The following is a 125918-nucleotide window of genomic DNA, read 5'->3' as shown; positions in this document are numbered from 1 at the left end:
GGGAGGAGGGGGATTTGAGGGAGGTTGGAGGTGGATGGGGTTCGGGGAAATGGGAGGATGGGGATTTGAGGAAGGGAAGGGAGGTTGGAGGTGGATGGGGTTGGGGGGGAAATGGGAGGATGGGGATTTGGGGAAGGGAAGGGAGGTTGGAGGTGGATGGGGTTGGGGGAAATGGGAGGATGGGGATTTGAGGAAGGGAAGGGGGGTTGGAGGTGGATGGGGTTGGGGGAAATGGGAGGATGGGGATTTGAGGAAGGGAAGGGGGGTTGGAGGTGGATGGGGTTGGGGAGAAATGGGAGGAGGGGGATTTGAGGAAGGGAAGGGAGGTTGGAGGTGGATGGGGTTGGGGGGAAATGGGAGGAGGGGGATTTGAGGAAGGGAAGGGGGGTTGGAGGTGGATGGGGTTGGGGGAAAGGGGAGGAGGGGGATTTGAGGAAGGGGGGTTGGAGGTGGATGGGGTTGGGGGAAAGGGGAGGAGGGGGATTTGAGGAAGGGAGGTTGGAGGTGGATGGGGTTGGGGGGAAATGGGAGGAGGGGGATTTGAGGAAGGGGGAAGGGAGGTTGGAGGTGGATGGGGTTGGGGGAAATGGGAGGAGGGGGATTTGAGGAAGGGAAGGGAGGTTGGAGGTTGGAGGTGGATGGGGTTGGGGGGAAATGGGAGGAGGGGGATTTGAGGAAGGGAGGTTGGAGGTGGATGGGGTTGGGGGGAAATGGGAGGATGGGGATGAGGAAGGGGGAAGGGAGGTTGGAGGTGGATGGGGTTGGGGGAAATGGGAGGAGGGGGATTTGAGGAAGGGAAGGGGGGTTGGAGGTGGATGGGGTTGGGGGGAAATGGGAGGATGGGGATTTGAGGAAGGGGGAAGGGAGGTTGGAGGTGGATGGGGTTGGGGGGAAATGGGAGGATGGGGATTTGAGGAAGGGAAGGGGGGTTGGAGGTGGATGGGGTTGGGGGAAATGGGAGGATGGGGATTTGAGGAAGGGAAGGGGGGTTGGAGATGGATGGGGTTGGGGGAAATGGGAGGATGGGGATTTGAGGAAGGGAAGGGGGGTTGGAGGTGGATGGGGGAAATGGGAGGAGGGGGATTTGAGGAAGGGAAGGGAGGTTGGAGGTGGATGGGGTTGGGGAGAAATGGGAGGAGGGGGATTTGAGGAAGGGAAGAAGGGGGAGGGGGAAGGGAGGTTGGGGCAATGGAGGGAGGGGGAAGGGAGGTTGGAGGTGGATGGGGTTGGGGGGAAATGGGAGGATGGGGATTTGAGGGAGGGGGGAAGGGAGGTTGGAGGTGGATGGGGAATAGGTGGGGCAGTGGAGGGAGGAGGCAGTTGGGAGAGGGGAAGGGAGGTTGGGGGCAATGGAGGGAGGGGGATTTGAGGGAGGATGGAGGTGGATGGGGAATTGGTGGGGCAGTGGAGGGAGGTGGATGGGGATTTGAGTGGGGGGAAGGGAGGTTGGAGGTGGACGTGAAATTTGTGGGGCAGTGGAGGGACTTGGAGGGGGAGAAAGGAGGAGGTGGGAGGTGGATAGGGAATTGGTGGGGCAGTGGAGGGAGGATGCAGTTGGGAGGGGGGAAGGGAGGTGGATGGGAGATAGGAGGGGAGGGAGGAGGTGTTGGGGATAAGAGGGAGTGAGGGGGCTGATGGGGAGACTAGAAGGTAACGAAGGCGGAGCAGTGTGGTAGCAACATTCCCCCCGCAGCACAACACTGATCCTTTCCCAGGTCCCACTAGCACTTCAGCTCTGGCCCTTGTGTACTACCTCCTCCTCCTCCCCACTTTTTCCACAGTTTTTGGCACACTCCTAGCAGCTGGGCACAGGCCCAGGCTACAGGATTTTTGATGCAACAGAATCAGAGCGTTCACTAGAATTAAAACCTTTGACCCACTTCAGTGCAAAGGATGGGGGGCTTCCTCACCTATGACAGTCTGAAGCTTCCATTCTGAGAGATGTGGAACACTCCATTCTTCTCTCTGCGTTGTTCACTCTGAAGTCTAGTGATGGCACTTTAAAGATCATTTTCACAAGCTGTGGCCACATGCACTTACATGCCAAATATGTGCTCCTGTTGTAAACAGCCTGTTGATCGAGGAGATTGTACAGTCCAAACTTTGCAACCACAGCCGGAATGCATTTAAATTATCTTGCTCCACCCCCTGAATTGACAGTGGAGGAAATAATATTCCTCATGCCATGTTAGAAGTGGTTCAGGAGAGTTGACTGGACCTTCTTCCAAAGCTGCCCAGTCCAAGCCCAGGCATGGCTTCCCTGCAGGACTGGGTGAAGTGATCCCTCCCTGCTTTTCTGTATGGGTTTCAGACAGAAGCAAGGGATGACCGAGTACCTGAAATTACTTTACTACATTGTAAATTGATGCCATCGCTTCAAGGAAAATAAAAGCAAGAACAATACAGTGTTCTAGAATATTGTTCAAGCAGCTCTACAAACCTCTGCTGTTTAGGGTTTTAACAAGACTCATCGAAACTCACTGCAGCCTGCAGGCAGAGGGGCAAAGCAACAGCTTAGCACAGCTTTTTCCTTTATTCAAATTTATAAAATAACCCAACAGAGGAAGTCCTTTTCTGATACTCTTTGGTGATCCTTATAGTGAAAGGGGGAAATCCTTTCAAAGGAAGATTCTGCCTTAGGTCTGTAGCCTCCAAATTAGGGTTAATTTATTCATAATGTGAGACCGCCCACAAAATATTTCTATTTGAAAAAATAATTCCTAGTGAAAAACAAAATCTTTCCCCTGTGGTGCATGTAACCCAGCTTCTTCAGAACAAGGAGCAATGGTCTCAAGTTGCAGTGGGGGAGGTCTAGATTGGATATTAGGAAACACTATTTCAAGTGGAGGGTGGGGAAGCCCTGGAATGGGTTCCCTAGGGAGGTGGGGGAATCTCCCTCCTTAGAGGCTTTTACGGCCCTGCTTGACAAAGCGCTGGCTGGGATGATTTAGTTGGGGTCGGTCCTGCTTTGAGCAGCGGGTTGGACTAGATACCTCCTGAGGTCTCTTCCAACCCTGACCTTCTATCATTCTATTACAGCCCAGGGCTGGTGCATATGAACCAGAAAACGAAAGACGAGAAACACATTAAACACAAGAGTGAAAGTGACCCAGTCTGTTATCGCTGGCCAACTTGGGGGGAAATGCAAAAATGGTGCTGAGGTGAACAACTCTGCACCAGGTAAATTTCACCCATGGGTCAACAAGCAGCCGTCAGCTGTTTCAAGGACATTCAGTTACTTGGTCTGGATTTAAAGCAGTGATTTAGACCTGAAAGGAAAAGGGGAATTGAGTCCTGTTTATTGTATTGAGTATTAGTCACTTTATCAGTCTGATTTTTTTGATCGCCAAGATAAAAGAGCCTGCTCCTCCCCTTCAATTGCCACAGCCTTGCTTCAGGGGTGACTGGAAGCTTGTCTGAACAGTGCTGCTCTACTCCCCTACGGAAAACCCCTCACATAGAATGGGAATGGCAGGGTAGAAGGGACCTCAAGAGGTCACCAAGCCAAGCCCCGAGCCGAGGCAGCATCAAGTAAACCTAGACCAGGCCTGACAGATGTTTGTCCAACCTGTTCAGAAAAACCTCCAATGATGGGGATCCCACAACTTCCTTTCCAGAGCTTCACTCCCCTGAGAGTTAGAAAATGTATCCTAATCTCTCACCTCAATCTCCCTTGCTGCAGATTAAACTTATTGCTTCTTGTCCTACCTACAGAGGACATGGAGAAGGACTGATCACCATCCTCTTTGTAACAGCCCTTGGCATATTTGAAGACAGTTATCAGGTCCCCCGCAAGTCTTTTCTCAAGACTTTAAACCTGCCCATTTTTTTAACCTTTCCTCACAGGTCAGGTTAAACTGCTGATCATTTTTGTTGCTCTCTGGATTCTCTCCACTTTATCCCACTCTTTCCTAAAGTGCAGCACCCAGAATTGGACACCGCACTCCCTCTGAGGCCTTGCCAGTGCCATGCAGAGCAGGGTCCATTACCTCCCATGTCTTACATACGACACTTCTGTTCACACACCCCAGAATATCAGCCTTTTTCACAACTGCATCCCATTGATGATTCATTCAATTTGTGATCCACTATAAGCCCCCGATCCTTTTCGGCAGTACGACCCCCTAGCCAGTTATTCCCCATTTTGCATTTGAATTTTCCTTCCTAAGTGATGTACTTTGCACTTGTCTTTATTGAATTTCATCTTGTTGATTTCAGACCAATTCTCCAATTTGTCAAGGTTGTTTTGAATTCTAATCCTGCCCTCCAAAGTGTTTGCAACCCCTCCCAGCTTGGTGTCATCTGTAAATTTGATAAATATACTCTCCCCTCCATTATCCACATCATTAATGAAAATATTGAATAGTGCCAGCCCCAAGCAGGACCCCACTACATACACCCCCTGAATTTGACAAACCATAGATAACTACTCTGAGTACAGTCTTTGAACCAGTTGTGCACCCACTTTATAATAATCTCATCTGGAACACATTTGCTTACAAGAACGTCATGGGTGACTGTGTCAAAAGCCTTCATCAAATCAAGCATCTACAGCTTCCCCCCGCCCCCATCCACTAGGCCAATCTGCCCCCATCCACTAGGCCAATAACCCTATCAAAGAAGGAAATAAGGTTGGCTTGGCATGATTTACTCTTAAAAGCCATGCTGGCTATTTCTGATCACACCATCATCCTCTAGGTGCTTACAAACAGATTGTTGTTTAATGGGTTCCAATATCTTTCCAGGTATCGAAGACAGGCTGACTGGTCTACAAATTCCCCGTGTCCTATTTGTTCCCCCTTTTAAGATAGGTACCATGTTTGCCCTTCTCCAGTCCCCTGGAACCTCAACTCCTCCAGGAGTTCTTGAAGATCATTGCTAATGGTTCTGAGATTGACCCTAAGGTGTGTAAGGAACTAACTGAAACAATTTCATCAGGCCTTGCCGACTTGCATCTATCGAACTTGCCTAAATATTCTTTAGTCAGTTCTTTCCCTATTTTCGCTTGCGTTCCTTCCCCCTGGTCTCTTTGGACGTTTTAGATATCCCTTTATTTCATAGGCTAATAGGAGGCAAAGGGAAAAAAAGAAAAGCTCAGACAAGATCAAGCTGTTCCATTCTTATCCATTCCACCTGGCAGGCTGCATCTGAGTGGTTCCAATGAGCGTGGCCTAGGATCCAGGCAGCCTATTGCATCCGATGATGCAGGGGCCACGGGACAGATGGATTTTATTGAAACGCAGGCACAGCAAGTGGTTTCCCTTTTCAAGAGGAAGGAGAAGCAGCGTGTTTAGTGCTATGGGACCAACCCCAGCCTCTACCCCTGCCCTCCCCACGTGTGAGCACACACTGTTTTTCCTACTCCAGTCCCAATTTACTCATGAGACGTAACTGCAGCATTACAAATAAAAACAAACTCCAAAAACAACCACCAGCTGTTCTGGAAGAAAAAAGAAAGAAAGAAGAAAAAAAAAGCAGTTATCCCCCCCCCACCCCGGAACTCTGTACAAGGACATGTTGAACCAGTCTCTGGTCAACTGCTAAAAAGGCCCCAGCCCTACGGCTCCAGCAGCTTGCCCAGGAATCGCAAGTTGAGGATCTTGAGCTGCTCCTCCAAGTCCATGCGGACGATGCCATCCTCTCCGTCGATGCTCAAGAGGACGCCTGTCGCCTCCCGGTCCTCCCCCAGGATCACCTTCACCTGGAGAAAGCAAGCACAGGAGCTTGAGGGGCAAGGGGATTATGCTTCTGCTAGATTTGATGCTGGAAGTCAGAATTGATTGTGTCTGCCGTGGGGTAAAAGGGGCAAGGCTTGAGCACAAGACTGCCTGCACAGGGTCAATAAGTTCCTATCTATGATCCTTATCTGGCTGCTCCTAAGTGTGTTTATCTTTCCGGCCCCCTGGGACATAGGACAGCGCTTTAGGATCCAGAGATGGAAAATGCTAAAAGAAAGCTAGGTATTAGTATTATCCCTATTGTACAGATGGGGAAACTGAGGCCCACAGAGTTAAAGTGACTTGCCCAAGCGAAAACTGAACCCAGCTCTCCAGAATCCCAGACTAGCCCCCTAACCACTGGACCATCCTTCCTCTCTAAGCATACGAACAACCCACCCCACCACATGGATTGCTCAGTACAATCCTGATTAGCTAAAGGCTGGTAGAAATACGTGAAGCGGTCGGGTGCGCTCAGGGTTGGAGGACACCCTAAGAACAGACATCAAGGTGGTCTCAGAGAAAGCAAGCAGTCTCCATTTCCATGTCTTGTCTATTTAGACTGGAAGCTCTTCAGGACAAGGCTGGTCTCTTACTCCTGTCTGGGCAGCGCCTGGCACAATGGGCACTCAGTGTGGGCACCAGAACATTAATAATCATGATCTCTGCAGTTTGGAAAGACCAGCTGCATCAGAACGAAGTTTGACCATCACATCTATTAAACCTGGCCGTTCTGAGTGCACATTAGATCTTTAACTCCCTATTAGTCACGATGGGGGTCCCGTACAAGCATAGCTGGCAAAGAAACTATTCTTTCTTTCTGGTGGTGCCCACAGCATGCCATGTGTTCCCAGGCACAGAAGACAGCATGGTCCCAGCTCCATGGAACTCTCAGTCTAAAAACTTCTCCAAGGATGATTATATTGCAGAAGCACCTAGGAGCTGCAGTCATGGACCAGAATCCCATTGTGCCCGGCCCTGTACAGACAGAATAATACCTCCTGGGTGACCTTGGGCAATGCATTCTCCCCCGCACCCTCCTGTGCCTCAGTTTCCCCATCGGGAAAACAGGCATGACGACTCTGACCTCCTTTGTAATGCCCTTTGAGGTCTGCTGATGGAAAGCGTCAGGTAAGAGCGAGGGATGACTGTTGTAACTGCTTGAATGGGGACTATTTTCGTGGGACATATTACTACTAACTGAGGGACAATTCCCTCCCCTTGTACTCCTAACAATCCAGGGCCAGGGCCACTGCCTACTGTTTGCACCGCACCTAGCACAATGGGCCCCATAGAGAGTACCACACCAACCAGGAACAAATTACTCTTAATCAAGACCCAACACAGTCATACAGAATCAAGTTCTACGTAGGACCGTGTAATCCAACCACCGGAGAGGCCAGAGATGCCATTTGATCAGAGCTGCCAGACAGACGGGTTGGCGTTAACGTACCTTATTGTTTTTGGTCGGTATGACGGGCTCTAGGTGCTCGCTCGAAATGCTGACCACCTTCTCGCTGTCCTTCAGGTAGACTGAGCACATTCCACCCTGATGGGAGAAGACAGCCCGGTCAGGCGCCGACATTAAGCCATTCAGAGACCGCGTGCTCTTTCAGACCCATTTGTAGAGCACGCCTGAGCTCAAACGCAAAGCCGAGAATTCCCACCCCGGGATGCGAACCCTCTGGAATTCCAGGAAGATTCCAGCTGATCCCAAGAAACTCTGTCCCCCCCTCAAAAGCAACTTAGGATACCTCCACGCTGCAAGCAAAGGTCTGATTGTAGCATGGGTGGGCTTTGATCTAGCTCACACAAATAAACAAACAGCTGTGTACACACATCGGCACAGTATTCAGCACGGGGCAGCCACCCAAGTACGTGCCCAGGTGGCCCCCACATCGACACTGCTGTTACCTGCGCACAGGTGTGGCGCAGAAAGGTTGCATACAAGAGCCTTCTCTGCAGTTTGTGGTGTCTGAATGGCCTTATCGTGCACGCTTGCTCCTAACCAAGTGTGTTCTTACAACTCCTCATCTTCCTCCCTTAACTTTCCCCTCCTCGCCCTACTGGCCTCGCAACTGGACGCGTTTGGTTATTCACCGCACCACGTGTTGGCACCACTAGTCTTTATGTCCCTCGCTCTGTTCTCTGCCTCCCATGCACTATCCTGCACAATTCAAACCTGTTCATGTCCCTAGCCTCTGTTTGCCAGAAGCTGGGAGGATGGATCACTTGAGGATTGCCTGTCCTGTTCATTCCCCCTGGGGCGCCTGGCGTTGGCCACTGTCGGAAGACAGGATACTGGGCTAGATGGACCTTTGGTCTGACCCAGAATGGCCGTTCTTATCTAGCTTATGTATGCGAGGGGGAGGGATAAACATTGGAGGACAGACACCAGACCCAATACAGCCGTGCATGCAGGCAGTAGTTCGGTCTAACTGGGTTTCTCCACATCCCCACTCTTCCCAACACCTGCAGGATCCAGACCTCGAAGTTACAAATACCTTGAATGAGATCAGATGGAGAATTCAGAAGCGACGGCGGCCTGAATACTTGCTTCTAACCCACTGCTCCAGGCAGGGCTGTTCTCTACAGCAATATTCTCCAGGGCTTTTCCTAGTCTTAATTAAAGAGGCCCCAGGGGTTGCCCTCTGCCCATACATAGCACAGTAATTCTCGCGGTCAGGATGCTTTCCTGGGTGCCTAGCCAGAGTGTGATTAATTTCACCCTTAATTATTTCATCCCCTTCCTTAGTAATTACACCCATCAGACCCTCCCTTATGCCCCATCTGGTTGCTCCCCGGCCCATTGACACGAAAACAGCACGCTCTCTGCTACACACCGTCACACTGCGGATGACTCCCGTCTGCCCCACCACCTGGCTGTCCACATAGGTGTCTCGAATTTTGACCTGGATGTCGGTGGTGACCCAGTCGCTGGAGTTCTGCTCAATGCCAGAGCCGGGGGTGTGCGGGTTGTAACCCCCTGGAGAAGGAGCCCCTGGTGTCATGGGGCTGTAGCCCACTGGGCTGGGACTGGGGCTGGCCTGTGGGGAAGAAGCAGCACAGAGTTAGAGGTCTCTGCTCTCTGACATTAGCCTCTCACGGCCACAGCAAGAATTCCCGTTGGAACAGGGCCACGTGTCCCGTCCCCCCCCGGATCTGGCTAAGCCACCTGCAATTTGCGGCTTGGCCTGGCATTTTACCCAGCAAGGCACTCGGACGGTACCTGATACGCCATGGGCGACGGGGTCGGGTGGTAACTGGCTGGCGAGTGGGTGTTCTGGTAGCCCACGGGGCTCGGGGCCACCTGGTGGTAACTCTGAGGGCTGGGGCTTGGCTGATAGGAGCCCTGAGGAGATGGAACAGCGTACGGAGAAAACTGATCAGTGTTGTACCTGCAATGAGAAGAGACAGGCAGTGAGGAGGGGGGTAGGAATAGAAGTCGGAACCCAGCGGGGCTCCAGTCTGTGTCCTCCTGCCCTAAGAGATCAGTCCATGGAGCCACAGACACGGGGATCAGAGATCTGCTCCAGCAGCAGGAGCAGAGAAACGGGATCGGATCCCCGGAAACCAGCAGATCTCCTTTCCGGATGGGCGCGCCTGGAGAGAGAGCAGGGTCACCGCAAGACGCTGGGAGGCAGCTCTGCCTCTTGTTGGGGTCAGGCAGCAGGGCGCACCCCCGGGGAGGGAGGAATGGCCGCCATGTGGCTAGAAAGCAACACAAGGCCCCTGACAGGAACTGCCCCGCTCTGCTCTAATGCTGGGCGCAAAGAGATTCACCCCAACCTAGCAAGAGACTCTTCCCCCGTCCCCCCTCCATGGGCACGCGCACTCACATGGCTGGGGTCCCCGGCGTCTGCGGATTGTACGGCGGATTGACCTGCGGAGACGAAGGGTCGGGGTAGCCGGGAGTCTGGGGGTTGGGGGTCCCCCCGTAGCCTTGCGGAGAGGGCGTGGGCTCATCATCGAAGCCGTATTCAAACTCCTCATCCGCCCTGGGGAGGAGAACGCATCATTCACGCGGCATGTGGGAGACAGACGTCTGCAGCCCACCCATCACCTCCCCTTTGGGGCACACTGAAGTAACCGCCCCCGTCAGTTCTCCACTCTCCAGCAGAGGGCGCCACACTCACATGCAGAGTTCCCTTTGAGCTCCTGACACATGAAGCCCCCCCAGCCCAGCCCCCTCTCCCATAGCCCCCATCATGTCACACACCTCTGCCCCTTAGTGGCTGACCATGTCAAAGCTCCCCCCCCGTCCCAGACTAGCACGCGAGACACGAACCTGGAGGGCGTATTGGGGTTGTTGGGGTCCCAAGCCCCGCTCTGCGCAGGTGTCCGGCTCCCGTCGTGCAGCGGCGTCTGGGAGCCGTAGTGCGGGGTCCTGCTGCCTGAAAGAGCCCAGCGCGCGCCTGGTTAGCACCGTGCCCGGGCAGCAGAGATGGGGAGGGGCCAGGCCCTACGTCACCCTTCTTCCATCCCACCCCTGGCCAGGATCTGGGGGAGAAGCGCAGGTCCATCGGGCTCCCCCATTACCCAGCTCCATCAGGTGGGGCAGGGAGCACGGGCACAGGACAGAGTGGGTCGACTGCAGGGCTGGACAGTTCACTCCCGCCCTGTTCCCGGGGAGCCCCCTACCATAATCCTCCTACCCAGGGCCCAATTCCCCCAGCCCCCGCAGCAGCAGGCTCAGCTCACTCACCGTCATGCAGCGGAGTCTGCGAGCCGTACATGGGGGTGCGGGAGCCGGAGCCGTACATGGGGGTCTGCGAGCCGTACATGGGGGTGCGGCCATAGGCGGAGGTCATGCCGCCAGGTCTCCTCGAACCCCTGCCGACGAGAGAGGAGTTGCTGTACACCCGTTTGCTCTGCCTGTCACTAGCGGGGCCTCAGCTTTCCCCTGAACACTGAAGCGGCCAACAAGGGTGGGTGCAAACTGTGCTGAGCCACTGGGCACTGAACTAAGCCCAGTTTCCCACCAGGGGCACCAAGTTGCTGGTCACTACCCAGCTGGGCTGGTTTAGCCAGGGTCCTAGAGGTTAGCAGCTCCATAGCCCAGGAGCCATCCCAGTTCCCCTTCTGCAGAAAGGGAATTTTCCCCTGCTCCCCTTCCAACCGGAGGAAACGTGGGGATCTCCTCTGCCCCCAGCCTGATCGGCACTCGCTTCAACCACGGAGCCGGGCTGGCAGCCTCCATTCTGGGCTTGATCTGCCCCGATCTGGGCCCCACATAAGACAAGCCTGTCACACAGTTCCCAACTGTGGGACTCAGCTGACCGCAGGTGACACATTACAGCAGCGTCCAGGAGTGAGAGTCACGGACCAGGACCCAGACCCAGACTCGTTGCCAGAGGATGTTGTGAAGGCCAAAAGTACAACTGGGTTCAAAAAAGAATGAGAGAAATTCATGGAGGACAGGTCCATGAATGGCTATTAGCCAAGATGCTCCAGATGTCCCTGAGCTGGGCCTGGACAACAAGGGATGGATCCCTCGATAATTGCCCTGGTCTGGTCTTTCCCTCTGAAGCATCTGGCTTTAGCCCAGTATCCTGTCTTCCCAGTGGCCAGAATGACCGTTGGTCTGACCCAGTACAGCCATTCTTATGTTCTTACTACACTTCTAGGCACAGATCAGTGCGCCGGGCGCTGTACAGACACCAGAGGGCAGTCATTGGTGCAGCTACCTGGGCCAGAGCCGACCCCAGCAGCCCAGGATTGCAGCTTGCTGGCGGTGGCCCCCCAGCCCGGGCTCCCCTCAGAACGAGCCCCGTCTCCCCCGCCCGCTGCACTTACACTGTCGTGAGGCGCTGGCGATCCACTGAGATGGTCTGGCAGGTAGAATGGAGTTCCACGCGGGCCGTGGACTCCGTGGCATCCTTCACCACACCGATGTAGCCTGAAAGAGAAGAGGCCTCAGCGCTCTGCACCTGACGCAGCTCCTCGAGATCCCAAGTGTATACAGCAGGGGGCGCCCAGCCTGAGCATCACCAAGGGCCGCCTGGAAAACGGGCCACGAGCCAAGCACACGTGGCCAGAGCACCAGCTGGAATCCAGAGCTCCCCTGCTCTGTGGTAAGACCTGCTAGGAGCTCAGGTCTACTCGGCCCTCACTCGACAGATACAGGGAGGGGACAGCCACAGGCTGGGTTTGAACTTTGGAGCTCACCTTAGGGGCTCCCCTGCATGGCAGGGACAGACGGGCTGTCCACTAACAGCAGAGACTAAGCTCCCTCTCAGGCATGGGAGCAAAACCCGCACGTCCTGACTCCCTGCTCTAACCACTGGACTCCACCACCCTCCCACAGCCAGGAACAGAACCCAGGAGCTTCCCCCCACCCCCTGGCCCCAGCCACTAGACATGCTGCCCCCAGGAATTCCTCACCGCTCGACAGTCCCCCCCACATTATAATGGAACAGACCTGCCAGATACCTCCCAGCCCCTTCCTGCCCTGCTACGAAAGGCAGAGGACTGGCCCTGTCCGGCAACTGGCCCATCATTACCTTTGTAGGGTCCCTGGGAGATCCGCACCGTCTGCCCTATCAGGTCGTTGTCCCTGCGTCCACGGCCTCGGCTCATCCCACCCCCGCCAAAGCCACCTCGCTGACCTGTGGAGGGGGGCAGAGATCAGAGCGGGACAGTGCCCCCAGGGCTGCAGCCTCACATCACCCCAGTGTTACAGGTTGCCCCCGCCATACAGGACAGTAAGTCACCATAGTGCTGCACCGACCCCCAAACAGGGCCAGCCGGGGGTGCTATAAACACCGGGGTGAGCCAGAGCCTACAGAAATCCCCGAACCAAGGCCCACCCCACCGGACACCCACCTGCTGCGCTGGGGTGCATGGGGCTGCTGATCCGAGGACTCATGGGCGCAAAGCCACCGACGGTGAAGTTGGTGACGTCCCGGGGCTGCAAGAGGGAAAGCGCATGAGAGCAGGAAGGGGAATCCTCCCGCAGAGCTGGGGCTCCCAGAGGAAGGAAGGAATCTCTGGGTTCATCTCCCCCACGCAAAGCTGGGAGTGGGGGGAGGGAAAGTCCCTCTGGGGCCCTGAGATGAAACCTGGTGATGCACCAAGGGGGAGCCAGGGTGACACAAGGGGGCACTATGTTCCCCCAGAACCAATGAGGAGGGAGTAGATCCATGCCCTGGGAAGGGAAGTGTGGACACATTCTCCACCCCGCCCACAGGAGGCTCTGGCTCTGCCCCACCCCATCAGCTGCAGGAGGACACAGCCCTAAGGCAAATCGGCCTGCAGCTTTCTTTTCCCTTCTCTAGCCAAAGATCTCAAAGCACTTCCCAAACTCACCCCTACCCACTTCCTTACCTCACCCCCAGTCTACCAGGGGAGAGACTCACAGGGTCACACATGAGCAGGGGAACCCAGGAATCCTGCTTCCCAGGGCCATACTCTAGCCACCAGACAACACTGTCTCCGTAAGTTTCCTGGGGCTGCTGATTCACATTTCAGGGCATGGAACGTTTGCCAGCTGGGGGGTCTGGAAGAAATCCACCCCTCCCAATGCAACCACATTGGGGGTGTCTTCCTTGAACCACCCAGAAGCTGCTGAAAGGGACTAGGCAGCCTAACCCAGCCTCATGGGGATGGGGAGGCAGATCTGGGACAGACGGGCTCAAGGTACAACAGGGAGGCAGGACCCGAGACTGGACAGCCCAGTGGTCTGCTTCAGGCAAGTCATACTAGCTAGGGTGAGGCCCCGGGCGTCTCCCTAGGCTCCTTACCTTCGAGCCCCCAGCCAGCACCAGGTGGCGAGTCTTACACACAAACATGCCCCCGTTCTCTACCAGCTTCTTGCAGTGCAGGAATCCAAAGCCGCGGAAGAGGTGTCTGATCTCCCCCTCGCGACCCTGGGGAAGGAGAAGCAGGGAGGAGAGTTATTCCGGGGAACCCCTCTAACCCAGGCACGCTGGGGCTGCATCCAGAGCCCAGCCGCAAGGCGGGGAGGCCAAATTCACAGCCCCCCAGGGGCAGGGCACATCACAGAGTCAGAAGACAGCTGAAGCTCCCAGACCCTGGAGCCTGCACCTCGGCACTGGTGCAACCTGAGGAGGGAGCACCTCACTCACCACTGCAATGCAGCCACCTCTGGAATCCAATGCAGCAGCTGTTCAAAGCTGCTCAGCAAGAGATTAAGACAGGAAGCGAAGAACAAAACTGTACCCGGTTGCAGGGGGATCCCAGGGGTATGAGGGAAATTAACAGAGTTGAAACATGGCCACAACTCTGGGCATAAACATGCTGACTCTTGTGAAAATTGCCATTGGGTCTTTAAGGGCCCCACATGGTCAGGAAGTCTATTTAGAGAGAGAATGCTTCCAGCTGCATGGCGAGCCCCACACAGAAGTCAGCAGTGATTCCAAGGGAAGACAGCACCCTGAGCGAGTTGCCGGTTCTCTCCCCACAAAGTGATCTCTCCCCTTTAAATTCCAACCCACCCCAGCTCCAGCTGCAAGAGCGCCATCAGAGATGGCATGATCTCCCAGCGGGGCGCTGGCCTCCACTCACTGGAGCATGGGGAGTGCAGACGAGATCTTAAGCTCTTCACCCCCCTCCACACACAGGCCCATGGCCTGCCTATCAGGAAGCCCCTTCCCCGCCCACCTCCTCCTCACCGAGTGCGGCCCGTCAATGACTTTAACGATGTCCTTGACGTGGATATTGTTCTGCTCCGAGTCCAGGGCCACAGCAAAGCGATTGTCCTTCTTCCGCGTCACAGCCTGATGCCTGACCGTCACCACTTTGCCGTACATGTTCAGGACCTGCACGGGGAATGGGGAGGGAAGAGAGAGGAATCACCAGAGCTGGGGGCAGGAAGGAAATTTTCCCTCAAGTCAGACTGGCAGAGACCAAGGGGGCTTTTCACCTTCCTCTGCGGCATGGTGCCTGGGTCACTTGCTGGTTTGAACTGGAGTAAATGGTGGGTTCTCTGGAGCCTGAAGTGTTTAAATCAAGACTTGAGGCCATCAATAACTCAGCCAGACGTTACAGATGTTCTACAGGTGTGGGTGGGCGAGGTTCTCTGGCCTGCGACGTGCAGCAGGTCAGACCAGATGATCACAATGGTCCCTTCTGGCCTCACAGTCTCTGAATCTATGAGACTGGCTTAGAGACACTGCCAGGAGACAGGAGTTCTATGGGGCTGGCTTCTGCCCAAGACCCCAAAACAACCCACCAGCCCAGAGCTCTTGGTAAATAAGACCATATGGGACCACTGATCACGTAGTCTGACCTCCTGTGTAGCACAGAGAAAAGAACCCAAGCAGTTAGGATTGCAAACGATATTGGGAAAAAACTCAGCAGCCCCTCCTCGTCAGGCCTGGAAGCAGAGCAGTCAGACCAAGAAGGGAGAAGCGGGAACCCACCTTCAGGCAGAACGGGGAATTCCGGCCTCGAGCCAGGCAGAGGTTGTGGCCGGATCATTTTGATCCCATTAATCCTTTCACTGAACATCATGCACGGGCGAGAAGCCCAACACTGAAGGGATCAGAAAGCAATTCTCCTTCCCAACGGCTCAGCTGGCGGGGTGCACGCAGCTGGGAGGGATCGGGCATGGGCCCCCAGCAGAGGTAGGATGCCAGACTGCCCAGACCTTTTCCAGGGCAAACGCTAGGTTTCTTCTGCTGCAGAACCTACCTAGAGAGAAGCCAGCAGCTCCCCACGCAAAGGTTCCGAGCTGCCTCGTTAGCACTCCAGCGAGACGCCCAATGCTGGGAGAAAAGCGCACACCCACCTGGAAGGTCTCCCGCTCCAGGCGGACGATAACCCCGACGGTCTGGGGATCCAGTTGGACCAGCTCGCCCCACTCGTGCTGCCCGCCCACGTCCACGCCGGAGGCCGTCTCGGAGCAGAGCTGCAAGTCCCGAGGCAGCACCTTGAGCTGGAAGAGGGGAAGCGAGTGAGCGAGCGGCCCTGAGAAGGGGACAGTCAGAGGGGAGCGCCCGGAGCTCCGCTGCCGCCCCGCTCACCTCGTGCATGGTGAGGTCCGAGAAGAGGATGACGAAGTTCTCCTCCACCCGCACGATCAGTCCCGTGTCGCCCTCGAAGCGCCCAGCGATCACCTTGACGTGGTCTCCCATCTTGAAGTACTTACGCAGCTCTTGAGCTGGGAACTCCAGCATGTCCTGGGCAGAGGAGAAACGGGGTAAGGGCGGGACGCAGGAGACTGACAGGACGGGGTGATAGCAGGATGCAGGTGGGCACTGCCTATTGCAGGGTTCACAACTCTATAGTTTCACGTTCCCGGGTTAATCTCGGAGATGCCAGGGACCACAGGCACAGCATCCAGGAACGCGCAGGTCCAAAAGGCCTGCTGCCCCCTATAGGTACAGCCAGGAGTATCACACCCCCACTGCCAAGCCTGCACTTGGTCTCCTTGGCAGCCAAAGGGCCTGGATTCAAGCCCAGGCCGGTACCGCCCATCCCATACCTTGAGATCCTCATGCTTGGGCATGATGGTGATTTTGTTGCCGTCCACGCTCAGAATCTTGCCCTGCAGGTTGATCAGCTCCCCCTCACACACCTCCACGTTGTCCCCAGGTTGGAAGTTGTGTTCCCGTTCCTTCCCTGCCCAACGGAGAGCACCGTGACTCGCGGGGAGGGCGCCGCTCCCAGGCAGCAGCAGCCCCACACGTGCCGACAGCACGGCCCCCTGCAGATTCAGGGGCAAGACCTAGGGGCAGAGACCAACCCTCCCACCAATCCCCGTGGGCTAGACGGACTCCCCGCTGCGCATGAGTCATCACCACGTACCTGTGCTTTCGGTAACCACCTCCAGATCGATGCCTTCCGGCTGGTCCTCAAACTTCTCCAGCTCAGACAGGGTGGGCTTCACCCCCTCCGTGATCTGGCAGCCGGGGGACAAAGGCAGAGAGATTTCAGGGAGCGGGAGGGGAGAGAGAAACCCAAATGGAGCCTGCAGAGCTTCCCTCCAACCTGAGATTCCCCATTCCTAGGGGTCAGGCTCCCTGCCTTGCCGAGCAACAGGAGACGAGAGCGGGGCTTTGCTCCAGGGGTGGGTTCATCTCAATCCCCATAGTGGAATCTGACATGCAAATGACACGCCCAGATGGGGATCTTGCTGTCCGCCACCCCCATCTCCAAATACACATACAACTCCCCCAACACGCAGATAGGGATTTCAGCAATTTGTCCCCCCACTCAGACGTCCAAATGGAGATCCCACACCCACCCCATCACGTGCGCAGAGGGGGACTCCACAGAGTTCACAATAGGCATGTTGAAAATTTTCCATCAGAAGTGGGTTTGGGGTTTTGGCAGGGTTATAAACAGCAAATTGGGTTTCCGACTAAACAGAGGTTTCTGTGAGATGAGCCTGTGTTCCATGAGAAGTTTCAATTTTTCCATCAAAAAACAAGTGTCCAAAACCAAAATATTTCAATTTGGATGTGCTGCCACAGTGCATCATGGGAGATGTAGTTCAGGTAACTCGCCTCATGATTCTCTTCTATGGACCAGGTTCTCCAGCTGGACTACATCTCCCATGATGCACAGAGGCCCTGGACTCCCATTGTGTGCCTCCAAGAAGGGAGGTCATGGTGCCTCATGGGAGATGTAGTCTAACCAAGGAGGCCAGCTCACGGTGGAAAATAGGAGCACAAGGCACCAAACTAGAACTCCCATGAAGCACCACAGCAACATTTCCAGCCCAGAACTTTTTTGATTTTTGCCAAAAAAAAATTAAGTTTTCTGAAAGAGGGGGGGACCCCAAAAACCTCATTTTCTGACCCGCTCTAACCTATGCCTTGGCAGATCTGGTTCCTGCTCCGGCTCAGAGCCCCACCTTGACAAGAGCCACTTGGCACAGAGCCACAGATACTCACCACGGCCGACATGGCAAAGCTCTTGAAGAGGAAGCCCTTGCGACTGTAACGATTGCCTTCAAAGATGAGGAAATCACCGTCGGAAGCAACATCTCCCCCCAAGGACCTAGAACAGGGGAGGGGGAGAGCATTAGAGGGTCAGGCACCCAGAGGGGCAGCTTTCTCAGAAGGGGGACAAGCTGTTTCATAATGGGACAGAAGAGCTGCAGGGAATGGTGGCTCTACCTCTGCTGGCCCAGGATTTCAGGACTCCAGGGTTAGGTCTCTCACCAGCAGCTGTCTGGATTGCCAGGCTGGGGCAAATCCACCCAGCTCCCAGGGCAGGGAGAGGGTCTGAATGCCCTTCTTATGGCTCAGAGCCCCTCGCCACTGAAGGAGCCCAAGTCCCAGTGCACCTGTGTATGGAGCTGGAGGAAGACATGATGGAAGGAGGACAAAACATCACCATCTCTATCCACCTGTGACCCGGGGACCCTGCAGTGCCAACTGGCAGAGGACACAGGCGGTGCAGAGGGTTTTACAGAGATCCCTTGAGTCAGGTATCTGCAGAATAGTTCCCCAAAGGGTGGCATGTGAAGTGTCTACCAAGAGCCAGTTGCCCACTGGTCATAATCACTACAAAATATATGTACGGATAATATTTAAGGAGCTATGTATTAATACCGAATGTTGTGCTCTTAAGGTCTTGCAGTTAAGGCAGGTCACCAGAAGGTGACTACCTCGGATATGTTCCTTTCAGAAAGGAGGTAACAAATGCCTATCTCCCTGTCTGGTCATGTGAGTATCGGATGTTGTATGCCTATTTGCAGACCGGGCCAGGTGCAAATTGAGAGACTGCAAAATCTACAGGAAGAAACAAACTATGGGGACTGGGGGTCCTGTTTATGAATAAAGACAAAGGATTGATCTGGGATATCTTGGGAGTCCACTGAATCCTTCAGGTAGGAGATGAACTGACAGCGTGTGTGTCAGGAAAGACGAGTCACAGCTAGCCAGACTGAAAAGCCCAGCAGGGATTTTAGGAGAGCAACATTCTAAAAAACACGAGAGGGTCGTCTTCATTTAGTCTGAGCTCCAGGAGACATGTTATGATTTTATTTTCTTTGTAACCATTGGTTTCCAGTTCTTCTCCTTGCTACTACTTCAAAACTCCATTCTGTATTACATACACTTACATTAGATTTCACTATAAACCTATCCAAGTGCCACAGTGGCCACAGATGTTGCGTCCTCATGCTGAGGGGACACCACCCCGCCCTGGATCATCCCCAGCAAGAAGCCAGTCACTTACCGGATCTTTTCAGCATCAAACAGCCGCTGGGGGGGCCTCTTGAACTTCTTCCGCTTGGCGAACCAGTCCTTCTGCAATTCAAGCAGAGGAGGGGGAAGTCACCACCAGGTCTGGAGGGTCAGGAATCCGCACCAGACTGTATGGGTGGGGTACTGAATGCCATCGACAGACCCTCTGGAAAGGCATTCGCCCGCCTCTCTTGGGGGGATAACAGAAGGGCCCTGCTGATCACGGGCTGCGAGCAGGAGGAACCCACCCCTCCTAGGGCAGTACTGCACAGCGAGGTGCACCGGAGTAAGTGCTTTACAGTGGAGAAATGCGTCCCCCTGTCATCAGCCGGGAAACCACGGGGATACAGACATGCCAACACACCACCACTTGAAGCCCACCAAACTGGAATTGCCAGAGCTGGGGCACGAAGGCATTAGCAGCCTTGAAGCGTAAATGGGGACAAACTCTTCCCTCGCAGCAGAACTGAGCTCAGCGAATCCTGCCAGCCAACATACCAGGCTCATGCGAGCTTTGATCCGGTCAAAATCGATTCGCGGGATCATCTTCAGAGAGATCTGGTTCTGGCTCGGCTCAACGTAATCCACCTGGAAGGGAAGACGACATGAGCTCAGGAGAGGAGGAGGGTAGCGTCATGGAGACGCCAGACACGGCCAGTCTCACTCGCAGCAGCAGGACAGGAAGAGAGTGTGGGCTCCTCTGGTGTCCAATGTCACGCTAGCTGGGGACAGAGCAGAAATTGAACCCACCCCTATTGGGATCTCTAGCGCCCGCTCCCACCCATAGCAAGGGCAAGGATTCCCAACACCCAGCTCCCGCTTCACTGAAGACAACGCTCCCAGACTCCGACGACTGCCTGCCCCAAATCAGAGCCTTAAATTAAAAGGTACACCTGAACGCCAGCTTCCCGAGCCCCAGCCCTCTGTTCTGGGCCAGCCAGCGCCCCTGGCCCGTACCTGAGCAATGTCGTCCTTGTAAATGCCTCTCTTGAGCCGGACCCAGGACTTGGGCTTCAGGTTGGTCACCTCCTTCACCACCTTCAGCACGTCTGTCATCTCCTTGATGGGCACCATCTGCTGGTTCCAGTAGCCCATCCGCAGGTTGCCCACGCCCTCAATGGCCTGCTTCACGTGGGTCTGCTTGTAGGCCTCGACATAGATGTAGCCTTTCACATGCTCGGGGGCCACCACAGACTTGATCTGCAGGGGCTGTGGGTGGGCAGGGAGAGAAGTTCCATGAGATACGGGGGCTGGCTTCAGGCACACTCCAGCTTAGCCAATCCCCCCTTCAACAGATCAACAGCAGGAAGCCCGGATCAAGTCAGGAACCGCATGACCCACTCCCAACAAGCTCTGTGGTCAACAGCACTAAGCCACCCCACAAAGCTGAACTGAGTTCGGGGCCAAGGGGACTCCTGCCCTCCATCCTTACCGTGTCTGTGAACTGGTAGGCGATGAATTTCCTCATCAGGGCTATGGCTGTGGCACGTTCCTCTCCGATCTGGGGAGAGAGGAGAAGAGAGACCGCAGTGAGAGAAGTCTCTAGCCAGAGAGACGCCCCAACTCAGAGAGGAGGCGGCGTTCACGGCTAATTAAAACCCAGACGTGGTGCAGCGGGAGCTCATGATTCAGGGTTTAGAGGTGTTTCAATAGCATCCTCCCCTAGCTGGAACGTACCTTACACTTCACGGTCCAGAGGTTGGGATCCCTGAGTGGAAAAAAAGAAAAAAAAAGCTGTTCGCAAAATAACCTTTGTTATGTTGGCAGACCAGGTGCCAACTCCTGCCAGAGCCCCAGGCCAATTCACTTGTGTATTAGTATAGATCAAAGTGATTGTTAAAGGTATGAGAGTGTAGCTGGTGTTTAAACTTCATGAAAACTAATGGGATGTTACTTGCATTTTCACTTATCTGTATCCCATTATCATATATCAGCAAATACCTACACTGCGTGTACCCCTCTAACTAAATAGAATGCAAGTGAAGAACTTTAACAGAAAAGGGCTAATTTCAAAGCAAATGTTCATTGTGGGTGATGATCAGAAATCAAAGACTCAAAATGCATTCCTCACTCTCCATCAGCAAAGGAAAAGCCCACATGGGTAGTGACACTGTCAGTTTGTTTTCTGTGAGAAGAAGCTAGGTGTGTGGATTCTAGGAAAGATCCTGGATCTCTGGACTGCTTGGACTCTTACAGGGAAGTGCACCAGATGCAAAGCGGGGATCCCCAGAGACAATCTAGGTACCCTGAAAAGACTTTTGGGAAACTGGCAGTTTACTACATCACTGCCACCATTTGGAATTACAAACTGACTCACCTATGCATGTATTTTAACTGCTTTAACCTCTCAGTAACTCATTTCCTTTTCTTAGCTAATAAGCCTTTACTTAGTTCGCTATAGACTTGGCTTCCAGCCTTCTCTTTGGTGTAAGATCTGGAGAACCAGTTGATCTGGGGTAAGTGACTAGTCTCTTGGGACTGGAAGCAACCTAAATGTGATGTGGTTTTTGGTGTAAGAAACCATTTTATCACAATGCCCAGTTTGTCTGTGTCACAAGATAGCCTGGAGAGTCCAAGGGAACTGTCTGTGACTCCATGATCATACTGGGACAGTGTCCAGTTCACATCTGTCACTGGCTCGGTGAAAGCTAATTACAGAACACACCACCAGTTTGCAGTGTCTGCCCTCAGGTAGGCACTCACGGACGTGAGCCACTCCAGGGTGATATCACCTATGCCTCCCACTCTGTCAGGTCCCTCTCCTCCGTGTCCTCTCACCCACCACTCCTGGCCTGATGTCACAGCCCATTCCCTGCTCTACTCTTCATGCGCCCTGGTCTTGGATGACCTTCCATCCCCCCTCCACCAGGTGCACCTTCTCCCGGGCAGAAGGGCCTTACTTGACACCGGGCAGTAACTGCTGCTGCGTGATGTCATCCGAAAGCTCATCAGAGCCGCCGTACACCCTGCAAGGGAAACAGAAGGAGAGATGGGGAGAAATGTCAGGCCCAGCAATGACAGCAGGAGCTGCGAGTTGTGACAGCAGCGATTCCGAGAGGCCAGGGCAGCCGGCCACTCCATGCACACACCAGGGAGGAGGGGAATTATCTGCTCCTGTTCAGAACCAAGCTAGGAGAACAGATGCTCTAGAACCAGCCAGTACTTGGCTACGGTCAGGAGACCAGCCCCTTCCCGCAGAGTCAGACCAGCCGAAGCACTAGCTTGGTCTGTTACACACCAGGGGAATCAGGCAGAGACCTTTGCGGGGCTCATCTCTAAACGCCCTAAAGGAAACGGAGAGGGTCCTGCTGTTTCCCAGGGATCCATAAGGCACTGACAGCCTCTGTCTGCTCCTGCTGTTCGGTCCCTTTCCAGGCCGCAAGGACTGGGGTGGGGGAACAACCTGGCTTCCAGGCACAACTTCACTGTGGAGATCAGGGAATTAAAGGCCTACCTTTCCCATGGGGATAGGAAGAAGGAATCAGAGACCCATGGGGAAGGAGCAGGAGCCAGGTGACCCTGAGGGCTGGGGTGACTGGAGGAGTGTGGGCACACCTAGTTTGGAGGATCTTGGGGGAGGGCATAAGGGAGAGATGACCCCCCCCCACACACACACACACACACACTCTTTGCCCTGGGGGCTGCGCACTCACGTTTCTCCCACGGAGGACTTGGCGTATTTCTTCATGTAATATTCGCCCAGCTCCTCCTCGCGCTGGTCCCTGCGGAGAGACAGCGAAGGAGAAGGCATGAGGGATCGGATTGAACCGACGCAGGCCACAGCCCCGCTGGCAGCGCAGAGACAAGGGGAGCGACTTGGGCTCCTTTCCCCAACCAAGCTCGCAGAGCAAGGAGTCGCCAGGGAGCAACGCTGGTGCTCTGGGATCATGGCCACTGGTTGAGCTGAGGCTGCCCTAGGATAGAGCCAGATCTCCCGCAGCAGAGTGGGTAAAGCCCCCAGGTTACCAGAGCATATGGCACAGGCACCGCTGCCCTCTGCTGGGCACTCTCAGATCTACTTCGGGTTCTTTAGGGCGCCCCTAGTGGACATTCATAGAAATCACAGAATCATAGAAATATCAGGGGTTGGAAGGGACCTCAGGAGGTATCTAGTCCAACCCCCTGCTCAAAAGCAGGACCAATCCCCAATTAAATCATCCCAGCCAGGGCTTTGTCAAGCCTGACCTTAAAAACTTCTAAGGAAGGAGATTCTACCACCTCCCTAGGTAACGCATTCCAGTGTTTCACCACCCTCCTAGTGAAAAAGTTTTTCCTAATATCCAACCTAAACCTCCCCCACTGCAACATTCTTTTCCAGCTCCACCAGAGAGACCCATGTGCTGGGATGTGAAAGTCCCAGGTCCTATTCCCCACCATGCATTTACACTGGACACCAACATGTGCACATCACAGGCCGCAACATCATCCCGCTCTCCGGCTGCCGCATTTCCCCCCACCCCAAGCACAGGATAACATCACCTCCACAGGTTCTGCAGCCTCCGGGCCCCAGAGCGATCCTCGTCCAGAACCACATTATCAATGTTGGAGGCTGCAAGAGACGCAGAGGTTAAATAGCCCCCACACCTAGCACCTCCGGGGGAGGGGAGAGCCCTGGAAACGGTCCGCAACGTGGCCGACCGCCCAAAGGGCGGTCGATCAGCGAAGCAAAGGTGAGGCCTGGGAAGGGACAGGATGGTGGGAAGCAAAATTCAGCCGCACGCAACAGCCGACTCCGCGACAGTTCCCTCGTGGCTGGAGCACGAGTGAGGCAGCAAACGGGGCACTCGCGTTCGGAAGAGGGATCCCGGGATCCTCACTGCGAACGCGCTGGGCTTGACTCGGTTTCCCCACACTTCACCGACCTAGGCAGCACCTCTTCCTCTGCTGCAGAGTCAAGCCACAGCTCGAGCCAGGCCACTACAGGGCAACAGAGCCTCCATGAGGCAGCTTCTGTGACCACAACAGGAGACAGCAAACCCACTGCCCCTTTCCGATTAGCCCCCCCTCCCCCCCAGCCTGCTCTATTGCTGCACCGGCCAGAACAGCAACTGAGCCAAGGGTCGGATACTTTCTCCAGCATCGTTCCTGGGGCCCACCCGGCTGAAAGGAAGCGGAAAAGACAAGGCAGCACCAGGAAGGAGCGGGGCGCGGGGGCGAGGGGGAGGGCTGTGAAGAGGCAGGGGCTGGAATGAAAAACAGGCTTACCTTCAATTTCTTCTGCTCGGGAGGCAGAGGTGGTGGAGGGCGGACAGTATGAGCCAAATAATAGCATCAAAATCAACCACAGGGTGAGTGGGGAACAGAAAACCGGAAGGAACAAAATTAAGATGTGGCACAAACCAAGCAGGTGCGAATGAAATGCACGTAAATAAAAAAACAACCAAACAAACACGAGGGGAAGACGGTGAGAGCGCTGGCAAGGTGGGCAGGCTGCCACGGCAAAGAATTTCAATGTCTCATGGCCTGGGTTATGCGGGAGGTGCTAACACTCAACAATCCCTAGCTCTCATGTAGTCCTTTTCATTGGATCTCAAAGCTCTTCACAAAGCAGTTTGGTTACCCCCATTTTACTGATGGGAAAACCGAGGCACAGAGCAGGGAAGCAATTTGCCCAAGGACACCCAGCAGGCCAGTGGTGGAGCCAGGAATAGAACCCAGGTCTCCTGAGGCCCGGTCCGGGTTCTCTCTCCATTAGGCATGGTCCCGTTCCAACTCTGACATCTGTGGAATGAATTGTTGGCCCTGACCCCCCTGCAACAAGTCAAACCTCATGGCTGTGACAGCTTCAGAGCGGCCGCCTCAGCATTTCGCCACCAGGATCCCCAGGAGGTACCACTGACCCCGACCTGTGCCCCATGACCCGAGTGCTGCCGGCGACGTGCGGCCCTGCTTGCCGGCCTGACGCTGGCAAATCAATGGGAGCATTCGGCTCACTAGGTAGGCAAACAACCCGTAATCAATACCATCACCAAACAGGGACCAGCTAGAGCTCGGCATGTCTGCCCTGGGTGGGACCCCCACCCTGGGGTGCCTCTTTGAATCCAGACTGGAGCAGCAGAGATAGGGAGTCACTATCGGGCCACCCTTGTTTGGTGAAATGGGACTTAGGGCCTCACGCTAATCCCCAGGGGACGGGCACCCACCTCAATCGTCCCTCTTGTAGCTTTTCTCCTTGTTGGCAGCCTCATCAGACAGGCCAAGCCCTGGACCCTACTCCCCCGCACTAGAGGGATCCCTGCATGGCCAGGTCGAGACACATTGACAGGAGGTGGGGTCCAGGGGCAAGCCTGTTCTGTAGCTAGAGACCCCAGGGCTGTCGCATCAGGCGTCTTTCACTAGCAGCAGGCACCCTTCAACTGGAATCCCCTCCGCCCCCAAGGAAAAGCCTCGTCCTGGAGACGCCACCTGAACCAGTCCAGCCCCAGAGAGCCGAGGCAGACAAGCAGACCCCACACTGTTCCCACAGGGGGAGGAAACAACTGACTGATCCAGATAGCAGAACCCTTTCACTCCCAAGAGGCTTTTACGACTATTCTGTCTGAAAAACAAGGGCGTCAGATAAGGAGACTGTGGGGAGATGAAGGAAATATAGCCCTAATTGGCATCACATAGATAAGACCTTAAACACCCAGATACACACAGCTCTCCCCATGCTATGGATTCTAGCAGGTAAACTAGTACTGCAGCAAAATACTGTTTCATTCAGCAAAAAAACATATCTAGAAAGGCACTAAACTAGTTCAAAATTTGGCAAGCTTGTTTTTGGTAGACATTTGGCCAGTTTTCGAAAATTCTCCTGAATGTCTTTTATCCACACACCTTCCTGAAGTCTTCTGGGTTTGGAACATTTGGGACAGAAATTTTCAATGCGGGGGGGGGGGGGGAACCAATCTGTTGGTCAGTCTGCTCAGTGGCTTTTCGAGTGATCAGTTCTGACTGGTCAACTTAATCACATCCAGTGGGTTATGTCTCCAGAGATATGGGGCAGGGGATTTTTTTGCTGAGAGTTCATATGCCAAAAACAAACTATTTTACTGAAATTTCCACTGGAAAAAACATTGGATCATCACAAAAGACACTTTGTAATTTGCCAAACTTTCCATAAGAACGGCCAGACTGGGTCAGACCAAAGGTCCATTAAGCCCAGTGTCCTGTCTTCCGACAGTGGCCAGTGCCAGGTGCTCCAGAGGGAATGAACAGGACAGGGAATCATCAAGTGATCCATCCCCTGTTGCCCATTCCCAGCTTCTGGCAAAACTTCCATATTGAGACCAGAAAAAGTTGTGGAGCAACATTCTACTTTGAAGAGGGACTTTAAAAAAAGGAAGAAAGAAAACCCAACTAAAGCAAACTCAGCATCTGAGAGAATCCCCTGTCACTCCATGCTCACTCCATGGTTACTCATGCTGCCAGGCCCAGACAGTCACACTAAGATCAGCCAAACTTCTTAACTTGTGCACTATTATGAATTGTGTGTATTGCCATAATGCCTCGGAGCCTCAGTCACAGACGAGAAATCCTGGCTGCTATAGGTTTTTATTTCTATTAGGCATATTATGGTAGAGTTTAGGAGCCCTCATCATAGCCCAGGACCCCATTGAGCCAGGTGCTGTACAGAAAACAATAAGATGGTGCCTGACCCGAAGATAAAAATTCTGTCCTCAGTTCCACTTCTGCAACCCCACTGGCTGCTGCGGAATTCGGCTCCATGATCACAGCTCAGTTATCAATCGTTTTGATGATACGTGAGCCAGACTAGAAACCAGCTCCCTCTCTCGGAGCTGTGCTGGTTTCTCCAGAGCGAGCAGGGGCAAGCAGTAGCCAGAATTTATTTTTGTCCCTAAATTTAGCAGAGAGGATTCTCATCGCACAGGGAGCAGATGTAGGGAGCTGCCACTTTTCTGATAAATCTACACCTACAACTGGGCGAGAGCCCGACGGCGTCTCAGGGCTATATTTATGGGACGTCACTAGGGGGAACACTTCTTCTGGGACCTGCTGAGGCTGCTACTGCAGTGGTACCTTCTACGCAAAGCCCCCATTCTTCTGCCTAAACATGAGTACAACTTTGGGAAGTGAATCTAAAAGGCAAATTAGGCAGCATATTGCCGGCTCTCCTCTCCCTCAGCTTAACCTCAGGGGAGTCGTGAGCTGGGCTTGATCATGGAGCTAATTGAGAGAGCCGAAACCCATATAGTGTCACATTTCTATGGATCGAGTATCGTCAGTGCGCAGGACAAAGGAAGATTAGAGTCCCTGCTGTTTTAGGTGAGGGGAAACTGAGGCACAGGGAGGGGAAGTGACTTCCTAACATAGCAACTCAGCAACAGAGCTGAGAATAGAACCCAGAAGTCCTGCTCCCAGCTCCTCTGTGTACACCCCTCCCGGAGCTAGGGCTAGCTGACTCCATAACCTGGGTGTCCTGACTCCATAACCACTAGACCACCCTGCCTTTTGGAAAGGCAGCAGAGAGGGAAGATTTCCCCTCTGATGGGGAGGGGCTTTGTCAGGAGCCAGGCAGCAGAGCAGCCTTTAAGTGACAGATAAAAAGCTGGAGCTTCCCAGCTGCGATGGGATTTGAAGGCTCCTCTCCCGCCGGCTGCAGTGAGTGGTTTACAGGGCTCTGCGTGCCAGCATTCCTGCCTCCCTCCGTACGGGCCCCGCAGCTCTTCCTCAGCAAAAGAAAAACCAGAAGGAGTAAAAGTATGTTCTCCACCGTTGGCTGATGGGGAGGAGCATGCACAGGAGTGAAACGATAAGGAGCAAAGCAATGTCAGAACTCACCACATGGCACTGGGGTTGGGAGACACGGACAGGATGTTCTGCGACACCCCATCCCCAAAGCTCCCTGCATCAGGGTCTGGTCATTCTCATCCCACAGGGCTTGCAATCCAGCTGGAGGGGGGGCAGGTCCCTGGCTAAACGGTAGCCACTCACCGCTCCCCATGGGAAACATGAGCATTACCCTCAGCTAGTAAATGGAGAGATTCTGGCTGCTAAATCCATGCAGGAGTGGCTGCAAAGAAATGCTCAGCCAGGGAACCGAGGAACATCACACCTAGAATGTCTATACTAGAGAGTCCTGTTAACACCCCATTCTGCCTCACACCAGGGAGGCTAAAGAGCAGACCCCTATTTCGCCCAGCTCAGAGCAATATTGCCCCAGAGCTAGCTGAAAAGGAGGGAAATGCCCCGGGGTTGTGCCGAACCCCCAGCCGATCCTCCCAAGGAGTGGGATACGAGAGGGCAGAGCCATACCTTTCTCCAGAATGTCCTCCGCGCCGTCTTCCCACTGGTCCTCGTCTTCATATTCATCGTCCACATCTGCAGGAAAGGGAGAGCAGGGGAGACTTGCTCAGTTAAGTGGGCTCCAGGAACCAGCTGGCCAGAGATGCTGCCATGGGAAGGGATGGCCCAGAAGCTGCCTGAAGGAAACTGAAGCCGCTCTGTGATCACTGGCCCAACGCATAGGAAGGCAAAGAGAAATCGGACCAAAATTCCTGAAGCCCTCAGCCTCGGGGGAATCCCTGTGGGCTATGCACAGGCAGACAAGAGATCCAGTCAACAGCAGCCATGCCCGGGGGAACAGCATTCAGCTGACAGGTCTGGAACTTCTCTAACTCCTAAGGGGCCTCACAGAAGATATGGGGAAGGTATCTATACAGCTGCTCTTAATTAAGACTTGCTTAGTCCTTCACTAGCCCCACTCACACCAGGGTATCTGAGCACTTTGCACACAGAGAGCCTCCTAACCAATTACCACCTGACATGCTTTCCTAGGGGATAGGAAAGTATTTTATGCCCATTTTAAAGCAGGAGAAACCGAGGCACAGAGAAGGAAACTGATTTGAGCCCAAGGTCACCCCACAATTGAACAGAAGGGCTAGGAATAAGGGGTCCTGATCCTCCATTCCCCTGCTCTAATGTCGAGACCCAACTCCCCTCCCAGAGCCAGGAATAGACCGCAGAAGTCCTGACTCCCAGCTCCCTCTATTCCTACCAATTACACCGCACACGGGGCAGCTGCCCCACCATCAGCATCCCTGGGGGCCTCAGTGTAACACACACAGAGCCCTTGAAGTTCCTTACCGGCTTCATCCAAGATGAACCCTCCATGTCTGGGCTTCTTTGGCGGCCGATCATCATCGTCCTCCTCTTCCTCCTCATCGTAGTCTTCTTCCTCCTCTTCTTCCTCTTCTTCAGCCTCCTCCTTCTCGCTGCCCGCAACGCTGACATGCTCCTCCTCTGCCTGGGCGTTGCAGAGGGAAGCTGACCAGTTACAGAGCCCATGCCAGCCCTGGACTCACTGGCTGGATCTCCCAGGAACAGGTCCATCCCCAGAGCTTTCCCCATGAGAATCAGCATGCAGGGCCCGGGAGGAAGTGGAGGGACGGTAAGGGTGAGCCTTGCTTCCCCCCTCCCTTGCAATCTGCCTCCCCCAACCATGGAGTTGGCACCCCCAGAGCAGAGTTTAGTCTCCAGGGTCTATTCAGTCTGTGACCTCTCTGCCAAGAACGGCCATGAGAAGGACAATTGGGCAGGTGATTTGCAACATGGACACCTGTTCTCCTGGACTGACATGCGTCAAACTCACTTCCAACAGGCCACTGGCCAGATGGCAGTTTACTTCTGTTACCAAAAGGGGTCAGATCGGAACTGGTGAGCTGTGGCTCCTGGAGAGCGCTTCACCTGTGGATCTCAAAGTGCTTTAAAAAAAAAGGGTAGAGAAGTATCATTTTCCTCCTTTCACGTAGGGGGAAACTGTGGCACAGAGAGGCAATGACTTGCCTCAAGTCACACAACATAGCTAGGAATAAAACCCAGGTGTCCTGACTCCTGGTGCAGCGTCCTAGCCAAGTTCCAGTCCCCTGAGCCATTCAGTCCCTACCCTGCTTCTTAGGTTTTTAGTGTTTTTTTTTTTTTTTTTTAAATGACAGACTAGAGTAACATTTGGGACATGCTACATTTCAAGTGGGTATAAACACCAACCCCTTCCCCCCAAAACACATTCCTTTAGGCAGTGACCACATCTCTCTGTCAGCCTCACCTCGTTTTCTACCTCCTCCACCTCGCTGCTCCGCTCACTCTCATCCTCGGAGAAGTTGCTGTCTTCGCTATCCGACATCTTCGCGGGGCTCCTGGGTTCGAAGGGGATGGAATTTCCTCCTGAGAAATACCTACAAGAAAAGGGGATGCTCTCAAAGAAGGGATCTAAATGGACTTCATCCTTCCTTCTGCACCTTCCGTCCAAAAATCTCAGAGCTCTGCAAGGCACCTATTAGTCCTGTTTTATAGATAGGCAAACTAAAGCACATTCAGGTTAAAGTGATTTACTCTAGATCTACCAGCTGATGGAGATTTTACAAACACTCACACTGGAGTATCCAAGCCCCTTACAAATATCAATGGACTTGTCCTCCCAACACCCCAAGGAGGTAGGGAAATATCATCATCCCCCTTTTACAGATGGGGGACTGAGGCACAGAGCAACCTTGGGCAGCTAGAGAGAAACACAGGGTCTGTATGTCCAGAAACACCCCTTCTTTATTCATCAGATCTAAGTCCTGTGCCTCATGGTAGCTGAAACACGATCAAAAAGAAGCATCTGCCAAATGCTATAGACACTTATTCTGTCAACTGAGCCATGAGAGTGAATTAAAATTCACTGAGTAACTATTATATGTATTACAGCAACTCCCCGGAGTCCCTAGCAGGACGCCATTGTGCCAGATCAGGGGTAGCCAACCTGTGGCTCCGAAGTCACATGCGGCTCTTCAGAAGTTAAAATGCGACTCCTTGTCTAGGTACCGACTCCGGGGATGCAGCTACAGGTGCCATCTTTCCAAGGTGCCGGGGGGTGCTCACTGCTCAACCCCTGGCTCTGCCACAGGCCCTGCCTCCACTCCACCCCTTCCTGCCCCCTCCCCTGAGCCTGCCATGCCCTCACTCCTCCCCCCCAGAGCCTCCTGCACTCCATGAAACAGCTGATCGGGAGCTGCAGGGAGGGAGGGGGAGGTGCTGATCGGGGGAGCTGCTGGTGGGCGGGAGGCGCTGGGAGCTGATGGGGGGCTGCTGACGTATTACTGTGGCTCTTTGGCCATGTAAATTCTGGCTCCTTCTCACGCTCAGGTTGGCCACCCATGCCAGATGCTGTACATATTAATGGCTATTAGGTGTATTATGGTAACATCTAGGCACGCCTTGTCACAGACCAGGACCCCATTACATGTCGTGATCCTGCAAGTTGCTCCACGCATGTAGGCCCAAGCCCACAAGGCAAAGCTTTCAGATCAGGGCCTACATTAAGGCATCCGCAAGAAGGACTGCAGCAGGGAATGGTGGAGGAAAATTGAGGGTGACAGCGGTGAAAACACGTAGTCGAACATACCGTGTCACATGTTTAAAAGAGCCCAAATACTTTACATACCAATATATGAGCTATATACATGAATCCCTTCACTTGCCAGTGACATACAGCAATGTGAGATACGCAACACAACCGCTGGAGCCACATAACACTTTAAGGCAGGAAGCGAAGAACAGCACTACAGCCAGTTGAAACCACCAGGTTCGTTGGTTTGTTTTTTAAAGGAGGCAGAAAATGACTACACAAGAAATGGACAACACGCCAGCTATGAGGAGTGTTGGGGTATGGCTGCAGTAGATAAGAAAATGGAAAGGAGAAAAATGATATGAAGATGGATAGAGTCAGATGAACTGGAAGAAAAAAGGGACATACAGGTGGGAGATGGGGCAAGATTGCAGACAACTTTAAACTATGGGAATTTTAATTTATGTTCTTTTATTTGACTGTATTTCCCTGACAGATATTCTACAGGATTTAGGAGGAAAGGGATTAAATGGTTCTGTTAGAATTATTTCACTACGCAACACAGAATACGCAATTAGAGAAAGAGTTAGAACAACCCAAAATATACTTGAACGCACACACAAGACCCTCCTGCAGATTGACCAGAGTAGCGCCAAGAACCCCTTGCTTGACAACATTTTCTAGCGATGGCAGATGGACCCCAGCACAAACAGCAGGGGTTTCACATTTCCTGCCACAGGAAGGAGGTGGCCCAAAGATAGCCAGGAATCATCTTACTTGCCTGCCCTAAAATTCCAAGGCTGGATGTGCACATGGAAGGGGAAAGCACCACTTTAAAATCTCCCAGTCAAGGACTAAAACTATGGATCTCAGGGAATCCTGAACAGGCCATATTCTAAATTACAGCCTCAAATGTCCTGTAACCTGATGGGAGCTAGAGGACCATTGGGTGAGGAAGTGGGTCTTCCCAGCTCCCCCCGGATAGCAGCTTCCCAAGAGCAGGATTACCAGGTGCTGAAGTCCGAATTCTGAAACTCGCCTCCCTCCATGTACTTGGAGAGCAACCATTAGGGATTCCCCAAGCCCAAAATATGAATCCTCTCCCACAACAGTAAGCCCAGCTCCCCCAGATCTGGGATCAGATAGCGCAGGTCAGAGGGACCCACTCATCTGAGTCTTTTCAAGTCAAAGACCAAGGGCGGTGCGTGGGGGAAGGCCGGAGTCAGAGATCAAAGTCAGCGCTTGCTGGAATTAAAATCTGAATTGCCTAGGTCAGAAGCAACAGCCCACAAGTCAGCATGTGTATGTGGGGGTCAGAGGTTTCAGGTCAAGGTGGGAGGGCTAGGGTCAGAGGTCACAGGTCGGTAAGCGCATGCCAGTGTGGGGATGCTGTGGTCGTGGTCACGGTCAGGATGGGAGAACACAGGTCAGAGATCACAAGTCAGAGAGCGCATGTAAGGGTAGGGTGAAGTCAGGGGTCACAGCTCAGCAAGTGCACACAAATCAGGGCGGCCTGGGGTCAGAGGTCACAGGTCGGGGAAGAGCTAGGTCACAGGTCGCATGTCAGTGAGGGCACACAAAGGTGGGGGGCTGGGGTCAGAGGTCAGAAGAGGATGATCGGGTCAGAGGTCACAGGTCAGTGGGGGCTGGGGTCAGAGGGCAGCACGGGGGGAATCGGGGTCAGAGGTCACCGGTCACGGGGAGGCCGGGGTCAGAGGTCAGTCTGCAGACAGGACCAATCACCCCGACTCTCCCCCTTGCCCGGCCGGGGTCAGGGCCCCTCACGGCCCCCCCCGGGCCTCAGACGCTCTCGGCCGGGCTCGGCGGCCCGCTCAGGCCCCGGGGCTCTAGGCCGCAGCGAGCGGGGGCCCCGCCCACCCCGCGCCGGGCCCCGCCCTCCCTCACCGGCCTGCGGGCTCCTCGGGCTGCTCCCCGCGGCGGCTCCGCTCCCGGCAGGGCCCAGGCCCAGGCCCGGCTCCGGCCTCCGCAGCCCCCGCTCGCCCCGGCGCGGCTCCAGGCGCCGCCGCCGCCAAAACCTCGCGAGGCCGGCCGGGGAGTCACGTAGGAAACGGCATCGCGTCACGTGGCGCGGGGGGAGGGAGGCGGAAGAGCGGCCCAGTCACGTGAGGGGAGGCGGGCGAGCGTCACGTGCTGGGTGACAAACCGAGGCCTTCCTTCCTCCTCGGCGTACGGGCGTCACGTGACGGGGGAGGACGCACAGGCTTGCTGTACGGTGTCCGGGAGGGGTCAAAAAGGGGGGGTCTTAAAGGGGCAGGCCCCAGAGGGGGTGAGGGAGCCCAGAGAGGGGAGCAGGGGGCAGGCCCCGGGTGGGGGAATTGGGGCAGGCCCCAAAGGGCAGAGCAGGGGGTTGGGGAGCTCAGAGGAGGTAACTGGGGGGGGGTATTAAAGGGGCAGGGCCCGGGGGGGGAGCACAGAGGGGGCTTAAGGGGATATCAAAGGGGCAGGCCTGGGGGGGGGCGGGGTGTGTGAAAAGGGCTTGGGGTGTGAAGGGGATCGGGGCTGGGGGAGGGTCGCTGCGCTGTTGGGGCCCCTGTGACCCCCCCGCCCCCCCAGCCCGGGACAAGGGCTGCACGGTTTGTGACCGTGGCTTTCTTTGGGCGACCTGGTTTGTCCTGCTTTAGTCCCTAAGCTGCCCCCCCCCCACACACACACACCCTCCTGCGCCCTCCATGTCCACGCCCCTGTCTCCTGCCGTAACGACACTGCAGCCATTCCCCCTCTTCGTCCCCGCTCCGGGGCTGGTCGCCAGAAGGCGACTTTGCACCATGCTGAATAAAAATAAGGGTTTGGCTGCACTCCCAGTGCTGAACCGGTGCAGCTGCACTGCGGTAGCACTCAGCGAAGACGCTGTCTACACCAGTGGTTTTCAAAGCCGGTCCGCCGCTTGTTCAGGGAAAGCCCCTGGCAGGCCGGGCCGGTTTGTTTTCCTGCCGCGTCCGCAGGTTCAGCCGATCGCGGCGTCCACTGGCCGCAGTTCGCTGCTCCAGGCCAACGGGGGCTGTGGGAAGCGGCACGGGCCGAGGGATGTGCTGGCCACCCTTCCCGCAGCCCCCATTGGCCTGGAGTGGCGAACTGTGGCCGGTGGGCGGCGCGATCGGCCGAACCTGTGGATGCGGCAGGTAAACAAACTGGCCCGGCCCGTCAGGGGCTTTCTCTGAACAAACAGCGGACCAGTTTTGAGAACCACTGATCTACACCGATGGAGGTGCCCCACTTCCCGGAGAGGCGGTAGCTTCAGTCCGCAGGAGAAGCCCTCCCGTCGACGCAGTATTGTCTACAGCAGGAGTTAGATCAGTATAACAGCGTTGCTTAGGGGTGTGGAAAATCCACCTACCTATACTGACATAAGTTTGTAGTGTAGCCCAAGGCTAACACTCTCTTCTGAAAATGCATTAATTTGATGTGTGGATCCAGGGGCAAATCTCAGCTCTGCAAACTGGACCGTGGGAGCCTTTCTGTCTTTGGAGCCCCAGTATTATCAGTGCTAGCCGATCACGGAGCCTGCTAATTCAGCAGACTTCAATTAAGACAATCGGCACAGTCTGCTGACAAAGGCACTCAGCCAGGTTTATTGCTCTCAAGGCAGAGTCCTAGTACCCTGGCTCCTTGGTTAGAGGTACACTAACACATGAGTGCCCAGTGGCAAGGAATGATTCAGTCAGCAGCAGGAGTCTCTGCTGTCCCCAAGCCATGCAAAGGATCAAGGCGAGGAACCCTGACATTTATAAACTGAGCCAAACAATTGGGATAAACAACTTAGGTGCCACCTTACATGGTTCATGACATCTGTTTGTTACCTCCCCTTGTTCCTGATATGTTGGATAAAACATCCCTGTTCATTATTCTGTCAAATCATCTTATCCTGTACAAGATTGGGATGTATCTGTACTAGCCTTCGGAAATGTATTTGTCTAATATGTAATTTATGTAAATATCTAGTGCATTATTATTTTGCCAAGGCAAGGCATACTCTGGTTCACGGCCTTTGGTTCAGGCCTCAGATCTCACGCCAGGCCCAGTGCTCCAGGCTCTCTCTCTCTACTACATCTGGTAGAGGTGTTCGTACACTGTAGGATTCAGCATTGTCTCTTACATAGATTTGTACTGGATCTCCTTTCAAAAGTCTAGTATCATTAAATTCTTCATTGAGTTCTTCCACCCTCCTCACTAGGCCCATCCTGGCTGCTACACTACAGCTGAGAAGATTGTTGGGCTTTGATCACATGCACTCTGAATGCATAGCTTTCGTCTTTGTAATTTGTTTCTGTGGTGAACTAGCCCAAGCAGCTCAGAATTCCTCCAGGGCTAATCAGAGCTGTGTCAGGTGGCTTCAGCTGTGGAAGGGGTTCAAGGTGATTCCGAGATGACTGTGACATCAGCTCCTGAGTCAATTTTAAAGTCAATCATCTTGCCATGAATATTCAGTTTCACTCTTCAGACAGGTTCTGTGTCATCACAAGTGATAGATCCCAGAAACAATGGCTCTTGATTGTCTGTAGTATGAGTCAACTCCCTGACTGCTTTGGTGTGGCAAACAATTGCAAAATGTCCATCTTTCTTGCATTTATTACACTGTGCGCCTCTGGCTGGATATGCATCATCTCTTGGGATATGACTTTTTCCACACTTTGTGTAAATCAGCTGGAATTTGTCCCTCTTAGCCTGGGAGTTCTCTCTGCTTGCCTCAGGGCTTTTCTGATAATGACTTTTAACGCTAAAGTGTCTGTTTACAGGTTCTAAGGCCATGTCTTCACTAGCACTGATGTCAGCAAAACTTTTATTGCTCAGGGGTGTGAAAAACACACACGCGCCGGTGTGACATAAGTTTTGCCAACGTAAGCGCTCACGTGCACAGTGCTATGTTGGCAGGACACGCTCTCCTGCTGACATAGCTACCGCTGCTCATTGAGCTGGTCTTCTTATGTCGATGGGAGAGCTCTCTCCCGTTGGCATAACGCGGCTCTACAAGTGCTTTTAGAGCAGAACCGCTTTATCAGTGCAGCTGTGCCACTGTAAGCTTGTAAGTGTAGACATGGCCTAAGCTAGTTTCAGGTTTTCCAGTTTGTAAAGTTTCTCTAGGTATGGCCGTTTCACCAGTTCAGATTTTATCCTTTAGTGCTCTGGCAGGTGTGGCTGAGGTTCATTTAAATAAGGAATTTTACACACACTGCCACCTTTTCGCTGAACAGCATAATCTAATTTAGCATCCCATTTCAAAAAAGGCAGGAGCTTGGATCCAAGCGTGTTGTGTAGGTGCAGAGGTCCACCTGGGGGGCATTGGATCAGCATTCATGTCGTGCCCTCTGTCAGTACCTGGCTAACTGCTGAAAAGCTAATGATCCAGCCGAATTCAGTGAACCCTGGTCACTTGTCAGCCATCATCCCTGACGTGGTGCCATCCCCCGGCTTTCTAGTCATCGCCTTGGCAGAGGTCTCCTCTTTGCAGCTCCTCTCATACCCTCTGGGAAAATTGTAAGGATCCACTGTCTTAGCTTCTCCGCCTCTCAGTACCCACTGGGCTACAAGGCAGCAGGCAAACTCTGGTGGCACATTCCTTCGTTCGTGTCATTCAGTCCGCTTGTCATCTGGAAAAACAACCAAAGGCAACTTAGGTCAGGTCCTGGAATAAAGGCCAATTGTCCTTAAAAATCAAAAGCAGCCAAATCGCTGCCACTAGAGAGCTGTGATTCCCCAGCTGCATATTGCACTGCCTCCATGAAATAAAAATCTTAACCGCTTGAGGGCACAGGCACAGAGAGTCATCCATTCAGGGATGGATGGAGGCACAGATGAGGCAGCTGCTCATCAGTGTGGTTGGTCTGAAAGAGAAAAATAGTGTCTCTGGAATGAACTGTTAGAGAATTTCTTCCATGAGGAGTAAATGCCCACTCTCTGCTCCCCCACCCCATATAGGGTTTTATCTACCTCTCCAACAATATAAGGCCCAGAGGAATCTACGTTGTTGGGGATGGGCGGGAGTCCAGGCTGGACATCTCTTATTCCACCAGGGATGGAAGGAAGGAACTGAAGTATAAAATTGCAGAACCAATAACTGTGGTATGTAACCTATCACTGAAATCAGCCTCTGTACCAGATGACTGGAGAATAGCTAAATGTGATGCCAATTTTTTAAAAAGGCTCCAGAGGCGATCCTGGCCATTACGGGCCAGTGAGCCTAACTTCAGTACCAGGCAAATTGGGTGAAACGAGAGTAAAGAACAGAATTATCGGACACATAGATGAACACGCTATATTGGGGAAAAGTCAACATGGCTTTTGAAAAGGGAAATCATGCCTCACCAATCTATTAGAATTCTTTGAGGGGGTCAACAAGCAGGTGGACGAGGTGATCCAGTGGATATAATGTACTTGGACTTTCACAAAGCCTTTGACAAGCTCCCTCACCAAAGGTTTTTGAGCATGGGATAAGAGGGAAGGTCCTCTCGTGGGTCAGTAACTGGTTAAAAGACAGGAAACAAAACGTGGGAATAAACCGTCAGTTTTCACAGTAGCGAGAGGTAAATAGCGGGGTCCCCCAAGGATCTGTCCTGGGCCCAGTGCTGTTCAACATATTCATAAATGATCTGGAAAAGGGGGTAAACTGTGAAGTGGCAAAATGTGCAGATGGTACAAAATTACTCAAGATAGTTAAGCCCAAAGAGAGCTACAAAAGGGTCTCACAAAACTGGGTGACTAGGCAAAAAAATGGCAGGTGCAATTCAGTGTTGATAAATGCAAAGTAATGCACATTGGAAAACAAAATCCCAACCATTCGTACAAAATGATGGGGTCTAAATTAGCTGTTAGCTCTCAAGAAAGTGATCTTGGAGTCATTGTGATATGTTCTCTGAAAACATCCACTCAGTGTGCAGGACAGTCAGAAAAGCTAACAATGTTAGGAACCATTAGGAAAGGGATAGATAATAAGATAGAATATAACATAATGCCACTATATACATCCATGTGTAACCCACACACCTCCTGGATGTGGTTTCTGTCCCATCTTGTGGCACCAAGACCACTTAGAGAGAGACATTAATGAGTCTGCTTAACAGCCATATGGCTTGTAGCTCATGCAGTAGAGGCTCATGCATTAAGCTCCCGAGGTCCCAGGTTCAATCCTGCCTGCCGATGACTAGGGTCTCTTGGCGTTACACATGGTACGCCCACACCTTGAATATTGCATGCAGTTCTGGTCGCCCCATCTCACAAAAGAGATATTGGAACTGGAAAAGGTGCAGAAAAGGGCAATGAAAATGATGAGGGGGATGGAACCGCTTCTCTACGAAGAGAGTTTTAAAAGCCTGGGACTGTCCAGCTTAGAAAAGAGACGCCTGAGGGGGGTATGAGAGAGGTCGATAAAATCATGCCTGGTGCAGAGAAAGTGACTGGGGAACGTGTTATTTACCCCTTCGCATCACACAAGAATTAGGAGCCACCTGATGAAATCAATGGGCAGCATGTTTAAATCAAACAAAAGGAAGTACTTTGTCACCCAGCGCATAGTTAACCTGTGGAACTCATGGGGATGTTGTGAAGGGTAAAAGTATAACTGGGTTCAAAAACAAGTGAGATAAGCTCCTGGAGGACAGGTCCATCAGTGCTATTAGCCAAGATGGCCAGGATGCAACCCCATGGTCTGGGTGTCCCTGAACCTCTGATTGCCAGAAGCTGGGACTGGATGCCAGGGGATGGATCACTCAATAATTGCCCTGTTCTGTTCATTCCCTCTGAAGCGTCTGACACTGGCAGAAGACAGGAAGCTGGGGCTACATGGACAATTGGTCTGACCCAGTATGGCCGTTCTTATGATGGGATAGATGCATGTGGCACCAAGCTCTTAAGAATTATGAGGCAGAGGGAAGATACGGGGGACTCATGGGGGTGAAGATGGGGTGGGGGGAGAGAAGCTAATGGTTGCGAAGACTCCTTCTGAATGTGATCCTGATAGAATCATAGAAATGCCGGGCTGAAAGGGCCCTCGAGAGGTCATCAAGCCCAGCCCTCTGAGCTGAGGCCAGATCAAGAAAACCTAGACCAACTTCTTCTGAAAAACCTCCAGCGACAGGGATTCCTGTTCCAGACCTTCACTCCCCTGAAAGTTTGTCTTAATATCTCACCTAAATTTCCCTTGCTGCAGATTAAGCCCATTGCATCTTGTCCTGCCTTCTGCGGACATGGCAAACAATTGACGCAGTGCTGCCTGGCTGAGTCTGCAGGTGGGATAGCTTGGAGATCTGGCTCAGCGGGGTGCTGACCAGGTTGCCTGATGCTGGCCACTTAAATGGCAGCACTGTCACCTTATGATTGTTTTTAGCAGAAACCTTCAACTCCTCGGAGATATGGGATGGAACAACAGCCCTGCCCCTCCCTCCCTGTTCAGACTTTCTTCCCTATCTGCTAGGTACCTGTCCCTACAGGCCCCAAGATACCAACTGGCAGCGTTCAACTCCACCAGCCAAAGCAAACAAACCCCAAGGAACGCAGGGGAGGGAATGAACCAGGGATAGTTTTCTATTAACCTTTGATCTGTTTCATTCTGCGTCTGACATTCCTTCGGGGTTAGCAAAACGCTCAGAGCCGAGCTTGCCTCAACAACCCAGATGCCAGACTGGTGGCATGCCAGCATGGCAGGGAATGCTTGTGTGCCTCAGCTTCCCCATCTGTAAAATGGGGATAATCCCACCTACCTTCTAGCGGTGTCATGAAGCTTCACATTTATGGGGGTGTTCAGACCCTATAGTTTGGTTAATGCACAATCACCTGACATAGGAACAGCAAGACTGGATCAGGCCTGAGGGCCATTTGGCCCAGTATCCTGGCTCTGACACTTCCCAGCACCAGATGGTTCCGAGGCAGGTGTAAGAACCCTACAGTAGCAGGTATGGGAGAATCAGCACCCCACATTAGAGAGTAGGATGAGACTAAACAGTCAGAAATTGACTTAAACCCCCAGAAGCTGGAGGTTCAATATCCCTGCCAATATTTTTGTTAGCATGAACGCCTCTAACTCTGGATATTCTTGTTATCCACATAAATATTCAGTCTCTTTTTGAATCTTCCTAAGTTCCCAGCCTGAACAAAATCATGTGGCAGGGAGTTCCCCAGACTAATTATGCATTGTGGGTTTTGTCGGGTTTGAATTTCCCACCTTTAACTTCATTCAGTGTCCCCTGCCCTTGTATTATAAGACAGGAGGAAAAGAAGCTCCAAACAACTGTCTTTTTCCCAGTCTCTACATTACAGATTTATCATCTCCCTGCCCTTTTATTCATCTTTCTACGGTAACCAGCCCAATCTCTTCCTTCTCGTTATTGGAGAGTTTTTCCAGGCCCTCGATCATTCTCGTCACCTTTCTCTGCACACCCTGTAATTCTGCGATAACCTTTTCGACATGAGGCAACCAGCGCTGCACACGACCACATGTACCCAGTTATTTCTCCAGCCTCTCTAAAACTTACTGGCTGCCCCATCACCTGGGGCGCTGGATTCTGCAAAGCCTTTGACACTGATTCTGTTAATTACTGAAGCTGCACTGAAACTTGTGCTAACCATTAAAAAAAACCAGCAGCCACCGACTCCGATTTTGCCCCCAGGTACCCTTTGCACTAGAAGTGCGGAATAGCTAAATGCATGAGGAGTTTGAACTCAGATCCTCAAACCACTTTTTAACTTAAGCCGGACAAAAGACTTTTTGTGCAGCCTGGTGTCAGGGATTGTACCTTTAAGAGACCTGGCAGTGAAACACCCCAGGAAGTGAACTGGTTGGAAGCAAGTGAGCTGCAGGCTTGTATAAAGATGTATTTGTTTGCGTTAGCCGCCTCCATGCCTGATACCAAGCAGGGGACGGCAAAGCCAGAGACACAGGGCCTGCTGGTGTGAATCAGCACCGCTCAGACTTTAAACATCTGGTTGATCCCGGTTCATATCCTTTTCTTCCCCTTTACTATCCTAGAACTCAAAATAGCTTGACCATTTTCCTTCGGCTTTTCCAGGGAAATGACCCTCTGGCCTGAGATAAATCCTTGGGATTTTTCAGACAATATATATTTTTTAAAAATAACATTACAAGAGGATGAAAAAATAGGGCCCAGAGTGCAATAGGTGCTGCATCCTTAGTTAACCCAGAATGGTCCCAGAAAAGCCATTTGTAAATTTGTCCCTCCTCATGAATCACTTACAGTGCTCCCTGCAGCACAGCGCCCCCTAGCACTGCACGGGGGCATTGGGGTCAGGCCTGACTGCCAGGGGAGAGTGCCCCCTACTGGCCCCGCTTTTCCCTGCAGCACAGCGCCCCCTAGTGCTGCACGGGGGCATTGGGGTCAGGCCTGACTGCCAGGGGAGAGTGCCCCCTACTGCCCCCCCTTCTCCCTGCAGCACAGCTCCCCCAGCACCACACGGGGGCATTGGGGTCAGGCCTGACTGCCGGGGGACAGCGCCCCCTACTGAGTCCCCGCCCCGCTCCTCGCAGCACCAGTACCGCCCTGACGCACGGGCGAATGCTGCAATCCCTCACCTGCGCCCGAGGCGTTAGGCTGGAAACAGGCAGGGATACCACTCAGGTCCCACTAGGTCCCAGCAGCCAGTGGGCAGCGTGGCTGCTCTCACCCGGGCCAGGATGGACAGGAATGCATGTTGCTCCCCTGAACCCAGCAGTCCCACTGCAGCTGCTCCAGGAGCTTGCTCAGGAATTGAGGCGTGGGCTGCTCCCGGTGACCCTCGCAGGGGTGGCATTGCTGGTCGGTCTTGCAGGTCCTGAGCTTCTCCAGCTGGCTCAGGTGCCTGATCAGCAAGGAGAGGCTCTCCGTGTGCTCCCTGTGCTCCCACTGGATCACCCGCAGCTCGGTGTGGAAGCAGTTCAGGTTCTCCGCCATGCACACCTGCTGGGGCAGCAGCAGAATGTGGGAGGGGATGGGAAAATGGATCGGTTTCAGGGGCCCAGAGGGCCCTTCCCATTGACCCCAGCCGCGGGACAGCGGGGCTCGCCACCCCAGGAACCGGTGACAACGAAGCAGCGCCTGACCCCGTCCCGTCAATTTCCTTAAATGTCCGAACCCTGCTAGGTCCCAGGCTCTAGCCGGAGCCAGGAGCTGTGGGCCTTGCTGGCTCAAACCATCCTCCGGCTGGGTCCCCAAAATCTCATCAGCTGGGCCTTGACCACCACCTCTTCCTGTGAAGCCACGAACCTTCCTTGGCCAGAATTCTGGACTCAGACACCTGGGTTCTAGTCCCAGCTCTGTCCCTGGCCTGCTGGGTGACCTTGGGCCAGTCTGTGCCTCAGTTTCCCCTCCAACCCTTTGTCTATGTAGATCATAAGCTCTTTGGGGACAGGGATTATATCCATCTAGGGTATTTATGTGCCTATAGTGACCGAGCCCCTCAAAAAATGAGTGCGTTTCCCAGGAAATCCCTAGATTTCCTATGCAAGATGTACCCTCTCCAGTTATGTAAGAATTCAGCCTTTTGAAGCTTCCCTGTGAGGAGGGGACCATTGTCTGCTGATCACCTGTTATGCCAGGACAAGCTCAGAGGCCCAACCTATATATAAAGGAGGAACTCACGGATCTACAGAGAGTTTGTTCTGAACCAAGGCGGTTATGAACTGGTAAAACCACTTGGTGGGGTGTGAAGGGCTGAGCCCGGAGCCAGAGCGCTTGCTGGAGCTGCGGGATCTCTGCTAAGCTCGTTAGCGCCCACGTCCGGAACTTTGATCGTTTCAATGTTTTCTCTGGGATGCTTCGGACCGAAGAGTAAATGGGCTTGCTTAGAAAATCTGGGCCGTGCCTGTACCTTTAACTTATAGGCAATTACACTGTTCCCTTGCCTCTGAGGGAAAAGTTGAGTCTCTCTTGCTGGGGACCTCACAGTGTAAGCAGGGACCTGTGCAAAGTGGAAGAACCCGTCAGGAGGGAGAGAGACACAGGTCTCTGGCCAAGAGAGGTGATAGCTGAAGAGCCTTAAGCGGGTGCCCTTGGTGGACTGGGAATACAGGGGCAGTTCGCCTGAACAGTGCCACTATCACCCCCATTTTACAGGTGGGGAAACTGAGGCACGAGGCGGGTAAATGACTTTCGTCAGAGCTGGAAATTGAACCCAGGTTTCCTGAATCCTGGGCAAGGGCTAGAGCCCCTGGGCCGTCCCTCCTCTGAGTCTGGGTGTGCACCTGGCACAGCGGGGCCTCTGGGTGGCCCCCTAATCCAACCCACCCACACTTTATAAAACCATCCAAAAGCCTCAGCTGGTGCAAGGTGGTAGCAGGAGTGACCAATGCTGCCACTGTCAAGCCATCGAGTCCCTGCTGTGAGGGGACAGATCAGAATCAGGGCCTTAGAGCAGAAAGGCCCCATATCCCATTGCGCCGCGACCTGGGGCCTGTGTCCTAACCCATGAACGGCATTCCCCATACCACCGAGCCACACTTACTGCTGGAAATTCACCCACTTCAACAGCGCTACCCCGGGCTGGGTTGGACCCAGCGCATGGAGGGTTTCAAGGGGACCGCTGGAGCCTGGGTGGCAGAGGGTACGTACTGTGATGTCTTCCGGGGTGTAGAGAATCCCATCGGTGGCGTCCCCCTGGAAGAGAGCAGCACCACGGGTTAGGGGGACAGGCCCCGCGTAAGGCAGCAGGGGGAAGTAGATTCCGGAATAGATCCTCCATGCAGCTGTTCCTATTCCACAAAAGCTGTTCTGGTCAATTTCCCCCTGCAGACAAGCCAGCTCCCCCGGCCTTCTGTTTAAATTTCCTCTGAGCAATCGTGGGCCCATTATACAGATATAGCTAACTGAGACTGCGCCCTGTACGGAGGAATCTGCCCGACACTTTGCACTTCTCGGTCCCCTGACATTTCAGAGGCTCAGGGCCTTTTACAGGGCACAATTAAATGAGCCTGTTAAAACACCGCCCAACCAATGGCAGGGAAGGATCATGATCCCTGTTTTACAGATGGGGAAACTGAGGCACGGAGCAGGGACGTGATGCATCCAAGGTTGAAAGGAGAGCTCACATCAAACCTGGGAAAGCGGGTGTACTAAAACTGGAGAGCAGGGGGGCTGGGAGCCAGGAATCCTGGGGTCTATCCTCAGCTCTGGGAGCAGAGCAGGGTCTAGTGGTTAAAGCAGGGGCTGCGGATCCAGGACTCCTGGGTTCTATTCTCAGCTCTGGAAAGAGGGATACAGGGGCAGAGGAATGCAATGAGGGATTCATGGAGGGTGAGGTGCCATGCTGATGGGATGCCATGGGGGTGGGCCGCAAGGCGGGTACAGCCCCTGGCAGCAATGTGGTACCTTGCCCCCGGCTGCCAATGTGTCTCGGCTGCGTCCACTCCCTTCCCACGCCTGGGCCTCTCTCTCTACTGAGCGAGGAGCCTGGGGCAGGAGATAGCAATACCTGCCTGTTAGGAACGGCTCTGAGACTCCAGCTGCCCATGGGGGGCCCAAGAGGCTACCCAGGCCCTTCACCTATGGCATGGGGGTGGGAGAGCTCCATCCCATCTTGTATCCCCCCCTGCACTGCTCACCAGCAACTTGGTGACGTTCTGCAGGACCCTGATGGCCTCCTTTCCACAGACCCGTCTCCCGCGCACTAAGCCGCTCGTCAGCAAAGAGACCAAGAGGAGCACGTGGAGTCCCGTCATGCCGGGAGGCAGCCTGGCCTGCTAAGGGCCATGTTCACGTCCACCGCTCCAGAGCCTTCAGAGTCCGAGATGCAGCTGCAGCTGGAGAGCCCACGAGAGCCGGGCGAGGTCCTGGGGTCCTCTGCAAAGCTAGCGATGGGGGCATGGCCTGGCTGTCTCAGGCACCGTGTGGACCCCGCCCCCCCGGTGTGCTTCCATCAGCACTAGGGACCTTATGGCTGTCAGGGCCCAGGGTGAAACGACAAGGAGACAGACCCTGCTAGAGGGGGTGGGGCGGGGGGTCAGCAGTGGAATTTCCATCAACAAGAGTCGCTGTGGGACAATGTCACAACTCTGCCAGAGACCCCTCTATCCATCCCCATCCCCCACCACCCCTTCATCCATCCCCTCCCCTTCGTCCATCCCTCGCTACCCCTTCATCCATCCCCATTCCTCGCCACCCCTGCATCCATCCCCATCCCTTCATCCATTCATCCCCATCCCTCGCTACCCCTTCATCCATCCCCATCCCTGCATCCATCCCCATCCCTTCATCCATTCATCTCCATCCCTCGCCACCCCTTCATTCATCCCCATCTCTCCCCACCCCTGCATCCATCCCCATCCCTCACCATCCCTTCATCCATCCCCATCCCTTCACCCATCCATCCCCATCCCTCGCCACCCCTTCATTTATCCCCATCCATCCCCACCCCTCCCCATCTCTCTATCCACCCCCATCCCTCGCCAACCCTTCATTCATCTCCATCCATCCATCCCCACCCCTGCATCCATCCCCATCTCTCTATCCATCCCCATCTCTTCATTCATCCATCCCCATCTCTTGCCACCCCTGCATCCCTTCCCATCCCTCCCAACCCCTTCATCCATCCATCCCCATCCCCACTTATTTCTATCAGTATACACCTCTCTCTCTCTCCATCCATTGGTCTCTCTTTATCCTTATACACCCCCCCATCTATCCATTTCTATCCCCATACACATCTATCTATCTGTCTGTCTATCCCTATACACCTCCTCTATCTAATCTATCTATCCTCATACACACTCCTCTATCTATCTACCCCCTACACATCTATCTACAGATTTATCCCCATACACACCATCTGTCTCCATGCACCACTTCTGTCTAACCTATATATCCACCCATTCCTCCCCAACTCTCCCCATACACACCCACCCACCCACCCATCCATCTCTCTCTCTCTCTCTATATATATATGGCATCCATCCATTCACATACATACCTCTCTCTCCATCCATCCATCCCCACCTCTACGCATCTATCTCTGTACCCTCCTCTCCATCCATCCATCCCCACCTCTACGCATCTATCTCTGTACCCTCCTCTCCATCCATCCATCCCCACCTCTACGCATCTATCTCTGTACCCTCCTCTCTCTCCATCCATCCATCCAAACCTGACCTATGAGGAAAGGTTATAAAAAAATCGGCATGTTTAGTCTTGAGACAAGGAGGCTGAGCAGGGACCTGATAAGTGTCATCAGACACACTAAGGGCTGTTATAACGAGGACGGGAGTCAGCTGTTCTCCATGTCCACTGGAGGTTGGACAAGGAGCAATGGGCTTAATCCGCAGCGAGGGAGATTGAGGTGAGATATTAGGAGAAACTTTCTAACTCTCTGGGGAGTGAAGCTCTGGAACAGGCTCCCAAGGGAGACTGTGGGGACCCGGTCATTGGAGGTGTTAAAGGGCAGGTTGGACAAACACTTATCAAGGGTGGTCTAGGTTTCTTCCGTCCTGCCTCAGCACAGGGGGCTGGGCTTGCTGACCTCTCGAGGTCCCACCCAGCCCGACACCTCCCAGATTCTCTGATTTCTGTCAACCAGCAATCACGCCCCCTGTCCGCGCAGCTGCCCGGGCCTCATGGCAAAGCCAGGCCTGTTGAATGCAAGAGCGACACCTTAACCACTAGACCAGCCTGCCTCAGGATTGGAGCTGAGCTCGCCGACTCCTTCCCCCAGAGCCCTGCGCCAGCGACATCCCCTGCCGGCTGCCAGGCTCCGAGGGACCCGAGCCAGCGCCCCGGTGCGGAAAGGCGCCCGAGGGCGTTGCCAGCGTCTTCAGCCTCCGTCAATGCACCGTCTTAATTCGAGAAGGGGTCAGCCAGGGGGCAGATGGGCTCTCGGGCCTTCAGTCTGAGACCAGAGCCAGGCTGGGGCCCGCGGGGGAGCAGGGTCTGGCAGGGCAGCCTGGAGCCGGCATAACTCTCTGCCGTGGCTCACTGGGAGTCTGCGGCGCTGGCTGACGACATGTAAACATGAGCGGGGGAGGAGGGGGCGACTGGCCAGAGCAGCCATTAGTGGGGACTGCAGAGGCTGGAGGATCCTAACATGATTACGTCCAGACACTGGCTAATTATAAAGCTGCTGGCATCTCTGTCCCCACTCCCCCTCCCTCCGTCTCCATACACACCGCTGTATCTATCCATCCATCCCTATACATACCGCTCCATCCACCCCTCCCCATACACACTGCTGTGTCTATCCATCCATCCCTACACACACCACTCCATCCCTCCCCATACATACTGCTCCATCCATCTATCCCCGTACACACCCTCCCTCTATCTCCATACACACTGATCCACCCATCCATCCATCCCTATACACAGCGCTCCGTCCCTCCATCCCCATACACACCGCTCCATCCATCCCTCCATCCCCATACACACCGCTCCGTCCCTCCATCCCCATACACAGCGCTCCGTCCCTCCATCCCCATACACACCGCTCCATCCATCCCTCCATCCCCATACACACCGCTCCATCCATCCCTCCATCCCCATACACACCGCTCCATCCATCCCTCCATCCCCATACACAGCGCTCCGTCCATCCCTCCATCCCCATACACACCGCTCCGTCCCTCCATCCCCATACACACCGCTCCGTCCCTCCATCCCCATACACACCGCTCCGTCCCTCCATCCCCATACACAGCGCTCCATCCATCCCTCCATCCCCATACACACCGCTCCGTCCCTCCATCCCCATACACACCGCTCCATCCCTCCATCCCCATACACACCGCTCCATCCATCCCTCCATCCCCATACACAGCGCTCCGTCCCTCCATCCCCATACACACCGCTCCATCCATCCCTCCATCCCCATACACACCGCTCCATCCATCCCTCCATCCCCATACACGCTGCTGTGTCTATCCAATCCAACCCTATACACAGCACTCCATCCATCCCCATATACACCCCTCTATCTATTCATCCACCCACATACACCGCCTCTGTCCATTCCCACACCCCCATCTATCCCTGTACTCTACACACCGGTCTCTCTATGCATTCCCCTACACACCCCTTATCTATCCATCCACCCCCACACCTCTCTGTCTATCCCTGTACACACCCCTCTAGCTACCCATCTATCCCCAGATGCACCTATCTACTCTTCCATCCCCATACGCACTCCCATTTCTATCTCTATCCAGCCATCACTATACAGCCCCTCTGTGTATTCATGCACTTCACACACTCCTCTATCCCTGTACACACCCCTCTATCCATCTACCCCCCCACCATTTCCTTCCATCTCACCACTCCTCTATCTACCCATCTACCCTCATGCACACCTATCCATCCATCCATCCACCCACCCATCCATCCATATACACCCCCACCCACCCACTCTGGCTTTTTCTATTTCTGTCCACTCCAGCCTCAGACACCCCCCTCTATCTATCTAATCTATCGAGCCCCCCATCCAGAAACTCTTACAACTCACCGAATGGTGTGATCTAATAGTGGGTGGGACACTGGCTGTCAGGACTCCTGGGTTCTGTTCCACCTGTGTCACGATGCTGGCGGGGTGGGGGGTTGTAGGGCTCGGTCAATAACTGGTCACAGATGGCACCATGGGTGGAAGGAGCCAGAGGAATGTGACACATGAAAGCAAACAATGAACAAAGCCATGTCATCCCTCATGTCTCAGTAGGCCCTGCTAACCTGCCCCCTATGGCCAGGCATACACCGGACAAATATTGTTACCTGTGGCAACGGGGTTTCACTGGAATCCAGATTCACCCCACGCTAGTCCAGCGGTGCTGAGTCACGCGACACAAGGTGCTTTGCCTAATAATAACGGTCCCTTCTCCCAGCGTGTACTTTGGCTAATTTCTCTTCCCCGTATGCTGTCTGTCTGCAGCCCTCTGGCCCAGGGCTAGCTGTGCCTTAGCACTGCGTATGGGATCCCAGTATTAACAGCTCCTGCGCTCCACCCCAGAGATGGCTGCATTTCAGCACTAGGCAGAGGAGCCCTTTATAAAAAGCTGCCCCGCCCTGCTGCAGAGGTGGCTGCATTTCAGTGCTGGACAAGTGATTCCTATATAAACAGCTGCTGTGCCCCACTCCAGAGGTGGTTGCACTTCAGTGCTGGGCAAGTGATCACTGTATAAACAACTATCGTCCCATCTCATAGTGGCTGCATTTCAGGAGAGGGTGTCTCTGAAAATAGCTACCATGCCCCACCCCAGACACGGCTGCATTTCAGCGCTGGGTGAGTGATTCCTATATAAACAGCTGCTGTCCCGCGCTCCAGACATGGCTGCATTTCAGTGCTGGGGGAGCAATCCTTGTATAAACACCTGCTCTGCTCTTCCCCACAGGTGGCTGCATATCAGTGTGGGAAGAGTGACCCCTGGACAAACAGTTACACCTCACCTCAGAGGCAGCTACATTTCATGCATGATCCTTGTACTAGCAGTATCCGTGTGGTGCCCCAAAAGTGGGTGCATCTCAGCACCAGGTGAGGGATCCCTGCTGTGCCCCACCCCAGAGGTGGCTGCATCTCAGTGCTGGATGCAGTGAATCTTCTGTGCCTAGTTTGCAAAGCACAGTGACAAAAAGTGCTACAGAACTGCAAAGAGAGCATTGTTAATTAGCTCCAGCCACGCTGGAGCGAACAGGCACCCACCCAAGACGGGCTCACGCCGATGGACAACCCAGCAACAGAAAGAAGAGGCTCAACTCCCGGCCTTCACAGCCCAGGGGGACAAAATCAGTTCTTCGACAGCTGTTTGGTGACCTGACCATGCCTCCCACCCATGGAGCGGGGAGAAGAACGGCAGATCCAGCAGGCTTTGTTCGGCTCCTTCCCCTACCCCTGCCTGCATGGGAAGGGAAAGGCCCGCAGAGCAGGGCTATCTAGCACGCACAGGTGCCCTTGGCTGGAAGCCCTTAAAATCCCTTTTCCTTGCTATGTTGCTGCAATAGGCAACAGGGACTGAAGCTTGAGCTAAAGGGCTGAGTCCCCCCCCACTCCCATCCCCCGGGTCCCAGGCTATGAAATCCCCTGGTGGATCAGCCCAATGGGCTACATGGCCAGGGAGCTCCCTTGCCCCCAGCTGTTAGGCAGGACAACTCAGCGGGATGGGCCCTGCTGGGCAGGTGGGAAGCATGACAGGACCGGAGCAGGAAGGGCTGGTCTAGTGGCTGGGGCATGGGCATAGCCGAGTGAAAAGCACTTACACCGTCCCCCTGGGACATGCACATGGCTCCCTGCTCCGCCTTGGGTCTGCTTCTTCTTTCTGCTCTCTGGTCCACAGGGCAGAGAAGCGTCTTGGAGCTAAGCTTGGGGCGGGGAGGGGGCACGCCTTCACATGCCCCTCCCACTCAGCGCAAGGGGCAAGGAGAGGCCGAGACTTGCCCGTCTGACCCGTCCTGCTGAGCTTGTACAGGAAGGGCTGCCAGAGCGCGCAGCCCGCCCTACAAAGTCCAAGGAGGCGCGCGGGAGGCCGGATGGAGGAGCGGCTGCATTCCAGGCACTGTGGTTCCGCTTCCCCCGGGGGAGGGGAGAGGGCTTGTAGCTTGGCAAACTGGAGAAATTAGTACGCTTGGCACCGTCGGTTCCCAGACAAGGTGTCATTCTCCCAGTGGGGAAACTGAGGCACGGCAAGAGGGCGGGGGGAGAGACTTGTCCAGAACGGCAATGGCACGGCTGGGAAAGAAACCCAGGAGTCCTGGCTCCCAAATTCCTACCTCCATGAAACACTCTTCCCCCTAGGGCCGAAGACGGAACGGAGGAGTCCTGACACCAAGCCCCCAACTACTCAACCACGCTGCCCTCCCCAGAAGCAGGAGTAGAACCCAGGAGTCCTGATGCCCGGCTCCCCTGCTCCTTCTTCAGGGCTCACCTCCTGCACTTTTCCCCTCTCTCAGGGATACCTCGCTGACTCCCATCAGCCCCTAGACATGCACGGCTCCCTGCTCCGTCTTCCTTCCACATAGTTCCAGGGCTGTCATTCCAGGGAGGGCAGGAGCCATGGTCAAACCCCCGCCCCCATCCCGTCCGGTCCCGTCTGGTAGCAGACTCCTTCCCTGCTTAGAAGCCTTGAGGCTTGATATGGTATTACTGCTACCACCTATTAGGTGTATTACGGTAGCAGCTAGACGTCCCAGCTGAGATCAGATCCCCTTTACGTAGGGTGTGGCACAAACCCCATGTACGTCTACACTGCACTGTACCTCTGGTCTCAGGTTTGAACCCAAGCTCCCCCCCCCCCCGAGGAGGAGTCTGGTGGCACCTTAAAGAGAAACCTATTGATTTGGGCATAAGCTTTCGTGGGTAAAAAACCCACTTCTTCAGATGCATGGAGTGAAAATTACAGACACAGGCATAAATATATATTGGCACATGAAGAGAAGGGCGTTACCTTACAAATCTATAGATTTATATACATATAAATATATATCTATTTATGCTTGTATCTGAAGAAGTGGGGTTTTTTACCCACGAAAGCTTATGCTCAAATAAATCCGTTCGTCTTTAAGGTGCCACCGGACTCCTCGTCGTTTTTGTGGATACAGACTAACACGGCTCCCCCTGAGCAATGTAAGTTACACCGACCTATGTGCAGCTGTGGCCAGGGTCAGCGGGCGAGCTCCTCCAGCTGCCATCCTGCTGCCTCTTCACCAGACAGGCGACAGCCGCACAAGAGGCCAGGCTCAGCAGCCACAGCAGACTTGGCTCCCCGAGGGGGGAGTGCCACGCTCGCAGCTTGGGGCAGGGACCAGCTCGGTTCTGTGTCTGTCCCGTAATACACCTAACAGCAATAAAAATGTACAGCGCCTAGCACAACGGTATCCTGGTCTGTGCCTAGATGCTACCCTAATACACCTAATAGCAGTACAAATGTACAGCACCTGGCACAATGGGGGCCTGGTCTGTGCCTAGATGCTACCCTAATACACCTAATAGCAGTACAAATGTACAGCACCTGGCACAATGGGGCCTGGACCACGACTCAGGCTCCTAGGCAGGCCACCTCATACCAAATAATGGCAACAGTCCCGAAGCAACAGCCCGACAAACGGCACTAACTGGGGCTGCAGCAGGAAAGCACAAGAGTGTTTTGCTCGGCGGCCGAGGAGGTGCCTGGATGAACAGTGATAGCCCAGCGTGACGGCTGTGGCACCGGGAACCGAACCGGGGACCTCCAGAGCTGACAGCGCCGTAGTTAGGGGACTGTATCAACACACCTCATGGGGGGATTGGCACAGCAGGGGACCTGCCCCATGCACCCCTGGGTGACACAAGCCCATTCAAACAGCTCACCCTTGCAGAGCTGGGCCGGGAACCCAGGAGCAGGTGCCTTTCACCCCCCACGTCCAGCCACCACCCAGAGGGCACTTTCCCCACGCTATACGCTCCGTAGAACAAGCCAAGGGGGAATCACAGTTTTGCCACCTGATGGTCGTTGAGGGTGGTAGTTGGATGTCTGCTCATCCCCATGCAACCCGATGGGCTGGGGGGGTCGGGGGTGAATTCCCAGCACTGGGGATTGAACCTTTGACCTCCAGGCAGGCAGAGCCAGAGGCAACGCCAGCAACCTGAAGGGTATGGCAGAGTCTGGTCACTAGAGGGGGGCAGAGAGCCACATGGTAGGTAACAGAAGAGCTGCAATATGATCCCCCCTTCTCATGACACCTCCTCCCTCCATCCTGGGGGGACCATGCCGCTTTCAGGGCCACGGGGCAGCCAGTCCCAGGGCAGTGGTGGTTTGCAGAGACGCCTCCTTCGGCAGGAGCCACGCCGCGGGGCGTCGAGCAGCTGCCACGTTCTTGGTCGCTGCCCCACTGGAGCTGGGATCGAGGTGCAAGGCCCCGTGTCCCACTCCCCAAGCCAGCCAGGCCGGAGCCAGTACCCCCTAAAGGGGAAAGGCCCCATGCGCCATTCCTCAACCTCCTGAGCCAGCCAGTCCCCCCTGCCCTTGGGGCCAGGTGGGAACCAGTGCCCCCTAGAGGGGAAAGGCCCCGTGCCCCATTCCCTAACGCCCCCAAGCCAGCCAGCTCCCCGCACCAGGGAGGCCGGGCGGCAGGCAGTGCCCCAGTCCCCTGCTATCAGCCTGGTTTTAAGAGTGTATTGGGTTTGTTTGTTTTTAAAATGACCTTCATGTCAAAGCAAAAAATTATCCGTACACCAAGATCTGCGCTGTGGGTTTATTTAACCGTGTCGTGTCACTTTAGGCAGAGCTACGCAGCTGAGGGGTGTGTATAGGAAGAAGGCCCGGATCATCGGGACAGCAGTCACGGGGCTAACACAGGGGATTAGGCGCCTAGAATCCACCCGACAGTTTAGTAAACCTGGCCACTCATTTTGGGTGCCCAACCTGGGCTAGATTTTCAGACACCCAGTCCCCTGGCTCTAACCACTGCATCATACTCCCTCCCAGAGCTGGGACTAGAACCCAGGAGTCCTGGGCCGTGCCCCCAGTCATTCAGAATCAGCAGCCCCTTTTGGAAGATTTGGGAGCTCAGCACGGAGTGTCCCGACACGCTGAATGCTTCAGCCCTCAACTTTTTTTGCGATCCCTGCGACGGCTGTTGAGAAAGCCGCTGTTTGGGGGCCATGGAGAACCCAGGTCTGCAAGACAGCAGCAGAAAAAAAGAAAGAAAGAAAGAAAGGCCCTGGTGCAGACCAGAGGGAGCGCTGAAAGGCGACCTGCCCAGGAATAGACAAGACTGGATCTGTGCCCTCTTCTGTCTGTCTCAGGCCTGGTCTGTAGAGAAAGGCGGCCTGCTTTAGCGATCCCGAGCCAATTCAAGTGGACCAGCGTGGACCCAGCTACTTCAGTATAAATGCGCTTACGCTGTAGCAAAGCGGTCATGATAGGGTTAACTAGGTTGCCCAGAGTATTATGGGCTGGAGCCATGCTCTACCCTTCCCCCCCCCTTCCTTCCGGCACCCTCTAGAGGTTAGGTTAAGGCATGACCCTAGGATATGGGAATCCTGCATCCCTTTTCTGGCTCCCCTGCAACCTCCCTGTAAAACCTTGGCGAGAGTCCAAGGGAGCTTCCAGCCACTCGGCCAGCGTGCACGCTCTCTTGTGATGCAGGGAAGTGACGCAGCCCGTTCCCAGCCTTCAGGCCCCTGAGTGGACGTATTTTCCCTCGCAACTTGCAAAACCAGGGATGAGGCAAACTGCAAGGAGCACGCCTGAGGGGGAAATCGAGGCGCTTCCTGCAGAAAACGAGGATTAGCAGCAACCATTCCATCGGCTATTGCCTTGAAAATGAGATTTGGGCAGAGAAGCCGTTTTCCCGGCAATCAAACCTCCAGAAGTTTGTCACCAGCTCAGAAAGCAGGAGGGAAACGCTGGGAAGGCGGGCGCACAAGGCATCAAAACTGCAGAACGTTCCAGGTTTCATCGCAGGACGAGGGGAGACGTGGCCACGTGGCCACGTAGCCGAGGCCGGGCAAAAAGCAGGAGCTGAATATTGCTTGCTTGGCGGTGGCCTAGAGGCCAGGACAGATGTGGGGGGCGGGGGTTGTTAATCAAGGATGATCGCTGGCAGAAGGGAAGAACCTGGCCCAAAGCAGTAGAATTAGCACCAGCCCTGGATGCTGCCGTGAGAAACTGACAGGAGTTGCTCTCAGACGGCAGGGGCAGAAATCAAAACGTCTGCCCGCAAACACGGAAGTTGCTGCTTTATTTAAGGGCATCGCAAGAGAGTTGGAGGGATGACGGCGAAAAAGGGAGGGTAAGCCCATAATACCCCGGGGAACCCAATTAACTGGGGCTCCAAGGCGCGACCGTAATACATGCAATAGCAATAAAGATGTACAGCGCCTGGCACAGTGGGGGCCTGGTCCATGGCTAGGGCTCCTAGGGCCTTCCATAGTACAAATGGAGGGAGGGATAGCTCAGTGGTTTGAGCATTGGTCTGCTAAACCCAGGGTTGTGAGTTCAATCCTTGAGGGGGCCATTTAGGGATTGGGGGCAAAAATTGGGGATTGGTCCTGCTTTGAGCAGGGGGTTGGACTAGATACCTCCTGAGGTCCCTTCCAACCCTGATATTCTATGATTCTATGAAATAATAAATAATCACTGAGGTGGGTTTGCACTCATTTAACTAAGTTGGCTTTGAATTTTGGGGGCGGGGGGTTTAGTTAAATTGGTGCCATTTTTGCGCCTAGACCAGCCCCAGGGCTAGTTCTCCATCGAGTCCTGCAGGGTAGGTTGCCAGGTCAACGTTTCTCCTGTAAAAGCTTGCTTTATTGCCACTGCAAACTGAGATCAGGGCCCCCTGGGAGACTGCCCCTGCTCCAGACAGCTTCCAGTCTAACCGGACAAAGGCACAGTTATTGTACAGACCGAGGGGGACCCAGGCCTAGAAAGATGATGTAACTTGCCAAAGGTCACACAGGGAAGCTGTAGCGGAGGTGGGGAGTGACCCTTGATCTCCTGCATCCCCCACCAATGCTTTAACCACAGGGTAAGGCTACTTCTGTCCTATTGCCCCCGTCTCTGAGGTCCACGTGATTTCACGGCCCTCCTCCAGCATCAGTTTTATACCGGCACCCAGCACAGGGCCATCAACCGGGTTTGAACCTGACCAGATTGTCTCATTCTTTCCTTGTACTCCCCTTGTACAGCTGTCTCTACCTCGTCTCACTGGTCTTATGCCTAGTACGGGCCTCCACCACTCAAGCTAACAGAGTCGCTCCCGGAGCTGGCAGCGGTAGCAGACTGTTACCAGCTCGCAAGGAGGCTGGGGTGGACCAAGTTTAATTTCTCTGGGTGTCTTGATCCATTGGAAAGAAGCAGAACGGGGGGAGGGCCCACACCCCAATTTCATTTCCCTTCGCGAGTCACCTTTAACACCGCCGCGCTGCACACGCGGGGGATGTTTAACTCCTTCCCCGCCGCTGGTAGATGGGCCGGATGGATAACAGTCCATATATTGAAATCAAGGCCCTCACGCCAGTCTCTAAAGCCCACTCCTGTTCTCAGCCTCTTTTCCCTTCCAGGAAGCCCACCCAGAACTGCCTATGCCCAAAGTAGAGGGGGTTCAGCGATAGTTTACTGCCTCTACCTGCTGCAGCGACCCCATGGGGACCCCGGCTGCACAGATGGGGCCTCTGACCAGCAGCAAAAATCCAGCTTCTGTGCTCCGGTCAGCTGGAATCACAGCCAGTGAAAGTCACAAGCAAGGGCAGTTCCTTGTGCACAGGGGGGATGGAGAGATCCTATGGGAATATCACAGCAAGCCAAGCCAACCGCGGCACCGCCCGCTCTCGGTCCTATATTCTGTTCAGGATGGATCCAGTCCCGGGTTTCCTCAAGGCCAGGGATTGGATGCTGCCCGATTTCTCCTCTTCCTTGTAGTACCCCCGTTTCATCGCGGCCGTCAGGTACTTGAACAGACTCTGCCAGGGGAGGGGAGAGAGAACGCACAAGGGGTGAAGCAGGCCTGGCAGGGCGGCTGGTTCGGGCATGGTCACCTTGGGGCCAGGGAGGTGCCTTTTGCCCTCCCTGTGACATCCCACTCAAATTTGGCTAAATTAGAAGCCTTTGGGGGAGGTAGGGGGGAATCTCAGTTTGCACATGCTCAGTAGAGACTGGTTAGAGTTTGGCAACTAAATTCTCCAAAGATTCCATCTGCACTTAGCATGCTCCAGCCCAAGGCTGCAGGGGCTGAGCAGAACAGTCTGTCTGCGTGATCTGTATCGTAAAACGTACACGTGAGGGGGCCGAACCTCGCCCCCTTTGCACTCCCTGAATACACCCTGCAGGGGCTAGCCCAGTCCCCAGTTAGAGCAGCTTGAGGGCTGCTCTAAGTCATGCTCAGTCCCCCTGGGTCCTGGGGGGCAGCGAATAGCCACAGCGCAGGGCATTCCGGCCACGCCCCCGATCTGCCCCTTGTGGGCCCTGGGGAGGCCTGTACGGGGTGGACTATTTCAATCCACATCAAGGCCCCTGGATGCAGCCAGAAGAGCCTGAGTGTTGCTGAGAATCGGGCTCCAAACCCATTACTAGGCCAACCAGGAGGGCCAAGCCCTCCCCGTAAGCCCCAAAGAGGCCTCGTCTAGCTCCCATTCCGCTGCAGCTGACGGCGGGAGCCCCACAGAAAGGGATCGGGGAAGGATGAAGGGGTCCAGCCCACCCAGGCATGGACGGGAGCTCTGCCAGCAGCAGCACGGGAGACGGCCGTGGAGCTGCTCCCTACCTGCCAGGCCTCCTCCACTTCCGGCGTCCAGCGCTCCTTTAGGATGGGCTGCACCGTGCTGATGAACTGGATGCCCACGTACTGGAAACAGAGAGCCAAGGCAGGGTCAGAGGGAGGCGCCAGCCCCAGCCCTTCCCTGCCCGGGCTACAGATGGACCTGTGGCAAATACAGACCGGTCCGGACGTGGCTGGGCGCCGCCGAGAACACAGATCTCTCCCGGCCCAGCCAGCTGGTGGACCGATCACGCTGCACAGCTGTGTTTGCAGCCGTGCATGCAGGGGAAAGCATAGTGGCGAATTGGGGGAGAAGGGGGAAGCAGTTCACACTGGGATGTGCTGGGAAAAGCAGTTTGCACCGGCGGATTGTGGGGAAATCAGTTCGCACCAGGGTATCCTGGGATTGGGAAAATTGGTTCGTCCTGGTGAATGGTGGGAAACGCCATTTGCCCTGGAGCATGGTGGCGGGGGAAAAAGCAGTGGGTACCAGTTCCAGGTTCCAACTGGTGAACTGTGGGGGGAAAGTGGTTTGTACTGGAGTATGCTGGGAAAAGCAGTTCGTCCTCGTGAATTGTGGGAAAAGCGGTTCATACTGGAGCATGCTGGGGGGAAAAGAGCCGTTTGCACAAGTGCATGCTGGGAAAAAGGATATTTCTACTCATGCATGCTGGGAAAAAGGCACTGTGTACCAGTGCATGCTGGGATAATTGCTTTGTACGGGAAGGTGCTGGGAAAAATCGCTCCCAGCCTGCCACCGTGGTGCAATGCACTCTGGGATACCCTCTGGGATACCCTGGTTCCAAACACCATGGGGGTTAGCAGATCCCACAGGAGCTCCCCGACCCCCGCAGAATGGGGAGGTCCACCCCCTCCCCTGCAGCCGGGTCCCTGGGGTGCTCACCTCATAGTACTTGGGAGGGGCATTGTATCTATAGTGACTCCTGCCAAGCTCAAAGGCCAGCTGTTCCAGCTTGTCCTCTTGGTCCAGCCGGGCCACGCTTTTCTCGATGAAGGACATCACCCTGGGGTGGGGGAGAATCAAGCATTGGATCGGGGGGCGTGGCTGCATCGCACTGGACTGTGGCTAGTCCCTGCTTCCCATGGGGCAGAGCGGTAGGCGGGAGATGTGCCATACGCTGCCAACATCCAGCCTTCTAGCCTGCCAAAGCTGGCTGCTTCAGGTGGGAGCCCATCTTGCATCGGGAGAAATTCCTTCCTGACCCCCTCCAGCACCAATGCCCTGGTGCATGAACATGGAGAACCCTCAGGCCCCATGTCCAGAGGCCCCAAGCCTTGGCAGGTCCCACTGGCTGCACAGTGAGTTGTGGGTGCTCAGCACCTCTGTAAAGCAAGCCCCTGGCACAGGTTCAGCTTCCCCAGAGTCGACCCAGCTCAGGAACGTTCTTTGGCAGGCAGTTCCACAGGCTAACAAGGGCTGGTCTGCAGACGCAGGGCCTTGTTCTTCAGACAATAATAATATCGGCCTAGCAAATTAACTGACTAACCAGCTCCCCCTCCCAGCCCCCCAAAGCTCCCCCTGGCTCCTCTCCAACCTTCTTCCCATGCCCACCACCCCATACCATGGTTGGGTACTCCTTATGGGACTGGCTCCAGCCCTGACCCTCCCCGTCTCGGACCACTCCCATTTCCATAGCTTGATTACTTTACCTTTCAAAGCCGGGTCTGGTGGGAGAGCCCACCCTCGTTTTGGGGAGCAGCTCCCCTTCCCACGTTAGCCAGCATGGGGAGATGAGATGCTTCTCCCCCACCCAGATCCAGGAACAAACCCAGGAGTCCTGGTTCCCAGCCTCTCTCCTGCTCTAACCACTAGATCCCACCTTCCTCCCCTCGGCGATCCTGGAATAGAACCCAGGAGTCCTGATTCCTGTCACTCAGCCACTTGCATTAGCCTTGTGACTCAAGGGCCGTGCTGCGCCCTCATGGACCCAGGAGCTCGGGCCTGGCGTGGTAGCGGGTTCCACGGCACCCACCCACCCCACCCCAGGGACCCACCTCAGGCCATGGGCTCGCAGCTCCTTGTTCATCTTGAGCTGCTGCAGGTCATCGATGTCCCGGAAGAGGAAGAAGACATCTTTGCACTCGGGGTGGGTCTCGAATAACCTGAGCGGGGGAGGGGAGGCAGACTTAGGGGGATCGGGCGCTAGCCGTTTAACTGGGTCTTTTTGGACTACAGGGCAGCTGGGCGAAGTGCACGGGCGCGACCCCTAGGGGTCGTGCCAAAACAACACTCTGCCGTGTATACTGCCCCTCCCCGCCCCACAGCACATTGCAATGGTGGGAGCCGTCCACCTGCCTGCGTAGACGGCAACATGGGAAGTGACTTGACCTCAGTAGGGACCAGGAGAGAACCCAGGAATCCTGACTCAGTGCCCCTCTGTAACTGGCAGAGCAGCCCTCCCCTTCCAGGAGTGGAACCCAGGAGTCCTGGCTCCCTGCCCCCCCCCAACCACTGGACCCCACTCCCCCCCCCTCCACAGAGCCAGGAGTGGAACCCAGGAGTCCTGGCTCCCTGCCCCCCCTGCTGTAACCACTAGACCTCACTCCCCTCCCAGAGCCAGGAGTGGAACCCAGGAGTCCTGGCTCCTGGGCCAATTCTCAGGGTTCAGACCACACACCTTTTCACAGGGTTTGGTGAGATTCTGGAATTCCCTTTTATCATTCATCACCCATTACTGTCATGTCTAGAGGTGCCAAGCAAGGCCGGGGCCCCACTGTGCCAGGCAGTGCCCAGACCTCAGTTACTGTGTGTTTGTGTGTGCAGCACCTGGCACGATGGGGCCCTGATCTTGGTCACTGTGTGTCTGGGCGGCGCCCGGCCCGACGGGGCCCCGATCTCGGTCACTGTGTGTCTGGGCAGTGCCCGGCCCAATGGGGGCCCCCGATCTCAGTCACTGTGTGTCTGGGCGGCGCCCAGCCCAACGGGGCCCCGATCTCGGTCACTGTGTGTCTGGGCAGCGCCCGGCCCGACGGGGCCCCAATCTCAGTCACTGTGTGTCTAGGCGGCGCCCGGCCCGACGGGGGCCCCGATCTCGGTCACTGTGTGTCTAGGCGGCGCCCGGCCCGACGGGGCCCCAATCTCAGTCACTGTGTGTCTGGGCAGCGCCCGGCCCGACGGGGTCCCGATCTCAGTCACTGTGTGTCTAGGCGGCGCCCGGCCCGATGGGGTCCCGATCTCGGTCACTGCGTGTCTAGGCGGCGCCCGGCCCGACGGGACCCCGATCTCGGTCACTGCGTGTCTGGGCGGCGCCCGGCCCGACGGGGGCCCGATCTCGGTCACTGCGTGTCTGGGCAGCGCCCAGCCCGACGGGGCCCCGATCTCGGTCACTGTGTGTCTAGGCAGCGCCCGGCGCGATGGGGCCCCGATCTCGGTCACTGCGTGTCTGGGCAGCGCCCGGCCCGACGGGGCCCCGATCTCGGTCACTGTGTGTCTGGGCAGCGCCTGGCGCGACGGGGCCCCGATGTCGGTCACTGTGTGTCTGGGCAGCGCCTGGCGCGATGGGGCCCCGATCTCAGTCACTGTGTGTCTGAGCAGTGCCTGGCGCGACGGGGTCCCGATCTCGGTTACTGTGTGTCTGGGCAGCGCCCAGCGCAACGGGGCCCCGATCTCGGTCACTGCGTGTCTGGGCAGCGCCCAGCCCGACGGGGCCCCGATCTCGGTCACTGCGTGTCTAGGCAGCGCCCGGCGCGATGGGGCCCCGATCTCAGATGCGGCCTGTGGGTGCGACCATAATCCACTAACCCTAATGTAGACAGACTGGATAAGAAGTCTCCCGTCTTTTGCCGAGCCCAAGAGAAACAAATGTTCAGCTGGGCTAACGCTCTGAACGAACAGCTTGGGTGGACGCTCTGCAAGCATCCGTGCTAAATATAGTGCTCTTGGGAGAGTGATTGTTCTGCACAGGGGAGCTCTGGGGAGAGCCATCTGTCAGCCCCTCGCCCCATGCGGCACGGAGGGGGAGGAGACCAGGTTCAGCGCACTTGTGCCCAGTGGAAGGCAGCAGCAAATTCCAGCCAGTGGTGCCACCGGCTGCAAGGCTTGTTGGCTTTTGCAGGCTAAGCAGGGTCTGGACTGATCAGTATCAGAGAAATGTCCGGCGGGAAGGGACCTCCGGAGGTCGTCAGGTCCAGCCCCCTGTGCTGGGGCCGGACCAAGTAAACCTAGACCAGCCCCGACCGGGGTTTGTCCAGCCTGTTCTGAAAAAGCTCCAGTGACGGGGATCCCACGACCTCCTTTGGGAGCCTGCTCCGGAGCGTCACTCCCCGGAGAGTTAGAGAGTTGCTCCTAATATCTCAACTAAATGTCCCTTGCGGTGGATTACACCCATTGCTTCTTGTCCTGCCTTCAGCAGACATGGAGAACAGCTGATCCTCGTCCTCTTTACAACACGCGTAACGTATCAGACGACTGTTCTCAGGCCCCCCCTCAGTCTGCTTTGCTCCAGACTAAACCTACCCACTTCTTTTAACCTCTCCTCCTAGGGCAGGTTTGCTAAACCTTGGATTCTTTTTGTGGCTCTCCTCTGGGCTCTCTCCAGTTTGCCCACGTCTCTCCTAAAGCGCGGCGCCCAGAACTGGACACTGCGCCCCAGTGCCGAGTAGAGCAGGACAATGACCTCCGTGTTTTACATACGACACTCCTGATAACACACCCAGAATGTTACTTGCCTTTTTTGCAACTGCATCACATTGTTGACTCATATTCAGTTTGTGATCTACTCGAACGACCAGATCCTTTTCGGCAGTACAACCCCCTAACCGGTTGTTCCCCATTTTGCATTTGATTTTTCCTTCCTAAGTGACGTACTTTGCACTTGTCTTTATTGAATTTCATCATGTTCATTTCAGACCAATTCTCCAATTTATCCTGGTAGTTTTGAACTCTAATCCTGTCCTCCACAATGCTAACAACCCCTCCCAGGTCAGTTGCATCCACAGATTTTATAAGCGCACTCTCCACTCCATTATCCAAGTCATTGAGGAAAACATTGACCGGTACCGGGCCCAGGACTGACCCCTGCAGGACCCCACTACATACGTCCTCCCAATCTGACAGTGAACCATTGATAACTCCTCTTTGAGTTTGGCCTTTCAATCAGTTGTGCGACCACCATACAGTGATTTCATCTAGGCCACATTTCCCTAATTTGCTTATGACACCATCATGTGGGACTGTGTCAATAACCTTAGTTAAATCAAGCTATATCCCGTCTACCGCTTCCCCCTCATCCACTTGGCCAGCAACCCGGTCAAAGAAGGAAATTAGGTTGTTTTGGGATGATTTGTTTTTGACAAAGCCAGGCTGGTTATTCCTTATCACCCCATTATCCTCTAGGTGCTTATGAATTGATTTTTTAATAATTTGCTCCAGTATCTTTCTGAGTATCAGAGTTCGGCTGGCTGGTCTGTAATTCCCCTGGTCCTATTTGGACCCCTTTTTTAGTACTCTGTTTGCCCTTCTCCAGTCCTCTGGGACTCCCGTCCACCAGAAGTTCTCAAAGATAATCACTAATAGTTCTGAGATTGCTTCAGATAGTCCCTTAAGTCCCCTCCGGTGAATTTCATCAGAGGCTTGAATACATCCAACTTCTTTAAATAGTCCTTAACCAGTTCTTTCCCTAGTGTGGCTTGCGTTCCTTCCCCGAGTTGGTAATATTAATCATGTAGAGTCTCTGGCCACCATTAGTGAAGACTGAAGCAAAATAGGCATTAAACACCTCGGCCGCCTTCCCTGCTAAGTAAAGCACCTACACTTGCCTTCTTCTTCCTCTTAATGTATTTAAACAACCTCTTCTTGTGGCCTTTCATGTCCCTTGCAAGGTTTAACTCATTTCTTTGCCCTTCCGATTTGTTCCCTGCATGTTTGTCCCTGTTCTGCTGTTCTCCTGCTTAGCAATGAATTCATCCATGTGTCCACTTTTTCCAGGCTTCCTCTTTGATTTTCAGGACATCAAAGAGCCATATTGGCCTCTCCTTATTCTTATCTTTCCTTCCCATTAGGATGGTTGGCAGTTATGCCTTTAATATTGTTTCCTTCAGAGACCGCCAGCTCACTGGAATTCCTTTGTCCCTTAATGTTCTCCCCGCGGGACATTACCTACTCGCTCTCTGCGTTTGTTAAAGTCTGCTTTTTCAAAAACAACGAGGAGTCCTTGTGGCACCTTAAAGACTAACACATTTATTTGGGCATAAGCTTTTGTGGGCTATAACTCACTTCATCCGATGCATGGAGTGGAAAATACAGTAGGCCATGCATCTGATGAAGTGGGTTGTAGCCCACGAAAGCTTATGCCCAAATCAATGTGTTAGTCTCTAAGGTGCCACAAGGACTCCTTGTTGCTTTTGCTGATACAGAGTAACACGGCTGCCCCTCTGAAACTGCTTTTTCAAAGTCCATTCTGCTTCTTCCACTTCTTCCTTTCCTTTGAATCAGGAAATCTCTCATTTCATGATCACTTTCACCCAAATCGCCTTCCAACTTCAGATTCGCTACCAATTCCTCCTTGCTGGTCAGACTCAAGTCGGAAAGGGGTTCCTTCCAGTGACCGAGATCAGGGCCCCAAGAACAGATTGGAAATGTTGGGTTTGGCCGTGTTTCTTTTCCAACAGATGCCTGGATAATTAAAGTCCCCCATTACGACCAGGTCTTGTCTTTTGGATATTTCTGTTATTTGTCCTAGAAATCCCCCATCCACCATCTCTTCCTGATTTGGTGGTCTGAAGTGGACCCCCACCATGACACCACCCCTAATTTTATATTACCCCTTTTATCTTTCCCTGGGGACTTTCAAGCAGTCTGCCTTCCTCCCACTTCCTTCAGAACCTCAGAAGAAGTGATGCTTGATGTTATGGGGCGCTGTGCTCTGAGAAGCGGGGCTCTGAGGGGGCTCAGTTGGGGGCACTCTCCCCACACAGTTCGTGCTGACTACACTGCCCCGGTGTGGCACCAGGGGGCACTGTCCTGCAGGGAGCAAGGTGGAGGGCTCGGTAAGGGGCATTCTCCCCTGGCAGCCACCATGGCCCATTGCAGTGCATAAATCAATGATCAAACTTTCGTAACCCTCCAAAAATCCAAGAAATAAAAACAGCACTCTGAAAATTTGAGGGAAAGGTTCAGATCGGGTTTCTGATGTTTGGAAGTGGATTTGCTGTGCATGGAACCGTCATCTAGTGTAAAGGACCGGACTCCTGGGTCCCCACCCCAGCTGTGGCCCGGACTCCCTGTAAACATTAGGGCTCCTGGGTCCAGGCCGCAGCTGTGCCCCAGACTCATTCACTGAGCATCAGGACTCCTGGGTCCCATCCCCAGCTGTGGCCTGGACTCCCTGTGAGTGTCAGGACTCCTGGGTCCTCTCCCCATCTGTGCCCTAGGCTCGCTGTGTGACCGTGGGCAAGCTCTTTCACCAATCTGTGCCTCAGTTTCCCCATCAGTAAAAGCAGGCTAGTGGTCATGTCCTGGGGTCTGTGAGATTTCCTTCCACTGTTTGTGAAGTGCCTTGAGGCGCCTGGATTTAAGGCCCCCTATGCCATGCCCAGTCTAATTGTCTGTGATTATGCTCTGAGCAAGTTCAGTGAAAGGAAATCACGGGCAATTCCTCGCCTGGGGCTAACTCCTTGGCCTCTGCGAGATGTGGCAAGTCCCTAAAACGGCAGAGAGGTGCTGGGCTATAGAACTCGGCTCTGCATGCTCCACAAGCCCAGACGTGGAAAATCCTCACTGACTTGGAGCAGTAGAGGGGTTTATGACACATAGTTTGACCGATTCAGTCCAGCGGTGGGAAGTACAGTCCTGACGCACCAGCTGGTGGACCAATGGCCTACACTTTAGTTTATTTGTGAGGGCAGCTGAGCCTGGGGGTGGGGGCGCTTGGTGCTGGTTAATTATGAATCTTTATGCAAAGCAGCCCAACGAAGGAGAGGAGGAAAAGCCGCAGGGATTAAATAACCCCGCCACCTCACCCCCCCAGCTTCCACCGGGATCCGCGGGGCTGCCCACTGGGAAGGAAAGTTAATTGGAGCCCCGGCACCTGGGGGTGCCACGGAAGTGGGTGATCGCCTGGGCGGTGCCCTTTCTGCACAGCTGATTGCGCTGTGGTTTATTGCTGGCGATGCAATGGGGCTGGAGGTGTGGGGGGGCGGGGCTGCTGCGTTGATGCAGAATCCGGTTGCTAAGACGGAGCGGAAGGCGGTTGTCGTGTCAGGGCTCCTGCTTCGTCACACTTCAGAATCCCACCCTGGGGGGGCCTGGCCCTTTAAGCAGGGGAGCCAGCTGCGTCCTGTGCCAACCCCAGCCCACCTCTCCAGGTGGAGGGGAGGAGGGGCGCTTGGGGGAAGGTGAGCATGCAGAGCCAGGTCTGCCTGAGTTCGGGCAGTAGCTAGGACCAAGCACGGTTAGCCTGGGAATGCAGCCCTGTGGGGGAGAAGGCCGGGGAAGGCTAGAGGAGCAAGGAGGGATGGAAGGAGGCTGGCCTGAGATGCCAAGGCCTGGGGAGTAAGACCTGCTGGGAGTAGAACAGAAATCAGTGTGGCCTCATGGATTGAGCATCAGACTGGGGCTAGGGAGACCCTTCCCCTGCCTCGTGACTCAGTGTCCCCACCTGTCCAATGGGGATAATGCCACTGAGCTCCGTTGTAAAGTCCTCTGAGATCCTGCTGGATGGGGCGAGCTAGGGCGCGGAACCAGTGACTTGGAAAGAAGTGCACCTGAGGCCATGAAGAAAAGGGGCTGAAATCCTTCAGCTGCTGAGTTCTTTGAGCCACTGGCCGGCGAGAGCAGAGGACTGGGATGTCAGGGTTCATAAGCCATGCGGTTGTCAGGCAAACACAGGCCTTTTACCCATAACGCTGGCCGCGTACATGCTGTGGGAAGGGCTCTCCCCTACAATCCTGCCTGCCAGGTGCATCCTGTCTTACTAGGGATCGCGATAGAGCACTAGCCGGGGGCACAGGACAACTGGCTTCTATTCCTGGCTTTGCCACTGATCTGTTGGGTGACTGGGGGCCAGTCCTTTTCCATCTCCGTGCCTCAGTTTCCCCTCCCAACTTTTGGGTATTTAGATTGTGAGCTCTTTAGGGCAGCACCCGGCATGATGGGGCCCTGATCTCGGCTGGGGTCTGGGCAGCGCCTGGCACGATGAAGCCCAGATCTCGGTTGGGGTCTGGGCAGCACCCGGCGCAACGGGGCCCTGATCTCAGCCGGGGTCTGCGCAGTGCAATGTGGTCTCCCCCAGCCCCAGCCAGAGGGAGGAGGGCCGGGTGCTGCTGGACACCTAGTACATCATCAAGCCAGGCAACACCAAGGAGAAGATCGCCTTCTTCGTGGCCCACCAGCGCAGCAGAAGCAGCCTCCTCCTAATGAATCTATAAGGGGCCAATGAATCTATCTATGAGGCCAAAGTTAAGGGGTGCTGAGATCCAGCCCCAGCTCTAACTGGAGCCTTCATTTCCCAGCAGGCCTTAATGACCCTCATTAGGCAGCTGATGCGATCGGACAGGCTTGCCGTGTTTCCAATCAATTTGCTGTTTCCCCTATTGGATTAGCCAGGAGACCTGCAGCCGGGTAATTGGAGTAATTGATGCCATATGGAACACAGGATGGGCTCCGGTGCCATGGGAGAGGAGCCTTCCCCACACGCGGGGCCGGAGTTCCCAGATAAACAGCCAAGGGGTGGGGGTTACGGATCAGCCTGCCTGGGGAAAGTTAAACCCTGCTGGTGCCTCTTCGCCCTTCCTGGTGGATGAACGTAGCCTGGGAGAGGCGCGTTTCTCTGCCCCAGCTCCTCTTGGCCTGCCTCTCCATCACGCTCAAAAGCCCTTTGTCCCTCTCTGGCAGCCCAAACGGTCCCCTGAGAATCTCCCCATGGCGGGGGTCTTCCCCAGCTGGTGTGGAGCTGGTGTACAGCCTCCTGTGACCAGAGAGCCCTGCGCTGTGACTGTTCTCTGCCCCCAGGGCTCACTGGGGGTGGATCAGGGACATAGCTGGGGTGCTCTGCGCTGTGGCTATTCTCTGCCCTCCAGGGAATTCAGCCAACATCTGCGTCACCAACGCTTGTGATTTCATCAGGAGTCTCACGATATTTGGGGTCTTTCCCCAAAGTCCCAGCTGCGGGAGGCAGGGGATTTCGGGAGACCCTTGGCTCTCGTTTTAAACAGAAATGACGTGCGTTCCTCACGGAGGCAGCGAAAAGCTAGGGAACGCCGCAATGGAGAACCCAGAGCCTGTTCTCTCCTTTCAAATCTCGGGGCGGGGTGGGGGGGCGGTTTAAGCCACTCTGGTGATTTGGGGAGCCTTCACGCTGGCGACGCTGCGGCAACTCGCTGACTCCCGGGGAAGGTGCCTTTAACGGGCTGGCCCTGAGGCACGGGGGCCAGGGTGGGCACATGCCCCCCAGCCGCCCAGGCTGTGTCTGCTCTGCGGATGAGTGGAGGCTGGCAGGCTGCGGGACAGACTGTCCCCTCTGGCCTCCCCCCTCCAATGCTTGATCCAGCCAAACGAATCAGCAGGTCCTGGTCAGTTGCCACCTAGTGACCCCAAAGGGGTCTGATCTCTGGACAGTTTCTCCACCTCAGCAAGAACTCGAGCAAAGCAGTTTGCTCTTCCCCACCCCGTAGCTCAGTGCCCTGCTACCGGCAGGTCAGAGAGACACAAGCGCTAAGCCGGAGCAGGCATCAGCACCCCCCAGCCAAGCCGTCTGGTACGACCAAAGCCCACTGCACTGTGGCTATTCTCTGTCCCCACAAGGCTAATAGGGGCAGATCGGGGCTGGGGCCAGAGCAGGGTGGGGACTAGGAGGCAGGACTCCTGGGTTCTCTCCCCGCTCTGGGAGGGGACTGGGGTCTAGTGGTTAGATCCAAGGGGCCTGGGAGGCAGGACTCCTGGGTTCTTTCTGGGAGAGGAGTGGTTAGAGTAGCAGGGCTAGGCATAAGAATTTTTGGGTTCTCTTTCCATGTCTTATAAGGGTATTTGGTCTTGTGGCTGGAGCAATGGGGGTGGAGCCTGGGAGTCAGGACTCCTGGTTTCTGTTCTGAACCCTGTCACTAACTTTGGGCAGATCCCACCCTGTGCCTCAGTTCCTCCCTTCTGTTAGGAAGGCAATAAGGATACTGACCCTTCCTTCGGGAAGGGCTTTGAGAGCACGAGATGAGAAGCCCCCCAGTAACCATGAAGGTTATTAATTCAGAGAGAGCCCCACAAGTGTGCTGACCGACAATTATTTGCTTGAGCGTATTACAATCGTAAACTGCTGCTCGCAACTTCTATCCAAGGATCCAAAAGTGCTTTACAGACCTGCATGAGTTCAGCACCACAAGCCACATCCCCTGGGGAAACAGAGGCAGGGAGAGGGGAGAATTGCCCAGGGTCACACGGTAAGTCAGTGTCGGAACTGGGAATGGAACCCAGGTGTCCTGTTCTCCCCTGGGGTAATGCTCAACCCTGCTCCCCTCCCAGAACTAAGTATGGAACCCAGGAGTCCTGGAACCCAGTGCCCCCTCTGCTGTAAGCACTAGACACCGGTCCTTCCCATCCCAAAGCTGGGAATAGGACCCAGGAGTCCTGGCACCCAACCCCCCCTGCTATAACCACTAGACCCCACCCCCTTCCCAGAGCTGGGATAGAACCCAGGAGTCCTGGCTCCCCTCCCAGAGCTGGGATAGAACCCAGGAGTCCTGGCTCCCAGCCCCCAATCATTAGACCCCACTCCCTTCCCAGAGCTGGGATAGAACCCAGGAGTCCTGGCTCCCCTCCCAGAGCTGGGAAAGAACCCAGGAATCAAAACCGACAGTGCCTGTATTCTAACCACCCAAATGTGAAATGTAGGAATAAACACAGGTGCAAAGAAACAATTTGCCGTTAAGAGCAAGACCCAAAGACATGTGCAGGGGTCGGTTTCCCTGGGCTTCCTCCTCACAGATCAGCGGCTGACCTCGAAGGCTAGCTCCAAACCGGCCCCATGGCCACACAGCAGCGTTCCAGTGGAGTCACTAGACCAGATCCGCAGCGGGCGTAAACAGCTACGGCCCCATTGGGGTCAGATCCCGCAGCTGGTGTGAATGGGCCAACGCTCCACCGGAGTCAAAGGAGCAGTGCCGGCTGACATCAGTTGCGGGTCTGGGCCCGTGGGTTCCCCTTGAACACCCGCGAGCTAGACCAGACACCAGCTCTGAACACACTTGCATTTTGGGCTCTGCTTTGCTAGAAACATGGAACTTTTTAAAGCCAAGAAACTCCCATCGGCTGCTTACAAACCAAACCAGTTGGGGGATTTTCTTTGGTGGCAAAAACTGTCCACCCCCAGCAATATCCCCGTGCACCCCAGAGCAAGCCAGACTCCAGGACAGGGACCAGGGAGGGGAGTGGGGATGACATGGACCAGGCGTCTGGATCGCAGACAGCCTCTGTGCCCGAACAGCCAGCGAGCCAGCAGCTTCGCTCACCTGATAAAGACGATGATGCCGACCCGGGCGATATTGTCGTGCAGGATCCGCCAGGACTCCTGGATCCGCTCCTTCTGCGCGTCCACCAGCGGAAAGGGAACTGCCCCCGGCCCGTCGCCGCCGTGCTCCGGTCCCGTTTTCGACGCCGCTTGGCTTTCCACCGACGGGCGCCGCTTAGACTCTGGAATGGTTTTCCCCGGGGTGATCCCGGAACCCGACAGAGCGCACCCCATCTCGAGAGGGGAATAAAACCCACCCCCAGCAGAGCTTCAGGGGACCGGGGGGCCGGACTCCTGGGTTCTATTCCTGGATCTTCCAAACCAGCTAGACAGACAGAGATACAACAAATGAGTTAGGGACCTGCAGCTGGACTGAATTTTAACCTTAGTACCTCCCCTGGGACAGAAGCCCCAGAGAGTATACCCCAGCGCAGAGCTCATCGCTCAAAGCACCACGAACTAGCTAACGATCTAAAGGGAAACAGACCTTCAGCCTGAGGGACAGCTGGTGTAAACTAGCTCCTTCCAAGCTGGCTGACTACCGGCGATTTACACCCCCTGAGGATCCGGCCCTGAACCTCCAAACGCTCCCAGCCAACGCCCCGATAACGGGGACCTCCTGATGCAGCCAGCAGCGTCCACCTACCCTGAAAGCCCCCCTCCCACCCCGTCCTGGGCGACCAGGAGGAGGCTGCTGGAGATGGTGAAAGAGGCCAGCGGCGTGTTTGAGGCTCACGCATGCAGGTGGATCGTATTTGTACAGAGCTGAATAGTCCAGGCTCTCCAGGGTCCTAGACTACACAGATTCAGCCCTGGTCGAAACATAATGAATGGGAGCGTCTGGTCTCCTACTCAGTGCACATGCTGGTGGTGGGGGGGGGGGTGGCTTTCCAAAGAGCTCCCCCAGCCAAACGTTTGCTGTCCTGGGCCTGCAGCTGGTAACAAGCTCTCAGGACCCGGCTTCTATGGAGCCGCATAGAAATAGTCCATAGACACACAGGACTGGAAGGGACCTCGAGAGGTCTCTAGTCCAGTCCCCTGCACTCCTGGCAGGACTCAGTATTGTCTGGACCAGGAGCGAGGCGATGTCGGCGAGACCGAGCCTGGGACGCTGCGCCCAGTTCTGGAGTGGGGGCGGGGGGAGGACGCATTCAAACACGCCTGTTGGCAAATTGGGGCGGGCGCAGAGAAGAGCCACAAAAATGATTCAAGAGCGGGAGAAAATCCCCACGCGCGAGAGAGATTTTAAGGGAGCTCCCGCTGGCTTATGACAAAGACGATCAAGAGGTGACCTGATTTAACAGCGTATGTGGCCCTGGTTACTTGGTCACAGCGTCGACTGGGCGAGCGTCCCGGGCTTTAAAGGGGCTCTTGCGTTGAGCAGAGACAGGCAGAACAGAAATCACTGGCTGGAAGTTGAAGCTGGACATATTCCAACTGGAAATAAGGCCCTGCTTTTTCACAGCCAGGGGGACTAACCCTGGGAACAAACGGCCAAAGGAAGCGGCTGTCTTCAGACGCCTTGCTGCAAGACAGACTGGATAGTCCAGTGCAAGTGATGATCGGGCTCCGTATGTGGGGAGCTGGGCAAAGTTTAACAGCCTGGAGGTCAGACTGATGATGTAATGGTCCCGTCTGGCCTTGGCTTGGGCCAACCAGGGCCAGCTGGGGTGGATAGGGCAGACACTTGTCCAATAGGAACCAGGCCAAGGGCCATCCAACTTAGTTCATGCAGGTCCCAGGGGCTCCCAGCAAATGGATATGGTTTGGGTCTTTGCTGGCGCAAGGAATCCCTGTGCATTGGGGTCAGATCAAGCTGGATGTTTGTCCCGGAGGAGATCACCTGAGCTAGGCTTGCTGTACTGGAGGGAGGCGTCTTGAATTATTATTATGCTGCTAAGCATGTGCTATGCTCAGGGGCCCCGACTCCCAGCTTCCCCAGCCCGGCACTTGGGGGCAGGTGGCTTTTGAGCTCTGCTTTGCACTCCCTATATTCCAGGTCTGGCCTGAGGTGAATATTAGAGCAGCCTCGGGGTTGCTCTAATTTATGCGCTGCCCCCTGGGGGCAGAGAAAAGCCACAGTGCAGAGCACTCCAGCCAGGCGCCCAGTTCCGACTCAAGCAGGGAGCCCTGACACCAGCTCCACACTGGCCAGAGTAGATCCCCGGGACAGGGGGAATTTTGGCCCGGGGCTGCTTGTGCCCTCAGTGGGCCCTGAGCATGTTGCCCACTGACTCCAGCAGGAGGGAGTTAATCAGTCCCACAGCTGCATCTGGTAGGCGTCAGAAGCGCCATGACAACTGCCAAGCCCTGGGATCAGCGATGGATCCACGACATCCCTTTTTGGGGGGGGCGGGAAGTGCCCAAAAAACAATGAGGCCCTGGGCATATTCGTTAATTTCAATTGATGCTTCTTGAACAGTAGGAGTCAGTGTTAAACACATCCAGATTCATTCTGTGCCCGTTTACCCCGTCTGACTTGAAATCAGGATCTGTACCTTGGGTCAGGAGGGGCCCAGTGGACGGCTGGGCAGCTCGCACAGTGTGACGTGGCTGGAGGGGGGCAGAGGGGCTGGGGTGCATGAGTCACGGGCACTTTGCATTGGATGGGGGCCCCTCTAGCTGGCCTCACGTGCTCTGAATCTGCCCCATTCTCCTGAGGTAGATCCATGCGGTCTGCACCCCCTGCCATAGTTCTTGACACCCTCCCTGCCCCCCCCCATGCCCTGGGAGAGGGTTGTCCCCTTGCTGGTATGACTCAGAGGCGGGGGAGGGAGGCTAGCCCATAACCTGCCCCCTCCTCCAGTGCAGAGCTAGGTGCAAATAAGCAGCTCCTTGCAGGTTCCATTTCCTAGAGTCACTCCCTGTGGGCCCTTCTCCGCCCCTACCCTGCTGCATGCTGGGAAAATCTGCAGACACGCACACACCCCTTACTGCTAATGATGCCAGGGAGCAGAGAATTCTGGGTATTTTTTCCAGGTCATAGTAGCTGAGCACTCCTGGGAAGTATTGTGTCTGTTTTACAGGCGGGGAAACTGAGGCACAGAACAGTTGGGGGGGAACTTATCCCGCAGCAGCAGAGCCAGGAATAGAACCCAGGTATCCTGCCTCCTCCTCCTCCAGTGCCCTAGCCACTGTACTGCACTGCCCCATTGTATGGATGGGGAAACTGAGTCACGGAGCCTGGACAGTGACTTGCCCAAAGTCCAACAGGATGCTGGGACTTGGACCCAGAGCTGCTGAAACCCGGAGTTTAATGCCCCCGGCCCCGTCTAGCAACTGCTAAACCAATCTTCCTACCCGCCCCCCACCCCGCTGCACTGCATTCTGGGATACCTGCCCCAGTGTGGGACCCAGCCAAGGGCCTGCCAAGGCTGTCGCAAACCTGCTAACACGCAGGCTGCCCTCCCCTGGAGAGTCTCCGTCTGCCGGCCGGCCTCCCCCACGCGGGCTCGGGGGAATTCCAGCTCAGCCTGGATTTCTTCAAACTTATCTCCTGCCATCTGCATCCAGTTCCCAAAGGTCGGTATGCTCCCTGGCGCGCGGCCTGCCCGCCTTGCAGCCTTCTTCCCACCCCGCCTCGCGGCACACCAGCAGGCCCCAGCTGGCGACAGATCTTGGGGTGGGTGGGGGGGGTCACCCCGGATCTGGGGTTATTTTTTTTTAAACTCCAGAGCCTGTTTTACAGGGTCTTCCCCCACCCTCCCCCAATGCCGTTAATTAAATACACCTGTTTCTAAAAAGAAAAGTGGGCCTAACGGATTCTGTGCCAGAGACGAGGTGGGTGAGGGGAGACCTCCTTCTGCTGGGGACCACGCCAAACAAATTCTAGGCTATGCAGCCATCCGATCCCCCCTGCAGGCTTTGAATGCTGGGTTCTCAGATCCCCACCCCACCCCTGCCCCAAGCTGCTCCAACTGGAGCTCCAGGAAAAATTGCCAGGGGAGAGGGGGTTAATACATGCTTCACCAGTGGGGTGATGTAGCTATTTGCCAGGCAGCCGCAGGCAGGTGGCAATCAAGCGCCAGGAGCTCCCACCCCAGCTCTGGAAGGGAAATGTCACACAATGGTTAGAGAGAGACACATATATGTGACAAATCCAGCCTGAAAGGCAGAGCGGATTCGAGCTGGGTCTGCCGGGCACCTGGGTTCTGTTCCCAGCACTGGGACTTGGGGCGAGTTATTTGTAAAAGGGAAAAGTTTAAGATCCAGACGCTTTGAAAGGTTGGTGGGCTACGGTCGTCCTCTCCAGGCCACGGTCACAACTCCTGCACTGGGCTTTCTGCCTCCCACAGCCGCAGCCTGCAACCACAGGCCCCCTGCTCTTCCCAGAGCTGGGAAAAGGAACCCAGGAGTCCTGAATGCTATTTCACTGCTCCTTTTCCAGAGCCAGGGACAGCAGACAGGAGTCCTGACTCCCAGACCGCCCTGCTCCAATCACTAGACTCCACTCCCTTTCCAGACCCAGGGATAGAACCCAGACCGCCCTGCTCCAACCACTAGACCCCACGCCCTTTCCAGAGCCCGGGATAGAACCCAGGCGTCCTGACTCCCAGACCACCCTGCTCCAACCACTAGACCCCAATCTGCTGTAACCCCAAAGGCTGGGAATAGAACCCAGGAGTCCAGGGTCCCTCGTTCAGCTCATTGGAGCCCAGCTGCACCGTGGCTGGCCCCAGTTTGAACCCAGCTCCAAAAGAAAACATGCCCCCCCGGCCCCAAGCCCCTGTTCCTTCCCAAGCCCAGCCGGTAGCAGCTGTGGGACACAGCGAGCCAGAAAGGGGTGGGGTGGGGGGATCTAGTGCAGGGGTGTGGGGGGGGAGGGGGGTTCTGTGCATCCATTTCCAGCCCCTTCATGTCTCCAGCCCGTCTGAAGGCAAGAGGGAGAGTGTCAGGCCAGGGTCACCCCGGGAGCCACCGCAAAGGCTGTCCGGCTGCAGCTGCAGCCAGCTCTGGGTTTGATCTGCTTGGTTGTGAGTCAGGGCTATGAGCAGCTGGGGAGGGGGAGCAGGAGAGGGGAGGGGTGTGGGGGAAGGGAGGAGGAGGAGTGTGGGGGCAGGGAAAGGGAAGGATATGTATGGGGAAGGGAGGGGTTGTGTAGGGGACAGAAAAGGGAGGGGGTTGTGAGGGGAGGGGGGGGAGGGAGAGGGGAGGATATGTATGGGGGAGGGGAAAGTTTGTGTAGGGAGGGGCAGAAAAGAGAGTGGCTGTGACAGGAGGGGGAGCAGGAGAGGGGGCGTGGGGGAAGGGAGGGGGAGGATATGTATGGGGGAAGGGAGGGGTTCCGTATGGAGGGGAGGGGGCAGAAAAGGGCATGGGTTGTGAGGAGAGGGGGAGCAGAAGAGGGGAGAGGTGTGGGGACAGAGAGGCTATGTATGGGTGAGTTTTTGCTCACAGGAGGCGGCCCCTGGCTCTGGGGCTCCTTGGTCTGTCATAACGAAGGAAGGACACTTAAGTGGTGGGCTGGGAATCAGGACTCCTGGGTTCTCTCCCTGGCTCTGGGAGGGGAGTGGGGTCTAGAGCAAGGCTGTATCAGAACCAGGACACCTGGGTTCTCTTTCTGGCTGCGGCAGGGAGAGGGGCCTAGTGGGTTGAGCCGGGAGCCAGAACTCCTGGGTTCTAATCCCACCAGCTCATTGTGGGGCAGCCACTTTCTCCTGAGCCTCAGTTTCCCCATCTGAGAAAGCTTGGCTAAGGAGATGTGCTGGGGACAGTTATTCCAATGAGGGCCTGCTCGAGAGAGAGAGGGAGTCCAGCATCACTGAAAACATCACTGTTTATTTATGGCTGGCAATTTTTTTTTCTCTTCCAAAATTAACGTTAATACAAAACCAAAACCAAACCAAACCAGAAGTAAAAAGAACAAACACGTCCAACCAAGTTGTACGTATGATACAGGGGCCGTAAACCAATCCACCAGGCCGGTAACATAACATCAGATCCTAACCACCGCCAATGGATTTACAAGAAGGCAAACTTCACAAGAAGCCAGAGGAACTAAAAACCCTGGGGCGTTAATTTAAAGGTGATTGTGACAGCATAAATAACGGACAAAGCTGTTTGAAAACCACAAAAGCTCTGGCGAGCAGGGGTGTGAGCCGAGGCGGCCGCTGGCCCAGAGGAAAGTGTAAACATTCATATTCGGTCACAAGTGGCTGTCCAACGATTTGGACGGAGACAACGTTACTGGAGGCCTGATCCTGGCGCCTGGTCCCTCCTGCTCTAACCACTGACGGGAAGCAACACACTCCTTTCCCAAAGTTGGGGGTAGAACCCATGAAACCTGCTCTCAGTCCCCCCCACCCCTGCTCTAACCACTAGATGCCACTGCCCACCTAGACTTTACGAAGAACCCAGGAGTCCTGGCTTGCTCTAACCACTAGATCTAGCTACCTTGAGCTGGGAAAAGAACCCAGGCGTTCTGGCTCCTGGTGCTTTGCTCTCACCGCTAGGCCACGCTCCGTTGGATTGGAGCGCATTGGGGAAATCTGAGGCGACGTTGGCAGGAGCAATCCATTAGCGCTTGGAAGGGGCTCAGAGGCCATGGTGATGGGCAGCGTAGGAGCATACGAATACCTGGATAGCTTGATCCCTCATCCCTTCTCAATTTCACAGCCTTCAGCACTTACCACTCACCCCCGTCCCGCTCCCGCACACCCCTGGTCACACTCAAATGTCCACCGACCTCCTGTGTCACCCTCCCCCTCCTCGCCATGGCTCAGGGGGTCACGTCTGCCCAGGAGGGCGCAACGCAGCTGAGAATGGAACCCAGGAGTCCTGGCTTCCCTCCGCTAACTGTTGATCTTCACTCTCTCCTAGAACTAGGACAGGAACCCAGGTCCCCTTGCTCTCTCTGTTAGATCACACACCAACCCAGATCTGGGACTGGAACCCAGGAGTCGTGGCTCTCACCGCTAGACCACACGTCAAGCCAGACCTGAGAGTGGAACCCAGGAGTCCTGGCTCCCTCCCTAACCAGCAGGGCGCGTTCCTGCCCAGACCCGGGAAGAGAAGCCCAGCAAGCTGGCCGCCGACCCACTGGTCTGAGCGCCGCACTAGGCCTAGTGTCGGTTTTGCACTATCTTTTCCTATCTTTTGGCTTTTCCATTTGCAGGGGTGGGGTGTTATTTGGGGGCCACATCAAATAAATCGGTCGATTCGCTGGATGGCTCTGAGGACAGGCAAAAACAACACCAGGAAAGAACTGGCCGAGGGACGGCAGGGATAGAAGCCGTGCCGGGGGGGATGAGGCTGGAAAAATACGTACCATGCGGCCCAGCGACAAAGCAGGGCAAAGCAGATGGGGTGGGAAGGGGGTTCCCCAGTGGGTGGGGGAAGGAAGGGCCACCTCCACCACAATTCCTCCCCAGGGCTGAGATTCACCCCTCTGCATTGGGACAACACCCCACAGGAAGTCACTGGAGGTAGGACAGTTCTGTATTTGTACAGCACCTGACAAGTGTCCTGGGCCATGACAGGGCACCTAGGTGCTACCGTAATACACCTAAGAGCAATAAAAATATACAGCACCGGGCACAATGCGGTCCTGGGCCATGACGGGGCACCTGAGTGTTACCGTAATACACCTAATAGCAAAACAAATGTACAGCACCTGGCACAGTGGGGGGGTCTTGGATTATGACTGGGCTCCTGGGTGCTACTGTAACATAACTAATGCTAATAAAAACATACAGCTTCTGGCACAATGGGATCTGGCCCATGACTGGGGCGCCCGAGTGCTACCGTAATACACCTAATAGCAATGAAAACATGCAATTTTTGGCATGGGGGGAGGGGGTGTCCTGGTCCTAGGTGCTACGCTAACGCAGTCAATAATAATACCCTGGGGGAGTGGCTCGATTTACAACCATGTTGAGGGAGACAGAACCCCCTACTTCAGGGCATAAGATGATCTCAGACTATTAGAGATGAGACAGATTCCTAATGTGGCGGGGAGGGGGGAGCTTATCCCCCATCTGCCCCTGCAGGGTTCTTACACCTTGCTCTGCAGCACCTGGCGCTGGCCACCCTCAGAGCTGGGATACCGGGCGAGACGGGCCTCGGCTCAGCTCCAGTCTGGTGCCCCCTCTGACGTAAACCAGGTGGAAGTGAGATCAGAGTCAGGTCCATGAACAAAGAGGAGCTACGAGACCAGCTGAGGGCTGGGGAAGCTCAGTCGATTTCATTAACCAAGGAGAGGACGTGATGTCGGGCTAGAAGTACTGCCCTAGGTTGGGTTAAACCCCCTGAAACGGATGAGCTAACAGCTGTCCTTCATTCAGCTTCAGTGTAAGATACAACAGCATTCTCCAAGACCACAGCAAACCACAGCCACTCAGGAATTCAAAAGACTTTGGTGAAGGGGAGTTTGGCAGAGTATAGATTTTGGGGTAAGTGTCTTGGAGGCACAGCACATGGAGAGGGAGACGCACAGAAAGAAAGACAGACACACCCACAGGATGTGTGCTGCTGTGGGTAAGGAAGCGAGCTCTCATGTTTTGGGTCCACCTGTGTTCAGAGAAACAGGACTTTGTATGGTCCCTTGCAAATAAACAAGATTGCATCAAAGGTGCCAGATTCTATCATCAACTTCTCTTCCCAGCTGGAACAATTGCATGGCCCCCACCTTTGATGAGCCGCTTGAGTCAAAAAGGGGCGGTCGGACCTACACGGGAAGGAGTTTGTTGATAGTGGAGGGCTTGATAATTGAGCAAAGGGAGAACAAGATCTAGAGGCAGGGAGACTGGAAACAGGGAGGGGGCAGCAAGTGGGTAATGGGGCAAGGAGCTAACCATTGGAGAAGTTCCCCAAGGGACAGGGCAGATTCTCCAGCTCTCAGACTCTTTAGATCAAGACTGGCTAAAGATTGGCTCTAGTTTAGCCTGAAGGCATGGGCTGGACATGAATGGCCAGGAGGGGCTGGCTGCCTGGATTATACAGAAAGGCAGGATGGTGCCTTCTGGCCTTTAAAAAAAAAAAAAAAAAAAAAAAAAGGCCACAAGAGAAGGAAATGAATGACATTTTAAACCTGGCCTTGACATCTTGGCCAGATTGCCCAAGGCGAGCGTTGCCCCAGCAGTCAGAGGAGAAAAAAGTTGAATCTCAAATGGACGAAAACATGCAGGCTCATACATTACAAGCGGTAAAGGAGCTAATAACCATAGAGAGATTTCCCCCCCCCCCCCCGCCACCCAATTGGTGGGCTGTGAAATAATTTGCAGAAACATGTAGCTAAATGGTTCCATCTGGAAGGCTCGATATTAAATACCAGTCTCTTTAACTACCTGCTGCTCCAATTTAAAAATTGCCTTGTGCAATCCCAGCTTTAGAAATGAAGCAGAAAAACTCATTGCAAAACCACAGACATAGCTGCACTGCTTTTCCAAGGAGCCGATCTTTATTTCATTATTCTCATTTTATTGCCACCCTGTTCCTGATTTCCTCTTTTAGGGAAAGGAAACACACACACACACACACACACACTATTTCCCCTTGTTAATTTCAAGGAAAACAAGCAGGGATTCAAACATCCCAAGAAGTTTCATCCAAATCACAACCCAGGATTGCTCCATCTGGAGGGATTTTACTGTACCTGTGCAATATTTAAGCAAACTGGTATTTTGCATCTTGAATTCATCAGCGAGATCCACTAGAATCTCAGGGTAACTCAGCTCCAGGGAAAGCTGGGAAGAAACTGAGGAGTGGTTTTGAGTTACAGGGTTTTATGTGCCTAGGGAGGGGGAAAAAATCATTCTGGAGTAATTTGGACCAGTGGCCACTCTGTAGAGCTGGAGAGCCACCAAGTTTAAACGGGGCGAGTCAATGGGGCCAGATTCCCAGCTGGTTTAAACAGACATTGAGCTGATGATTTCAATGTTGATCTGATACAAATATTTTTAAAAACCGGTTCTACCCAACTGTCCCAATGCAATTTTTACGGGCAAATTTGAGTTTAAGGTGCGTTTAGGCCTCGTAAACAGACGGACTTGGCTGCCTTGTCATTTCCAGCACGCTCTGTGTGATCCTGGGGCCAACTCTTAAGCATGTGTTGAGGACACACCTGTGGTTCCCTTGGAGAGAAAGCAACTTCCCACTTCCTACATATTTTAGGGCATGCACCAGCTTCAGCTCACCAGAGCCGTAGTTTCAGTTTCTATTAGATTAATTACAGTAGCACCCGGAAAAATTGAGATGTATGCCGTGCCCAGAGCAAGCAACACACCCTGCCCCAAAGAGTCCACAATCCCCCTGGGGGGAAATGAGGCACAGGGCAGATGAAGTGACTAGACCACAGTCACACACTAGGAGTTTGTAGCAGAACTAGGAATACGACCCCTGGGCAACAGCTCACGCAGGTTTAAGGGGGACTTCTGTGGAGCTGGATTTCTGCCCGGGGAGGCCCAAACAGCAGAGTGAAGGCACAACAGGGATTGTCTGGCTGCCACAGCTCAGCATCTCAATGCACCAGAGTCCAAAGACAAACTGACCCCCGGGTCTAGCAAGCCGAGCCAGGCTCCACGCAGCTTAATGCACCAGGCTCTGCACCAGGACAATGGCTTTCCCCAGGCCTGCTGCCCTCGCTCTGCTGGGCTGCTTCAAGCAGAGTGTGGCTGAAGCAAGGATTTGGCCCGGAAGACACTTTGGTTTTCACCCTTAAAAGGAGCAGGAAAATAGTTGGGTGTATGCCTACTGCCCCCTGCTGGCTCTGCGTGGGTCCACACTGCTCCCTTCTGGCTAGGCGGGTGTGCGTGCAGATCCCCCTGCTGGCTAAAGAGGTGTGCATATGTCCGTACTGCACCGTGCACGCTGAAGGGTGCGTGCAGGTGTGTATCCTGCCCCCTGCTGGCTAGGCTTTTGTGTGCGTTTGTGTCCCCCTAGTGCCCACTCCTCTTTACAAACACCCACACCGCTCACTTTGGTCCCCGTCCAGGCCCAATCCGCCGAGGAACGAGCTAGGCAGTTAAAACAACCCAGAGCCAGAACCGAATGCCGTTTGCCTCAGGTGGGGGCTTGCAAGGCGGAGAGCACTTAGCCTGTTGGCCCGTGGGTGCCGTGGCCACCTGGCTGGGACGAGCACAATCCGCTGGGGCCACACGGCTTTTACAGAACAGGTCCCGCAGCTCCCTCCTGGCCTGGGAGGGCTAGAGACAGTTGCTTAATTGCACGGACAGACTCTTGAGTTCAGCTGGCCTTATCCACCCCACTGTGCCTCTAAAGTCACCCAAGGAAACCAGATCCACAGCTGGCATCAAGGGGCTTCATTCCATTGGGGTCAATGGGCCCAGATCCCCAGCTGGTATCAACGGGCCTCACTGCAGTGGGGTCAATGGGCGTCGCTCCATTAATGGACCCAGACCCCCAGCTGGTATCAATGGGCCTCATTCAATTGAGGTCAATGGGCCCAGACCCCCAGCTGGTGTCAATAGAGTAGGGCCAAATTACCCTAGCTGGGGATCTGGCCCCACCCCTGCCAACCCCAGTGGGTCAATAACAATTCATCCCCCCCTACCATCCAGCCCTAGAAATTGGTCCCATTGGTCCCAGGGACATGCAGAGCCAGGAGTGGTCCTGCAGCCATGGCTGTAAACCCCCCCCCCCGCCCGACCTGGCCCGTCACGTTTTCTGCGGGGTCTCTAAGGTGCTGCCGTTGATCCGCCTTGCGCTGGGCTGCCCAGGTGCCGCCAGCAGCGGGTGGGTGAGGCTGACCTGCGCGTTGCTGAAGGAGGCGATCCGGCCGCTGCCCCCGATCTGGATGTTGACGGTGGTGGAGTAGCTGGCCCGATGGGGTCCCGTGTCCCGAGCCAAGTCCCCCCTCGCTTTGGGGTACTCCTCTGGCGAACCCGGCGGCCCCATGCTGCCCGCCCGCTCAGCGTACCTGGAACGCAAGCCGGGGATGTCCGGCCACTTGATGCCATCCAGTTCGTCGGGGCTGGGACTGGCTGAGCCGCTAGAGGGCGCCCCGGAGCAGCACCCCGCCCTGTCTGCATCCCTAGGGGATGGGGGGCTCTCGGGGTTTCCCCTCGGCCTCCTGCCTGGCTGAGGTAACGTGGCGGAGGGGTAGGAGGTGGGCTGCAGGGGGGAGGAGAGGCGGGGGGTGGAAGGCTGGGTGGGGACATGCAAGGGGGCGAAGGAGCAAGGCCGTGGGGGGGCACAGCCAGCTCTTCCCACTGCAGGGCGTTGGCTGGAGGGAGGGGGGGAGCACACCCGCTGGCAGGCCGGCGCTGGAGACTGGACCCTGGAGCTGGGCTCTGAAGCAGAGGAGAAGGGGGTGGGCTGCTTAGCTCGGGGGCCCAGGCACATCCCCGAGAGACGGTCGAAGGCCAGCAGCACGGCTGAGCCAGGCGCCAAGGGGATGGGCTCCCCCAGCCAGCTGGAATTGCGGCAACAGCCCGCGGGAGAGGGCGACCCGGGGCTGGCACAGGGGGGAGGGCAGACGCTGAGCTGGGAAGGGTCCCGCTTGCTGGTACAATGGGACCAGGCATTGGCCTTCTCACTGGGTAATGGAGCAGATGGGGGTGCTAGGGCTCTGGAGCCCAAGGGGCCGGGGGGTGGTCTCGGGACGGCTGAGCAAGGAGGCAGAGGCTTGGTGGGTGCCGAGGTCTCTGCTGACAGAGGCTGGGTGCCAGGTGGCCCCAAAGGGCAGGGGGGCGGTCTCGGGATGGCTGAGCAAGGAGGCAGAGGCTTGGTGGGTGCCGAGGTCTCTGCTGACGGAGGCTGGGTGCCAGGTGGCCCCAAGGGGCTGGGGGGCGGTCTCGGGATGGTTGAGCAGGGAGGCAGAGGCCTAGTGGGTGCCGGGGTCTCTGCTGACGGAGGCTGGATGCCAGGTGGCCCCAAGGGGCCGGGAGCCGGTCTCGGGATGGCTGAGCAAGCAGGCAGAGGCCTGGTGGGTGCCGGAGTCTCTGCTGGAGGAGGCTGGATGCCAGGTGGCCCCGAGGGGGCAGCATTTCTCTTGGCCAGGCTCTGGCTGATGCAGGAGGCGGCAATGTACCTGGAGATGGCCGCGGCGCTGGAGGACAGGCGCCGGTGTGCTGGGGAGGAGGTCTGGAGGCGCGGCAGAGCCGGGACGGGGCTGCGATCCAGGCTGGAGCTGGGCGAAATGGGAGCCGGCCGGGCTGCGGTGCGGCCGGGCTGGGCAGCTGGGGACGGGCGTGCCACCCCCGTGGCCCGGGAAGGCAGCCGGGTGCCCCGGGACAGCAGAGCTACCAGAGGCAGGACGTTGCTGTGGAGCGGAGACGGGGACCCCGCAGCACCGGAGGGTGCCGCCGGCAGGACAGGGTCCGGCGCGGCAGGCGGGGACGCCTCTCCTGTCCCGCAGCTGACGGGCCCCGGCGATGGCTCCTCAGTGCCAGGCGGGGAATCCCTGCCCAAAGCCAGGGCCCGCTCCTCGGGCAGCGGGATGGCGGCAGGCCCGTTCTGCTCCCCCGCCGGCTCCTGGGAGCCGGCGCCAGGGATGGAGGGGCCCGGCCCCAGCAGGTCAGGCTCGGCAGACGTGCCGACACACGCTGGCTCACGCTCCTCCGCAGGGCTGGGGGAGGCGGCTGGGACCGGACCGGCCACCTCCGGCGCCTGCTGGCTCAGGGCCGCTTCCGAGAAGGGAGAGGAGGCTGGTGTCTCCACGGAAACCTCCCTGGCGCTCGCCTCACCCCGGCGCCCGCTGGCCGCCAGCTCTGCCCCCGCCAGCCTGGCTTGGCAGCCTGGCACCGACGGGCACCCGGCTCCCTCAAAGTCCCCGGCTTCGGGCGTCATGCCACTTCCACCGGTAGCGCCAGGAGCAGGCGGCAGAGACCTGCCCGTGCCGGGGCCTTCCCCAGCCGGATCACCTGGGCTCGGGGGGTGCCTGCTGAGCTTCAGAGGCGATTCCACCAGCAGCGGGGGAGGTGAAACAGCCACGGGGGCGGGAAGCTCCTGCCAGGCGGGCCCTGGCTCCTCGGCCGGGGCCGAACCCAGGCACTGGGAAGCCAGGAGAGGTGGAGGCCGGTCGCTGTGCAGATCCAGGGCGTTCCCTCGGATGGCGGCCACCAGCAGCACGTTCTCCTGGATGCAGTTCAGGTGCAGGAGGGGCTCACGGATGAGCACGTGGCCGTAGATCCGGGGCTCGCCTGGGGGAGAGAAGGGGAGAGGGGTCAGCGGCTCCCTGTCGACTTAAGTGCCTTATCCCCACGCGCAGCTGGGTGGCCTAGCGGGTAGAGCACAAGCATGAGCTTCAGAAGACCCAGTTCTTCCTTGCGCTGCTCCAGGGTGACCTTGGGCAAGTCCCGTGCCTCAGTTTCCCCATCTGTAAAAAGGGGGGTAATGAGACTGACCCCCTTTGTGAAGCACTCGGAGACCTGCTGAGGAGACGAATATTATTCTCTCTCCTACTGCAGGCTCAGCACGCGGCCCCAATTTACCCCCGAAGCTAGGGGTGCAGGGACCCCAGCAGGACAGAGCCTAGGGTCAGACCCCCTCCCCACCCCAGCTGGTGTGAACGGGAGTTAGGAGTCCCGGAAGTCAAAGGAATGGTGCTGAGTCCCACTGCACGGGGATATTACTCTGGCGTTCATCCCAGCTGGGGATCTGTCCTAGCAAATCAACTCCTGAATCCCTTTGAGCAGGTAACTCTGCCCGTCGTGCGAGTGCCAGACGGGGGGCTGCAGTCTCTTGCTCAGACGCACATACATTGCTCAGATGGCAGTGTCTGATTTCCCCAGAGCCAGCCCCCCGGCTCTGGTTTCCCAGCGGCTCTTCCCATCTGCTCTCAGGCCCCTGCAAGGAACATTTTCTTTCCTGGGCTCCGGTCCCAGGACAGCTACTTTTGTGCGGCCGCCCGGGGAGGAGCAGGAGCAGCCTGCAGGGGTTCCAGCCAGCTTTCTATGCTGATCCCCCCTGGAATGACTGTGTGCGCGCGAACGGGGCCCAGCTGCGCCTATGAATGCTCCCTGCACAGAATGAATGTGTTGCAGGCTGCAGGGATCATCCCCATCGGCTTAGGGGAGCTGGGACTAGAACCCACGTCCTTGAAATCCACCCAGGCCTGTACAGCTTAAGCTAAAGGAAAGCTCCGCAATCTGGCCGCTCCTCTGGCACCTCAAGCCCTGCCACAGCCGGCACAGAGTCCCCTCTGCAGCTCCAGGCAGCCGGATCCTGCCTTCCACGCCTGGGTCCCAGCACACCTTTGCTCAGGCTCCGCACTCCCGTCTCCCTGGGCGGCTCGGTGCCGGCCGCACGCCACAGGTCATTGCGTCGGGGACCCGTTATCTAGCGCTGGGACAGGCCTGGTGGCTCCGGGGCGCAGTCCAGCCTGCTCTGGTGTCCAGGCACCCGGGGACAAGCGCTCAGACAGCAGAGACTGACGTAAAGAGGGATCCAGATTCCCTGCCCCTTGCCTCCCAGGTCCGTGTAAGCCAACGGCCAGGGAGCCGGGGGGCGAACAGGCCAGCGCTGCTGGAGGATCAGATCCTGCCCCGATCTGGACTCCACGTTGCCCCATTGCCCTGGGATCCATCATGATTCTCCACACAGCCTAGAGATTTGAAGGGGGGACTGGCTGGCTCAGGGGGGCAGGGAGTGGGACTCAGGGTGGGGAGCAGTGGGGAGAGGTAGAGCCATGCTGGAGAAAGCCTGGCACGCAGAGCGGCACCGTGGGGTGCCCTACAGAGGGTGGGGTCCTCTGACACCTGGGTCTTCCCCGGACCCCTCCCATGGCCCCCCTCCAAGCCATGCCGCAGTGGAGGGTCCTACCCACCCAGCCAGAGGCCCTGGGACTCACAGAGAGGGAGGCAGGGCCCTGGCATCTCCTCCCGCAGGCTTTGCAGGGTGCCCATCCTGCTGGGTGCCGGGCGGTGCGGCCCGTCCTGCGGCCTCCGGGCCGCCTTGGCCCGGCCGATCTTCTCGCTGTACATCCGGGCCAGGGCTTGCACCTTGCTGAGGATCCGCTCCGAGTTCTCCAGCAGGCAAGGGGCACTGTCCTCGGACAGCCCGGGCAGGGGGGCGTAGCCGGCGGGCGGGACACCGTCGGCGCGAGGGAGCCCGTCGCCGTGGGGCAGCCGGGGCGGGGCAGCCAGATCAGACTCCTCCACGATCCACAGGGGCTCCAGGAACGGTGGGGGCTCGCGAGCCGCCACCGGCCCTTTGCTGCCTCGCTTCGTGAGGGGGGTGCGCCCTCCCACGGCGTCCACCGCCCCCCGCTCTTTCTCCCGCCAGGCCCGCCGGATCTCCGCGCACGACTTGTACTCGGGCTCCTGGCTGGCAGCGGGCAGGGCAGCATGGCTGGCAGGCTGGCCCCGCCCCTTCCCAGCATCCTCTTGGTTGGCACCAGCTTCGGTGCCTTGGTCGATGAGCTGGCCCCGCCCCTTCCCAGCATCCTCTTGGTTGGCAGCAGATTGGGTGTTTTGGTCGATGAATTGACCACGCCCCTTCCCAGCATCCTCTTGGTTGGTGCCATGGATGTCTGGGTTGATAGGCCGGCCCCGCCCCTTCCCAGAATCCTCTTGGTTGGCACCAGATTGGGTGTTTTGGTTGATGAATTGACCATGCCCCCTCCCAGTATCCTCTTGGTTGGTGCCATGGATGTCTGGGTTGATAGGTCGGCCCTGACCCTTCCCAGCATCCTCTTGGGCCTCTTGGTTGGTGCCAAATTCAGTGCCTTGTTCAAAGGCCAGGCCCGCCCCCTTCCCAGAATCCTCTTGGTTAGCACCATGAGGGCTGGTGTTTTGGTCAAGAAACTGGCCCCACCTCCTCCGAGCATCCTCCTGGCGGGCAGGGCGGGCCTTGGCCCAACAAGCCCTGCCTCCCTTGCGGTCCATGGCGCCCTCCTGCTGGGGGAGGCGGTTGAGGTGGAGCACAGAGTCCCGCACCACACCTGCAGGGGCGGAGAGGGCGCCCTCCTGAGCGGGGGGGTCTGGGGCAGCCTCGCCCGCCTCGTAGTAGCACTTGATCTTCTCGATAAGCAGCCGGTCGTCTCGGGTCAGCGGCGAGTCCCGTGCTGCCCCATCCCCGTACGGGGGGCAGGCCCCATTGGTGGCGCCCAGCTCCCCGCTGGATGCTTCCAGCCCTTCACGCAAAGCATTATCCCCTGCCAGGACCTCTGGCTTGCCGGCAGCCTCCTCTGCATCCAGGTCTTCTAGGACACAAAGAGGGGAAGGGCCCCGCTCCTGCTTTTGCTGCTCCTCCTCCGATTCGCTGCGGGAGGGATGGCATGGCGGGAGGGGTTGCATCACGCCGAAGCTGCTACGGCGGGGCTCGTCTCGCCCAGGGGCATCTCCCTCCTGAACTTCGCTTCCCTCTGCTCGTTCTTCCAGCACGATGCGGTCCGGAGGCGGATCCTGGGGGATCAAAGCACACATCAGCAGGGTTAGAGGAGGATACTTCCCAGCAAAGGATTGTTCCATCAGAAAATGCTGATCCGTCGAAATTGGACCCCCGCTGGCGGGAAACGGACGCATTTCTCGCCTCGAAAACACCTGGGCGGGGGGGAAAGGCTTCTACATTTTTTAAATGAAAAATTCCAGTTTTCCGGTTCAAACCAAATAATAAAAAATATAAATAGTAAAAAATGAGGTAACACGGCAGCGGATGGGTGAATCCTTCATTTCGCGCTTTGTTTCCATGTTACAAAGTGTTACCTGGGGCGGGCAGGGCTTGAAAATCACCCCAAAACGTGTTACGCCATTTATGGAGAGCCCCGAGTTTTTTTTTTTTAAAAAAAAAAAAGGATCAAAAGTGAAATGAAACGTTTGAAACGACCGGAACGGAAACGAATTTCCAACTGGAGAAAATCTTTGAGATTTTGATTTTACGTCCCGATCTGGGAAGGGAAAATGTTTCCATCTCTTGACCGTGCTCCTAGGATGAGAAAAGTTTCCCGTCCAGGTCTAGCTAACAGCACCGTGGCCAGCGGTCGCGATCCTTGCGGTTTCACTTAATAATCACCCAGCTCCTGGAATCATGGGCTTTCGGGGGAATCTCGGCTTTGATTCAAAGACCAAAAGGACATTGCTAGCCCTCCTGGTTGCACAGAAAAGGGGGAACCCGTGAGGTCAAAGGAGCAGAAAGAACACTTGAATCTCATGATTTCTCAGGCCAAAATCGTGGGATTTCTCAGCCAAATCTCGGGCTGGGCGGAAAGCTGATGGCACCGCGCTGGCAGAGCCGGGGTAGAAGTTTCATAAGGCCCGACGCACTTTCGGATCCCAAGTCCCATTTACGGGACCCAGGAAGAATCAGACTCTGAAGGGCCCGGTCGCTTTTGAAAATGGGGCTTTTGCTCTTAAGTGTTTTTGAAAATGTTACCAGAGGGCACACAGAAGTCTGAGTGCCAGGCCCTGCTCTGACCACCAGACCCCACTCCCCTCCCAGAGCCAGAGAAAGAACCCAGGAGTCCTGGCTCCTAGCCCCCAACCCTGCTCAAACCACTAGATCCCACTTCCCTCCCAGAGCCAGGGACAGAAACTAGGAGTCCTGGCTCCCAGACCCCTGCTCTGACCACTAAACCCCACTCCCCTCCCAGATCCGGGAATAGAACCCAGGAGTCCTGGCTCCCAGCCCAGTGCCCCATCCACTTGCGAATGCTGCCTCTATCCTCTCTCCCATTATGCCCCTTCTCCTCACGTACCTGCTCCGGCTGTGGAGCGGGGCTCCCAGGGCGCTGCTCCCCCTGCCCCCAGGGTGTCTCCTCCGTCCCCAGGTCCCTGCTCAGCCCCCTCTGGCTGAGCAGCTCCAGGATCTCCTCAGTGATGGACAGCGGCTCCTCGGCCAGGCAGAACGGGGGTGACTCGGCATCCTCGCCGGGGTCCGACTCCTCAGCCACGCTGGAGTCCAGGGTGCAGACGCTGCCCGAGGGCGCCAGGGGTAGCGGGGCGGGGAACAGCTCCCCCTCGCTGCCCGCGTGCTGCAAAGAGAACAGGCCCCAGGCTGCTAAGTCCCCCCAGATCCCTCCCTCCACGCAGGCCTCCCAGACCTGGGCACTGAGTGGGGAGAGGGAAGTGGGGTTATTCACCTGTTTTAACCCCCCCCCGACCCCCAACACAAGCTGGGGATGGAACCCAGGAGTCCTGATTCCCAGCCTCCCCCCGGCTCTAACCACTAGACCCCACTCCTCTCCCAGAGCTGGGGATAGAACCCAGGAGTCCTGATTCCCTGCCTCCTCCCACTCTAACCACCAGATCCCACTCCCCTCTCAGAGCCAAGGAGAGAACCCAGGAGTCCTGCCCCTCCCCCCAAGCTGGGAGCACAGCACACGCCTTCCAACCCCGGCACCGAGGCCCTTATTGGCAGCAATAAAACACCAACCGGGGAAGGGAAACCCCAGAACACGCCGGCTCCTTACCTTCAATTTGGGGGTGGCTGGGAGCCCCCGACAGCGACCTCAGCGCAGAAGGGAAAGAGACAAACCCAGAGTTAGACACCTGAGCAGCCGGCCCCAAACCCACCAGCACGGACCCATCTGGCAAAACAAGGGCCAGCCCCGCTGGTGCCTCCTAGGCTCAGGTCCTGTCCCGGGCTCTTAGGAACACAGGAATTTTCAGATCAGGTCAGACTTGGAGCCCATCTACCCCGGTATCGGGCCTGCATTAGAGGAAAGGGCAAGACTTCCCTCTAGTGGGCAGTGATGGGATAGCCAGTGCCTGTCTAACCTTCTGGGAAGGCTGAGGTCCAAAACTCAGCACTGTCTACGTGTCAGCAACGGTACTGGTTGGGGGGAGCCCAGGGCTGGGATAGCAGGGAGGTGAGGGGCACCAGGAAAGCTGTGGGAGAGCCCAGGGCTGGGATCGGTGGGGGCTGCGGGTCAGGGCTGCAGGCCAGTAAGAGAGCAGGGTGGAGGATACTTACCGTTCTGCTCCTGTCCCATCTGGCTCAGCTCAGTGGCCGGCTCTGTGGACAGAGGAAGAGGAAGCGTTAGCTGAAGCCCCCCAGGGGCAGGGAGAGGGCGGGAACACTCAGGTTCCACCCTGCCAGGAAGAGTTGGAGCTGCTCGGGTCACCTGGGGAGCTCCCCTGAGCTGCCCATGCCAGCAGGTGGAATGACAGCCGGGGAAACTGAGGCACAAAGTGGAGACGACTTATACAAAGTCACACAGGAAGTCTTTGGCAGAGAACCCAGGAGTCCTGACCTTCTTGTTTCCTGCTCTAGCCACTGGACCCCACCTCCCTTCCAGAGCTGGGGAGAGAACCCAGGAGTCCTGGCTCCCAGCCCCCCTGCTCTAACTCACTAGATCCCGCTCCCCTCCCAGAGCTGGGAGTCAGGACTCCTGGGTTCTCTCCCCAGCTCTGGGAGGGAAGTGGGGTCTAGTGGCTAGAGCAGGGGGGCTGGGTTCTCTCCCCAGCTCGGTCACTTATTTGCTGCAAGAACATCCATGCCTCAGTTTCCCCGTCGGGGGGGCTCCGTCTTCATGGCCCAATCAATCCTTCCCCTGTTGGCGGAGCCCACTGACAGCCCCATTTGCACCAGTTGGGAGGTGCCACCCCCCACAAATCCCCACAGGAGCCGGGCTGTCTCCTCTCCTGCCATCATGTACTGGCTCAGGGGCACTCACCGGACTGCCTGCGCCCACGGCGGTATTGAGGGGCGCCATCCAGCTGGGCGACGGGGCAGCTTTTGCGGGCTCTCTCCGGCGGCTCTGAAACGGGACAGGAGAGACCAGATCGGAGAGGAATCCTGCCCCACCCTTGCCTCTGGCTTCCCTGGGGCTGGGGAAAGGCAGATGAACCGGGGCAAGAGGGTCGGGATTCCCCGGCCAGCCCCTTAATTCAGCAGGGTCCTTGCACATGGGGACATTAGCACCAGGACCCGCTCCCTGGCACACGGTCCCACCCCCACCTGCTGGCGTCAAGATCCCCTTGGCGTCCCAGCTCAGCTCAACGGGGCCTGGCCCGCGGCTGGGAACACCCCCACCCCGCTGCACCCCGCCTTCCCCCCGGCCCCTTGGTACCTGACTGCCGCCTGCCGCGGCCATAGCCCCAAGCGTCCTCCATCCTTGGAGAGGGGGCCGGCGTCTTCAGGGGCTCCGGGCTGCAGCGGATCTCCGGGGAGCCTGGTACAGACGAGGGGTTGGAGCGTCTAACACCGCACCTGCCCCCTCCCCAAACGCTGTCCATGCATCAGACCCCGGCAAATCTGGCAGCTCCACGAGCCCTGTGCTCTGCTTATACCCTGCCCAGCCCCTCCTCCTTCCATCCCCTCCCTTTCCCACCCCCTCCAGTCCTGTCACTCAGCAACGGCCACAAGGCTACTGGCCTACAGCAGAGGTGGGGGGCTGGGAGCCAGGACTCCTGGGTTCTCTCCCCAGCTCTGGGAGGAGAGCAGGGTCTAGGGGTTAGAGCAGGGGAGGGCTGGGAGTCAGGACTCCTGGGTTCTCTCCCCAGCTCTGGGAGGGGAGCGGGGTCTAGGGGTTAGAGCAGGGGAGGGCTGGGAGCCAGGACTCCTGGGTTCCCTCCCCAGCTCTGGGAGGGGAGCGGGGTCTAGGGGTTAGAGCAGGGGAGGGCTGGGAGCCAGGACTCCTGGGTTCTCTCCCCAGCTCTGGGAGAGGGGGGCTGGGTGCAGAGAGCCCCTCACTTACTTTGGAAGCTGTTCTCCAGCAGCACTTGCTTGGCCTGTAACAGCAAGGAAAAGGGGGTTACACACCTGGCTGCAGGGCACAGCGCCCCGTGCAGGGGTAAGAGGGGAGCGTAGCCCGCTGCGGGAGGCAGCCAGAGCCAATGGCTCCCTTAGGAACAGGAGCGAGGTCTGAGAACAGACCCCGAGCAGCCAGTGGAGACCCCTTAGCTGCATCCTTCCCCTGCTCACCTTCTGAGGGATCGACGCTGGGTGGTTCTCGACGATCAGACGCTTCAGGTAATGGATCCACAGCCGCTTCTCCTCCTGGTTCCTGGCCTGCAGAGGGGACGGGGGAAGTAACACCCACCGCTGAGATGCAGCCGCTGCTGGGGCAGGGGCTGTTCATACAGAGATCCCTCCCCTGGTGCTGAGATACAGCGTCCTCTGGGGTGGGGCGACGGGGCTATTTATACAGGAATCCCTTGTCCCGGAGAGAGGTACAGAGTCCTCTGGGGTGGAGCGCGGGGGCTGGTCATACAGGGACCCCTCGCCCAGCGCAGAGCTGTACAGGGAGCGAGGAAGGATCCCAGTGAAGGTGCAGAGGGGAAACCGATCCGGGTTTTGGCCAGGGGCAAGGGCCAGGGGATCTTCACTAGCCACAACTTGGCAGGATCTCGGCTGCGTCTCTCCGGCAAAAGGACAACGCACCTCAACACAACCCTGGGGCCGTGAGGAGAGCGCCCCCTTCTGAGCCCCCCCACTCCCTGCAGGGGGTACCGGGGGGGGGGGAGGCCTGCGTGATGAGGAAAGAGACCCTCCTCCCCAACACAGCGCCCCCTAGCGCCGCATTGGGGAATTGCCCTTGGAACTCGTTGCAAGGGCAGAGTCCTCCTCCCCCAGACCCCACTGACGAGTCCCTGCCCCCTAGCGCCGCATTCGGGGTGGAGGGGGGGCTGCACTCACCTGCACCACGTGCTGCTGCTTGGGGATGGTGAGGTCCGAGATCTTGAAGCTCAGGGGGTCCTTGAGGCTCTCCGACAGGGCCAGGTTACAGCACTGGGTGGGGGGAGCAGAGCGCAGCATGGTCCCTCCCTGCTCTGGCTGCCGGCCCCTCGTGGGGGCAGGGGACAGCACAGGGGCCCGGACACGACATGGGGGAGCTGCCGGGGGGGGAACTGCCCAGGGGTCGGGCACCCATCGATGGGGGCCACGCGGGCCCACTCTACAGGGGCTAGTACAGACCCCGCCTCGGCCACAGAGGGACAGCTGGGGAAAGCCAGCCAAGGTGAGGGGGGCCCCCTGCCATCCAGTGGATTTGGGATGCCCCTCCCCCAAAGGATAGGGAGCCCCCGCCCCCTAAGGGAAAGGGGTGCCCTTTCCCCTGCTCACCCCCCAGAGAATAGAGACCCGTCACCCAGCCGCCAGAGAAGAGAGCGAGCCCTGGCCATGCCCCCTTGGGGATGGGGGTGCCCCTCCCCCTTCCCATCCCCCACTGGATGGGGACGGCCCTCCCCCTGCTCACCCCCCAGAGAACAGGGAGCCCCCCTCCCTCACCCACTCCTCAGAGAAGAGAGCGAGCCCTGGCCATGCACCCCAGGGTGTAGGGGTGCCCCTGCCCCTGCTCACCCCCCAGAGAACAGGGAGCCCCCCTCCCTCACCCACTCCTCAGAGAAGAGAGCGAGCCCTGGCCATGCACCCCAGGGTGTAGGGGTGCCCCTGCCCCTGCTCACCCCCCAGAGAACAGGGAGCCCCCCTCCCTCACCCACTCCTCAGAGAAGAGAGCGAGCCCTGGCCATGCACCCCAGGGTGTAGGGGTGCCCCTGCTCACCCCCCACTGGCCGGGGACACCCCTCCCCCCTGCTCGCCCCCCCTTACGAAGATGTGGCTCTTGTAGACGAAGGCCGGCCCGCGGCGCTTGGCGACCAGCAGCATCTTGCTGAAGAGGAAGAAGGCGCGTTCCCGCCGCACCCGCTGTACCCGGAACTGCCCCTCCAGCACCAGCTCCCCGAAGGCCTCCAGCTCCGGCCCCATCCAGTCCACCAGCAGCCCCTGCAGCTCCTGGGGGGGGGGGACACGGCCACAGATCAGCCGCCGCGTGGGCCGGGGGGGGCGCTTGGCTGGATGGAGACCCGCTGGGGGGAGGGGAGGGACCAGCCGGGGGCCTGCCAAGGGGGTGACCTGGGGGGGAAGGGTCCCTGGCATGGGAGGGCTCAGGTGGGGGGCAGTTGGGGGTCCAGCCAGGAAGGGACCAGGAGATGGGGGAGACCAGTCGGGGTCTGTCAAGAGGGTGACCCGGGGTGGGGGGAGGAAGCGGGAGGTCGTGGAAAGGGCTGGGGGTCCGGCCAGGAGGGACCCTTTGCGGGGGGGGTTGACTGGGGTGGTAGGACGGTGCCCCCCCTGCCCCCCTCACCTGCAGCCGGGCGGCGTGTTCCTGCTTGCGCTTCATGTCGTTGATGTACCAGGCCACGGCCGTCATGGTGATGGTGGCTTCCTCCACCGCCTCGTAGCCCGCGCTGCTCCGCTCACAGTGCCGGGCCAGCTCCTGGGGGGCGGCAGGAGAACGGCCCCTCAAGTACCCACCGGCTCCCTCCACCGGCAGGGGCCACGGCAGCCTGGGGTCCTGGCACAGACGCCAGGGAGAGGCCAAGCTGGGCCCTCAGGGCAACAAGGGCCATGCCCCTGGGGCGAGCTCCCAGCGACTCCAGGGCCTCTCCCAGCAGGGGGCGCTGTGGGGCAGAGCTCCCAGCCTCTCCCAGCAGGGGGCGCTATGGGGCAGAGCTCCCAGCCTCTCCCAGCAGGGGGCGCTATGGGGCAGAGCTCCCAGTCTCTCCCAGCAGGGGGCGCTATGGGGAGTGGGGCGGGAGCTCCCAGTCTCTTCCAGCAGGGGGCGCTGTGGGGAGTGGGGCGGGAGCTCCCAGTCTCTTCCAGCAGGGGGCGCTGTGGGGAGTGGGGCGGGAGCTCCCAGTCTCTTCCAGCAGGGGGCGCTGTGGGGAGTGGGGCGGGAGCTCCCAGTCTCTTCCAGCAGGGGGCGCTGTGGGGAGTGGGGCGGGAGCTCTGGCTGCGGGGGGAGCTCCTGGCTGGACAGTGCTGGGGTCTTTGCTCTGTGGATCCATCACAGTCACTTCAAGCGGGTGCCCGTTCCCAGAGCCCTTTGCAGGGAACCTGCGCACCCCACCTGCGCCTCTGCCCACCTGAATCTCCCGCAGCCCGGGGAAAGGGGCAGGGAGTGTCGGCCCGGCCCTAGAGCCGGGGGTAAGGAGGCTGGTCCCTTCGGCGGTGCCACCCACCTGCAGCAGGAGATGGTACTTGAGGATCCTCTGGACGGGTTTCAGCAGGTAGGTCTCCAGGGGCAGGGAGTGGCACAGCGTGGCCTGGCGCTCCCGGAAAAACCCCGCCAGCACCTGGTTCTCCATGCACTCCCGCAGCACCGACACTGAGCTGGGGGGAGATGGGCAAGCTAGCCGGGCACCGCGAGGGCACCAGACCGCTAGGTGGCGAGCGATGGGGGACAGTGCCCATCCGCCCCAGCACTGGGCAAGGGAAAGTGCCCGCTTGCCTGGCACCAGGCATTGGGGGGTGCCCGCCCCGGCACCGAGCGAGGGGGCATGCCTACCCACCCCAGTCTGGTTCCTAACATCCCTGCCCCCTTCCCCAAGCAGGGCTGGGGGGACACACTCAGATCCCAGTGGCCCAGGCATCCTCTCCCTCCTCCCCCTGCCCGGTGGGGGGGGACCCATGCTGCTCTGATACCCCGTCCCTCCCCACTCCTGGGCTGGGGGCAGCTACTCACTTGGGGTAGTTCATGCAGTAGAGGGTGTAGATGTCAAATTCCTCACTCTGCAAGAGAAGACAGAGGGCGTCAGGGGAGGGGGCAGCGCCAGGGAGGGCAGGGACGGGACAGGGGCATGGAGCGAGCGGGGTCGGGAGGCGCCAACCGGGGAGAAAGCCAAGGTGCAGAGAGGGAGGAGGGTTTCCCAGCCCCGCTCCCAAAGGGCACCCAACTCCCCTAGCACTCAGATGCAGCCACCTCTGGGGTGGGGCGCAAGGGTGTTCATACACCAATCCTTCACCTAGCACTAAGATGCATCTGCCTCTGGGGTGGGATGCGGGGAGGCTGTTTATAAGGGATCCCTCACCTGGCACTGAGATGCAGCCATCTCTGGGGGTGGGGTGTGTGATTTAGGCTGTTTATACATGGAGCCCGGCAGTGAGGTGCAGCCACCTCTGGGGTGGGGTGCCGGGGCTGTTTTTATAGGGATCCCTCGCTCGGCTCCGAGATGCAGCCGTCTCTGGGGTGTGGCGCTCTCAGCCTAGACTCGGTCCCCACCTGGCCATTCCCCTTTGCTTGGCTCCTTCAAACTTCGTTCCCACCCCAGCCCACCCCTTCAATCTCCCACTGAAGTTCCCAGACTGACCCCCTCTACTCTGGCTGCACCCCACAGCCTCAGGTCACCCCTCCTCCAACCCTCATCCCCCAATATCCCTTGATAACCTGTCCCCGCCAACCCCGCCCCACGGCAGGCATCTCTCCCAAGATCCCCTTAGTGGAAATCAGTTTGCTCCTCCTTTCACTAGGCACTTCCTCATTTGATGTTCCCACCCCATTCCTTCCCTCCCTCCCTCCATCCTCCCCCACTCCATCCAGCCAGCATCCCTCTTTCCCCCTCCAACCCCCATCCATCCATCCATCCTTTATCCACCCACCCACCATCCTTCCACCCCTCTGTACCCTAGGCACTCTTCATTCTTTCCATTCCTCCTTCTCCCCCGCATCCCTCTCATTCTTCCCCTCTTAGCCCTCCCCCAGCAAAGGGTCCCCCTAACCAGATCGGGTACGGCTCACCCTGCAACATTTAAGGGTGCTCTGCTCCAAACCCCCCCCCCGGTTGGGAGGTGCCCCTTTCTCCTTGCAAAAGGGGGGGAATTAGATTTCCCACCCCCACGTGACACGGTCCCACCCCTCCATCGGCTCCTGCACCCAAAGTTGAACAGAGCCGGAAGGAGCCTGTGCAGTACACACCTGGGTATGCTAGGGGGTGCAGGAGAGGTGGAAAGGGGTCGCAGCCAGGTGCTGGAGGGGGGCAGGGAGGGGCAGGACAGGCGGGCGCTTACCCGTTGCACGAAGCACTCAGCGATGGCATGGGCGCTGCTGTTGCTCTCCAGCTCTTCCAGGAGCTCGCTGCACAAGGGGGAGAAACAGGGCAGGGGGTGAAGCCGCTGATGCAAAGGGGCACCCAGTGTAAAGGCTGTTTCTGAGGGGGGCGGGGGGGATCTGTGTTATCGGGAGACCCCTCTGCACGCACCCAGAAACTGCATGCCCAGACTCCAAATTTGCATGTAGTTTGCATAATTGCATTCCACTATACAGGCTGGATTCGAACCCATGACCTCAACGAACAAGGCACTGAGGCCCAGTCCCTGAGCTGTGCACTTTCCCTTCCTTTCAATGCAAGCAACAGGTGCAAGATTTCTGCTGCAAAGGCCCGGTCCCCACCCACCACCAGAGCAAAAGGAGAATCCCCACTAGCCGCTAGCAGTATAGCGGCCATGACACACAGAGGGGCAGTGCTGATTAGAGCCAGTAGAGGGCAGCGGCACTCACATGCTTAGCGGCCAGGCCAACCCTCGCCAAATGCTTTAAGTAGGGGGTGGAGGGTGAATTTACACAGAAGGTGGGTTCTCTGGATTCACGTCTCCACAGGGCTGCGGGGCGGACGCGCCAGGGTCTCACTTCTCTAGGGCGCCCCCGCTGGGCCACTGGGATTAGGGAAAACTGGGAGGGGAGAGCGCCTCCTAGTGAGCAACTGACGGCCCCACGTCCTGTGTCAACCCCAGCGTCTGCTCTGCCCCAGAGCTGGGCTCCCTCCCCTCCCTGCCCCACCCCCCCTCACATGGACTCCCCGGCGATCAGCGCCCCGAGAACACCCTCCCCCACCCCACGCCCTCGCATGGCCCCGCCAGGAAATGAGCTCTGGGAACCGGCCGGGCTGCAGAGGAGAAACCCAGCCGCAAACCACATGGCGGAAGGCGTGGCATGGGTGGGGGGGGGGGAGGCTTCCTCATTGATCCAACCTGCCCCCTCCAACCGTCCCCAGCCAAACATTGCCATGGGGAGAGAGGGGGGCTGAACCTATCCGCCACCCCCTCCTTCCACTTACTCGTTTCTGCATTCCTTCCTTCGTTTCAAACCCGACCCCTCCACACACGCACCCTAAACCTGGCTGCAGCTGATACCCTGATGTTCCCAGAGACCTGATTCCCAGCCCCCACTCCCGCTCTAACTACTAGACCCCACTCCCCTCCCAAAGCTGGGAATAGAACCCAGGAGTCCTGACTCCCAGCCCCACTCCTAACCACTAAATGCCCGCACCCCATATTGCCCCCTCCCCGTTTGCACTCTAATGCAAAGTCCCCCCCGCCACGACTAAGAAAATTCCCCAAGAAAGCAAGGACGCCTCTCCCCATTAAGAGGTGTCCTGGGTGGGGCCTGGGGTGGGATGTGGGGGAATCCCCCCCCCATGCTACTCAGCCCCCGCTCGGCATGCAGCTCCTTCCCCGACAGGGTTAAGCACCCCGGGCTCGGCTCGGCAGCCGGCCCACGCAGCTGAAATACTTAAACAGACGCAGATGGGAGTTCGGGCTCTTACAGGAAACAACCCCCCGCCCCCCCTTTCCCCTCCCCCACCCTGAGAATAGAGCTGGGGGGGCAGGGTGGCCCAGAGCCAGCCCTGGCTGCAAACCGAATGCGCCACGCAAACCAAGCGCCTGGCCCCGAGACGCTTCGTTCGCTGCCCCCGCTAGCAAACTGCTGGGGCGTCCCGCCCCCACGCAGCAAAGCGCCTGGATCCCCAGGGAAACAGCCCTGGGCTTTTTAGAGTGTGTGGGCGGGGGGGGGGGAGAAGGGGGAGGGGAGCTGAGAGGCAGGACTCCTGGGTTCTATTCCCAGCTCTGAAAGGAGAGCGGTGACTAATGGTTAGAGTGAGGGGGGCTGGAGCCAGGGCTGTTGGGTTCTGTTCCTGGCTCCGGGAGAGGGAGTGGGGCCAAGTTGTTAGATCTCACCACACGCAGGGTTGAAGGGGTTCCTCTTTAACCCCATTGTTACAGCAAAGGAGAAACTGAGGCACACCCAGCTGGATGGCTGAGGCCCCCGCATCTCCAAGGATGCTGAAAAGCTGGCCAGGGGGCAGACCAGAGAAACAAGTATAGTCCAAAAAGGGAGAAAGGGTGGGGGGCAGCCCAGCCCCGCAGGTGGGGCACTGGAGTGAGAACTCACTGGACATTTTTCTAAAAGATCTGCTCTGGGAATTATCTGGGGGCAGGTCTCTGGCCTGTGCCATCCAGAAGATCAGGCTCCATGATACTAATGGGCCCTTCCGGCCTTGGCATCTCTGACTCTATGAACAAGCCACACCCCCCTCTGGGACTCAGTTTCCTCTCCCTGCCCTTTGTCTGGGAACTCCTTGGGGGCAGGGACTGTCGCTTATTCTGTGTCTGTGAAGCACCTGGCAGGATGGGGCCCTCAGTGTTTCATTTCAACTTTATCATCATTTGGGCTTGACTTTTAGATTGCATTAAAATATTAAATCTACCATACTCACCATTCGCTATAACATATACACATGAAAGATACTGTATGTACACACATCTCATTAAATAGATAGAAATATAATATTACACTTCATATTTTAACATCATCTAAAAGACAAAACATAATGAATTGAAACATTAATGTCAAAATTAAACATTTCTTGGCACTGTCGAAACGAAACGTGTCGACTTTTCCCTGTGAAAACGTCACTGAAAGTGACTGGTGCCACAAAACGTTTCAACCTTTCGATGGAAAAACTCTTCCATCGAAAATTCTTCTACCAGGTTCTGTCCCAACGTAGGTTGCGTCCGCCCAGGGCAGGAGGGCTCCCTACGTAAAGGACGTGGGAGATCTCGTGCCATCACCTTTTCCATGAGAGTTTGCACAGCAGCCGGGAGCGTTTGCGAAAATGTCTCTGATCCCGAAAGTTTCACCAATTAAAAGACCCGGGAAATTCCCCCATGCAAAAATAAAAAAACTTTGTGAACTTTGAGAGAGTTGTTTGAGTCAAAGCAAACCATCAAAACCGTTCACTCCCTCATTTAGCTCAAGGTTCCTTCCCGCTCCTAGAAAATTTTGACTTTTGGGGCAAAATCTTGAATTTCGGCCAGAGACTAAAATATTTCAAGTCAGTAGTCCTAATTTAGGTACCTTATGATCTCATTCTCTATGGGCCAGGCTCTTTGGTTGGACTACATCTCCCATGATGCATCACTTTCTCCTCTCTTAGTGAGGCCATGCTGCATCATGGGAGATCTAGATCCAGAGGTTGCAGGTTTAATCTCCACATGGGGGTCACTGTTACCAAAGTTGCAGGGAACTCAGAAATCAACTCAATACCCCCAGTAAGTCCCTCTCCTGATCATCTCCCACCATTCTCTCCCTGACCAGTGGGCGCTAGGAGACAGCAGACTCACCTGTTAAACTCATAGATGTCTTCGATGTTGCAGAACAAAGTGCTCACTTGCTCAGGTTTTAGGGGCAGGTGTCCACTGTCTATGATACAGCCAAGATAATCCTGCAAAACAGGAATGGGTCAGAACCTGGCGTTCCCGGAACGCCTCTCCTCCCGCAAAGCACTTTGCGGACATCACCAGGCAACACTGCATCATCATTTCATCCACGGTGCCAATGGTGGCTGTGAGGTGGGGCATGGCAGCTGTTTATACAGGGATTACTCATCCCAGCACTGAGATGCATCCACCTCTGGGGTGGAGCCTGGCAGCAGATTATACAAGGACGCCTCACTCAGCACTGAGATGTGCCCACTTCTGGGGTGGGCCAGGGCAGTTGTTTATACAGGGGTCATTCCCCCAGCACCGAAGTGCAACCGTCTCTGGGGCAGCTGTACAGGGACCACTCACCCCCGGTTGAAATGTGACTGACCTGGGGTGGGGCATGGCAGTTGCTTAACAGCCACACAGCAACATTGCTCCGGGATTACACACCCAACACGGAAATGCAGAAACTTCTGAGGTGGAGCACAGCAGCTGTTTATACAGGAATCCCTCGCCCAACACCAAAATGCAGCCACCTCTGGCAATGGGGCTCGGTAGCTCTTTATAAAGTTGTCCCTCACCCAGCACTGAGATGCAGCCACCTCTGGGGTGGAGCATGGCAGCTGTTTATACAGAGATCTCTCATCAATGAGACACTGCACTGGCTCAGCCATGGGGAGAGACCATGGTGCATCGTGGGAGATGGAGTCTGGCCTGGTTCGCCAGTCTCTCTCAAGGTGGACAAATGTTGCCAGCGGCTGGAATCAAGGGGTGCCATCATTCCCCTGACTGAAGGGGCAGAAAGAGCCGAGCTGAAATCTACATGCAGCACAGACCGGGGCTCCTTTCCCTCCAGAAGGCAACATGTTTAGGGGGTGGGACTGGAAGCCAGGACGCCTGGATTCCATCCCCAGCTCTAGGAAGGCGTGTGGTATAATGATCAGATGAGGAGTCAGGACTCCTGGGTTCTTTCCCAGCTCTGGGAGGAGCGGGTGGCTAAGGACTATGGGATGGGGAGGGGCCTGAGACTCAGGACTCCTGGGTTCTTTCCCAGCTTTGGGAGGAGCGGGTGGTGTAAGGACTACCGGAGGGGGAGGAGCCTGAGAGTCAGGACTCCTGGGTTCTTTCCCAGCTCTGGGAGGAGCGGGTGGCTAAGGACTATGGGATGGGGAGGGGCCTGAGACTCAGGACTCCTGGGTTCTTTCCCAGCTTTGGGAGGAGCGGGTGGTGTAAGGACTACCGGAGGGGGAGGAGCCTGAGAGTCAGGACTCCTGGGTTTTTCCCCAACTCTAGGAGTAGGGTGCGGTGTAAAGATTAGAGGGGAGGGCGGAAAGGGGGCAGGACTCCTGGGATCTATCTTTAGCTCTAGGAGGGGGATGTGCAGTTTGATGATCAGAGCAGAGGCCAGGACTCCTGGGTCCCTTTCCCACCCGCTCTGCGCCTCGGTTTCCCCGAGTGAAATAACATTTCCTTCCACCCCCTGAGCATCACTGTGCTGAATGTCCCAGCACTCGCCCACCCACCAAATGCTGTTAATAAACCCGGAAAGAGCTCTGCTGAGACAATCTGTTAAATCATTCTCATTTCTGTGCCAGTGACCTTTCTCTAGCTTCCCCGCCGTAGCCAGAAAAACCCGCCTCTCCACGCGGAGACTCAGCGCTGGCCAGGACCCAGCATGGCTCCAGCTGATTCACAAAAGCCCTAGAATGCAGGGACCTGCCCCGAGCACAAGCCGCGCAACCGAGATTTCTGAATCCAGGAGTCCTGGCTCCCCCCGAGCCCTAACCACTAGATTCCCCTCCCAGAGCCGGCAATAGAACCCAGGAGTCCTGGCGCCCAGCCCCCCTTGTTCTAACCCCTGCTCTGGGAGGGGATTGGAGTCTAGTGGTTAGAGCAGGGGGACTGGGAGTCAGGACTCCTGGGTTCTGATGGCGAATGGTTCAAACCAAGTCCTGGGAGGACACTGGTCCAGCACAGAGTCCAAGGGGCCCATGATCCGAGTCCAGCTCTGGGATGAGCCGTTTGCTGCCGGGGCTGGAGTTACTGGGGAGCCGGCTGCAGGCCTGGAGCCAGGCTCCCGGCAGAGGCTCCCCGCCCCCTCCCGCCAGAGCTCGCATTTCAGCCCTTCCTGCTGGAGGAATAACTGGGATTCTTTGGGCCTCTCTCGCGGCAGACGGGGCCTGTCTGACCCGCCAGGGCAGACGCTGATCCACTGACACTCGCGAGGCAGCTGAGCAGCAAATTACACCCCGCACCCCCCCCCTCAAATTGTTATGATGCTCACAAAGGTCCCTCCGGGATCACCTCTGAGCTGAGACAGCGCTGCTGAGTGGCCAGGGGGTTGGGCTAGGCCTCAGGAGTCCTGGGTCCGACTCCTGGCTCCGCCCCAGATTTGCCATGTGACGCTGGGGAAGTCACAAGCCCTCTTTATGACTCAGTTTCCCCACCCTTTGTCTGATTAGACAAGAAGCCCTTTGGGGCAGAGCCTGTCTGGGCAGCACCCGGCGCCATGAGGCCTCTATCTCGGGTGGGGCCTATAGCTGCTACTGGAAAATCAATGGCAATTCATATCGTCTCTTAATTATATGCATTAGCATGAAGAAACCCATAGCAAAATCAGGGCCCCATTAACTTGGGTGCTATACTTGCTCCCCACAGCGCCCCCTGCTGGGAGAGGCCAGGACTGGAGCAGCCGAGGGCTCCCCCACAGCCAGCGCCCCGCCGCACTCCCCACAGCGCCCCCTGCTGGGAGATCCCAGGACTGGAGCAGCCAGGGGCTCCCCCCGCAGCCAGTGCCCCACCCCGCTCCCCACAGCGCCCCCTGCTGGACGAGTCTGGGGCTGGAGTAGCCGGCCGCTCCCTTTGCTCACCTCCACGATGCTCCTCAGGTCCCGGACGTAAGCCTGCTCCGTCTCCACAATCTCCAGCACCACCCGGTCCAGTTGGGACAGCTTGACCCGCCGTTCCCTGGCTCTGGCAGGCCCGGGAGACCAGGCACCACCACGCTTGGCCCCCCCCGGGGGCCGCTCGGCCTCGGCCGACCCCTCCAGCAGCGCCACGGGGGTGAGGTCGAGGCTGATGTCGCTGCCGTTCTGCTGGGCGTCGGGGGGGTAGCCGGCGGGGCAGCCCCCGCCCAAGGCCCCGCTGCTGCCGAAGGCGCTCTGGCTGTCGGGCAGGGAGGCGGAGGAGGCAGAGGAGCTGAGGCTGACGGGCCGCTCGCCATCCGAGCACACCGTGTTGACCGAGGTGCAGCTGCCCGAGATGGTGGCGGCAGCCATACCGCCGGCGATCCCGCTCAGCGAGGACACGGAGGATGGTCTGGCGACCACTGGGGAGGGAAAGCGAGACGGACGGCTTAGCGGCGCCCACCCTGCTGGGAGATTCCCCATCCCGCAGCGCCCCCTGCTGGGAGAGGCTGGGACTGGAGTAGCCGGGAGTTCCCCTTACAGCCAAGGCTCCTGCCCCGCTCCCCACAGCACCCCTTACTGGGAGAAGCCAGGGCAGGAGTTCCTGGATTCGCCACCCTGCTCCTGGAGGGGAGTAGGGTCTACTAGTCAGAGCAGAGAGGTGAGTCTGGACTCCTGGGTTCCCCCCAACCCCGAGCTCTGTCCCTGGGTGACGTTGGGCAAGCCTCGCGCCCCCCACCCCATGCCTCAGTTTCTCCTTCTGTGTAAGAGGTACCATAACACCCACCTCCCTCACCACTGAGGGGCGCGCGCGTGAGGGTGGCTAAACTCATTCGTGCCTGCAGAGCTCCTCCGACGGGATACAACGGGGGAGCCAAAGGGCCACTGCATTGATGCCCAGGGCTGAGGCAGATTTCCCCATGCCTGCGAGCAGCGGCCACGGCTGGCGCATCAAGGGATCGATTCCTCCCCCCTCCACCTCTGTGGCTCTCCGGCCCAGCGTGGCTAGGAACGGCCATAGCTCTCTCTATTCAGCCTCTCTCAGGCTGAGTCTCCTGCACTAATAGGAGACAGGTGCACCCCACGAGCCGGGGGGGGTCCTTTCCAGTCCTACTGTCCCGCCGACCCAGACCCCGATAAGCTGGCTACATTGGATGACCCAGCACCCTCCCCTGCATCTTGCAAACTCCCCCATGCCCGCGATGAGCCATCGCCCTGGAGCTGCAACCACTTTGAGTTCAACACGCCACCCCCCACTCCGCCTCGTCACCTCCAATCCCTGCTCCGTGGGGTTTTGCCCCCATCCGACGTGGCGACGCCAGGGGGACCCGTCCCCAGCTGCACTTCACGCTCCCCCTGCCAGCCCCGGCTCCAAGAGCTTCCTCGCCCGCCTTGCACCTTCAAGGCTGTGGTTTGTGTTGCATTGTGGGAGGAGAGGCTTTGCACACACTGAGCTCAGCCGCTCAGGAAAAGGTTTGCACAAAAATACACATTAGAGACGGGGCCCTGGATTCAGACAGCCCCGGGGCAGCTCGGGGCTGGTCCTGTGGCATGAGCCCATGTCTCTCATCTCTCTTTATGTGTTATATACACGGATCCCTGTCTGCATGCACACCCCCACACACCCCCACCACTAAGCACACACCCCTGCGTGCGCCCACCCACCCACACCTCCGTGCTTGCACACACCTCAATGCACACAACTCTCTATGCACACCCCCCCTCCTGTGTGCACACATGCACACCCCTTGCACATGCGCACGCCCCCTCTGGGCATGCACACCCCACTGTACCCACACAGCCCTCTAGGCACCCCCGATGTGCCCCCCCAGACACACACACCATGCGTTTGTGCACAGATGAACTTTTCCCATGCACTCACCCACCACTCATGCACGCCCCTGGTGCACGCCCACGCCACCACGCACATATTACACAAGCCCACCACCGGTTAAGCACCCGGATGCACAAATGCCTCTATGCACACATCTCCCTGTACGTGTACACGGCCGCCCCAGCCACGCGCACACAATTCAAGGCCACTCCGTGCACGCACCCCCCACCCCTCCATGCACGCACACACGCGTCCCAACCCAGCACTGTGCCCATGCGCCGGTGAACAAACACCTCTCGGCATGCGCGGCCCCCCCTCTCCATGCACAGAGAACTATGGAGAATTACGCACACGCGCCCAGAGTGGATTTGAACAGCCGTGGGGAGTGGCACACAGACAGCAGTATAACAATACCTCCGCAGCGCTCATCATCGGCTGATCTCAGAGCGCTCCGTTCTACCGATGGAGAAACTGAGGCACAGAAAGGGGAAGGGACTTCCTCAAAGGCCCCCAGCAACAGAGCCGGGAATGGAGCCCGGGTCTCCCGAACACCAGTCCAGCGCACTATCCACAAGGCAACACTGCCTGCCATCTATGGTGGCACAAATATGCAGACCCTTCACCCTCCCTCATTGCCCATGCTCCAGGAGGGGTCAGTAGGAACACAACTCTGGCAGCAGGAGGCCTGGGGTCGGGGTCTGCTGGCCCCATGGACTCCAATGGAGCGACGCCCGTTGACACCAGCCGGGGATCTGGCCCCTCCTGACAGTTTACATCTCTCTGGCCTTTTCCGTTGCAGCCAGCGAGCAGGTGATTCAAAACGAGCAGCAGCCACAGAGCCAGAGAGAGGAACCGACTGCAAGCGACACTTCGGCGGAAGGAAGTGGAACCTGCACAGATCGCAGGAAACGGGCGGGACACCGGGGGGCGCCGGCACTGCCTGGCCATCTCCGTGCGCCCTGGCATCGTGCCTCAGTTTCCCCTTTAAAAGCCCCCACCCTGATTCTTTCCAATGGGGGGGGAGGGTCCAGCTTCAATGCAGACAGGTTGGATGGGGTTCTCTGCTTGTCTCTTGTCAGTTTCAACGGCAGGGGAAGGGTTAAATTCAATCCCTTAAAGGGCCCATCCACCCCCCCACCCACCAGGCTCCTCTTGCCAAGACTGCCAGGAATGCGGAAGCCCTTGTAGGACCTGTTTGCTTTTGTCTCCCCATTGGGGGCCTCCTCGATCCAACCGGCTGCATGAAGCCTGGACGTTTATTATTCTAACCCCGGCCCACCACTCACTGGAAGGGAGGCGGGTGGGACTGGCCGATGCCCGGCCCGGCATGGAGTCCATGACTCCAGCTTTGACCCTCCTGCCCCATCACTGCATCCCCAGTCGCCTCCTCCTCTGGCTGCCCCATTCGGGCCGGGATCCGCATCTTTGGGCCTGAGAGTCAGGCCCGCCCCCCCTCCCCCGCCCCAGTCACTGAGCTCTGGGCTGGGGTGTGGGGAGGTCGCTTTGATTCCCTTTGCTCTATGTGTTCTGGGTCCTGCCTGACCTCCAGTGTCAGGCAGAGCAGCCCCTGGGCTGCTCTAACTCACCCCCCATCCACCCGGAGCCCCTCTCTTCCTCATCTGAGCTAAGATTGGCTCCTTCCCTCTGCTGGGGTGGGTTACTCAGCTCTGAGAAGTGGGCTGCAGCCTGGGTGCAACGGAAAACCCCATCCGCTGCTGCCGTTATTATTCAGCTCTGTTTACGTAGGGCCACCCCTGAGCACGGGGATCTGCAGGCGCAGCTGGGAGACGCTCATCGTCCGAGTGAACAAAACACGGGGCAGGTCTCAAGAAGGGCTTTGAAGAAGGCGGGGGGTGGTAGTGGGTTAGGGATGGGGAGATTGTTCAGGGGCTGCTGGGAAGAGGGAATAAAAAAGAGCGTGGGAAGAAGAGAGACAAGGAGCCCGTGAAGCAACTCGCAATCACTGTGCCCCCATCTGACAGATGGGGAAACTGAGGCATGTGGAAGGGGGGGGCCCCGGGGATTTGCCCAAGGTCAGCCAGCAAATCAGTGGCAAAGCTGGGAATAAAACCCAGGAGTCCTGGCTCCCAGGCCCCCCCACTCTAACCCATTAAACCCCTCTCCCCTCCCACAGCTGGGAAAAGATCCCAGCAGTCCAAACTCCCAATCCGCCCACTCTAGCTACTAGACCTCACTCCCCTCCCACACCGGAGAATAGGACCCAGGAGTCCTGCCTCCCCTTCTCTGCTCTGTGCAGTAACCCATCCCGTCTGCGGGCGGAGCAGACCATCTCATCAGCCCGGGAGCTCTGCGTCCAGCCCCCACAGGAGAGGCTGCCCCTTGGAGGGGGTCACATCACGTGGGGGCCCCAGGCACCAACCTTGATTGCCTGCTTTCTTGTTGCTGCCCCGACGAGCTCCCTCAGGCATGGTGCTGTGGTCTCCGACGGACGTCCTGCACAGAGAGGGAGACAATACCGAGTCACACATCATCCTGGGCCACGTCCCCTGCAGACTGTTCTCCAGAGAAGGGCAGACATAGCATCTGTCTTTAAAAAGGGGACCAAATAGGACCAGGGGATTACAGACCAGCCAGCCTAACTCTGAAACCTGGGAAGATACCAGAACCAATTATTAAACAATTAATTTGCAAACACCTAGAGGATAACGGGGTGATAAGCAATAGCCAGCCTGGCTTTGTCAAGAGCAAATCATCCCAAACCCACCTAATTCCTTTCTTCGGCAGGGTCGCTGGCCGAGTGGGAAGCTGTAGACATGAAATCGCTTGATTCGACTAAGGCTTTTGACACAGTCCCGCATGACAGTCTCACAAGCAAATGGGGGAACCGTGGGTCTTCTCGATCAAATCGCTGTCCGGTGGGCGCACAACTGGTGGAAAGACCGACCTCAAAAAGGAGGAATCAACAGGTCACTGTCAAAGTGGGAGGGCGTAGTGGGTGCCACAGGGGTCAGTCCTGGGCCCGGCACTGGTCAATATTTTCCTCAGTGACTCGGATAATGGAGCGGAGAGTCCTGGTTATACAAGCTGCAGATGACACCAAGCTGGGAGGGGTGGTGCACACTTTGCAGGGCAGGATTAGAATTGAAAATGACCAGGACAAATCGGAGACTCGGTCTGAAATCTACAGGATGAACTTCAATAAAGACAAGCGCAAAGAACGTCACGTTGGAAGGAAAAATCAGATGGAAAATGGGGAATAACCGGCTAGGGGGTCGTGCTGCCGGAAAGGATCTGGGCGTTGGAGTGGATCACAAACTGAATATGAGTCAACAAGGAGAAGCAGTTGCAAAAAAAGCTAGCATCATTCTGGGTGTGTTAACAGGAGCGTCGTACGCAAGACACGGGAGGTCACTGTCCTGCGCGACTCAGCACCGGTGAGGCTACGGTGTCCAGTTCTGGGCGCCGCGCTTTAGGAGAGACGTGGGCAAATTGGAGAGAGGCCAGAGGAGAGCCACAAAAAGGATCCAAGGTTTAGCAAACCTGCCCTAGGAGGAGAGGTTAAAAAACGTGGGTAGATTTAGTCTGTGGGAAAGAAGGCTGAGGGGGGACCTGAGAACAATTAATACGTTAATTGGTGTTGTAAAGAGGACAGGGATCAGCTGTTCTCCACGTCCACTGGAGGCAGAACAAGATGCAATGGGCTTAATCTGCAGGGAGAGAGATTGAGGTGAGATATCAGGACAAACTTTCCAGCTCTCCGGGGAGTGAAGCTCTGGAACAGGCTCCCCAGAGAGGTCGTGGGATCCCGGTCACTGGAGGTTTTTAGGAACAGACTGGACAAACCCCTGTCGGGGCTGGTCTAGGTTTACATGGCCCTACCCCGGCGCAGGGGGCTGAACCTGATGACCTCCCAAAGTCCCTTCCAGTTGGACATTTCTCTGATACCGATTGGCTTGGACCCTGCTTAGCTTGCAAAACAAGTGCAGGGCCCCTCCCAGGCCTGGCAATAGGACCCAGGAGTCCTGATTCCCAGCCCTGTCTGCTCAAAGCACTAGACCCCACTCCCCGCCCAGAGCTGGGAACAAACCAGGAGTCTCACAACCGCTTTGCTCAAACCCACAGTCCACACTTGAGTAGAAACATTCAGGTTTGGATTGGATTTGATGATCTTCCTCGGGGGGAAGGGCCTGGGTCATTTACCAAATTTCAGTTGGATACCAGATTATTCTTCCCTCTCGCGCCTAACAGAAGCTCTCTGTAGGATGGTGGTTAAACATCCTCCATGCCCAACCCCAGAAGCGGCTGCATTTCAGCATCAGGTGAGCAAGCCCTGTACGAACAGCTGCCATGCCTCACCCCAGAGCGGGCTGCATCTCGGCACTGCACGGGGAAGGCCTGCATGAACAGCTGCCCACCCCAGAGGCGGCTTCATCTCGGCACTGCACGGGGAAGGCCTGCATGAACAGCTGCCCACCCCAGAGGGGGCTGCATCTCGGCACTGCACGGGGAAGGCCTGCATGAACAGCTGCCCACCCCAGAGGGGGCTGCATCTCGGCACTGCATGGAGAAAAACAACCCCGTGGGCACAACGGAAGCACGAGCCACTCAGTGCAAAATGCAGCGAGGCGCAGACCACTTTACGGACCCAGGGCAAGTGTCCCCCAGGCTCTGCCAACAGGACCAAGCCTCGTCTGACGCAAGCGGGGGAAGAACCCAAGGTGAATCCACGGCCTCACGGACACGGAGGCACCTTTCTGCTGCAGACTGGGACGTGCACTTGCCTGCGGGGGGCTGATCCTCGTGTCGCCCTTTCCCTGCACCGGTGCAAACGCAGCCTGGCTGAGCTGGGCGGCCTTTTGCTCTGCTGCAGATGTTGCTCCAGGGGCAGAGAGACAGGGAATCGGGCCCCTCTACGTGAGGCACAGCTGGGTCCCTCATGCCCGGTGCTCAGCCACTAACTGCCACTGCTACCAGGAAAGCTAGTTTAGCCAAGGAAGCAGTCTAGGCTGAGAACAAGGAGGGCATTAGCACTTCCCTTTGCCTCCCCGTGGAAGCATCATTAACCGCTGGTGCAAACTGTGCCGTGATGGTGCAACTCAGACCATGCAAACTGCATTGCGAGGTCCTGGTGCAATTCCCCCCTCGTGCAAACTGCATTGCACAGTGCTGGTGCAACCTACACGATGCAAACTGCACTGCACAGCATTGCTGCAAGTCCCCCTCGTGCAAATTGCACTATGCTGGTGCTGCTGGGGCAACCCTTCTTGTACAAAATGCACTGCAGCCTGTTGGTGCAACCCCCTCTCGTGCAAACAGCATGGTGTTGGTGCAACCCACACCGTGCAAATTCTGCTGCAACGTGCTGGGGCAATCCCTCCTCGTGCAAACTGTGCCGTGTGGGGTGGACGCCAACTCCCCCTCGTGCAAACTGGTGTGAACAGCGGCTTGCACCCTCCCAGCTTCCTAGGGGCAGACTGTGGGAGCTCATCGGAGGGGGCAGAGGCCCGTCAGGAACCGGCCTGCCACAAGGACTCTCACGCCTCCATGCCAATCAGCCGGGCCGCCGTCTGGCGGGGTTGGAACCAGGTCAGGATTGCCTGGCTGCCAGCCCCTGCGGAGGAGTGCATCACAATCATATCAAGCAGCCCTTCCGCCCTGCCACCCCCCCCGCATCCTTCCCACTTTCCTGGGGCTGCAAGAAGCTGGCGAAAGCTGGCACCGTTCATGCCTGCTGCCTGCCGGGCGGGCCTACGGCTTTAATTCCTGCTTCCCCCTATTCATCTCCATGGACCGGGACACAATCAACACAGGCCGGCAACACAATGCAGCCTATTCTGAGCCCAGCGACTTCAGCCCGACCAAAGCACTTCAAGCCTCAGGAGTTTCAACAATTATGCGTCACCTGCCACGGCCAGGAGCAACAGGTGCCCCCAATGCCCCGGCGATGGCTGGGAATTGATTAGGCAAGATACACCCCAATGACCCCAATGATCTTCATAAATGATCTGGAGGATGGTGTGGATTGCACTCTCAGCAAATTTGCGGATGATACTAAACTGGGAGGAGTGGTAGATACGCTGGAGGGGAGGGATAGGATACAGAAGGACCTAGACCAATTGGAAGATTGGGCCAAAAGGAATCTGATGAGGTTCAATAAGGATAAGTGCAGGGTCCTGCACTTAGGACGGAAGAACCCAATGCACAGCTACAGACTAGGGACCGAATGGCTCGGCAGCAGTTCTGCGGAAAAGGACCTAGGGGTGACAGTGGACGAGAAGCTGGATATGAGTCAGCAGTGTGCCCTTGTTGGCAAGAAGGCCAATGGCATTTTGGGATGTATAAGTAGGGGCATAGCGAGCAGATCGAGGGACGTGATCGTTCCCCTCTATTCGACATTGGTGAGGCCTCATCTGGAGTACTGTGTCCAGTTTTGGGCCCCACACTACAAGGATGTGGATAAATTGGAGAGAGTCCAGCGAAGGGCAACAAAAATGATTAGGGGACTGGAACACATGAGTTATGAGGAGAGGCTGAGGGAGCTGGGATTGTTTAGCCTGCAGAAGAGAAGAATGAGGGGGGATTTGATAGCTGCTTTCAACTACCTGAAAGGGGGTTCCAAAGAGGATGGCTCTAGGCTGTTCTCAATGGTAGCAGATGACAGAACGAGGAGTAATGGTCTCAAGTTGCAGTGGGGGAGGTTTAGATTGGATATTAGGAAAAACTTTTTCACTAAGAGGGTGGTGAAACACTGGAATGCGTTACCTAGGGAGGTGGTAGAATCTCCTTCCTTAGAGGTTTTTAAGGTCAGGCTTGACAAAGCCCTGGCTGGGATGATTTAACTGGGAATTGGTCCTGCTTTGAGCAGGGGGTTGGACTAGATGACCTCCTGAGGTCCCTTCCAACCCTGATATTCTATGATTCTATGACCCAAACCCCAGAAACCCTCTGACCAATTGTGCAGCTGAGATCATGGCCCCCATCAGGCAGGCTGCAGCAGAGGGTCAGGTCTGGGGTTACAGGTGGAGCAACTATTAGGTATATTACGGTAGCACCTAGAGGTCCCAGCTAAGATTGGGGCCCCACCGTGCGGGGTGCTGCACAAAGCCAGAGCCAGCCCCGACCCAAAGAACTTCCGGTCCGATCCCCTTCGGAAGCGGAATAAGCTGACTCGGAAAAAGGGACTTCACTTGGTGCATGGGGAGCTACTGTGTTTTTAGTTCACACCCTACCTTAATCCGGAGTAACTTCCCCACCCCATGGGGAAACTGAGGCCCAAAGAGACACGAAGGGCCCTAGATCCCATAGCGAGTCTGTGGCAGCGCCAGGAATACAACCCAGATCTCTTCAAGCCCAGCCCAGTGCAGTAACCAGAAAACCAACCTGATGGGGAGTCCCGTCTGCCTCAGTTTCCCCACCTATACAGGGAGCAGGAGGATCCTTCCCTGTTTCCCACGGCCGTTGTGAGGAGGGCAATTGCGATCCCTAGCGCTTTTCATCATAGAACCGTCGGGCTGGAAGGGACCCCGAGAGGTGATCGCGTCCAGCCCCCTGCGCTGAGGCCGGACCGAGTTAACCTAGACCAGCCCTGACAGGGGTTTTTCCAGCTGTTCTTAAAAGCCTCCAGTGACGGGGATCCCACAACCTCCCTTGGACGCCTGTTCCAGAGCTTCATTCCCCGGAGGGTTCTGAGTTCTCCCCAGTGCCCAGCACAGCAGTGTGGTTGCCTCCCTGTTAACTCCCGTTAGCAGTCACGTTTCAAAAGAACTTTACTAAGGAGGTCAGCACCATTAGCCGCATTTGGGTAAATTGAGGCACGGAGGGGCCAGTGACTTTCCCAAAGTCACCCAGCGGAAAACACAACCCAGGTTTCCTGTGTCCCAGTCTAGCACTCGATCCACTAGGCCACGCTGCGCCTAGCACGACCCGCAACTCCTGATCAGGGTGGTACCACAAGACAAACAGCAACAGGAGAAGCAAGGGGGTTCAACGACCCAGGGAAGGGCGTGAGGCCCAGCTGCCTGCCAGCAGGGCGGCGGTGGAGGGGATGCCTGCTCTGTGCACAGAAACCGGGGTGGGTTTACACTCACTCCCAGCAGTTCCCTCGGGTCGGGTGCCAGAGTCGCATTCCTGAGCTAATTCCTTTTTCCAGATTCCCCCACCCAAATCCCCAGGCTTAAAACAGAAAGAGTGGGGGGAAATATCCCCTAATAAGGTCAAATGGGACACCCTCCATGGGCCACGTTCTTTCTGCCAGCGGCAGGCTTTGGAGTGGGAATCCAGTCACTGCCGCGTGCTCACTCCGGATTTCCGCTGGAGCGGCCGAGAGCAAACTTGGGCTTGGCTGGGAATCGGTTCTTGGGTCTTTGGTTTTCACGGACACCTTGGTCCTGGTTCTCAGTCATGCTCAGGTCCCCTTGTGAGGCTCTCCCACCCACAGGGGGCCTCCCTGGTCTGCCGGGAACTGGTGTAAGGGCCCTGCTCACAGCCCCGGAAGTAGGGGTCGATCAGGGCCGGAGCGCTCTGCACTGTGACTATTCTCTGCTCCCCAGGGCCCAGAAGGGGTGCAACATGCGTTAGAGCAGCCCTGAGGCTGCACCAAGTGGACCAGAAAGGGCTCAAAATACAGGGAATGCAAAGGGGGCCCAAAGGAATCCTGTCATCCTTGCTTCAGGCTCCTAGGAGCTGCCTCCTATGGGCCCTGGGGGGCAAAGAACAGCCACAGCGCAGCGCTCTGGCCACGCCCCGAAGCTAAAACTGCATCTCTCTGGATATTGTACAGCACCTGCCATATTGTCACAGCTCCACTGTCAATGACAGTGACAAAGACGAAGCAAAACCCGTCCTCCCTATTGTTCCAAACAAAGAAACCCCAAGAGGAAGGATCGAATGCATAAAAAGAAGAGGGTGTGGTGTGTGAAGATATTTGGTGCTTCCCATAAGGCCCTAGCTTCTGGAGTCATGGGATTTCTAATAAATCTAGCTTGCTTGAGTTTCTAGCCGTCATGTTTTCCGAGAAATCCTTGGAAACATGGACTGAGCATGACCCTAAGGATTACATAAACCAGAAGGGAAGTAAAAAGAACCCCAACGTTATTGTTAGTTGGTGTTTCTACTTCTTTTACGAGGATCATTTGTCAGCCCCCAACCTAGACAGCCAGTGAGCTAGTTTTTATCTGGTCCCTAGATTTGTCCAGGTTGGGTGGCCCAACAGAAGTTAAAGATCCCACCGAGGAAGTGCTCTGCATCACTGGGACGCCCTCCCATCATCCCAAGGTGCAGTGCCCAGGCAAGGGGCTGTAACACAGCTATCATATTAAATATCAGATCAGAGTCCCCATGACATGTCTCCATGGCCCCGAACTGAACATCCTCAGAATCCGTGACAGGTTTCAGAGCAGCCACCGTGTTAGTCTGTATCCGCAAAAAGAACAGGAGGATTTGTGGCACCTTAGAGACGGACACATTTATTAGAGCATAAGCTTTCCACGTCATCAGATGCATAGAATGGAACATCCAGTACGAAGATGTGTATCTACATACAGAGAAGGTGGGAGTTGCCATACAAACTGTAAGAGGCTAATTAATTACGATGAGCTGTTATCAGCCGGCGAAAAAAACTCTCTACGCAAAAGAATAAATGGACACAAATCTGACATCAGGAATCATAACGTTCAAAAACCGGTAGGAGAACACGTCAACCTCCCTGGCCACTCAGTAACAGACTTAAGGGTGGCGATTCTGCAACAGAAAAGCTTCAAAAACAGACTCCAACGAGAAACTGCTGAGCTTGAATTAATATGCAAACTAGATACCATTAACTTGGGCTTGAATAGAGACTGGGAGTGGCTGGGTCATTACACATATTGAATCGATTTCCCCATGTTAAGTATCCTCACACCTTGCCAACTCTCAAAATGGGCCATCTTGATTATCACTACAAAAGTTTTTTTCTCCTGCTGATAATAGCTCATCTTAATTAATTAGCCTCTGACAGTTTGTATGGCAACCTCCACCTTCTCTGTATGTAGATATATGTCTTCTTACTATACGTTCCATGCTATGCATCCGATGAAGTGAGCTGTAACCCACGAAAGCTTATGCTCTAAAAAATTTGTTAGTCTCTAAGGTGCCACAAGTCCTCCTGTTCTCTGAAGTCATGATTCCTTGGAATTTCGTTCTGATGCAGAGCGAAGTTTTTCCCCCCAAAAATGTCGCAATTTCCCACAAAATAGAAATCTCGGGGGCCTAACCCACTCTAAAAGCAGATCAGACCTGACAGCCAATCCTGCTCCTGCTTTAACCACTCCCCTCCCAGAGTCAGGATAAGAACCAGGATAAGGAGTCCTGACCCTGCTCTATCCACTAGATCCCCCTCTCCTCCTGGGAGACGGGCCTAGAACCCAGGTGTCCTGCCGCCCAGTTCCACCCCTTCCACCATCACAACCCCCATCCTCTATCTAACCGGCCTGTGACCTCCCCCACCCCTCCCCAGTCTGCCACAAGCTGACCTCCCTGTGCAGGCATGTCCATACTGCAGAAGCAGCTGGGAGCCTTGGTTCACAGGAGTTGCCCGGACTAGAATCAGACAGGGGATTTCCGGGTTCACAATTATCCCTTTCAGAGCCAACGAGCTGGAAAGCACCCACAGACCCAGCCGTGCCTACGGGGTTCTTATTCCAGGTAGGATCTTAGCACCCAGAGGCCTCGCAGAACACAGGGCCCCGTGGCACCCAGGGCTGCACAGACAAAGTGGAGAGCTATCCAGCCTAAGCAGACAAAGGACACACTAGAGATTTGCCCAGCTGGCAGATTGTGTTTGTATCACCACCGAGATCGGGGCCCCAGTGTGCTAGGAGCTGCACAACATGGCGCCAGAGACAGACCCTCTCCCAAAGAGCTTCCAGGCTAAATAACCAAGACAGACAAAGGACGGGAGGGAAAAGGAAGAGACCAGCGGCTGTATCAAAATACCTCAGGTCTCCTGGGTCCTATCCTCTGGTTGATCCACTCAAGCTCATTCGAACTCAATCCTCCCAGTCCCTCAGTTGTGTTGGGTCTTATAGTATTATCCCAGTTTTACTGCTGGGAAACTGAGGCACAGAGCGGTGATTCATCCAGCAAGGACCTGCCCACCAGGAAACACGTGAGACCCCACGACTGGGAAGGAAGCAGAGAATATCCATGCCTGCTCCTTCTCTGCCCCCAGTGCCCACAACTGAGCCAGGCCGTGATCCCCAGCATGTCCTGCCTCACGTCTGCGCAGCGCCTAGCACCGTGCGGTCTTGCTCAGAGCTTCTACCCACTGCCATAACATATGTCACATCCACACACCCTATAGCACCTCATCACTTTCTGGCAGCCCCGTGTAACCGCCGGCGAGGAAGAAAAGGTCCGGCTGTCATTTAGCGACGCTTCCAGAGCGTGCCCCGCTCTGGACGCAAAGGGTTCTGGGATGGCGAACACTGGGGCGTGGGATCAAACACAAACTGGGCAGGGTGCCCAAAATTACCAAACACATGCAATGCACAGACATGCCCTGAACCGAGAGGGCAGGAAAAAGGGGGAAAACTTTCACTCCCAGAGGTTTGCATCCCATGATCCTCTCAAAGGGCTTCCATCGGGCCAGGGTTGTTTTACACACACACACACACACACACGGCAGTGTAAGCGCAGGGACCGGGAGTGACTCCCCCAGCGCCGCAAAGAAAAATCGGTGGCAGAATCAGGAAATGGGAACCAGGACTCCTGGTTCCCAATCGCAGCCACTAGATCCCACTCTCCTCACAGAGCCGTGCAAAGAACCCAGGTGTCCTGACACCCACGCTCACCCTTGCTCTCACCACTAGACCACACGTCCCTGGGAGACACAGGAAGGAAAGTCAGCTCTGTTGACATGCAGCCCTGTGCTCTAACCACTAGGCATCACCCCTTCCCACAGCTTGGGAGCGACCTGAGACCTCCTGACGGCCCATCTCCTGCTCTCACCACTAGACCCCACTCCCCTTGGAGATGGAACTCGGGACTCCTGACTCTGAGTCCCGTACTCTTACCACTAGACCACTCCACCAAGGCAGCCCACGGACCGACGCGAAGCGCAGATCTGGTTGGGTCGGAACCACCCTGCCTCCCAGCTTGGTACGTTTGCCTTCATTCCTAATCATTGCGCCACCCAGCAGCTGGTGCACAACAGTCGCCGCACTCCACCCCAGAGGTGGCTGCTTTCCAGCAGCTGCACACACGAAGGCAAAAATCCCTTGACGTCACGCAGAGGCCGGGGTTTTGGCTGCCGTCAGCAGAAGCCAGGTCAGAACCGGGCTGGTGGGGTTTGGCCAGCAAAGCACTTTGGCATGCTCCAACAGAAGGAACCGGATTCTGCTCCTGGAAGACGCTGGCAAACTGCATGTTGGCTGCCTCCACCGGAGGATAACAACCTACTAGAGCCGCCAGCTGCGAGTTAGTCCTTTTGCTTTAGCAACGGAGATCTGGCGCGTTGAAGGCCCTGGGTTCAAGTCCTCCGGCTGCAAGTCTAGCGGCCTCCCTCCACCCCCGACGTGGGTCAACTCCACCAGTGTGACTCCAGATTGTCATCTGAAGTGTCCCAAACCTAACCCCACCAAGGGCTTTCAGGGTCCGAATCTGCTCCCTGGGAGAGTCTGTCCCAGAACGGACAAATGCGAACGACCTCCGCTCGTGAAGAGACCTTCCTCCGCGCGGACTGGCCTGGGCGGATACAGACAGACAAAGCGAGGGCAGAGTTGAGCTTCCCTTCCTTCCTTCCTTCCTTCCATCCACGTCTGTGGCTCCTGCTGTGGTGGCCAAGCCTGACCTCAGATGAACTCTCTTGCTCCAGCCCCGAGGGTCGCTGGGGGTCTGGCCAGCAGCATGTGCACACTCTGCAAGAAGCCAAACCAACGGCCACGGGGGGAACCAGGCTGGCGTCAGTCTTCGGAGAGTGGATCTTCAGGGCAAGTTACTCCTGCCTGCCCTAAGCGTGCTGTGCCAGCCATGGGCACCTGACCCAGACTAGCGCCCCATGCCAGGGCCATCTAACCCAGCCCAGCGGTCACCCAACCCAGCCCAGTGACCGCATCCAGGACAGATCGCCCTGTCCCCATGCCCAGGGCCCCTCAGCCCGCCACCCCAGGGTCATCCCATCCAGCACCTTGCACCCAGGAGCCTTCCAACAGTCTCCCAACATCTCAGTGCCCCACGCTTGGGGGCCCCCCCCAAAGGTTTTCTGGGTCTACACTGCCCATTTGCTTGCTTTAATGATTTAAATACCAGGGAACAAGACAGACAGAGAGACGCGGTGAGACAGATTTTTCCGCACTGCTCCTGGACCCTGTTGAAAACTAGCTTCCTTCCAAGAATGGTAGCTCTTGGCACCGCTAAACCCAACGGTTAACAGCCGGCTCGGCCGTTGCCAGCTGGTTCTCTCTCTCTCACCCCCTGCTGGGACTGGCATCGCCACCCTGGCCCAGCCCGGAGTTAAAGGCATCGATTTTAAGGCATCTGAAGGAGAGGGGCCGATTTTACAGGGAGCAGTGGAGAGCGAGACGGGAATACTGCATCCCGTTTTGGAGTCCCCGTTTTAGAAAGGACAATGCCAAAACCTGGGATGGGTGCAAAGAAGAGCTGCTGAAAGGTTCCAGGTCTGGAAAACCTGCCTCCCGGTCAGGGGTTGAAGGAGATCGGGCGAATGTATCCAAGGGACGGTTAAGAAGGGGCTTGGTCCTGGTCTGGAAGCAGTTCCACAGCGAGTTCGGATACCCGGGAGCGATTAAATTCGACAGACAAAAGAAGAACGGGATCAAACAGCTGAGACCACAAGCGAGACACATTCGGACGGGGATGCAAATAAGGCGCCCGTTTTGAACAGGGAGGGGGACTGACCCAGGGCCGCGGTGGGCTCTCCATCACTTGGAGTCTAAGCGGAGATGGGATGTCTCGCTAAAAGAGATGCTCTTGCTCGACTATCAGATAGGGGCTGGACGCAGGACGCCCTGGGTGGGGTTCTCTGGCGTGGAAAGGGGCAGATTGGATGGTCCCTTCTGGCCATAAGATCTCTGAATGATGTGGCCTGACCTCGAGCCTATCACAGGATGACGAGTTGGCCCCTGTAGACACGGCCCCCTCCAGGCAGGGCACCAGCCAGGGTTGAATCCAGCCCTTCTGCTACGTGTGCAAAGGGACCAGGACAAACCCCTTCCTTGACAGGGATCCTTCCATTCCCAAAAGCAAGGGTGGCCAGGCCAGGCCAGGCCAGGCATCCTCCTCCGGGAAACGTGCAATTTGCTGGCTTGCACGGACTCAGGAGGACACAGGAATCTACTCCCATTCCTGTCCTAAGACGCTGTGGTGGTGACACTGCTCGCCAGCTGCTCGGTTGCATCCCAGAGGGGGCTGCATTACAGTGGCAGGTGAAGCAAATCCTGTCTAGAGTGGGAAGGCCCAGGTTCTCAGTTCCCCTGTCCCTGTGGTAGAAACAGGGATGGGGGGGGGCTTTAAGTCCTCTTGGCACCTCGTTGCCTGGTCCCCGATGTCAGCTAGAGCAGCCTCAGAGCTGAGCAGAGCTGCTCTAACTCACAATTCATCTCTCTATGAGCCCAGGGGGCAGAGCATAGCCACAACACAGTATGCTCTGGCCACACCCCTGACCCATCCCCCATGGACCCTGGGGGGCAGAGAATAGCCAAAGAACAGGGGGCCTCCAATTACCCCCTATGCTGGGGGGGCGGGGGGGGGGGGCGAAAGCAGGGCCCTAACTCCAACTGCACTCCCGCCAGGGAGCCAGCCACGCAGTGGGAGATTCATCTCTAGGTTCTGTCCTGTGGCAGGAGCTAGGGGTGCGCGTGGGGTGCTGCCCCCTGACGGATGGAACTGGAACTGCTCCGCTGCAGGTCAGAGCCCCCTATGCGGCCAGCAGCCACTGGAGATTCCCCTTGAGCTCAAGTGGCCGGGACCTGCGTTCTTTCTCATCTTCCTCCCCCATCCCAACTTCAACTCTGACCCACACGTGTGGGGCAGAAATTCAACCTCTCGGCTGGAGCTGGCCAATCCAGGGCCGGGGGGCATGGCTAGGGATGTCACCCCAGAACAGGGGGCGCCTAGGCAGCACTGTCCAAATGCCTCTAGCCTATTAGGAAAGGCCCCGGGGCATTACCCTTTTCTGCGCCCCCCCCCGCCCCTCACTCCAGACTGCTTCCTCCTCCTCCGGGCTGGGCCCCGCCCCAGTGCCCCGTTCCCATTGTCCCGGGTGCTGCACGGTTGGTGAAACCCAGCTCAGCTGCCCTGCCCCATGGATGGATACAATACAATGCAGAACTCAGATGGGGGGGTCCACTTCCCAGCCACCCCATATAACCTCGACCCTACACAGAATCCTCCCCTCCCCCACTGCCCTGCAACAAAAATCTCCCCTCACCCCCGCCCCGAGACCACACACACCCTATGCGACCCCCCCTTCCTTGATTTAGACCCTCTCCCCTGCAAGCCCCAATTACCTCCAACACCCACACAGCCCTCCCCCCCCCAGCGCGGCATTCAAAACCACCCTGCCACAGACCCCCCCCCTCCCCCAGATATCCCAGAGCCGATTTCCCACTCCCGTACACAGTCCCCTCCCCCCACCCCCAAGAGATTCCCTCTAGATCTCTTAGAGGAAATCCCCCTCCCCCTCAGTACGACCCACCCCAGCAAGGATCCCCCTAGATATCCCAGAGCAGATCCCCCCACCAAGGCCCCCCCCTAGATTTCCCAGACCAGATCCCCCCTCTCCAGTCAGGGACACCCCCCTCCCAGATTTCCCAGAGCAGATCCCCCCTCTCCAGTCAGGGACACCCCCCTCCCAGATTTCCCAGAGCAGATCTCCACTCCCCAGTCAGGGACACCCCCCTCCCAGATTTCCCAGAGCGGATCCCCCCTCTCCAGTCAGGGACACCCCCCTCCCAGATTTCCCAGAGCAGATCCCCCCTCTCCAGTCAGGGACACCCCCCTCCCAGATTTCCCAGAGCAGATCCCCCCTCTCCAGTCAGGGACACCCCCCTCCCAGATTTCCCAGAGCAGATCCCCCCTCCCCAGCACGCAGCCCCTCCGGCCAGGGACTCTCCCCCGATCCCCACTCCCCTGGAGCCGGGCTCGGGCACCCCACTCCCGCAGCTCCGGCACACAAAGGCAGCCCCTGTTCCTGCCCCCCTGAGCCGAGAAACTTTCCCGAGCCCCGTCTCTGTGTGTGTGTGTCTCTGTCTGTGTGTGTGTGTGTCTCTGTGTGTCTCTGTCTGTGTGTTTGTGTCTGTGTGTGTGTGTCTCTCTCTGTGTGTGTCTCTGTGTGTCTGTGTGTGTGTGTGTGTCTCTGTGTGTGTGTCTCTGTGTGTGTGTGTGTCTGTGTGTGTGTGTGTGTCTCTGTCTCTGTGTGTCTGTGTCTCTGTGTGTGTGTGTCTGTGTGTGTCTCTGTCTCTGTGTGTGTGTGTGTGTCTCTGTGTGTGTGTGTCACGCTTTCCAGCGGGCGCCCCCCAGCCGGACTCACCTCCCAGGCTGTGCGGCGGCGCAGGGCGCGGCGCTCCCGGAGCCCGGGCGGGCTCGGATCCCGGCTCAGAGCGCGGCGGGCGCCCGGCCCAGCCCGTCAGCGGCGCCGGGGGCCGCGGGAACGGCCATGCGGACGGGCCGCCAGGGTGTGCGAGCGAGGGGCGGCCCCGGCCCGGGCCGTGCGAGGGGGGGGGGCTGCGCGCGCACAGCGACAGCGGGGGGGGGTGTGCAGCGAACAAATCCGTGGGTGTGAGTGTGCAGCTAACCTCGGCTTTGTATGTGTAGCTGCAGATCTGTGTGTGTGTAACCACAGCTCTGTGTGTGTGTGTGTAACTACAGACCTGTGTGTGTGTAACTACAGACCTGTGTGTGTGTGTGTAACTACAGATCTCTGTGTGTGTGTAACCACAGCTCTGTGTGTGTGTGTGTAACCACAGCTCTGTGTGTGTGTGTGTAACTACAGACCTGTGTGTGTGTGTAACCACAGCTCTGTGTGTGTGTGTGTGTGTAACTACAGACCTGTGTGTGTAACCACAGCTCTGTGTGTGTGTGTGTGTGTAACTACAGACCTGTGTGTGTGTAACCACAGCTCTGTGTGTGTGTGTAACTACAGACCTGTGTGTGTGTGTGTGTAACTACAGCTCTGTGTGTGTGTGTGTAACCACAGCTCTGTGTGTGTGTGTGTAACTACAGACCTGTGTGTGTGTGTAACCACAGCTCTGTGTGTGTGTGTGTGTGTAACTACAGACCTGTGTGTGTAACCACAGCTCTGTGTGTGTGTGTGTAACTACAGACCTGTGTGTGTGTAACTACAGATCTCTGTGTGTGTGTAACCACAGCTGTGTGTGTGTGTGTGTGTGTAACCACAGCTCTGTGTGTGTGTGTAACTACAGACCTGTGTGTGTGTGTGTGTAACCACAGCTCTGTGTGTGTGTGTGTAACTACAGACCTCTGTGTGTGTGTGTGTAACCACAGCTCTGTGTGTGTGTGTGTGTAACTACAGCTCTGTGTGTGTGTGTGTAACTACAGACCTGTGTGTGTGTGTGTAACCACAGCTCTGTGTGTGTGTGTGTAACTACAGACCTGTGTGTGTGTGTAACCACAGCTCTGTGTGTGTGTGTGTGTAACTACAGACCTGTGTGTGTAACCACAGACCTGTGTGTGTGTAACTACAGACCTGTGTGTGTGTGTGTAACCACAGCTCTGTGTGTGTGTGTAACCACAGCTCTGTGTGTGTAACTACAGACCTGTGTGTGTGTGTGTAACTACAGATCTCTGTGTGTGTGTGGGTGGGTGTGTTCAGGATGTAACAACTTCCCCCTGCAACACACCCCACCTGGGTCGCTTTCCCTTCTTCCCAAGCCGGTGCAAGTCCCCTGGGTCGTCTTTGGATCCAGTTGGTAAAAAAAGCGGGGGGGGGGGCCCAGAGCCCAGCTGGGGGGGATGGGGGGCCCCAGAGTCCAGCTGGGGGGGATGGGGGGCGGGGGGGGGTAACTGATGGATGCCCAGTTGAAATGTTGAAGGCTGGACTGGGAGGGAGGGGGAACGGACAAGCAAAAATTCTCTCACACTTCCTTACGGGGGGGTCTAACTACACACGCACACACAGTCCATACAACCGCAGCAGCAGGATCACGCACCACCCCCCCACAGAATGGGTACAGCCAGGCCAGGCAGCGGGATCTCACACACACACACACACAGTGGGTTTAAGCCGGGCAGTGGGATCTCTCTCTCACACACACACACACACAGAGTGGGTATAGGCCAGGCAGTGGGATCTCTCTCTCACACACACACACACACACACACACAGAGTGGGTATAGGCCTGGCAGTAGGAACAAACACACACAGAGAGTAGGTACAAGCCAGGCAGCGGGATCACGCACACACACACCATACTGAGATACAGCAGGAGCAGATAACATACACACAGAGTTTGTAGGTAGGCTTGGAAGGGTTAGATTTTGATCAATGTCAGTAACCATCAATTTCACCTTGCACACTCAAAGGGAGGAAAAAATCTTTCCCTGGGATGATCACTGAAATGTATGCAGAGGCAAAGTGAGAAAAAAAACGCTGATTGAGAACTTAGGAGAGTTGGATTTAAGGATGTTGTACTTTGATGTCGACAATTTGTGTTTTAGCGGCGATAAAGCTTTCGCTTTTGGAATATCAGCATCAAATTAAATAATTGTCTGATCCCCTCCATCGCCTGATCCTCCCCTGCCATGAGTTCCCACAACTGTGATAGTTTGAATCGGTAAAAATTGAAAAAAGACTTAAAAATAAGCATCCATATGATCCACTGAAATGATGAAAACCATCACATTCTTGCCCAGCCTAGTTCTTAGATAGGGTGCACAATTTTCTCCCTGGAGGCTTGGGTTAATTGCAACTGGAAACAAAACATTTGTAATGACTCTGCCGTAGCGTCTACAATTCTTTATTTCACACTGGTTCAAACACAACTAAAGAGACAACCTCACCCGCTTATTATTGTCCCTGCCGTGGGTTGAAAAATCCAATTTTATTTTGGCCAAAAAAAAATTCGAACAATTTTGGTTGAAATTTTTGGCCAAAACTTTCAATTTTTGTTGACGACAAAATCCCAAATGAGGCTTGGGGGGTCATTCTGAATCGACATTCTCATTGGCCATCCGAGTGAAACGTTCCTTCCTTTTTGGTTTTCAGAACATAAATTGAAATGAAAATATTGATGTGAAATGAAAAAGTTTTGGGGATTTTTTTTTTGTGTGATGAAAATTCAAAAATGTTGTCTCCGATTGAACTAAACAAATTCAGTCAATACATTTCAGCTAGCTCTAAATATCTTGGTAGCATCAAGAGGCGCTAACTGAAATCAGGGCCCCCATTGTGTCAGAGTTGCACAGACACAAAGTGACAGTCCCTGCATTGCAGGGCTTACAAACATGCAGGGGACAGAAAGGGAAACTGAGGCACAAAGCAGGGACATGACTGACCCAACGTCACCCAGCAGGCCAGGAGCAGAGCGGAGAATAGACCCCAAGTCTCCCAAGGCCCGCCCCAGTGCTCTATCCGGGAGGCCACACTGCCTCCGCTGGAATTTACAATCATGCCACTGAAGGCGTTAAAAACTGAAACCTGAGCAAAGCCTCACGCGGCGCTGAATGGTGGCAGCTAAGGACCTCCACCCAAATCGGAGGCAAGGCAGGCAAAAGGGAGAATTGCTCTGCTTGTTTTCCAGCTGGGGAAACTGAGTCACAGAGGCGGGCAGGAGCCAGATTTCCTAGGGCTTGACCCCCACAACAAAAGTGCCAAGCACCTGACACAGTGAGCTCTATTGAAATAGAAAAATCAAGGTCCAGGTACCATAGGGAGCTGGCAACAGCCAGGAATAGACCTGCCCCAGCCAGCCCTTCTTACCAAGCAGAAAGCCTTTATGATTTTTTAAGTGCTGACCACAGTTATTCTATGTCCCTGAGACAAAGCCCCCTGGCCCCTCCCCACCCAGCCTTCAGACATCCTAGCTGCCAAGTCAGCAGTGCACGGGAGAAAGGACCCATTCAGGGCTGCTGGATCACTAAACCGACATCAGCTTCCCATCTTGGGGCCTTCTCTTCCCCGGGAGGGGGGCGAATTGGCTGGCGTAGCTATAGGGGCATAACTCTTGTGTTCTAGCTCTCCCTGGTACAACTTCCAAAGTGGAGTGGTTATTCTGGAGTAGAGCGTGCAAACAAGGGGCTCTTCCGGGCTAGCCGGAGTAGCGGGATAATTATTCCAGGGGAGCGATACCCACCAATTTCCCCAGGTAGGCCAAGTTCTCACTGGGGATCCCCGGGGTGACTTGCCCCCAGCAGCTTGAGGGCGGGTTGCTTAGGACGCTTGCTCCCAGCAATTACTGGCTGATCCGCCCCCACGGAGATGGGGAAGGGGGTCCAGGGTGTGTCCCCACCCCTCCAGAGAAGATGAACGAATCATGCTTTAGCTCTTTCGCTCGAGGATCTCAAAGCACTTTACAGATTATTATTATTGATTTTTATTATGGTAGCACCTAGGAACCCCAGGTATGGCCCCGGCCCGCATTGTGCAGGGCGCTGTACATTTTCATGGCTCTTAGGTGTATTACAGTAGCACTTAGGCACCCCAGGCATGGCCCCGGCCCGCATTGTGCCAGAAGCTGTACAAACATGGAGCAAACAGACAGCCCTTGTCCCAGTGATCCAAGCCTGCCCAGCCCCCTGGTCCAAGCCCAGATGACAAACTCGAGCCGCTGCCTGTGTGCCAAAGTTCACACTGCAATTCTATGCCTGCTAGCTGGAGCTGAGCTCGCCCACGTCTGCCCCCCAGGGGGTGCAGCAGGCCCCAAGCTGGAGGGGAGAGGTACCCGGAGAGACAGCTGGAAGGAGCAGCTGAGATGCACAGTGTCTGCCTCTGGAAGGAACCCGGGGCGGTTTTTGGGTCAGGCTGAAGAGAATGCTCCTGGTGCTGTAAGCAAAGGGAGCTGTTTGGATTCCTTCTGCGTTCAGTCGTCCGTTCTTTGTAAATAAACAAAACTGCCTCCAAGAAATAGCCAACTGCCTCCAACTTCTGCTCCCAGCTGGAACACCCACAGGGCCCCCAGCTTTGACTTGCTGCTCGGGTCAAAAAGGCGCAAGAGCATTGTTAACCTCGTTTCACAGATGGGGAAACTGAGGTACAGAGAAACCTGGAAAGCGGCTCCCCCCAGGTTCACACAGCAGAGCTACTTCTCAGTGCAGGGGACAGAACCCAGGAGTCCTGACTCCCAGCCCCCTGCTCAAACCACTAG

The 125918-nt window shown here is 56.4% G+C and overlaps 3 protein-coding genes and 1 pseudogene across 13 annotated transcripts; all 4 read right to left on the bottom strand.

Annotated features, from left to right (window-relative positions):
* Window positions 1-5104: 5104 nt before the first annotated feature.
* Window positions 5105-33271, bottom strand: SUPT5H (SPT5 homolog, DSIF elongation factor subunit). Of its 2 annotated transcripts, XM_084612689.1 has the most exons (30): window positions 33114-33271; window positions 29925-30054; window positions 28967-29126; window positions 28136-28201; window positions 24083-24094; window positions 23357-23426; window positions 22531-22599; window positions 21778-21843; window positions 20555-20585; window positions 20310-20378; window positions 19835-20086; window positions 19376-19465; window positions 18870-18940; window positions 17579-17684; window positions 16488-16581; window positions 16165-16301; window positions 15704-15859; window positions 15469-15615; window positions 14351-14497; window positions 13460-13585; window positions 12543-12627; window positions 12221-12325; window positions 11514-11616; window positions 10423-10550; window positions 10006-10111; window positions 9557-9715; window positions 8947-9115; window positions 8561-8764; window positions 7171-7266; window positions 5105-5701 (listed from the first exon to the last, which is right to left on the bottom strand). In XM_084612689.1, exons 2-30 carry the CDS (start codon window positions 30000-30002, stop codon window positions 5558-5560), a joined length of 3246 nt encoding a protein of 1081 aa, XP_084468815.1. In that variant the 5' UTR covers window positions 30003-30054; window positions 33114-33271; the 3' UTR covers window positions 5105-5557. The 2 variants fall into 2 exon arrangements, with proteins under 2 accessions (XP_084468815.1, XP_084468816.1); XM_084612690.1 differs by lacking the exon at window positions 24083-24094.
* Window positions 33272-34772: 1501 nt separating this feature from the next.
* On the bottom strand, window positions 34773-51210 carry LOC311511646 (uncharacterized protein). 8 transcript variants are annotated; one of them, XM_084612406.1, is made up of 6 exons: window positions 51037-51210; window positions 48630-48741; window positions 44749-45124; window positions 43760-43804; window positions 41746-42112; window positions 34773-36814 (listed from the first exon to the last, which is right to left on the bottom strand). In XM_084612406.1, the coding sequence occupies exons 3-5, from the start codon at window positions 44863-44865 to the stop codon at window positions 41834-41836; spliced, it is 441 nt and encodes a 146-aa protein (XP_084468532.1). In that variant the 5' UTR covers window positions 44866-45124; window positions 48630-48741; window positions 51037-51210; the 3' UTR covers window positions 34773-36814; window positions 41746-41833. The 8 variants fall into 8 exon arrangements, with proteins under 8 accessions (XP_084468532.1, XP_084468527.1, XP_084468528.1 ...); XM_084612401.1 differs by lacking the exon at window positions 51037-51210 and adding an exon at window positions 50372-50723 and having other exon boundaries at window positions 48630-49722; XM_084612402.1 differs by lacking the exon at window positions 51037-51210 and adding an exon at window positions 50372-50723.
* Window positions 51211-53336: 2126 nt separating this feature from the next.
* On the bottom strand, window positions 53337-70536 carry LOC311511815 (cytoglobin-1-like; annotated as a pseudogene). Its single transcript, XR_014714625.1, has 6 exons — window positions 70289-70536; window positions 69803-70126; window positions 59363-59470; window positions 58251-58371; window positions 57353-57433; window positions 53337-56552 (listed from the first exon to the last, which is right to left on the bottom strand). The product of XR_014714625.1 is annotated as a cytoglobin-1-like (transcript).
* Window positions 70537-75547: 5011 nt separating this feature from the next.
* PLEKHG2 (pleckstrin homology and RhoGEF domain containing G2) lies at window positions 75548-121270 on the bottom strand. 2 transcript variants are annotated; one of them, XM_084612625.1, is made up of 20 exons: window positions 121127-121262; window positions 107366-108146; window positions 107021-107094; window positions 102771-103228; window positions 99820-99920; window positions 96427-96493; window positions 95105-95151; window positions 94602-94752; window positions 93725-93856; window positions 93190-93372; window positions 92278-92370; window positions 91564-91650; window positions 91337-91370; window positions 90710-90811; window positions 90314-90397; window positions 89611-89652; window positions 89108-89145; window positions 88394-88669; window positions 85550-87104; window positions 75548-83900 (listed from the first exon to the last, which is right to left on the bottom strand). In XM_084612625.1, the coding sequence occupies exons 3-20, from the start codon at window positions 107067-107069 to the stop codon at window positions 81415-81417; spliced, it is 5985 nt and encodes a 1994-aa protein (XP_084468751.1). In that variant the 5' UTR covers window positions 107070-107094; window positions 107366-108146; window positions 121127-121262; the 3' UTR covers window positions 75548-81414. The 2 variants fall into 2 exon arrangements, with proteins under 2 accessions (XP_084468751.1, XP_084468752.1); XM_084612626.1 differs by lacking the exon at window positions 107366-108146 and having other exon boundaries at window positions 121127-121270.
* Window positions 121271-125918: the final 4648 nt, after the last annotated feature.

Source organism: Lepidochelys olivacea (assembly GCF_965140295.1).
Source record: "Lepidochelys olivacea isolate rLepOli2 genome assembly, chromosome: 23".
In the NCBI taxonomy this organism is placed as follows: domain Eukaryota; kingdom Metazoa; phylum Chordata; order Testudines; family Cheloniidae; genus Lepidochelys; species Lepidochelys olivacea.
Note: the sequence above shows the minus strand (reverse complement) of the source record. Positions and strands in the feature narration are given on the sequence as shown.

Coding starts and splice junctions, on each gene's coding strand:
- LOC311511646 (XM_084612406.1), bottom strand. CDS start 44,865: ATGACGGGACTCCACGTGCTCCTCTTGGTCTCTTTGCTGACGAGCGGC. Junction 43,805..44,748: donor AGAACGTCACCAAGTTGCTG/GTGAGCAGTGCA, acceptor GCTCTCTTCCAG/GGGGACGCCACCGATGGGAT. Junction 42,113..43,759: donor ACACCCCGGAAGACATCACA/GTACGTACCCTC, acceptor CTGCTGCCCCAG/CAGGTGTGCATGGCGGAGAA.
- SUPT5H (XM_084612689.1), bottom strand. CDS start 30,002: ATGTCGGATAGCGAAGACAGCAACTTCTCCGAGGATGAGAGTGAGCGG. Junction 16,302..16,487: donor GGTGGTTACCGAAAGCACAG/GTACGTGGTGAT, acceptor TCCGTTGGGCAG/GGAAGGAACGGGAACACAAC. Junction 8,765..8,946: donor CGTCGCCCATGGCGTATCAG/GTACCGTCCGAG, acceptor TCTTCCCCACAG/GCCAGCCCCAGTCCCAGCCC.
- PLEKHG2 (XM_084612626.1), bottom strand. CDS start 107,069: ATGCCTGAGGGAGCTCGTCGGGGCAGCAACAAGAAAGCAGGCAATCAA. Junction 92,371..93,189: donor TCTACAAGAGCCACATCTTC/GTAAGGGGGGGC, acceptor CCCCCCACCCAG/TGCTGTAACCTGGCCCTGTC. Junction 83,901..85,549: donor AGGGCCCTGCCTCCCTCTCT/GTGAGTCCCAGG, acceptor TCTCTCCCCCAG/GCGAGCCCCGGATCTACGGC.